The following is a 144,179-nucleotide window of genomic DNA, read 5'->3' on the forward strand; positions in this document are numbered from 1 at the left end:
GATTGTTGAGCAATTGGTTGAATGAAGATTAGCAGGGGAAACCGAAGTACTTTGTGAAAACCTGCCACAGCGCCACTTTGTCCACCACAAATCCCACTTGACCAGACCCGGGATAGAACCCGGACCGCCGCGATAGGAAGCCAGCGACTAACTGCTTGAGTTATGGCGCGGCCCTTGATGGGCATAAGGCCCAGTAATATGAGCCATTTTTCATACACGTATTATATATGGGGAAAGTGTGTGTTTGAAAAAATATATGTCCAAATTTGGACGGATTTACGTGTTTTTACCCGCCTCCCCCGGCCCCTCGAATATGAAAAAGCCGCTTTTTGAAGTGTCTACCTCTCTGTAACTGTGTATGCCTTATTTGAGCCTGAACTGTAGGATGGATTTTGTTTATATTAGGTATTTAAGGGTGTATACGTCACGGCTCTTTCCTCGATGAATGGAAACTTTATAACGTAAAAATAGAGGGCCCTTTTCTGAATATTCTCAGTAACCAAGAAATACTTGCAGCCGCGGGCCCCTCCCCAATTTTGGCATTTATATCGTCCTACCATAAATTGAAACCCACCGAAGTCAGGCAAATACGTGAATTAAAAGAAATAAAATGAATTACATATATTACGAATAAAGTTCGAAATGATGAAGAAGAAAAACTAGTTTGTCGGTGACGATAGCCGAGCGGTCTAAGGCATGTACCGTCTTCGCTCTGAAGCCGGGATCGTGGGTTCGGATCTGTTTCCTATGAGGTACGAACTGAATTCTTATATATTAATCTTATACACTGCCGATCACGGTAGCCGAGCGGTCTAAGGCATGTACTGTCTTCGCTCGCTCGGAAGCCCGGATCGTGGGTTCGAATCCCACACAAGACATGGATGATGGTGTGTGTGTGTGTGTGTGTGTGTGCGCGTGCGTGTGTTTATTTAGTGTTTTCCTGTGTTTAGGTAGAGGCCTTGCGACGAGCTGATCACCCGTCCAAGGAGTCCTACCGTCTGTAAAATGGTCATGAAACTGAGAAATCAGCCCAATGCTCCAAGTTGAGAGCAAGAGGAGAGAGAGAAAATCAAAGTTTCGGAAGTTATATGTTCTTGCTGAACGTCGGTTGACTTTCAGTGTTCCAGAAGATATAACTCTTCAGGACTACAGCTATGAGAAATTTAAATTCATTTATCTTTATTCTTTCTATGTATTTTCTCTGGAAGTTTTCTCTGTTTGTTGGTTTTACGAAGTGGGTTCTCCAGTTATTGAACTGCCTCGGAACGCCAAATTATTATACTTCCTCCTCTGCGCCGTCTTAATACTCGTTTGCCAGTTCCTTCCAGTTACGAAGAAAAAAGCACGTTAATAATAAAACGATACTCACGCGTTAGCATCAATGCGGTCTTCATTGCCGTCGCCATGTTGACGTAAAGTGTGTACTAGTGATTTTTGAGTGACACCTTTTGCTAACGTCTATTTATACACCAACCATTTATGAAAACTGAAGTAAGAAAGATCCGGTTACGGTGTTCAGAATAGCGGGGTATGTTCACATGAAGGACGCACAACTGTGTTTATCATGAGGTATCGCCTGTATATTTAGACCTGACTGTTATCAACAGAATGCGCAGTTGATCTGGTCAAGCACGTTAACTGAGATAAGGGTTGTAGTAGGTGCTCTTGGGCAAGGTAAGGTCTTAGATATAGTGCCCCACGCTCCCTCCCTCACTCAGTGCAACCACTGCCCGCTACTTATTGCCATGCTCCTCATTTCTCCTAATGCTCAACCAGAAGACAGGTCAAAGAACACAGCCTGTACACACTGATTTGCCTTGAAATGCCCCTTACAATAACTTGCGTTCTTATATACATTTTCAATTATGTATTATCTATTGAAGGGGAACAAGTAATATTTAATTATTGATACAATTCAAGGTTATAGAAGTTAATAAATAAAAATAAATTATTATTATTGTAATAATTTCAGACGTCTGAGTTCTGTATGATGTTCTCTCAGTTTGTATCGAAACCGCAGTTGTATGATGCTGTTGACCCTTCGAAGCCATAAGATCATTTATTTAGAAATTCAGTCCATACCTAACAGAAAACACACTGCAATCCCATTGCAGAAAACGATCGGTTAATTCTGTTTACGGAAATAATCGCCGTTTATTCTGAGAATCATTTCTTACCCCTATATACTATCTATGGGCAAAATATAAAGTTTTTTTAAATGTAAAAGCAGTTGGTACATGTAGTAACCATGCTTGAACTTCAAAATGCACATTGTAAATGATTCGCGTGCTGAAGTAATGTGTTACTTTGTGGATACTTACAGGTCTTCAGGGGGTTATTTTGCGAGTTCAACACCACATTCTCGGCCAGTAAGGCTCACGTAGGGAGCTACAGGTTATGCAGAAAAGTGCCGGAGCAGAAATGAAAGTAGTAACTTAACTAGAATATATACAGAAAACTTTAATTCAGAATTATTACAATATTAGAGAAGCATGTATTACCTTGCAATCATGCACAGACACAAAGAATTCAAGTATATTTATAAAACTACTTTCATGAAATAACTTACATTCCTAAGAAAAATATAATTATTTCAAAAGTTAGATAACGCCTACATAATTTTCAAACATACACTTCGCGCGTCGAAATCTTGCGAATGGTATTAATTGCGGTGGGTAGTACTACCTCCGCTGAAAACGTCGGAAAGAAACCAAATTTTATTTTCAATCTTCTTTGTTGTCATCCGAAGCTAATCGATTTATTCAAGTTTTTCTGTTAATTTCATATTCAAAAGTATACGAATTATAAGAAGTATAGAAACAAGAAATGTTATTTTCTAGAGCTGCCAATAGTGGATATTTTTGGAAGAGATATTATGTATAATTCAAACCGCTCAACTCAGTTATCATTAATTTGAATTCATAACAGTGCCCACTTCAATCTTCGGAAGCACAATGCTTAGGTAATTTGGTACACTTTCCAAGTTACACACATTACTGCCTGTAAAAATAGAACATTTCAAGGCACCTGTTAGACTTCCTTGTCACATTTCAAGTATTGTTGTAACATACATTATCATAAACATTCATTAAATTCTATTCTGGATTTGATTGGTGATATACAATGGAAGCAAATGCCTACATGAGCAGTCCATCATGGCTTGCGGAGTTAATATCTTTCAATAATTTTATCACTGATCATTTGGACGGAATTACAAATCAGACTTCAAGACAAGTTTAGGAACACATTAACTTTTATAACGGATTTCTTTAATCGCCTGTTTCGTGATCTCGGTTTCAGTTGTTTTTCCTGGAATCGGTCTATACTAGCCGAGGTAAATGTATAGCTGAAAGGTAAACCAATCCCTATAAGGCTGGGGCCACACGAGCGCACAAAATGCGTCCGTTGTAACGAACGTCATGACGTCCGTTGTAGAAATAAACAAGAGAGGCGAATGCTACGCTTTCTTCTGGCTCCACTGCAGACAAAAAACTACGCACCGCATTCTGCAACTGTCTGGTGTCCTCAGCAACGTCCGTCATAAAGTACGCTCGTTGCAACGGACGTACTTCCTGCGCTCGTGTGGCCCAAGCCTAAGAAGCCGTGAAGGCCTATAGGGTTGTAAGACATCGAGGCTCTCACATTTTCTAGACAATCAGCTCACAGATGGCGGTGAGGTTGTCAGCCTTACACGCCGGTCGCCTTTTGCCCCCCAGGAAGATTCTTGGTACTCATTTCTGTTAGAGGCTAGGTCGACCACAGGGTCATAGTGCGGTTGGAGGGGTTAGTTCAATTGATAAAAGTCATCTCATCGGGACTCGAACCCGCGACCTTCCGGCTTGTGGCATAGTGCCTCAACCAACTACGCTACTTAAATTTACACAGTCGCAACAGTTGAAAACTCTGTGATAGAATCGTAATATAGGCCATGGTTGATTATTCTGAAGTAAAAATTCGCAATTATTGTCTGTCTAAAACATCTTACAGGGTACATCTTAGCCTGATCAGACACCCTTACCGAAGAAACTTCCTGCCTCTTCAACGAGATCTCTGGTGTAGTGATTCCGGTATGAATTGTTTGTTGAAAATAATTTTATAATAATGACGCAATAATGCACGTCACCATCTGATGATGACGCAACTTCAGATACTTTCAATGCACAGTATATCCTTGCTTGCTTGATGCAGAATCCTGACAAAAAATGCCTTCAGAATTCATTACTGACTGTTCATTGCTTAATCTGATAAATATAGACGACGTGAAATCATTCCAGAATAAAGGTGGACATTTTTTTTGAGTACTCTTAATACCAAAGGATACCGTTTTGGGGGAAACTTCCACATGAGTCTGATTTTTGGCGAAGTTTCTCTAAGCGCGAGATTTCCTTTTAAGTGAAACGTTTCGAATATTCAATTTTCATTTAAAACCTAACACTAAGTTGGATTCAAAATTATATTTCAGGAGCAATAATAAGATTCTTTTCAAGTACAGTACTCACAATATTTTGATTTAAGTATTTCTTGGAGACATATAGAATATTGGTGGGAAAGCCGGAAGGAAGGACACAACTGGGAAGACCAAGTCATAGGTGGTTAACAATATTAAATTGGATTTTAGAGAGATAGGATGGGATGGTATGGATTGGATTCATCTGGCTCAGGATAGGGACCAGTGGAGGGCTCTTTTGAACACGGTAATAACACTTCAGGTTCCATAAAATGCTGGGAAATTCTTGAGTGGTTGCACAATTGGTGGCTTCTCAAGAAATACTCTGCACCATGAGTGAGTGAGTTGGAGACATATGGTCTTGTTTGAATTGAAGTCAACCGGAAGCTATCATTTTTTTAAAATCGCGTAACTTTGTGAGGTGAAGGAGGAGTATCATACCTCGCGTATGTGTTTTCGGACGAAACTGTTCTCCTATCACCAAAACCAATTTCAGAACTGGCTTGTTTTATCGATGTTCCCGGGTCAGATTGAACCGGTGATTGAGGCTGTTCGGAATAGAAGTTTGGGTTCGCCTGTCCTGTCACTTCGGGCGTATGGATGAGAGGATGAGGCGTGACTGTATCATACAAGACTTGTGTGGATCTGTAGTTGATATCCTGGATACTGGTGGTGCTTGTGTATGCAAGCGATGGCAAAGCACTTGCTAGATGATCACGTACTATCGCCGTCATCATCAGATACGTTCTGGGGATAAAAACTGTCACCAAGATGACTGTTGCTGTACCGATAAGTCCCCCTGTTATCGCCGCATCTTGCCAGTGTCTGGGTACAAACACGTAAGCAGCGATCCATCCAATAAACGTGATAAGACACAGAAATGAAGCTACAGTGAAGAAAATTCCTTCTTGATAGTTCCTTTTGGAGCGGGCAATGAAAGGGCTCGTGCACACTAAGAGAAGAAGGAGGAAAATGTCATAACTGAGGAGAAAAAGGAAAAGATGACCGTCATAAATGGAAGAACATTGGCGAGATCCAAGGAATGATGAATTTATAGCCCAGAACTGGACACTTAAAGCCAGTTGCACTCCAGCTATGAAAAAACAAAGAACTGTCTGTAAATATCCGTTGACGTGACTCATGAATCCGCCATCTTGATCACAAGATGCTAACATGAAACTCCGAGAAAGCATGATGGAAAACAGAAGAGCGTAGCTGACATTAGTACCAAATATGCGAGAACCACAGATGAGGCCTCTGTGATACGGATCATCAGAAACGAAACTGAAAGGGAGAATAGAAAAATAAGTGAAGTTAATGGCAATCAACAGCAGGAAAGAGAAACTAGGGTTACCCTCAAGCACATCACCTTTGCAGATACGAATCAGAATGAAGGCAGAAATGGCTAGAGAACAGGCGATACCAACTGTCGCGATAGAAGCGATTGCAGCGACCCAAGCGTCTCCTCTCCAAGTTATGGGCAGCGATAATATCGGCTCGTTTCTTGATGGGACAGTTTTCTCGTTATATTCGTCCTGTCTGATATATGGACAGGCGTTTTTGCAGGAAGACTTGTTATTCTCACTGATACAGTGTGTCTCTTTACCCTTTGCAAAATCCAAAAACAATGTCATGTTAATGTTATTTGATACCAACGTAAACAGAGCTGTATTGTTGTAAAATAACTGAAATGTACCGATTTTATCCAGTTCGTGTTTTGGGACAGTCTTAACACGTTGAACGACGTAATAACTTGAGTTATTGGACACTGTGGATACGAGGAGAGTTTCAGTATTGCTCTCAGGGAGTTTACTTGAGTCAGATACGGGCTGAGAAGAAAGTTCGTGAAATGGCGGCAGATTCTGACACAATCCTGTATCGTTATCCTTCAGCGATGGTTTGCAATATCGGGCCTGAGCACTTCTTATTGTGCGGGATATATTGAAGATGGGCGTAGCTACTTCCAGAAACAAAGGACTGCTTGTAATTCTCGAAGTTATATTGTAGTTGCTGTTGTTATGAGAAGCAGCAATTTTCTTCAGTGACGTCAGGATTTCCTCTGTATCCTTTACAGTGGAAGCTGGGGATGTTACTATTAAAGAATCGGCCGGAACGTTTCCTGTGAACAATAAAGATTTAGTTATTTTTAGCCTAGTTAGCTTATTTCATAACAAAGAGAGATTCAACGCATATCATGCTCCCATAATAGATTTCGAAAATTGTCAGAATTTTACAAAACTTGGTGTGCATATCATGATACTGAAGGCTACCCCAATCATATAGTTCTATTTCCCTATCATCAGCGAAGTCAGCTTGGCGTCCGTGTGAAAATCTGAGGTGGAAGCGACTCTACGATCACTTAATGTACAGTCTGTTACAATAATAATATTTGTTTCAAATAATGCAAATTTTGTTAGGTAACGATTTTGGAGAATATAGAACCTGGTCGTCACTCACCTTGTCTGTATGATGGTCAAGAATAGCTAGCATATGGAGACATGGTCAAGATTAAACCAAGATTATGATCTTCTGAGGATGTAACGCCGTGTAGCCTGGTAAATACTTGTCACAATTTCGTAGGAACTTTCAGTTCCAGCGCAGGCGTTTTCTGTCCTTTAGATGGAGGCATCAGATTCGCCCGAAACGTTATTTATCTACCCAGAATACTCTAATCTTATTTGTCACCGCCTTGATAACCTCTTATGGACTGAAGTAACTTTGTCTAGGGTTAACGGTTAGTCGCTGGCCTCCCACCGCGGCGGCCCGGATTCGAGCCGATGTCTGGTCATTTTGGATTTGTGGTGGACAGTGTGGTGCTGAGTCAAATTTTCTTCAAGTACTTCGGTTTCCCCTGCCAATTTTCATTCCACCAGTTGCTCCATAATCAAATTTACATCTGGGGCTGGTACAATAGGCCAATAGTGGCCGCAGTATCAAATGGACTCAGTCTCACCTCACTTTATCTAGTGTTCGTCTGTTGGCACGTGTGAACACAAAAGCAGGACATTTTCTTAGCAAGGCGACGATCTGACCAGACATTACCCAAAGAAGACCCTGTGACACAGAGTAAAGCTCGTCTTCCCTGCAACCTGCCAAATGCTGGGCCAGAGAGTGTTCAGGGTTATCCCACACCTGAGGTGGCAGTGTCAGATGAGTAATGAGCAATAGTGGAAGGAAGGCCGGCAGGGAAAAGCCGAAGAAACTTAGGGAAAACTCTGCTTCAGTGCCACTTCGTTCACCACTGATCTCATATAAATGCCCACCGGATTTGAATCCTAGTCTTTGTGATGAGAAGTCAGCCCCTATCGTCGGACCTGTAACATGGCTCCTACAGCAGAGAGTTAGTTAAACGACTAATCATATTATTGATGTGAGTTCAAATGTTGTCGGAAAAGTTGCAAAGCTCTGTCGGGCTATGAGAAAGATGAGGGAACTGCATAATGAGAATAGACTTACCGAGAAACGACAGTTCCTGAGGTATGTTCAGGGGCACGAGCACCCACTGCAGGGTAGAAGCCGTGTTGTCGTCACGAGCAACTTGTACAGTGCGCAGAATCTCATTCGTTGAGCCAAAAACTAGTGCGACGTTTCCTTTCTGCCGCGGCTCTGAAGCCTGAAACGCCGTCGCCCAGATCCTAAATAAAGGAAACTCAACATTACTACAAGATTCTGGATTTAATGAGAGAACGAATAAGGGTTTTCTTCGGTTTTCTCATTCCTTCCAGGCAATTGCCGGAATAGCATCTCATATTATTAGGCAACGACCGCTTCCCTCCACAATATCTAAGGGAGGGTAGGCCTATGAATTTGTCATGTAGTATAGCGTGGGCGAAGATGCGATCTCGAGGATAAAGAATATCGAAATTTGGAGTGGATTACACTGGCTCAGCATGAGTACAATATCACGTAGAGCAAACGAAACACAAATATTATTGTAAATCTTATTTTACAGTCGACGAGTGACGAGTATCTTGTAATGATAGTAACACCTTCAGTGTGATGAGTACCTGGTAATGACAGTAACAACACCTTCAGTCTGAAGAGTACCTGGTAATGATAATGACACCTTCAGTGTGATGAGTACCTGGTAATAATAGTAACACCTTCAGTGTGATGAGTACCTGGCAATGATAGTAACACCTTCAGTGTGACGAGTACCTGGTAATGACAGTAACAACACCTTCAGTGTGACGAGTACCTGGTAATGACAGTAACAACACCTTCAGTGTGACGAGTACCTGGTAATGACAGTAACAACACCTTCAGTGTGATGAGTACCTGGTAATGACAGTAACAACACCTTCAGTGTGACGAGTACCTGGTAATGACAGTAACAACACCTTCAGTGTGATGAGTACCTGGTAATGACAGTAACAACACCTTCAGTGTGACGAGTACCTGGTAATGACAGTAACAACACCTTCAGTGTGATGAGTACCTGGTAATGACAGTAACAACACCTTCAGTGTGACGAGTACCTGGTAATGACAGTAACAACACCTTCAGTGTGATGAGTACCTGGTAATGATAGTAACACCTTCAGTGTGATGAGTATCTGGTAATGATAGTAACAACACCTTCAGTGTGACGAGTACCTGGTAATGACAGTAACAACACCTTCAGTGTGATGAGTACCTGGTAATGATAGTAACACCTTCAGTGTGATGTGTATCTGGTAATGATAGTAACACCTTCAGTGTGACGAGTACCTGGTAATGACAGTAACAACACCTTCAGTGTGACGAGTACCTGGTAATGACAGTAACAACACCTTCAGTGAAATGCGTATACGTACGAGCTGTGTCTGTCAGCGAAAGATGCCTGGTGATGAACGCAGATGTCCTCTCTACTTGCCGCTTGTCCGAAAGTTGAAATATACTCAGTAGAAGGAGCCAGTGTGATGGCGACTTGGGACCAGTTGAGAGCCGACAATAGGGAGGCTGTGAGGGTAGAGACCACAGCAGGGTACTCGGAACTCGTCACGAATACAGGCAGGTGCGCAGTGGCCACCAATTCTTGCAAGTGCGTTGAAATACTTGGCGTTGTCACCACACCTGCACAAAAAAAAAAGAACTCCGTGGTTTTAGTCTGCAAGCGAACTATACCGACCGAGCGACCACCACTTGTCGGCGAAGTTAGTGCCAACTTTAGCGGATAGAGGGTGTCACGTTGTCAGAACAACGAATCCCCATTGCTATTAATTTCGGTTTTCTAACCCGGAGCCGCCATTTCCTTGAAACAGCTCCTCAATTATCCTCACGAGGCTGAGTGGACCCCGTTCCAGACCCACTATTTATCAGAAAATCTGGTAGCGCCGGGAATCGAACCCGGGACTTCTGGATCTATAGCCCAAAACTCTGAGCACTAGACCACAGAGGCGGTCCACCACACCTGTACGGTGGTATTCAGTAACACGAAATAAATATTTATTTGCGACTTTCAAAATACTATTACTACACATAACTACTCTCACTTAATTTAATCTAACCGTACGGACTGTGGGCTGGACGGCCGGAATGCGATTCCCGATAGGGGCAAGAGATTAATCTCTACAACACAGTATTCAGACCATCTCTGGGGTCCACCTAGCCTCCTATCAATGTGTACCGGGAGATCATCATCATCATCATCATCACTGGCACGACAGCGCTTTGTGAGCCCTGGCCTTCCTCAGGATTGCTCGCCACTCTTCTCCATTCGATGCTACATTCCTCCAGTTCTTAGCACCCAAAATTCTTATGTCCTGCCACACACATTCTTCCCATCGTAACCTTGGTCTTCCCACTCTGTACCGGGGGATCTTCCCCTGGGAATTAAGCGGCCAGGGCGTGGAGCTGACCATCTCCATCTGGTGTCGAGGTCAAGAAAGGTGGAGCTATATTTCCACATTCCCATATGTCTTAATGGCATGGTGTTTAACCAAGGACAACTGTACCGTTAGCTAGGTGTGTATATTTCAGTCTTAAATGGGGTAAGATAGAAAATGTCTGTCTGTGTAAACATCATGATATTAAAGCGCAGCCGAATTTTTTAAAAATGATGACGTAATGAGGTACATCACTCTTTGGTAATAACACACACTGAAAAAAGTTTTACGTACGAAATACTGTTATTTTTAAGAGCCGGGATAGCGCAGTCGGTATAGTGACTGACTAGGGGCTGGACCAGTGAGGTGTCGGAGTTCGAGTCCCGGTAGGGTCAAGAATTTTCACTTCTTGATCTCGTCCAGCCCGGCTCTGGGGTCCACCCAACTTCCTGTCCAATGAGTACTGGGGTCTCTTTCCCCAGAGGTAAAGCGGCCGGGGCGTGAACCTGACCACTCATCTCCAAATAATGCCGAGGTGAAGAAAATGTGGATCTATACATCCACTCTCCCATACGTCTTCATGGGGTAGTGCTTAATTAATTAAGCTCAGGGACAACTTTAATTTAATATCCCGGGTTCGATTCTGTGCTCGGAGGGTTGCTAACCTGATTGATGATTTTTGTGATTTCATCATCATTATTGGCGAAACAACCCCTTTTGTGCAGTATTCTTCATCTGAGGATTCTGCCAGGTTTGTACTATATAGACCATCCGGTTTCCTATTTTTCGCATTTCACAATAATAATTTTTTTACAGAACAAAGACGTCAGCCTTGCGTCAAACCCCTAGCTGGAGGACAGATGATATTGATTTGCTTCAGCGACAGCAGGTTGTCGTGTGTATACAACTTCAAAATAGGCCTCATATTGCCCAAACATTACCTGAGGTTCTCACGGCAGTTACTAGAGCATTATTCTTGTCTGGGATCTGACACCTTATACGTAATCTGGCACATGTACAACGACGTTTCGGAAGAAATTTCTACCTACATTTTCGAGGTAGAAGACTCTTCTACACTAGGCTAAACGGCGTCGCATCCCAGAAGACAATATTCCTAATTTATAACTTAATTTTTATTTGGTCTTCCGGGTTATGACACTGTGTAAGCTCGTAGCTGATTACTGACGTTTCGGAGGAACGTGTTGCTTTCTTTACATATACATTGAAGAAGGAGGCAGAACTTTTCTCCGAAAATTTAGTACCCTAACCACACTTCACGGTTTCATAATCCAGAAAATCACTACTTCATTCTTCATTCTTGTTGAAGCCTCAAACCTCGTCGTTCATTGCGTTGTTGCATAACCTACTCCTTGAAGTAGCGCTCTTACATGAATGAAGAATATACCTTGCATTAGTTGTAGGAATGGAGTCTCAGATGAGTCTACTGTACCAGTCCATGTGATAGGCGAGTATGGAACTTAGATGAAATGGCAGTCGGTAAGGAATACCTAAGTATCCTGCCGTAGAGACACTACGCTTTCTACAGCTCATATATGGATTACCCTAGTATTGAACCCGGGTTTCCTCCTGAGAATCCAGAGATTATATCACGCCCTTCTTGTGTATTTAAAGCTTACCTGAAGGATAAGTGCTGAGGCATACTGTTTCTTGCAATCCTGTTTTTAACGCTTTCTGGGCAGTCAGAGGTTCCGAGCAGGCGTCGTACAACAACAACCCTGAAACCAAGAAAAGAAATAGAAGTGCTTGTTAAGTTGGGGCACGCGGTAGCGTCGAGGGATTTTTTATTTGAACTAAATATTACAGCCGCATTACGGCCCTGGGGCAGACTCAACCCTAACTGAAATAAATACCAGGAATCTTCCTGGGGGTAAAGGAAGGTCGGCGCGCAAGACTAACAACCTCATTGCCATGTGTGAGCTTATTGTCTAGAAAATGTGGGAGCCTTGACGCGTCATAATCCTATGGGATTTCACGACCTGTTACAGGGATATTTTTACTTTTTTCTTATTAATTTATTTTCTCTACAATTGAAGCTTAAACTAATAATTAAAGTGAGCTGAATTTTGGCAGCAGTGTTTCTTCTGTACATTTGTGGGCTGTCCCCAGTAATTGGCGTTCTTGTCGTGGCGGAACAATTGTGTTTCTACCTGTTTGTTTAGTTTCTTATCTGGTTGTTTATAGCTTATTTAACGACGTCGCTAGTAGCTTCGAATTTTATGATGAATAATGTAATGGAAAGTATTCAGTCAGAAATCAGCTATAGGATAATTTGAGGTACTATTTCGGCATTGAAAATATAACCACGAAAAACCTTAGGATATCCAATCTCCGGACTAAACGAAGCTGAGGTAGCTATGTCAATAAAATGACTTCCTATCTGTTGGAGAACGGGGTTCGATTTCCTGCAGAGGCAGAAGTTTCAAGCCAGGATCTCTGACACTTCCAGCGTCCTAGCCGATGTTCGCTGGTGGTTAAGCGGCCTGAGCGTGAAGAGAAGCAGAGGCTCCCAGTATTTAGAGTCGCAGGCCTACTCCTTACTGATATGGCGCTTCGACACAGGTGGAGCTATAAAGTTCACATAGGCCTATAGGGGTGCCTGGGCCCGTCTGTATGTCCTTCCGTAAGGACTGACAAATCAAAGATACAATGCTGGATTCCTTTGAGAGCATAAGAAATAAGATAAAGTAAAAAAGTAAAGGTATCCCTGTAACAGGCTGTGAAGGCCATAGAGTTGTGAGATGCTGAGGTTCCCACATTTTCTAGACAATCGGCTCATAGATGGCGGCAAGGTTGTCAGCCTTACGCGCCGGCCGCCCTTTACCACCAAGAATATTCCTGGTACTCATTTCTGTTAGAGGCTGAGTCGATCCCAGGGACATATTGCGGCTGGAAGGATTAGGTCAATTGAAAAAATCCAATGAGCTCATCGGAAATTGAACCCGCGACCTTCCAGCTTGTAGCATAGTGCCTCAACCAACTACGCTACCTCGTTCTCCTAAGAAATAAGACGACGAATTAAATCTATTGTGGAGACCATGGACTAGAAGGAGAAAGAAGAATGAAGGAAGATGCATAAAAGGGAATTTTGAAACTGCGAACACGGACGGAAGGAGGCGCTTATGGGTGCATAGAAAAAGTGATTAGGGCTTTGTTACAAAATGAACCACTGTGATGGAATTATCGGCGAGTGGCGATGATGATAATGACAGACCACTTTTACATTCGCAGCACTTACCCAGTGTGACGCCTGGTATAAAATTTTGTCTGTTAAGTTCCTGGACAACCCATACAGCTGACAGCATCTGATGAATCCCTTCGGTAACCAGTGTAGAGCAATTGGCTCCCGTATACATGTCGAATATACCTGAAACATGGAGATACGTTAATTGAGACACGCTTGCATGAGGCTCACTTATACTCACTTGTATAACTACTGTCATTTGAACAAGATTTTTTCAATAGTGATATCATGACCGGTCACGGTAGCCCAGCGGTCTAAGGCATGTACTGTCTTCGATCGCTCGGAAGCCGGGATTGTGGGTTCGGATCTGTTTCCTGTGAGGTACGAACTGAATTCTTATATATTATTCTTATACACTGCCGGTCACGGTAGCCGAGCGGTCTAAGGCATGTACTGTCTTCGCTTCCCCGGAAGCCGTGATCGTGAGTTCGGATCCCACACAAGGCATGGATGTTTGGTGTGTGTATGCGTTTCAACTGTGCTTGTGATGTCCTGTGTTTAAGTAGAGGCTTTGCGACGACTGATCATCCATCTAAGGAGTCCTACCGTCTGTAAAAATGATTAATGAAACTGAGAAATCAGCCCTATGCTCTAAAGTGGGAACAAGAGGTACAAAAATGACATCATGCAGTACAGTAATTAGTGTAGGTGAATCTAAGACTTATTTTTTACTGAAATTTATAAGTAATATCATTTGGGTAAGTTCCAACAGGAAAAGTTACTCACCTATAATAGTGGCATCACCCGGTATAGTAATGGACGAACTCTTTGTTTCACACGGAACTTTATGAGCGCAGCAACTTCCCAAAATATTCCCCAAGCACAGGAGGGCCAAGAAAGCTGTGACAGACTCCATAACTTTTGTACTGAAATGTGAAATATTCGTTACATATAAATGTTGATAAGGGATTCTGTGATAATTTTACTTCTGTTAGAAATTGATTTGTTTATTACTTTTGTTGTTCTTGATATTTATCACATAAAATTAATGGACAAAATACAAAGATGAAAACGGTACCGAAATTAACATAACGTCAGCTTCGTTCACATCACTTGTGAAGTGATTCGGTCGTCAGAACCACGTTTCAGAACCATTAGGATTGATCTGATTTTATATCATTCGTCTTACTGGTAGGCATACTTACCTCGTGATATATAACCACACATAGAATGGACTCTTCATGTATTACCGCCACACCAAACTATTGCGCGCGATCGCCATATTGCAATTTTCCATAATCCTTAAAATATCATAATACGTGTCTACTAAAATATTTATCGCGATGTAAAACTTCATGATCCTACATGGCTGCGAAGCTGTTCTTATAATTCTGTACGGCCGCCATGTTGGTTTGTAGGTATAATATTGTAGCGTACTAATATTCGAAGGTTTTAAAAGGTCTATCTTCATATGAGTTTCATGAGAATCGCAGACAATTGCCTGTAATATTAATGAGCAATTAGATATTTTTTTAGGTTACGTAACTTTTGAATTAATATCTATCTTTAGTTCTCGGTAAGAAGGGCTTAAGTGAAATGTTGACAGTTATCTGTTTCTGGGGGTTTTATTTTCAGACCCAGTCAATATCCGGACTACATAGCGTCAAATGTTAGGTTAACTGACTAATAGTGAACTAGAAGGGATAAGGAAGGAAGCGGTCATAACCTAACCAGGCTAGTATCCCGACATTTTATTGGAGATATTGAGGAAATTCACTAAAGTCCTGTCAGGATAGTCGGCGGCCCGGACAAGATATGAACCCAACATGTGTCTATGGAGTTACATCTCGTATGATCTTACTACCGCAAATACAGTCCTTATGTAATGGAAGATACCTAGAGTTATGTAAAAAATAACCACATCCCAATAATGCGAGTACGAAATGTCTTGAGTCAAATTATGGCCTTCGTAAAGACTTCTTGCAGAACATCGTCGAAATGGCGTCGAGTGAGGTGGAAAGATGGTTATGTTGGTAAATTAAAATTTAGGAGGAATCACAACCTATTTACATATAATATCTTGGAATTCTGCTGGAGATACTGAGTAAAACGATCAAGAGCCTCAATCACAATGAATGAACCGATCAGAACTGAACAACAAGGCCGTCATAAAAAAATCAACGAAAATCACGGTTGCACAACATGTCTCCTCTGCGCAGGAACAAATTGTTCTGCTCTAATTATAGCCATAATCCAAGACACGGGGACCGAACAAGTTAGTATGGCAAAAATAAGATTTTTATTAGGAGAATATTCGGTTCGAATCTCTGTCGCATTACCAGATATTCTGACGGAGGATGCTCCTCCAGTCTCTCCTCAAAAGTGTCCCTTAGCCCCAATAGGGCGAAACTGTCCCCTTTCTATCTTCGTACCTATTTCTTTAAGTCGAAACATATATGTAATATATATTATCACTTTCTTGTTTATAGAATGATGAATATATACATGTTATTTATACGACATTTAGTCTTGAAACACAATTATTTACAAACTATTACTTAATAACCATTCATGATTGTCTTCCGGTCTTATTGTACTATACATTATCTTAGTAGTTGAAGCAACGCTGTTAAACGCGCTAAGAATCTATCACTAATCCTTTAAAGTACAGTGGTTTCTACACGTACCACCTGCTTCAACACACAACAACTCTTTGTTCTGCCCACAGAATGTATCGTTCTCACAGTAAACAGCAACTGTTTCCCTAAACAGCATTAACCGGTTGCTCTCTATAGCGGCGACATAAAATGTTTCCTTTGAGGTACGGACTGAATTCTTATATAAAATTTCTATGAATTTCAGGCTGCAGACTGTTAGCTGTAGACCTATATTGTATAACTATATGCTTGCAGTTCTATTAGGTTCGTGTTCTACTGGTAATATATATAACCTAGACATGACACTTACCTCTAAGCACGAAATATAGTTTGAGCTGTAAGCACATAAGAAATACACAGTTCGTTTTACCGGCAGTTGCAAATGTGGGCACGATATGAGCTGTTCAAGCCAGTGACTGTGAAGATACTGCGTAGCAAGCCACCCCGCCACCCTTTGCGGCACGTGGACACAGTCTACACCTGCCGACATATAGCGTGCGGGGTAAAAACTAGAGGTACAGTATTGTAAAAGTACAGCTACCCCTGTACTTAATTCTATAATTAAACACTGCGTCATAAAGACGTATAGGACGGTGGTAGTGTAGCTCCAACATTTTCAGTCTTGACCCTAGATGGAGGCAAGTGAACAGCTTCACGTCCCTGCCGTTTTACCCCCTTGGTTAGACCTTCCGATACCCATTGGTTAGGAAGCTGGTTTGTCTCAGTTACGGTCTTCATGTAGTGAAGAAAAGAAAAATGTATTAACCTGCAGGATTTCGAACTCCTGCCTTCCAACCCGTAGCCTAATTGCTGTGCCGATTGAGCTATCCCGGCTCTGTTAAGGTATTTTGCTTTATTATGTTATTTATTTAATTACACCTTCAATAGCACAGATTACATAAAACAGGTGACCAAATCAACTTAATATCCGAGCCCCCATATGACAGTTTTGAAGTTCAGCAAGGAAGCAAACAGAGGAAGATCAGACGGCGCAGGTGTTTAGGTCATGGTTTAGACGCGTTGCATATCTTTGTATGTAACCCATTTGTAAGAAACGGATTGATTGTTACACTGATAGATCAAAAGAGGCGCATGGGGTTCGCGAATCACAGGATGATCACGTCTGTTATATGGAGAGTGAATGGTGGGATGATTAACGAATAATGAATTGGAAAGGAGGAGGTCGTGATATAATTTTGGATGTTATTACTCGACATTTCGATGCAGGGGCTGAGGAAATTCACGAAAGTCATTAGGCTGTAGAGGCGGTGTCCTGGACGAGATTCGAGCTGGACATCTCCTGGGTAGAAAATCAGAAACGTTATCGCCTGAGCCAAGTTTCTTAACATGATATCCCGACACTTTCCTGTAGACACCGATAAAAGTCACGCATTTCCTCACTTAGGATAGCCGCTCTGCCGGTTCAGCACACGTACGAGTATATGCTTTCTTCACAAGAAGTGAGTATAGTAAATGCATAATAGTGCAGACTTTCTTGTCCGTCAGAAAGCACAACCTCCGAAAATACTGAACTGTTTTGTAATCAAATTGAATTCTACGGGCTCCTATCCAATAGAAAAAATATGTAAGTCGATTGGAGCATGAAGCTGAGGCTTAACATTGTTCATGGTTCACCACCATGTCGTCATCTCTATGGCTTCCTAGCTCGATGTCCAAGCATTGGATAGCTCTAACGTGTCCCCTGATAAAAGCTGTATTCGTAAGCTTTTAACCGAAGATGCCCAATACCATATCGAAAAAGCAAACATAAATTTCATTGTAGGACTGCAATAAATCATGACAATTTTCCTTTAATGTAAAATTGAACGCTCCTTGTGCTTCATTAAGTAAGCAAAATTGTGCCTTGGAAACTTAACTTGAGAGCAGAGGAATAGCTCCATTATTTCTTAATCTTGGGCACTACATGAAAGCTTCGTTTCATATTTATGCCCCTGCCGCTTTGACCCCTGTTTCCCATTGGATATGACGCTAGGTGGGCCAGAACCTAATTCAAGAAACCGAGTCATGACTGTGTAACCGTTACATCCAGTGTGAGGGAAACATCAGTACCTGATTCAAGGAGCCTAGTCACAATGTTATTTAATTTTTTTCACAGGCACAAATACATAATGCTATTTATTCGACTTTAAACTCATTAATGAACATTATTCACCTAGGTGTTTTCCTTCATCTGAGGACGGAAACAGATCCAGTTTCCGAAACGTCGTGTTTTTATTAGTTATCTTAAAAACCAGGACGATGGATAAAGTCCAAAAACCCAATATATCAGTGTGTTATACACCATCGTCAGAATCCTATAGTAACTACTACCCAGAGGTTTGTTGATGGACTAGTTATGTGCCAGCACCTGTATATTTCCCATGCCGTGCATGAAGGGTGAATACAGCCACAATCAATACGCCACGCTCCCTTGTGTTGCATGAGACTCCAGGGGCCCCAAGGGGGCGTCCATACCTCACAGCTACAGACAAGTGGGTGCCACGATACATATATCGTGACTTTCCTCAGTCTTTCCATGGAACTACCGGGATAGTACCTCAGATTGGGCCACGGTCGTTACTTTCCACATCCTTTCCAATTCGCCATTCACTAATCATACGAGTACTGTTTACCTCTGCATAATCATAGCGACTGAATAACAAAATTTTGCAGCCAACTAGCAGAAGTCATACAGACTCATGAGAATGAACATGTTCGCAGCATATGACAAGGAGAAGCCACACATAGAAAATATAAAAGGGTTAAATTTGGCAGCTCTCAAGCTTACGACCGTTCAAGTAACTAAGCTGCCGTTGTAGCATAAGATACGTAAGATAGGCACTATTAGCTATGTAAAGACTGGACTGAGATAGGACTTTTATACAGTGCAATAGGAAGAATTTTGACTGACATGATATATATGTGATACATACACTTGACAAAGGCCAAGCATATTCATAAGAGACAAACTCATCCTCTCGTCAGAGAGGACGTTACATAAGGAATATGGCAGCAAGGGTTCAGTGGCAAAAAATATCTCTGGTCGTGAATCTCAAGGGGCTTGTAGCCAAGTCAAACTGATTGACGGTAAATCGTAAACCGCCAGTCGTAAAGTAACTCTTACTCTGTATACATATATACTGTCACATAGTATGTGTGACTATAGACGGGGTATGCTTTGTTGAGTGGATTTATTGACCACTTATACACAATACTCGGAACTATACAAGTAATTACAACGCTATCGCTGTCCATGATATGTATGCAGTGTCCGTCTTTTAGTGCACTCAGTTTCACTTGTTATTTCACAACATGTTTCGGCACTATAGTGCCATCATCAGGTGCTCCATTTACGTTAATCTATTTCATTGCTTGTCATTATGTCATTGTAAAATTTAAAAAAGTTCGTCAATTATAATAAATATTTATATACTAAAAACTTGTTAAGATAATTTTTCTTATCTGTCCCAATTCTAACACCGCGCATAGTTCCACTACTATGGGAGTCGTTCCTCTTACGCTCTTGCTGATTTTCACACTTTACCAATCACTGTACGCTAAGTCTTCTCCAGCATGCACTGTGTTTACTAGTCGTTGCTTTTAAATCTCTCAACAATCGAGATACTTCAACTTCGGTGGTCACGCAGTTGCCAACTGATTTAACACTCCATAACTAAACTGTCAACTTAATTACAGTGCCATCTCTTCTCAGCCACTCTTGCAGAACTCAACTCTCATCTAATTGGGTCGTCCAAATTGTCTTCCTCATAAATCATTTTGCACGGACATAGTAGAAAGCACCGTTCCAACAGTAACTTTATTGTTGCGTGCGTATTTTTTGCCGTAGGAACCTGTCTGTTTGCTATCGTTACATGGTAACGGTGCTACACGCTGCAATATGCACAGAGGTTCCAAAAATATGAGGGCCTAAATATATATATATATATATATTATACAGGGATAGCTTTACTTTTACCTTACCTATATTATAGATACATTATGTCATATAAGCCATACCTTCGTCTTCAGGTTTCATTCGCTTAATACACCCCTTGAACATGTGTCATAGGGGGTGGGTTGGGGAGGGAGTATGCGTAACTTTCCCTGCGAACAGTGAAAACAGTTCCTGACAACCCTGTGGGGGAGAGAATCCAGCTGGTACCTCGCCCTCTCTCTGCGACCTGTATTCCGCGTGTTGTGGTAGGTGAATCACCAATCTGATCAGATGCAGCCCCGTGGTACCAGTGGGAAACTTCGCACGTGACTCAGCAAAGGTTTGAAAACGACGGAAATTTCACGTGACGAAAGGGTGTCCCGTATCGTGCTGCACGGCTGTGCTTTGCAAACAGAATTATTGTAGATTGATTGAAATGTAGTTATCACATTTTCATGTGAGCAATCACAAATATTCGCCAATCACAGTGGCCGGCCGGTCTAAGGCATGAAGGTCGTGGGGTCGAATCACGATGAGGTGGGTTTTTACAATTTACCTCATCCTTCCAGCCTCACTATGGCCCTCGGGTCGACTCAGCCTCTAACAGAAGTGAGTACCAAGAATCTTCCTGGGGGTTAAGGGCGGTCGGCGCGTAAGGATGACAACCTCACCGCCATCTGTGAGCCGATTGTCTAGAAAATGTGGGACCCTCAACATCTCACAACCCTATGGACCTCTGCGCCCTGTTTCATGGGTACCTTTACCTTACCCTACCATCTTTTCTAACAAGCAGTATTTAAGATGAGGCTCGGCTTATGTTCGAGCTAATAAAATCTTGTGAATATGCCTCCTACCACATAATTCATAAACTGTCATATCTTAAACACCCATCTTCTTCTTCTTCTGATCCTCCTTGTCCACATCTTATGTTATTAGCCTACTGTTTCGAGAATGTAAGTCACTCCGTCTTTCAGGCGGTCTACCAGGATTACAACTGCACGCAGGATTAGTGCCGCTCACACTTCTCACAACTCTCTCGAAAGCCCAAAGATCATATTATGCACAAAAATGCTGATCTCTCCTTTTGCTTTATATGAGAAACTCTCCTTGTTACGCCAAATATCGCCGCTAAGTGAGCAGCACTCCTTCTTGTCCGGGAGGTCCGAGGTTCAATTCTCGACTCAAACACCATCTATCATGAGTGAAGGTTACCGTGTGTTTCTTCAGCTCCTCCAGGCAAGTATGGAGACACGTTACGACACCCTCTCTCCACGCACCTTCTTACCATTCGACATTAGACAGCCTGAACTACTGACTCACTCACTCATGGAGCTGAGCCCTTCTTGAGAAGCTGCTAATTATGCAACTACTCAAGAATTTGCCAGCATTTTATGGAACCCGAAGGGTCATTACCTTGTTCACAAGAGCACTCCACTGGTCTCTATCCTGAGCCAGACTAATCCAGTCCATACTATCCCATCCTATGTCTCTGAACTCCATTTTAATATTGTCCACCCACCTACGTCTTCTTCTTCCCAGTGGTCTCCCTTCTGGCTTTCCAACCAATATCCTACAGGCATTCCTCCTCTCCCACATTCGTGCTACATTCCCTGCCCATCTCATCCTCCTTGACTTGACCATTCTAATTATGCTTGGAGAAGAGTACAAATTATGAAGCCCTGTGTATGTATGTTTGAAATTACTATTAGCTTATGAATATTGGTAATATGTTAAGAGGAGAGTCTACTACCTTTCTAATGAAGACGTAAAGTTCTGCGCAACAGGTCTCCAACAGCACACTGACTACGTTGAAGTGAGATTTTAAAATTACGATGCATAAAATTTGGATATCTGAAGACCAACAAAGTTACTGATTGACTAAAGGAAATTCTTAGCCCTTTGACCGAATCTCTGAAGCTGATGTCGTTTCACAGATGAGCGCGATTATTATTATTATTATTATTATTATTATTATTATTATTATTATTATTATTATAGCTCTATGACACTCTATTTTGGCTCTTGGCCATTTTCCAGTTTCTTGATCCTATACACAGACGGTAGAACTCCTTGGACGGGGGATCAGCCCGTCGCGAGGCCTCTACTTACACACAGAACAACACAGACACAGAATAAATGTATCAAACACAGACATACCTTTACTTTACTTTTTCTTTACCTTAGGTGAACATCGGTGGTTCGCAGAGATGGAGCGTGGGAGGAAGACTTACCAGTTTCGGAGCATAATAAGCAGCGTCCCCGGGGGCGCCATGAGCAGCATGTCCGTAATAAACGTAAAAGGGCTCCATTTGGTTGATTGGTTTATGAGATCTGAGATTCACACTACAGTGAATATGAATATTACTGGCTTGTACGACATGACGTCATGCAATCTGGTATATATTTAACGGCGTTTCGGATGAAATTATTGATTTAACCCTGTCTCTGCTGGAAGAACCCGAAAGGTTCTAATACAAAACTCCATTATTGGATTAGATTCTGAGCCAGTTCCAACCAATCCCTATCCTCGTATCGCCTTTAGATCCATTTCATTATTATCTTTCGAATGTTCCAAAATATTTCCAAGTGTTCGCTTTCCAAAAAGGGGGTTACATTGGGAAAATGCGTACAAGGAAAGAGGGAAACATTTTGGTATAACCAGCAAAAGGACGTGTATGCTTTGAATGCTATCCACGAAACTTCTCGTTTACGTGTGAAATTATTTTGTGATTTTATGCTGGGTCGCCGACCAGGAAATTTACAGGACTATAATCTAATGGTCTTTAAAGAGAAAACTGATACAAAGACGTATGTACTATAAATGTACTGCTAAATAGATCCAATTAAATTTAATCTCCAAATGACCAATTTTTCAATTATTTTATATCAGTTAACAATCTCTGTAAAAGAGGGTTTAATCTTAATAGTGCATCCTGTTATGTGTCATAAACAAGGTACATAAAATATATACAAAAGTGAGCAGACTACACAACAATATTCTGTATTTAAACTAAATTAAACACTATCATATCAACATTTCTTGATGATAAATATTTTTTTTATTGCTAGTGGGGCACTTCTAGCCTATTGTACCGACCCCAGATGATAGGTGAGGGTAATTGTGGAGCAATTGATGGAATGAAGATTGGCAGGCGAAACCGAAGTACTCGGAGAAAACCTGCCCCAGCGCCACTTTGTCCACCACAAATCCCACTTGACCAGACCCGGGATCGAACCCGGAAGCCAGCGACTAACCGCTTGAGCTGTGGCGCGGCCTATAGTGAATGTTAATAATAAAACAAATGTTGATACGATTGTGTCTACTTTGTTATAAATACAGAATATTGTTGAGTAGACTGCATACTTTTGTATACATTTTAAGAGGGTTTAAGTCCTCCGGTCTGACTCACAGGCTTGTCGTGACCGTTCCGCGGCGTTCTCGTTACAGAGTCACTGCTGTTCCTCTTGAGGGCTCTTGACCAGCAAGAATCATGTCCCGCCATCTCTTATCCCCTAAGCATAACTACGTGTAGGTTCTCATCAATAGAAATAGCACTGAAGCCATACGCTCTCTTATTACAGAAGTTCAAAGGTAAATTTCTCCATATAATAAATGAATTAAGCGCCATGGCATAAGAATGTATGGGGAATTGGAAAATTTTGCGTAATTCTTTTTTAACCTTGATCATTAGATGGAGGTGAGTGAAAGGCTTTACGCCCTGCGGAATGGGCAGGTCCCAGAGTCGGTCTGGATATTATGGAGAAGAAAATAATGGCTACTCCCTTCGCAAGTCAAATCCTAGTTTCTTCTCGTCTACTTCGTAGTTTAGTCGCTACGCTGGCTGTGCTATGCCGGCTAGCAGAAGGCAGGTGCTTCGTATGAAAACGGGGATGGAAGGAAGAATGAAGTCTTCTATGGAAGTGGCGCCGTGTAGATCTACTGTAAACCGACGTTTCAGAGGAACGTATCGCCTCCACCTCCAGGGTACTTCCTCCGAAACGTCGGTTTACACTAGATCTACACGGCTCCACATCCCAGAAGATGTCAGAAGATTCTTCATAGTCACCACCTTGAAAACCTCATATCTTACACGACATGGTAGGACTTTAATACTTACATCAAATAAATTAGTATTTATTCTTTAATTTGAAGTACATTCCTGCGTTTTGTACAAAAAACTGAAAAATATAATAAAATATTGTTAACTTATTACAGTCCTGCCACAAATATAGCAATATTTTACTGAATGGTAGTCACGTTACTGTAGAAACGGATGTAGACTGTAGGCTCCCCCGGCGAAGGTATAAGTAAATAAAAAAAACTCCGCGGCCTGTAGTCCGCAAGCGAACTACACCGAATGAGCGACCGCCGCTTGTCGGACAGAGGGTGTCGTGTGGGCAGAGCAACGGATCCCCACGACCGTTATTCTCGGTTTTCTAGACCGGAAATAATTACGTAACCTTACCTAACTTTGTTATTATAATTTTTTTTTAGTTGGAGGGATGGGGTGAGACTGAGGCTTTCTGATAATACAGCCTCAAATTGGCCTACTGTACTAACCCTGGATGGTGGATGAGCTTGGAACATTGGTGAAATTTTAATCTGAAGGGGAAAATTGAAATGCTAGGAGAGGAATCTGCTTCAGTGCTACTTTGTCCATCACAAATCCCACGCGGGCTACCCTGAGTTCGAACCCTGGACTAAGTAATGAGAAGTCCGCGCCATAGCTCAAGCGGTTAGTCGCTGGCTTCCCACCACGGAGGCCCAGGTTCGATCCCGGATCTAGTCAAGTGGGATTTTTGGCGGACAAAGTGGCGCTGGGGCAGGTTTTCTCCGAGTACTTCGGTTTCCCCTACCAATCTTCATTCCACCAATTGCTCCAGAATCACCCTCACATATCATCTGGGGCTGGTACAATAGGCCAGAAGTGGCCGCAGTACAAAGGACTTAATACCACCCCACTAGCAATAAAACAATAAAATAATGAGAAAACAATGTCTTGATGCCGGCATGACATTGCCACACTGTATAACGTATGCTTTAATGCAATTATGTGAATTCGAGAGTGACATTCAGTATCTGCGCGTAGCTTACGAATTTATCTCTTTACACAGTTTGTTATATTTGTAGCAGAACTGTCTACAGTTCATAATGAGAGACTAGTTAACGTTGGTTAGGTATCACTGCCTTATGAACCGGCGCCTTGATCACGGTCTCTGAATGCTGCAGTTGAAAATGTGGGCGAAGGATTCCGTGTAGTAAAGGGAACAGACGGCCGCGTTATTGTCATATGTCATCTCAGCCACTTTGAATTCTGGGTTGATGGACACCTGTCACAAGAACAATGACATTAGCTGTGTTTGTTAGATATGAGGCTACTTAACCCCTTGGCATACATTGACGGCTGTGAGACGTCAGCCTGTTCGAGTTGTTAGCGTATTTAACTGTTGTAAAACGCAAAAGAAAACTCCGTGGCCTGTAGTCCGCAAGCTAACCGACCAAGCTACCGCTGCTTGTGGCGAAGTTAGTGCCAAATTTAGCGGATAGAGGTTGTCACGTGGTCAGCGCAACGGATCTCCACGGCTGTTGATCTCGGTTTTCTAGACCGGGGCCGCTATTTCCTTGAAATAGCTCCTCAATTATCCTCATGAGTCTGAGTGAACCCCGTTCCAGACCCACTACTTCTCAGAAAATCTGGTAGCGTCGGGAATTCAGCCCGGCACTTCTGATTCTGTAGCGAGAAAATCTGAACACTAGACCACAGAGAAATAGAAATAACTTACTTACTGCAGAATAAATTCAGTAAACTCGTTTGTTATCTTCATGAATATGTTGAGGTACGAGAATTATTTTGCATTTGATGATATACTCGTACAAGGGCATAAAGCAGACCAAACGGTATGGAAGGAGATTAACGACATTGTATAAGCTGCTGAGGTGTTACATAGCGTCGAAACCGAACGGAAAAAAAACGCAAAAAGAAACAAGTTTTCTTTGTTGCTATCTTCTGACAAATAGCTCACCTTGAAGGTGTACATCCCTGGGTTCAGTTCTGAAATATCCACCCACTGACAATCAATATTGTGCCGATAGATGTCAGAACAGTTGACAGAGATGCCCTGATCACCAAAATTGGCGCAAGCATAAAATGGCTTTACTCCTGGCATACACTGGTTATCCTCTAAACAGAAAGATGCCTTGTGTCCTTCTGCAACTTTAACACCTTTTGAGTCCATTACATCGAACGTTGCAAACACTTCCATGCTGTGATAGTGCCTGGAAAAAGAACAAGGTCATTTAATTGATTGCTTGGTTCGTGCTGAACACAAGTCCCCAATCATTCTTGAGTGTGATCGGATCAGACAATACCTGTACTTAACATTTTCCATGTTACAAACATGATATCTCGTTTAGAAATACTGGGTTGTCTAATATGAATATATTTAATGTTTGCCAGTGTTAGTGATAAGAATATTTGTCACATTTTGCTGTTCAGCTAACTTGAAAGTTATTTGTTTCTATGTAATTATGTTACCATACAGATGCATTTGAAACTGAAAGTATATTTTTCGAAACAATTAATTTCTCAAATTGGAAGGAAATAGTTTAACACCCTCATATTATTCACTCATAAAATATTTTAACGAATACAGTGCATTAAGTAATTTACTAAGTTACAGAATACTTCTCGGAGTTACAATATTTTAAAACTTCGTCCATTGCCAGGTATTCTAAACAACACAACATTTTGGAAAACGGATGTCTTTTCCTTCTCAGGTGAAAATATAGGAGGCACCTAGTCTTTTGGGAAAGAACTGGACCCGACTTACAAAACAACTACTTTTTAAAACTCCAGTTTTTCAGCAGCTGACTCATATGTGGCATTGTTGGAACTCCCACAAGTGTTCCAGCATCCTACTCACATGTGGCGCTGGTGGAACTCCCACGAGTGTTCCAGCATCCTACTTACATGTGGCACTGATAGAACTCCCACGAGTGATCCGGCATCCTACTTACATTTGACACTGATAGAACTCCCACGAGTGATCCGGCATCCTACTTACATTTGACACTGATGGAACTCCCACGAGTGATCCGGCATCCTACTTACATTTGACACTGATAGAACTCCCACGAGTGATCCGGCATCCTACTTACATTTGACACTGATGGAACTCCCACGAGTGATCCGGCATCCTACTTACATTTGACACTGATAGAACTCCCACGAGTGATCCGGCATCCTACTTACATTTGACACTGATGGAACTCCCACGAGTGATCCGGCATCCTACTTACATTTGACACTGATAGAACTCCCACGAGTGATCCGGCATCCTACTTACATTTGACACTGATGGAACTCCCACGAGTGATCCGGCATCCTACTTACATTTGACACTGATAGAACTCCCACGAGTGATCCGGCATCCTACTTACATTTGACACTGATGGAACTCCCACGAGTGATCCGGCATCCTACTTACATTTGACACTGATAGAACTCCCACGAGTGATCCGGCATCCTACTTACATTTGACACTGATGGAACTCCCACGAGTGATCCGGCATCCTACTTACATTTGACACTGATAGAACTCCCACGAGTGATCCAGCATCGTACTCACAAGTGGCACTGATTGAACTCTCACAAGTGTTCAGCATCCTACTCACATGTGACACTGATTGAACTCCCACAATGTTCAGCATCCTACTCACATGTGGCACTGATTGAACTCCCACAAGTGTTCAGTATCCTACTCACATGTGGCACTGATGGAACTCCCACAAGTGTTCAACATCCTACTCACATGTGGCACTGATGGAACTCCCACAAGTTTTCCAGCCTCCTACTCACATGTGGCACTGATGGAACTCCCACAAAAATATTTCGGCATCCTACTCACATGTGGCACTGTTGGAACTCCCACAAGTGTTCCAGTATCCTACTCACATGTGGCACTAATGGAACTCCCACAAGTGTTCCAGCATCCTACTCACATGTGGCACTGATGGAACTCCCACAAGTGTTCCAGCATCCTACTCACATGTGGCACTGATGGAACTCCCACAAGTGTTCCGGTATCATGGGTCTGAAGTCGGAAGTTCCTGCGTTAAGGATGCGGGCTGTGAATCTGAGAAGTCGCCTCGTCTCCAAGTGCCAGTTCACAGAGTTGTCAGTCTGCAACTTGTAGGCCGCAGACGCAAGACAGTTCTCCTCCATGGCACACTGCAGGAAGTACAGCTGTCGGTCCTCTAAATGTGCCGTGCGCATTATTTCAAGATGGTCGATTACTAGATCCGCCATTACTGGAACATGTCAGTTTCATCTGTGCAAATTTGTAAATTTTCAAATTTGTAAAATGGAAGCATAAGGGGAATGTCGTATTCAACAGTTAGTACAGTCCGTCTCCGAGACTTCAAAATGGATCAGATTAGATGTGACTTACGGCAACCAAGAACAACATAGCACCGTGCTTTATTTACATAATAAACCGTTGGGATAACGCAGTCGGTATAACGACTGACTATGGACTGGACGGCCGAGGGATCGGTGTTCAAGTCCCGGTAAGGACAAGAATTTTCTTTTCTCCATGACGTTCAGACCGTCTCTGGGGCCCACCCAGCCTCCTATCCAATGGGTACCGGGGGCTCTTTGCCCAGAGGTAAAGCAACCGAGGCGTGTAGCTGGCCACTCACCTCCTCCTAATGCCGAGATAAAGAATACATGGATATATACATCCACTCCCCGTACGCCTTCATGACGTAGTGCTTAATTAATTAAGCACAGGGACAACTATTTGTTACTATACGCTATATTCTTCATCCCTGAAGATGGAAGCAGAATATTTCTCTGAAATCCCCACTAATATTTACCTGATGTGCAGACGACACCTGCTATATTTTCTCGTTTTCCTGGACAAGAGACCTGTCCCATCTGATCGTGGAGGCAGTGCGACAATGCAGATTCGTCACCATGACACTGTACACCGCTCAGCACCATGGAGGAGGCGTTACCGCCGAAGAAGTCGGTCTGAATAGCGTCGTTGGCATATCCCAGATCTAGCTGTCGGCAGACCACCATGGCCTCAAAGACACTCCAGCCGTCCCCACACACCAAGCCCCAGGCTGTAACACCAGAAACATGTTCGTTGCACTGTGTTGCCGATGTTTTCCGGGTACGTTATGCCTCCGTCTTCAGTAGAAGTTTAGTCAATGTTCATCTATAGACAGATTTTGGTTCAAAGGAACCCGTGAGAGAGGAGAATAAGGTAACGGGCCCCCGCAAAGCCAGGAGCTAAGAATGACTGTGCTGTCGAGGACCAGCAGCAGTGAACAGGGAAATATTATTAAACCATGAAGACCAGCTAACGTTACTCATCTCTACGCAGAAGATGGAGGCAGAATGTACCTCCGAGAAGTCAGCAGTAGTGACCATATATGGAGCAAAGACACGGCAAGAGCAGAACTGAGAGCAAGAATGAATTATCACGAGAGCCTGAAGCCAGTAGAAACAAGGCTGTCTTTTGAGTTAAAAAACACTTAAGAAAGGCTTTCCGGAAATTGAAAGTAACAGAAGCTAGTGTTAACATAAATTAGGAACTGCTTCCTTCCTATTCATACATGTCGTCGAATGATATGTCAGTGCTGACGATTAACGCCATCTCCCACACACAACACGCACAAATTGTAAGCTGTCTTCTTTTTGTAGTATATTACATTTCGCATGTCCACATTAAAATACTATCAATACTCACAGAAGAGACTAGAAAATAAGACTGATCGCTCGTCCGTGAACTCTTACATAACGTACGTTTATACAACGTGTTATCGCTTGAGAGATCGTTACTGTGGTAAAAAGTCGCGTAATTTTATATTTTTGACCGCATTGTTACATTATTATTTATATAAAAATAAATTTAAGGTTCTACTTTAAATTTGGCTCTCACCTCAGAATTCTGACGACGACCATATTGGTGTTATTAGTGATAGTAAACAGGAAAGTACAGAGACAGGAAGGCCTTTAGAACATGTTGTTCATTCAAAGTTTCGTGAAAAAAGCATTCATCGATTCACAGGTTTTTGAGCGGAGAAAGACAGGTGTGACGCTATAAGCGCTGTTAACCTTCCCATAAAGCAAGAAAGAATACAAATTTTGCTGTAAACTGACCCAGAAGAAAGATTTTGCAGGCCTCAGTTTAACTTTTGAAAGATTGTGGTATGTGCCCGATAATTTTGGATTTAAAATAAACTACATCGTGTATGCAGTGGAATATACATATTGACCCAAAAGCAGTAAAGAATCAGTACACTTGTCTTCTAATTATTATCTTATTTCATCGCAAATAACGCCTAAGGAAGACATAATTTCCCACCAGAGCGTGTAACTTTGATCCTACACGCTTTCTCGCTACAATTCAGCATATGTTCGGCGCCTGAAGATAAATTAACAAGAAGTAGACAGCTCACGTAAACAGATTATAGAGCCTTGAACATATTTTTACAAGACCTCTCTAAAATATCTCTTACATAATTTACAGCTTTAGCTGTGACAGGGTGATTACTAATCTCGCTTCAACAGCGGTCTCTTTTTTTAAACAAACACATTTCTTGACAGCCATCTCCGTAGTTTTATATACAGTGTGTTCCCTCTTTTATGGGATACAGAACTGGATTGGCATGACTCTAGAGACTATTATTACGTAGAGTTCCTTTAGTTAGAAGTCAATTTGGTTGTCTTTATAATTGCACTGTGATGTTCCAGTAACTGATCTCTCATCCGTTCAGTCGGTATTTGATGCTGTTGCCCTTATCATCACCAATATTGTATATGTGTATTCCCCAGTACGTTCCAATTATCATATGTAAAATTATCGGGCACCATTATATACGGGGCACGTGGTATTGTAGTTAATAGACGCACTATGCTGCAAGTCGGAAGGTCAAGGTTTCGATTCCCGATGAGATTCGTCCATGATATGTATGCAGTGTCCGTCTTTTAGTGCACCCAATTTCACTTGTTATTTCACAACATGTTTCGGCACTACAGTGCCATCATCAGGTGCTCCATTTACGTTAATCTATTTCATTGCTTGCCATTATGTCCTTGTAAAATTTAAAAAGTATTTAAAAATGTTCGTCAATTATAATAAATATTTATATACTAAAAACTTGTTAAGATTATTTAGCTTATCTGTCCCAATTCTAACACCGCGCATAGTTTCACCACTATGGGAGTCGTTCCTGTTACTCTCAGTGTATGTCGTGTCTCGTGTTGTGTGTTCCCTGTTTGGTTGCGGGTGTTGTAACAACAAGTTTTTAGTATATAAATATTTATTATAATTGACGAACATTTTTAAATACTTTTTAAATTTTACAATGACATAATGGCAAGCAATGAAATAGATTAACGTAAATGGAGCACCTGATGATGGCACTGTAGTGCCGAAACATGTTGTGAAATAACAAGTGAAATTGAGTGCACTAAAAGACGGACACTGCATACATATCATGGACGAAAATCAGTGCAACAGGACGCTAAAATACAACACAAGATGAGATTATTTGGTTTTTCGATTGATCTAATCCTTTCAGCCGCACTGTGGCCCTGGGATCGATTCAGCGTCTAACAGAAATGAGTACCAGGAGTCTTCCTGGAGGGTAAAGGGTTGTCGGGGCGTCAGATTGACAACTTTACCGTCATCTGTGAGCAGATTGTCTAGAAAATGTGGGAGCTTCGACGTCTCACAACCCTATGGACCTCCACCGCTTGTTACAAGGAAATCTTCACCTTTGTTTTACCATTATATGCAAAAGAGTTGCAGGTTTAATTGAACAGTACTGTGTATGTATAAGACTTGGACACAACGTCTTTGTATGATTGTAGTCCCGCTGAAGAAAGGAAATAATTTTGCTGACCTGAGTCTCCGAATTTGACTTCGACTCGTCCTTCTTCAGGTACTCTCCCTCCGGCCAGTCTGATTGACATGCTGTGTTCTGTAGCGTCCTGTTAAACAAAAATAAAACAAAACAAATTCAAAGAAAGAAGTTCTGGGGAGAACTATCTACTTTCATTACGTACTATTTCAAACGACACGGATGGCATAGAAAGGCCACATCTAAGAGTTCTTCTGTTATTTCACGAGTGTATTCGTTGCCGCGGGAGCGTGTATACATAACCATTGCCTAGCAGCAGGGTTAAAGGAGGACACACAGACGGCACGGTAATGTCATAAGCCTCATTTTTTTTTAAATAAGGAAAGTATGCTAAACGTTTCCGATGTCACGTTTTGATGTGTGCATCAATCTAAATCTAAAGGCAAAGCTCTCCTTGTTAATTAAGCACCGCTCTATGTAGGCTTATGAGGGGCGCGACACCACGAGCTTGAGAATTGGCCTCTGCTATGTGACGCCTCCAAACTCTCTTTTCGTTTCTCACTTTAAAAACTCGACAAATAATGGGCTTCAGTAATTAGCTCTATATCCCGGCCGCTTTACCACCATGAAAAGAGGCTGAGTGGGCCCCAGAACCGGTTCCCTTATGTAGGGAGTTTCGAATACCTCCACAGTAACCCCGTCGTAGGAGAAGGTGAAAAGGTAACCCAGTGCCTAGGGGTATAACTGGGCCACCCTGTTCCTGGGGGCTATACGTGTAAATACGGAGTCCCGGCTCTCCAGGTTGGGGACTCTCGAATCGGAGACAGTAAAATATGGCCGTGAGTCCCGCGGGACTCGGACCCGAGAATGACTGCTCTAGCAACAATTGTAAACGACAGACCCCTCCTCTCTTCAGAGAGGATGTTACGTATGTACTATGACAGCAATTGTTCAGTTGAAGAATTACTGGTCGTGAGTCTCAAGGGGTTGTCGCCAAGACGAACTCTTTGGCGGTAAATTTACAGGCGTAAAGTAACTGTGACGCTGACCAGAGCCAGTCTGGACGCTGTCCCTTCTGGAAATCGAAACTAAATACCCAGTACGTGTTTTAAAGTACTGATCACCACAGAGACTGCAGCTCACTCTGACGTTGCCTGTTGTGAACCTTTAAAATAAAATTTTACTCTTCGCGTGAAGGAATTCCAAACCTCGTCAAATTGCCTAGAATATTTTGATCATTAGTCCGATTGCTGTGGATAATGGGCCACTTCAATGTGATCATAACTGTGTGTGAGTTTTAGCACGAAGCAATTTATGTTTCTCTTGCTACAAACATATACATTGCGAATTATGTCATTAAGGTTAACCTTCAAGATGTTTATAATGTATTCACAGCAATGATGACTAATTGTGACGATCAGAGTGGCCGCGCGGTCTAAGGCATGAACCGTCTCCGCTCGCTCGAACACTTGGTTCGTAGGTTGGTTTCGCATTTGGGGCATGGATATCTGTGTGCCTTTATTCCGTGTTTATGTTGTCCTGTTGCGAAGGGCTGATCCCCCGTCTAAGTAGTCCTACTAACTGTGTAAAAGATCAGGAAACTGAAAAAGCGGCCAAGGTCCAAAAGAAGTCTGTAGAGCCGTCGATAGATGACTAATTGTCCACGTCAGCTGTAATTTGTATTTCGTGATGTCAGGTTGACACTTAAAGAGAAACTGGTAAAGAAGGAAGATAAAACGAACTACACAAAGAAAGCAAGAAAGAAGGAAAATAAGTACGGATTGAAGGAAGAAAGAGAAAGACAAACGAAAGAGAAGGAAGCATAATAGAAAGACAAACCAAAGAAAAGCGATTTCTGATATTTTTACTAGCACTTAGAACCAACTCTCAGTACCTTTATGTTACTAGTATCTCAGCCGGTCTAGAAAACCAAGATTAACGGCCGTGGGGATCCGTTGCGCTGACCACGCGACACCCTTTGTCCGCTAAAATTGGCACTAACTTCGCCGACAAGCGGCGATCGCTCAGTCGGTATAGTTCGCTTGCTGACTACAGACCACAGAGTTTGTTTTTTTTTTGTTTGATTGTCTTTTAAGTTCCAGTATCCTCTTCAGTTGTTTTTTTCGCGAACAATTTTAATTGCGTCTCTTGCTTAAAATACGAGATACGGTTGAACATTGAAACACATGTACAGATAAAAAAGTAAAGATATATAGATATACTTTAATTCTTATAAGAGGCTCTTTCTTCGGTGGCTTGGGCGTGGTAGTTGTTTCTTCAGTGGCTGTAATTTCTGGTGACAAGCAGACGACTCCTGCTGCTTCGCTGCTGGTACAGTCATTGGCGCCCCAGCCATCAAAACGACACGCCGTCAAGTTTTTCTCATCTCCTGTGCAATACAAGTTGTCCATCCAGAAGCGCCCTGCGTTAACAGAAGCATCATCACTGTTAAAACATTGATGTTGCTCAAACGGGTGATCAAGCTTCTGGAATGTATCCTAATTAGACTTTTCTTTTTACTGCCAGCCTCTAAAATTTAACGGTTTAAAGCCCAGTGGTTACTATATGTACCACCCGCTTTAACAAACTAAAACTCTGCATTCTGACCACAGAGTGTGTGTGTTCCGTATGGTTCTCACAATAAACAGCGACTCTTTCCCTAAACAGCATTAACCGGTTGGGCTCTGTAGCGGGGACGCATTGCGCTTCCTGTGAGGTACGGACTGAATTCGTCTATATAGACGAAATTTAGTCTAGTGGACTTTCCCGAGTGAAGGCGGGGTCGAATACCTCCACTGCAGCCCTGCGAGTCGTAGGAGGCGACGAAAAGGGAACCCATTGCCTGGGAGAATAACCGGGCCACCCTGTTCCTGGGGTGAGTTTCAAATCTGAGACAGTAAAATGTGGTCAGGAGTACCGCGGGACTCTGTCCTGAGAATGACTCTTCTGGCGAGGACCAGCAGCAATTGTAAACGACAGACCCGTCCTCTAGTTAGAGAGGATGTTACTTGATTATGCCGCAAATGTTCAGTTGGTCGTGAGTCTCAAGGGGCTTGTCTCCGAGACGAACTGATTATCGGTAAATCGGCAGTCGTAAAGTAACCCTGTCTCTATCTTAATCTAGTTTTAAATTCTGATTTCAATGCAATGACTTGAAATTTACTTCAGGAAAGGAACTTTCCCGTTTCCCGGCACCATTCACATATCTTTCCACTTCTGCTTGCAGCAATTCAAAATTACGAACATTTATACAGTGGTTCGATCTGACAGACGCTGGCATTTCTAAATATTTTTAAAGGTTGATTTGAAGCACCTTGGCACTCTACATTAATTTTGTTAACGTTTTAGATTTTGAAGCTTTGACAGCAAATAAATACACTGAAATCCTCTCTGACGATTAGCCGTGTAAAAGTTGAATTACTAACCAACGTTTCGGAGACTTACTCTGTCTCCATCGTCAGGACCATAATTACTGGTTGGTTATCATTCATTACGAAAATTTGTGTTTTGGAGGTCCTTATTTCAATTCCTGTTTCCCTTCAGTAAAATGATATATATTTGCCTACATCAAAACCTTACATACCCGTTCATAATTATCTTCTTACCCCTTCTTCTGTCATATGTAGTACGTCATTAAAATTACAATAAATAATGTCACAATACATAACTATATTTTATACATGGAAGAATGTGTGCAATGTATACACATCGAGCAGGTTAGCTCAAGGAGTTTTGACACTTACGTGATCGAGAGATACATGGACCAATGCACTGTCTTTTCTGAGTTTTACTTGGTTTTACTCAGTCGTTTATAACTATCTTTCTATGTTGCATACGTAACCTAAGAGTCATAAAATAGTCCGAACGATGGAGCAAATTACGTTTCTCCTCAATAACTTCAGAAAAATATCGGAATAATACAATAAAATAGGTCACGGTCTCTTCCTTCCGTGTTATTTCTAATTTGTTACGTACCGTCACTCAATAATCTAGCGCTGTATAGTTCGAGTTATTAATGTTGTTGATAAATAGGATGAGAACAAATAAAATAAAAACTATACAGGGTGAGGCAACTTACTTCTCGAGGGTCCGAACATGGAACTGTGGGTGACTCTGTACGGACGTTCATAGCCAAGATGGCGGCAGACTACCATGGCCTCGCGCATGTCCCATTCGTCGTCGCACACACTCCCCCACTTCCCCATGTGGTAGATCTCCACGTTTCCTGAAAGCAGACTCCAGATATTGGCTTCACTGATGCTGAAAATTATGTCGTATGCTTCGTTTTGGTTTCTTTGATGCACTGGATCTCAACAAGATCCATTAACAACCTTTGAAAAGTGTTTTGGGATATGAGCGTGTGGGTCATCTAAATTGATATTTGAGACACTTCCAGACATAACACGGAGAAAGTACCAGCAGAAATGAGAGAATAAGTTCTGGGAAGAATTAACTGCCAACTATCCTTTGATATCACACGTACTGCATAGAAAACAAAAAAATAAAGCACTGACACAGTACACACAGAAATCAAAGTGATCTCGTAAGCCTCCTAACAAAAATTGGGCGGGGGTGGGATACACAGGCATATGGACAGATATAGACGGATAGGAAGACAGTAAAGTGATTCTATAAGCCTTCTTTTATTAAAATAAGGAAAATAAACAAAAAAGTGGTACAGTACGTTTCTGTGCTTAATTAAACAACACGCCATGAAAAACATGGGGAAATGCAGTCTGTAGGTCCATACATTCTTAACCTCGACACCAGAAGGTGATCTGTAGTCAGCATTACTCGTACGTTCAGAGCCTTCCGGAGAAACATCCCCCCAGTGTCCATTGAATAGAAGGCTACTTTAGCCCCAATCAAAACTCAATTCCTCGATCGTCCATCCCGTAGCATAGACACTACTGAACTATGCCGGTTTCGAGAAAAGAATAAATACATCAGTGCAAATATTATGACATAAATTTTTGGAATAAAGTGACAAGGCCTTACCACTGAACTCCATCTACTGCCAAAAATGGTGGAGCTATACCTCCACTCCCCTACGTCTTCTTGGCGTAGTGCTTATTTAATTAAGCACAGGGAGAACATTAGAACTGCATAATGAGGAGCTTCATAACTCGCACTCTTGACCAAGTATAATTAGAATGATCAAGATGAGATGGGCATGGCATGTAGCATGAATGGGGGAAAAAGAGTAGTGCACTTAGGATGTTGGTGGAAAAGCCAGAAGGAAAGAGACCACTGGGAAGACAAGACGTAGGTGGGGAAAATAATAAGAATTGTGATTGGTCAAGAATTTGGAAATGTGTTACGGTGGCCTGTGCCTAGCAATTGAAGGTAGAAGTAAAGGTAAAGTTGTCCCTGTGCTTAATAGTTTAAACATTATACCATGAAGACATATTGGGGAATAGAGGTATAGCTCCACCATTCTTGATCTCGTCACTATATGCCCCTTTACCCCAGGAGAAATATCCTTCGATACCCATTGGATAGGAGGCTGGTTGGGCCCCAGAGCCGGTCTTAGTTTTATGGAGAAGAGAAAAATCTTGCCTCTGCCGGGAATCAAACCCCAGCCGTCGCTATACCTACTACTATCCCTGCTGTGCTCACTGGAGGTACTGAGGAAAAGGGTAAAAGTCCTGGTGATTCTCTCCGAATAGAATTTTGGACAGATACCGCTCGTGCGTTAGTAAGGGCAAGACTTGACCCAGTGAACTACAGACTTTGTCTCCAGAGGGAAGGAGGGTTACAGCATGTCAGACCACGTGCTCATCTTCAGGGAACAGATGTTCGAAGGCGAAGCTGGGGCACAAGAACTGCACGCATCGCTGCGTCACTGAACATGTAAATGCCAAGGACAATTCTAACACGGTTTGGTAGATATTTTGTGGGATGTGCTGTTGAGAATTCTGAAACATATCTTCGGAGAAAAGTAAGAAGTATATGTCTACATGTTGCACACACATATACATACATACACTGGGACTTCTGTATATTGTGGCACGCCGTAGCGTAGTTGGTTGAGGCACTATGCTACAAGCCGTGGTTTCGAATCCCGATAAGGTCATTGGATTTTTCAATTTACCTAATCCTTCCAGCCGCACTATAACCCTGGTGTAGACTCAGTCTCTAACAGAAATGAGTACAACGAATCTTCCTCGGGGTAGAGGGCGGCTGGTGCGTAAGGCTGAAAACCTTACCGTCATCTGTGAGCCGATTGTCTAGAAAATGTGGGCGCCTCGACGTCTCACAACCGTATGGGCCTCCACTGCCTCTTACAGGGATATAGCTTTACCTTGCCTTTACCCGCGACCGTACACAACACGTTTACATTTTTAGAGCATCGTGGTAACTTACGTACCGTATGCTTCAACATTAAGATGTTCCGTATTTTGCTCATTGTGTTCGTATGCTTCCCAGAATATGGACAAAGTTTAGCATTATGACACAGTGCAGTCTGGTAGGTGTTTACTCACGTTGTGGTTACTGTCTTCACGGTATGAGACAGACAGTAGGTTCACTACGACACAAGGATTTATGGTAGGTCTTTATCGACATTTCGGAAGAAACCGCAGCTTCCGTCTTCAGAGTAGAAGATGAAGACAACACATTCACTATAAGACTTTTATCTGTCAGATGATTACTTTTCATCCTGTGGCTTCTATCTTCAGGGTAGAAATGGGAGCAGTATATTTTCCGAAACATTGGTAACCACATACGAGACTATTACAAAGTTATGCAACCCAATTGAGAACAACTGCAACAAATCTTTCACTCACTCACTCACTAACTCACGGGGCTGAGCCTCTCTTGAGAAGCCGCCAACTGTGCAGCTACTCAAGAACTTCCAAGCATTTTATGGAATCCGAAGGTTTATTACCGTGTTCACTGGGTCCCGATCTTGAGCCGGATCAATCCAATCCATACCATCCCATCCTATCTCTCTAAGATCCATTTTAATGTTTTCCACCCACTACGCCTTGGTCTTCCCAGTGGCTCTTTCTTTCTGGCTTTCCCACCAAAATCCTATATGCATTTGAAATCGCTAGACTTGAAATTAGTGGGCAGTTCCTAGAATAGAGTTTAATTTCGCGCTAAGAGACTCTCATATACGACTTGAAGGACCCTGAGGCAATGCCCGGACAGTTAGACGAGTCAGACCACCCGCCACGCAGGTCATTCCCCCGCAATGTACAATTTGAGGACGGGTTCAGGCGTTTCTATATATACACTGCGTGGGCTGCAGTAACATTACATGCCGACATGCAGGTTGGAAAGTTGAAGGCCTCGTTCCCCATCGCAATCCACGTGTCTGTCCCTCTTAGGAAGGATTAGGAGCTATTTTCATAAAGCTTATTTACGGAGTGAAACATAGCAACATATATGAAGATAATGTCTGCCATTAATCTGGTATCAATGCCTACGCCGTTGAAAGTTACTGTCTTCTTTCATGTAACGCAGTGTAGTCCTGTAGAAGCTAACCGACGTTTCGGATGAAAATATTGTCTCCATATTCAGAGTCGAACATATGTAAAACAGGCAGCCCATTTCGAGTCAGCAGTGTTACCGCTTGAGCCATCGTGGTCCGTTGCTCTGCCATAACTAAAAAAGGCCACAGTGCGATTTTTCATAAGATTTTAATTTTCGTTTTCATAGCGTCCAGACCGGCACGGGGGACGCATAGAACCTCCTGTACAATTTTTACCGCGAGCTGTTTCAAGTGGGATAAAGCGGCAAGGGCGTGAAGCTGACCACTCACCTTCATCTGAAGCAGAAGTTAAGAATGGTGGAACTTTGCCACCAATTTCCAATATGTCTTCAGTGTGTAGTGCTTAAATAATTACGTAGAGTGGTTACTTTTATCGCCACGAAAAAACCGAATATCTCGTATCGAATTGTAAAGTTTATCATCCCTGTATCTCATTCATGAATTTATCACTTCCTGCTATAACCAGATTATCCGCTGTTTTCCTCAGTCCATGGTACATTATAATAAATACGACGTACAACGAAAAGCACCTGAAGATGGCACTTTTGCGCTGAAACATGTAGTGCAAGAGAGAAGAGTAAGGTGAATAAATGTATGCACTGTAAGACGGTTAGAATAAATCATGGACATAATAAATTACTCTTATACATATTCCTGTATGCTCCCAAAATACAAGTAATTATACACAACAATCCTTTCACTTCCGTTTCGTCGCTACACAAATTGAGCAAAGAGGTGAAGCTATTTCTGTAACGGGCCGTGGAGGCCCAAAGGATTGTGAGTCGTCGAGGCTCACACATTTTCTAGACAGTTGGTTCACAGATGGCTTTGAGGTGGTCATCCTTACCCGCCGGTCGCCCTTTACCCCCAGGAAGATTCCTGGTACTCATTTCTGTAAGAGGCTGAGTTGACCTCAAGGATATAGTGCGGCTGGAAGTATTAGGTAAACTGAAAAAGATCCAATGACCTCATCGGGAATCGAAACCTTGACATTCCGAGTTATAACATAGTGCCTCAAACAACTACACCTCGTGCCCCATACACAAATTGAGTAGTTGATGTAACGTCTTTATGTAGGCCTACAAGCAAATTACCAGTTGCCAACATCTTCACAGGCTCACCAAGACTCCGGTGAGAAGCTGCGGATTCTTCGTGTCTAGATCGCTGATCCAGACAGTAAATATGCACAGAGAAATGTTTTGCTAGCCTCTACATACGCCTGAGGACAAACTGTAAGCGTCATGAGCATTTCCGAGAACATCTTCAGGTTGTTTACTCTCCGACAGACGCCCAGCTCTCGGGAAACCTTCACAGAGAAGCCTGATGAATCGAAACGTTTATCGACTCTGAAGTAACTGTGTGCTCTTTCAATTGTTCTTAAGTCGATGACCGGGATTTGACGCCAAAGAGTCTAGTAAACGTTTACCGACGTTTCAGAGGCGTTCTACCTATATCTTCAGGGTCAAAAATAAATAAATTAAGCAAGTAGCCGTCATAAATATATCTCTCTTCTGGGATATGACGTCATGCAGTCCGCCAAAAGTCGGGCGACGTTTCGGAGGAGCATGAACACACGAGATCTGCTTGCTACCTGCTTCATGCTGGCTTCGTGATTGTCTTATTCGTCCACCCTGGATGTGGAGGCATGTTCGTCGGAAAATCTGGTACATATTTATCAAATTGTACGGCGTCACCGAACAACTGGGTTCAAGTGGTGATAATTTTGACTTATATTCCGAAAGCACCCGTTTCAATTCACGGGCTGGGACAGACACAATTCTGCTTGATTTTTATTTTTGTATTCCTCAGTATTTCCAGGTAATTGAAGACCTACTTGAATGTTAAAGTAGCGGCTCCGGTCTAGAAAACCGAAATTAACGGCTGTGGGGATTCGTTGCCCTGACCACGCGACACCCTCTAACCGCAAACGTTGGCACTAACTTCGCCGACAAGCGGCGATCGCTCGTTCGATATAGTTCGCTTGCGGACTAACACCACGGAGATTTTTCTTCATTATTTCCAGGAAAATGCCGGGGTAATACTGCGGCGTATAGACACGTTGCTAAGTGGTGGCTCTGTAAACAGCGACCCTTTCTGGGCAACGGTTCGCTAAACACGTTCCCATCGCTAAGCGGCAGATTCTTAATAATGCAACAGTTGGATTACAACAATGGAAACGAGGTGTTTCTATATGGGCCACGCCGAGATGTTGTAAGTAAAGGATAAGGTTAGACTCAGTTGAGTTCTGTGTGGGAGGCTGTGGAGAAAGGAACTGAGAGCGTGAATCTGAAATATCTACACTGTTAGAAGCCGTTGCCAGGAAACGGATGGTGAATACACAGCATGCTAGAAAAGGCTTAGCGGGTGTTGTGGTGATTTGTGGCCATTAGACGTGTTACTGTAATCGCTTGTAGTTCCCAGTCGTGTGTAAGTGGTCAATAAATCTATTTACCAGTCTTCATCTCGTCTATAGTATCACACACTACGTGACAATACTTTACAATAGGCCACTACCACTTCCTACCCAGTCTTTTTTTAATTTATTGCTTATCACAATATAAACATTCAGCGTCGTATAATTTGAATTAACGACAGCGTCGTTAAATAAAGGAGGATGAGATGGGCAGGGCACGAATGGGGGAGAAGAGGGATACATGTAGAATACTGGCGGGAAAGCCAGAAGGAAAGACACCACTGGGAAGACCAAGACAATATTAAATTAATATTAAAATTGATCTTAGATAGATAGGATGGGATTGGATTGATCTGGCTTAGGATAGGGACCAGTAGAGGGCTCTTTTGAACACGGTAAAGAATCTCCTGGTTCCATAAAATGCTGGGAAGTTCTTGAGTAGTTGCAGAATCGGTGGCTTCTCAAGAAGGGCTCACCTCCATGGGTGAGTAGGTCGTTAAGTAAACTAAAAGATAATCAAAAATACGTGGCGTCGCGTCCCAGAAGACAATAATCTTTACAGTAAATGCTGCAAGAGGGTCAAATCTTTCCTAAATTTCACCTGCTAAGTATCTGAAAAGACAGGAAAAGTCAAACGCGAAATATGCATTTCCTCTAAACGTAACCACTTCCGACAGGTTACACTCTGACACGATATTAGAAGGCTGTGGTTTTACTGTGATACGGTCAGTTGTGTTTAAAGCGCCTGCTTAGCTGGGCGTCAGTGGAGCTGGAGTGCGGGGTTCGAGTGGCGCCTACGCAAAACACGGAGCCTGGATGCGTCGTTTGGTACAGTGACTAGGCTACAGACTGGAAGACGGGAAGCCGTAGTTTGATTCCCTGCAGTAGGAAACGACAGTAATTCAAATCAGACCATGACAGTTTCCTGACACAGCCTTTCAAATTCATTATTTACTAATCATATATGGTATATAGTCTCAGGTACAGGCAACGTCGTTAAACAACCCATACAAATAAACCGATTGTCTCTAACTTTTAATATACCCTATCTCCACCATATTAATTAGAATGATAAAGTGTAGGAGGATAAGATTGACAGGGTATGTAGAACGCATGGAGGCGAAGAGGAATGTATATAGGAATTTGGTGGAAAAGTCAGAAGGAAAGAGACTACTAGCAAGACTTAGATATAGACGGGACGATAATATTAAAATGGATCTTAGGGAGATAGGTTGGGGTGATGAAGCGGCCTCCGTATTCTAGGGGTAACGTTCCCACTTCATGACTCAAGGTACGCGGGTTCAAACCCGGCGGAGGTCGTGGAATTTTTAAGGGAACAAGTCCTCCGGGAGGGACTTTAAGCCGTGTGTCCCGTGTTGTAGATTTACGGCACGTAAAAGATCCTCATGTCTCTAGGAGAAATCTGAGCAAAATTAGGCCAAAAAAAGTTTCCTGCCCAAGTAGTTTCCAATGCCTCCGATAGATGGGGAAGTTATCGGGTACCACTGCCAGTAGAGGGCGATACCTCGCTGGCAGAAAGGGGCGATAGCGGGCACCAGCATCGGTAGGGTATGGCGACAGTAGAAATTAAAGTGGGACGTACAATAGACTATTAGTCGCGGTGCATGGGGAAACCCACCCCCTCAATACTGAATGAACTGAATGGGTTGGGGTGATATGGACTGGGTCTCGTTCAAGGTGGGGACCGATTGTGTGCTCTTGTGAACACTATAATGAACATTTGGGTTCCATAAAACGTTGGGAAATTCTTGAGTAGCTGAGTAAATGGCGGCTTCTCAGCTCCATGGAGTTAGTTCAGTTAATCTACACCGTGCTATATGCCCCCTCACTCGTTCTGCGGTGCTATTTGGTTTGAACTAGATTATGTGAGTAATACAAGGCCATCTCTTCTTATAAGGCGTTCGAAATTACGAAGATAGAATGGAGAAAAGTACGTATAGGCCCAGATGGATTCGTGGTTCTCACAGCGTTGACTATGAAGATTTCTGCCTTCTGGAATTTAATGCCGTGTAGTTTGGTGAAAATCAACCGACGTTTCGGAGAAATTTATTTCCTCCATTTTAAGGGTTGCAGAACAAGACAAGAAGCATAGAGGAAGCCGAGTAACAAATTGGCAAAAAGCAGCTACATTCTGCCTGCTTCTTTGCTTAGTTTACTCTTCGATTGTAAAAGACTGTGCTATAGCTCAGACACTCAGTCGTCCCGCTTCCCACTGCGGCGGCCCGGGTTCGATCCCGGCCAGGTCGTGTGGGATTTGTGGTGGACAACATGGTACTTGGACAGGTTTTCCTCGCGTGCTTAGCATTTTGCCGCCAGATCATTTCATCGACTGCTCCTCATGCATCATCATCTAACATCCGGGGCTGGTAGAATAGGCCAGTAGTGGCCGACGTACCAAGTGGACCAGTCTCACCCCACCCAACCTCTACAGCGCTTTATTTGGCCCTGGCCACTTTGCTGTTTCTTAGTCCTATACACAGACGGTACGATTCCTTGGACGGGGGATCAGCCCGTCGCAAGGCCTCTATCTCTACACAGAATAACACAAACACAGAATAAATGCACACAGACATCCATGCCTCGAGTGGGATTCGAACCCACGATCCCAGCACTCGAGCGAGCGAAAATGGGGTTCATGCCTTAGACCGCGCGGCTACTTTGATCGGAGCAAAAAAAAAAATCGATCCTAAAGTTGGTGCCTACATGTTCTTCCGGGAAAGTCCTTTGATGTTCACCTGCATACATGGCTTTATGTATCAGAAAACATAACTCTTCTTGTACACTTCACTGGAGTTGAGCGTCTCATTTTGATCAATATGAACAGCCACTATGTCAACAAATGTGAAAATGGAATAGGCCTAATGAGGTAATCTCGCTGTGTCCACAGAAAGCCCCACATGCATCAGTCTATTTCGCTTACGAGTAATTCTCGAGAATACGCAAGCCGTATTGCTATTGAGTCCAGGAAATTGTGTTCAGGCGTTAAGATAGGAAACTGCAGAGCACTGGACGGGATTCAGGGTGGAACACCCAAATCGGGAAACTGGGAGCACTACACGTGATAATGACACCACCCATCAAGTGCCTTTGCTGGCTTCAGAGGATCACATGCAGTAAGAAGCACGAACACGAGTTGTGTGAGTCAGAATTGGTATATAATCAAAATCATGTTCATAACTGGAACTACAGAGCAAACTGATACAGCGCTAGTGCTATAGAATTGTATTCGGGAGATGCCTCGTTCGAATCTCAGTCGGGACCCAGTTTCTCTCGTGGTTCATTCAGTCCCTCCAGGCAAATGCCGGGATAATAACTCGATTAGACAACAGCCGTTTACTCCCTAATCCTTTAAAATTCATTATTATTCAATCATCCTGTCGTTCGAAGCAGTAGACTCAGAGTTAATGAGTGTCGTAAAATAAGCAACCTAAATATAAACCTTTTTGTGTCAGATATAATTTGGTGTTTCAGAAACTGAAAGCCAGATATTATTTTAACTTGCCTCCATGATGCGGAGTCCGTGGCAGTCGCTGTGATGATCAAGAGATTTCCTCTCTATTTACCCACGCCCTATTTCTTTAGTATCAGTTTTAATATTATCTTCCCGTAAGGTAAAGCTAAAGCTACTCTTGTAACAGGCCGTGAAGGCCCATAGATTTGTGAGACGTTGAGGGTCCCATATTATGTAGACAATCGGCTCACGGATGGTAGTAAGGTTGTCAGCCTTACCCGCCGGCCGCCATTTAGCCCCCAGGAAGATTCTTGGTACTCATTTCTGTTAGAGACTGAGTCAACTCCAGGGCCAAAGTGCGGAGGGAAGGATTAGGTCAATTAAAAAGAAATCCACTTCTTCGGGACTCGAACCCGCCACCTTCCGGCTTGTAGCATAGTGCCTCAACCAACTACGCTATCGCCCCCCCCCATTTTCTTCCCATGTATGCCTAAATTACCCCAAGTATTCTGTTCCCTTCTAGTATTCAGAACGAATTTTTCTTCTACGGATTTCTGAACTCCAACATCCATGCTATACATCAAGTCCATCTGAATGGAAATGTTTTAAACTTGATGTGACCAGTTTGAATCTCGGTCAGGTTACGAATTATTAAACTGGCCACAAATTGCACCCGCTCCGGTTCTTATTTACTTACAGTACTTGACTCCATTTCGTTCTATGATATATACCACTTTGAACTGAAATAACACCATTAAATCCTCTACGGATTAAATTGTGGGAAGAGAATTGTGGAGCATCCTGTCGGCACTATGGTTCGTTAGGTTATGACTAAGTCATTTTGATTTCAAGTCCGCTTGACCTGCGGTGCCATCAGAACTTCCATTTCGTCAACACTGTCTGAATTTATTGTTGCTAAATCGTTTGGCTTTTTTGTATAATAAAAGTAGAACAAGATAAAAAGCTACTTGTATGCATAAGCCCCGTGACCTGAAAATGTATAGGGTGAATAGAAGTAAAGCCCAGTTTATTCTTAGTCTCTACGCTAAATGGTCTATTCCACTTTTTGTAATCTTTCCTGAAAAAGAAATTTCGTTACCCGTTTCAAGGGCGGCTGAGTGCACAAGAATCTCTGAGAACATGGTGACGAAAGAAGGAAAATTTTACCCCACCCGGTAATCAAACCCAGTTGTTCAATCCATATTTAGTCAGTTTGCACACTTAGCTATCCAGGCCGTGTTCAGCTGAATGAATATTATTTTTTTTTTCACAGCTGCTGTAGACATGTATAAAAACATGAATAGTAATATGATATAATCAGGCAGAATCAGACTTTCTCCCGTAGTGTGGTCTTGTGAGCAATGTTCAAGTAGGCCAGTCGTTAACAGCTAAACATGGCACTTGTAAATACCTGACGAGTCATGACGATTTAGGTAAGTATTATGCCTTATGTGTAGGAAATAGCACTAATTCAAGAAACCGAGTCATGGCTGTATAAGCATTACATCCGGTGTGTAGGAAATGGCACTAATTCAAGAAACCGAGTCATGGCTGTATAAGCATTACATCCAGTCTGAAGGAAATGCCACTACCTAATTCAAGAAACCGAGTCATGGCTGTATAAGCATTACATCCAGTCTGAAGGAAATGTCACTACCTAATTCAAGAAATCGAGTCATGGCGGTATAACCATTACATCCAGTCTGAAGGAAATGCCACTACCTAATTCAAGAAACCGAGTCATGGCGGTATAACCATTACATCCGGTGTGGGGGAAATTCCACTGCCTGATTCAAGAAACCAGAGTCATGGCTGCATAATCATTACATCCGGTGTGGCGGAAATACCACTACATAATTCAAGAAAGGGCCGCGCCATAGCTCAAGCGGTTAGTCGCTGGCTTCCCACCGCGGCGGCCCGGGTTCGATCCCGGTTCTGATCAAGTGGAATATTATGGTGGACAAAGTGGCGCTGGGGCAGGTTTTCTCCGAGTACCTCGGTTTCACCTGCCAATCTTCATTCCACCAATTGCTCCACAGTCACCCTCACCTATCATCTGGGGCTAATACAATAGGCCAGAAGTGGCCGCAGTACAAGGGACTTAGTCCCACCCCACTAGCAATAAAGAGAAATTTCAAGAAACCTGAGTCATGGCTGTATAACCATTACATCCGGTGTGGGGGAAATGCCACTACCTAATTCAAGAAACCGAGTTACGGCTGTATAACCATTACTTTTTATGTGAAATAAACTCCAGTATCTGTTTTAAGGAAACGAGTCATATCTATTTAATCATTACATCTTCAATGTGAGGAAATGTCACTTCTTAACTCTAGGTCAAGTTATTAGTATTTTTTTTAATTCGCTTAGTGGGGGGTGGAGTCCAACTGGGTCCACTCAGCACAGCGGCCACTGATTGGCCTATTGTAGCCTGCCCTGGGTGATTATGATGATGGAGAATTTAGTGGAATGAAGATTGACAAGGGAAAACGAAGTACTCGGAGAAAAACCCATCCCAGAGCCACTTTCTCCACTACAAATCCAACTTAACCAGACCCGGGATCGAACCAGGGCCGCCGTAGTGGGAAGCCGGCGACTAACCGCTTGAGCTATGGCGCGGCCAAGTTATTAGTAAGTCACATCTGAAGTTAGGTCGCCAGTTGTTTGATGTAAATAACAGCTGATGTTTATTCGACTTAAAACACATTATCCAACCAATGAATACAATTACACAGTTGTTGCTCCAGAAATTTGAAGTGTGTGTTATGGCATGCACGCGTATTAAGAATTTGATGCCTCCGCTATTGTTAGGTTGGTATTTATGTTGATAAATATGGCGTCGGGGAGCGAATTACAAACGTGGGGATTAACAGCTTGTTACATTAAGACGCAATGTCCCACAGATGGTGCACTCTTTAGTGAAGTATAATGTGGGCTGGCTTCTATTAGCGTACCTTCATATTCTCCACGACCGTCTACTAGTCTGAGTATTCCTTCTTGCTTCTTCAGACGCCTCAAGTATTTCTTCACGAGGTGAGATTTCTTTTGTCGACTGTGTCTTGATATTGTGTGGTTTGGGTTTTGGTCTCTTGCGCAGTTCACACAAACAATAAAGATGAAGCATATGATTATCACCAAACGTAATCTTAGTTGAATGCATTCCATTTCGTTTGTCGACTAAAAATATCGTGTTTCAGTTAAGATGAGATTTTTAAAACTTTTGTCAAGTGAGTCATTTGAAGGTGTGTTAAGATCTGATTTACCTGAGATAATAGAGTCTTTTGTGGCAAATTAACGAACAATAAATACACATGTGTCGTTATTTTTTAAGATTATAAAGGAATATTTTGTATCTAAACTATATAAAATTATTTTTATACTTTTATAGTAATTATTTTTGCAATTTATATTAAATAATTATACAAAAATGAACTTGATCTAAAGATGTCCTCAAATCTACTAAATTATTTAAATTTAAATACCGTTATTAACACTTTATCTAATTCACTTGCAACTCAAACAGTCATCTGAGTAGTGAAGCGTTCTGTCTCTAATTTTGGGCGAAAGAGAAATAACTCGCTTTTTTTATTCTCGTCTTACACTGTCTCCACATACTTCCTATAACGTTACCTCACTTTCAAGTGTAAAGTCTCAGAATATGTTTTGTTCTAAGTCACATTTGAACTGCAGTGGTTTCAGTAACTTCAAACCCAGCGACCCCCCAAAAGATTATTGTCGTGGATGTAGTACACTTCAGCACTCAGACGATGGTATTCGAATGCATACCGAGTTAAAATATGTTCGATAATGAAATTTAATCTTGTGTAATGTTACAGCTTTCACTCGATGATCACATACAATTCTTCTGAGACATCGATTCTAGGTGTCACCAACTTTATTCTAACATCTGTCCATCCTAGTCACCACAAAGCTTACTGCTTGAGCTAAGAAGCAGCAACTGGTGATACAACCGGTTAATCTTGGTGAGATGGGTGTATAGAGATAGCCATGTGCTAGAGACCGGGGCAGGGGAGGGGGCTGGGGCCCAGTGAACTTGTGACATAACTCGTGCTGATGATGCAACCCATGTTGGTCAGGGTTGTCACTGAAACGTGAACATTTCGCAAAATTTCCCGTCCCAAGGGTCAGTTTCCAAAATCCAAGATGTTTTCTGAGCCGTAAGCCAAATGATCATGATTAAAATGGTCTGGACTAAGCGGAAATGTGTCTTATGCTAGATATACCACATATAACCAACTTAAAAGGAAAACCTGTTTTGTTTTTAAAAATTATCGAATACAAAATGTTTCAGTACGTTAGGATGAGTAGTTCTCGAGCAATAAGTAAAATAAAAACTATTGTGCGGGGGGGTTCAGGTGTCTGAAACCTCCCCAAAGAGGTCATCTGCTATCATAACAGATTTGTTCGAAATAGGAGCGAAGGTGTGGACATTTATGAAGAACAGACAAGCAGACACACATGAAGGATCTGAGGTCCTCACAGCGATGTTTATGGGTTTGCCATCTAGGATATAACCATCCTTTCGGGGGAACATATCGTCTCCATCTTCAGGGTCGAAGAATAAACCAAGCAAGAAATCAGCGTGAAAAACACACATTTCTTTGTGTGTAGACATGTAGGAATGGATAGATTTATTTGAACTTCAGGCTTCAGAAGGTTAATGTGGGGGGTAAAATGTTATGTTCCAGGAACCGACCATATTACACTAACAGACTGTGGAGTTGTGTAAATCCTGTTCTAGTCCATAAACCGGTTTACTCATTCGACCCTTCAGACATGACGTCTGAAGCATAATTCATGGAACCTGTAAATGCAGATTTGTCCACAAAAGAAAATGGTTTATTTGCCTTGCAACTTTGCATGACGTGGCTCACAGACACATCAGAATAATCGGATCTCGTGCGGCGTTGTACTTATGCGCCTGTATGTGTTCGAACTCATAACTCGGACAATAAAGACCGGCTGCGGGATGGACGACCGGGGTTATATTCTCGCCACGGGCGGAGCATTTTCTCTCCGTCTCCTTACGCAGCAATTCGACTCAAACGGTCACATTTTTTACTTATATTTGGAAGGAGCTCTGTTCGAACCTTAGCCTAGACACTGAGCTGTATTTCTTGGATTTTCTAAGTCACTTCAGGAAAATTCCGGGACAATGCCTTAAATTAGGCCACGGTCGTTTCCTTCGACATCTTTTCCAGTTCCTTTTTCACTGTCGTCCAAAATAATTATATTCTATGTGGTCTGATTTACTAACGACATTATCATAGCAACTGTAAATAAATAAATTTACCTAAATCCAACCTGGGGGCACGCGATATAGTAGTTGATTGAGGCACTACGCTACAAGCCGGAAGGTCGCGGAATCAAATCCCGATGAGGTGTTTTTATTTCAATTTACCTAATCCTCCAGCCGCACTATGCCCCTGGGGTCGACTCAACCTGTAACAGAAATGGGTGCCAGGAATATTCCTTAGGGTAAAGGGCGTCCGGCGCGTAAGGCTGACAACCTCACCGCCATTTGTGAGCCGATTGTATAGAAAATGTGGGAGCCTCTACATATCGCAACCCTATTGGCCTCCACGGACTGTTACAGGGATAACTTTACCTTTTCTGCTTTTTTACCCAAATGCAGCCTACGGCATCGCGCCCAGACTTGATCTGGGCCTAACCCTGTCGCTTATATCTCCATGGCTCTTTCCCACTCGGGTATCTGTCCAAATTGTTTTTGTTCTCATGTTTCTTTTTATGGCTGTAGGAGCGTTGCGATGGGTAGACCCGGCACCAAGAGATTATACCTTTTGTTGAATATGCATGGTGATTCTGAATTAGTGTCTGGGTTGTGGGATCTACTACGTAAGTGTATATAAATGGATAATATTAAAGTGGATTTTAAAGAAGCAGCATGTAGCGATATGGACTGGATTTATCCGGATGTAAAGACAGGCTTCTGTGAGCTCTGTAATGATAAACTTTCTGTGTCTATGAAAGGAAGAGATTCGCTGAGTGTGTTTAAGAGCTCTAATCCACTGAACTGGTTAATTTTGTGGCACGAAAGTCATATTTTGGATATCCTTGAACACCATTGAGACATAAATTGTTTAATAGGGAAAAATATGGATGAATAATCTACATAAGAAATGAAACTTCCCATCCTGGTGGACAGAAACATCTGATCTGATGACTTTACCAGTCAGTACGTGTGACAAAGAGAGAGATCGTGAAGGACGCAGTGAGTGACGCAAGGACTCACAGAATTGGACAGAGTAAAGTATTGTAGCGTGCAGTGCCGGTACTATAAGACGATCGAGAGGTAGGAGAATATACCAGAGCTGTTTCCAGGCAACGGCTAGGTAAACACTTTCCCGCAACAACGAAACGACGCGTAACAATAGAGTTACTGGCGCAAACGGGGTGTTTCTACGTGGTCAATGCCGAGGAGTTACCTTGAGGACAACTGGGGCGGCCGGTACAATTCTGTACGGGATTCCGTGAAGAGAGGGCTTGAGCGCGTGAAGCTGAAGAGTCTTCACTGTTAGAAGCCGTTGCCAGGAAACGGCTGGTGAAGACACTGCAGGCTAGAAAAAGCATAGCGTGTACTATGGTGATTAGTGGTGACGCTGTAATTGCTGGTAGTTCCAAGTCGTGTGTATAAGTACTTAATTAATCCATTCACCATTCACGATGTAGAAAGACAATCAGATCATAGTCTTCTGGGTTGTGACGCCGTGTAGTCTGGTATAAGTTCTTCTACTCCGAAGATGGAATTATCACGTTTCTTCGAAATGTCGGTAAACTTATTCCTGTTCCTTATTCTGCAAGTTCTGCATTTGTTTCTCGAACCGGAGGCCAGCTTTTCTGATTGGAATATTTCTCTGTTTTCTTCACATGAAACAGGCAAATGCTAGGTTAGCTAACCAGCATGAGTTCTAATGAAGCGGCGGTCGCTCGGTCTGTATAGTTCACTTGCGGACTACAGGGTGCGGAGTTTAGTTTTTACGTCAAATTATATAGGAAGTGAAGTATAATATGATTCTAAATTTTTGATTGTGTTCACGTTTATAGTGCACGGACACTCCGACAGTAATTTAGAATCACTCTGTATGTGCCATGATAGATGAGTGGACGTGTGTTACAGACTGTGCTTGCGTCATTCGGGACGGACATTAGAAGCACGTGTTCCATCTACATATTTTGACGTCTGTCTGCTGTTTTCGTAGGTCTTTCATGCAGTGTCGTAAATCGAGTGGGAAACAGCTAGGCAGCAGGATGATCGCAAGAGGCTAGGAATTTTTTCGAAGGTATACACACATCAGTGTTTTCCCTAAGGCAGCGTCTACACGAGCGTACAGAATGCGTCCGTTGTAACGAAAGTCGTAGCGTCCGTTGTAGAAATAAGCAAGAGAGGCGAATGCTACGCTTTCTTCTGGCTCCATGCAGACAAAAAACTACGCACCGCATTCTGCAACTGTGTGCTGTCCTCAGCAACGTCCTCAGCAAAGTACGTTCGTTACAACGGACGCATTTTGTACGCTCGTGTAGACGCTGACTTCATCGGCAAGCTTTATGCAAATATTGTTTATATGATAGTAGGCGTGATGTTTTTAAAATTATTTGCGTAACTTTTCTCTGAGCTTCAGCGTTTTGGAAAGTAAGTAAATTTTATCCTAATAGTTAAACACTCACAACAAATCTTTGAAATATTTACAATCAATAATACAAATAATACATCTGAAATAAATAGTGGAAGCATCGAAAGTGCAAGAAGAGTAACATGGTGGCCGAACGAACTTTTGGAGTGGAAAAGATGCCAGAGTGAATAGAAGAGAATAATTCTGACATTTAAGTCGTAATAGACTTTAGAAATATAGATGCATGTAAGTTGGTATAATTTGTGTAGGGTGTGAAATATAATAAACACGATACATTTATATTTAAATTTCGGTTTAATGGCAATAACTTATGAAGAAGTGAAGCAATTAATGTAAAAAATTGTATACATATAGACCAAGAACCTACTCACAAATTATGAATGAAACATTCTTTCCGAGGACCGACTAACTTAACAAGATATCGTGGCTTTCGCCAGGCACACCAAAGACATTCGGAGCCAGTTCCTCAGACTAGAACACGGTCGATTCTTTCGCATGTCAGCGGTCAGTATACTGACCAGCTACGGGCCGGACGACAGTGATTCGATTCCCGGGCGGGACAGAGATTTTCTCTTTACCACCGTGACGAGAGCACTCCTGGATACTTCTCGCTTGTCCAAGCAGCTCGGCTTACACTGAAATCCTGAAGATGGAGACATTTCCTCCGACATGTCGGTAAACTTGCATCAGAATACACGGTTTCACATCCCAGAAGATAGTACTTCTCTACAAAGACCAATTGGTTAATGCTATTCTTACGGCCGCACCATAGCTCAAGCGGTAGTCGCTGGCTTCCCACCGTGGCGGCCTTGGTTCGAGCCAGAGTCAGGTCATGTGGGATTTGTGGTGGACAAAGTGGCACCGGGGCAGGTTTTCTCCGAGTATCTCTGTTTCCCCTGCCAATCTTCATTCCACCAATTGCTCCACAGTCACCATCATCTATCATCTGTGGCTGGTACAATAGTTCAGTAGTGGCCGCAGTACCAAGTGGACTCAGTCTCACCCCACTGAGAATAATAATACTACTATTGTTATTATTATTCTCTATTAAGAATATTGGTGTATGGGCCCGTTGTATATCTTTCGTCCTTTCCAAGTGATATCTTCATTCTAATCCTCAGCATCGCCGGTCACGGTAGCAGAGCGGTCTAAGGCATGTACTGTCTTCGCTCGCTCGGAAGCCGGGACCGTGGGTTCGGATCTGTTTCCTGTGAGGTACGAACCGAATTCTTATATATTATTCTTATACACTGACGGTCACGGTAGCCGAGCGGTCTAAGGCATGTACTGTCTTCGCTCGCTTGGAAACCGGGATCGTGGGTTAAAATTCCACTCAGGGCATGAATGTTTAGTTTGTGTGTGTGCGTTTTTCTGTGTTTGTGTACAGGTAGAGGCCTTGCGACGAGCTGATCACCCGCCCAAGAAGTCCTACCGGATGTGTAAGATCTAGAAAAACCAAAGTGAACGGAGAAGTTCATGGAGGTAGGCCTAGGCCCACTGGGGCTGTAATGACAAGGAAAAAAAATCTTCAGCATCGGTTTATGGGACTGGGGTTTCCCACTTTCTCCCGAATTACTTTATTATGTAAATGGTCTCTTCGTAAGTGGAGTTTCCAGCCTTTACATAACATAAAGTTGTCCCTGTGCTTAATTAATTAAGCACCACGTCATAGAGAGCGAAGGTTTATAGCTCCACCATTCTTGACCACGACACTAAATGGAAATGAGTTGTCGGATTCACCATAGTCGCTTTATCCCAGAGGAAGGTGGCCGCGCCATAGCTCAAGCGGTTAGTCGCTGGCTTCCCACCACGGAGACCCAGGTTCGAACTCGGATCTGTTCAAGTCGGATTTGTAGTGGATAAAGTTGCGCTGGGGCAGGTTTTCTCCGAGTACTTCGGTTTCCCCTGCCAATCTTCATTCCACCAATTGCTCCAAAATGACCCTCACCTATCATCTGGGGCTGGTACAATAGGCCAGAAGTGGCCTCAGTACAAGGGACTTAGTCCCACCTCACTAGCAATAAAAAATATCCCAGAGGAAACAGTCCCATTGCTACTCACTGGATAAGAGACTTGGTGGTCCCCAGAGCCGGTCTGAATACCTCGGAGAAAAGAAAAACATCTCTCCTCTTCCCGGAATTGAATTCTGACCATCCAACTCGTAACCCTATACCGACTACGCTATCCTGGCTCTCGGAAGTTCATAAATAAGCAATACATAAATAAACAGACAAAATAATGTACAGTAACATAAAAAGGTAAAGCTCTCCCTGTAACAGGCCGTGGAGGCCCATAAGGCTGTGAGACGTCGAGGCTCCCACATTTTCTAGACAATCGGCTCACAGATGGCGGTGAGGCTGTCAGCCTTATGTACCAGCCGCCCTTTAACCTCCTACCCCCAGGAAGATACCTGATACTCATTTCTGTTCCCAAGCCCATAGTGCGGCTGGAAGGGCTAGATAAATTAAAAAAAAACTCACCTCCTCCAGACTCGAACCCGCGACCTTACGGCTTGTAGCATAGTGCCTCAACCAACTAAGCTACCGCATAGCCCCAAAGTAACATAAATACGTATGAAATAATAGCTCGTAGCTTCTACTTGATTAAACGACCTTGTCAGTAACTCAGACAGTACATAGATTCCAGTCTTTGCTATTTAAGAAAATATCACTGTGTATTACGAGGATTATGCGAACATACACGTATGAGCTTTAATACAGCCTGGGAACAGAACTCAGAATATTCTAAATTGAAATATATTCTAACCTCGGTGACTTAAGAATTTAAGTTTTAATTTAATTTGTGTACCGTATTGACACGGGCATACATGCAATATAGGCATTCTCCAGGATTAAATTTGTTTTAAACATCACTACGAAGTCGTGATTTCTGTTTTGAAATGCGGCAGCCTTCATTAAGTTTATTGACACTGCAATTCAGCAATGACGTCACTAACAGACATCTTATTGCTCAGTGGCGGACTGTAAAATAAGTGCGCGTGCTGGGGTTACGGGTTCAATTTCCGATCGATGCATGGGCGTTTTGTTACAACTGTGCATATTGGTTATATAGATGCAGTATGGACGCATCCGTTTTTTAAGTTCATTTTAAGATAATGTATGAGTCCAGTCCATACCTCACAGGAAACGCATTACGTCTTCGTTGCAAAGCCCAACCGGTTAATTCTGTTCCGGAAAACAGTCGCTGTTTATTATGAGAATCACACACATATACACTTTGTGGGCAGAATGCAGAGTTTAGTGTGTTAAAGTAGGTGGTACATATAGTAACCACTAGGCTTTAAATGGTAAATACAGCAGGAGCTAGTAATTTAGTATGTTGGATAATTAGTGAGTAATTTAATTACGTATTTACTGAAAAATTAAAGCACAATAGACCACTGAAGGTCGCAGTGCTAGGGCCAGTTTTATGGCTCACCCCCTCATACTCATACTGGAAAATTGCACAACAGGTCCAGGTATAAAAATACAAAGGTAACTGTGTTTCTGTGTTTAAGAGCTATGCCATGGAGACATGTGGGGGAGGAGGTATTGCGTCATGCTTCTTGATGGTGGTGAGCGGGCAGCTTCACACTCCTATCGCTTTATCCCCAGTGAAAGAGTTCCCCTTATCCTTTATATAATAAGAGTCTGGGTGGGCCCTAGAGTTGGTTTGGGAGACATCGAACCCGGATCACTCACTGTAGCCTAGTGACTATACTCAGTGAGCTATTCAGGCTATACTTCTTAAGATGTAAAATTAATATAATTATATAGCAAAAAACGGAATATGACGGATATTTTGTCACCTCAATTTTTCATACAACTGAAAATGTTTCTCTAATTAACATTCGAGATGTAACGCGTGTGTATCTATGGGTATGAGTTCCTTCAGAGCGGGACGTCGGCCCTGAATCTTTCTGTTGTTGGCACACCTTGAAACAGTTTTAATGTCAGGACAGAAGAAAAGAAAAAGGAGTTCTAAACTGCACAGATTAATCAAGTCAATCTCCTTCCAACTGCTAGAGGCGGTATGAGAGCATCTTCTGTTACCCGGGCTTATCTCAGTACAAAATTATTTGTGATATGAAACGGTATGTAGCACGTATGGGAAAAAGATTAATACCTATTGTGTTTTAGTGGGACAGCCAGAAAGGGAGAGAACACTAGGAAGACATAGACGTAGGTGTGAGAATAATATTAAAATGGGTATTTGAGGAATAGAATGGGGTCGGTATGGACAGGAATTGATTTGGTTCAGGAGACGGACCAGTAGAGGGATTCTGTGAACACGGCGATGAACCTTCAGGTTCCGTAGAATGTTGGGAATTCTTGAGTAGCTGAGCGACTGGCGGCTTCTCAATGAGGATTAAGCTCCGTGGATTTAGTTAGTTCGATGTCATAACGATAACTGTTATTCATCAATGCTTAAAAGTACGAATGATGATTTATGGTATCCCTGAAAAGCTGTTTTCGTACCCGTGGGATGGAGTAGCCTGGTCTAGCTCTAACGTTCTGGACTTTATTCAGGAGGTACTTGGTTCAAATCTCGACTCTGACACTAACTACTCAGTCTTGGGGATTTCGTAGTTTTCTTCGATGCTTCCAGGAAAATTTCGGGGTAGTTTTCTTTCAAGTTGGTTATTTAATGACTCTGTCAGTCCTGACCGCCTCTGTGGTCTAGTGGTCAGAGTTCCTGGCTACAGATCCAGAGGTCCGTGTTCGATTCCCGTCGCTACCAGATTTTCTGAGAAATAGTGGGTCTGGAACGGGGTCCACTCAGCCTCATGAGGATAATTGAGGAGCTATTTCAAGAAAATAGCTGCTCCGGTCTAGAAATCTGAAAAAGACGGCCGTGGGGATTCGTTTCGCTGATCACGCGACACCCTCTATCTGCTGAAGTTCACACTAACTTCGCCGACAAGCGGCGGTCGCTCGGGCGGTAGAGTTCGCATGCGGACTAAAGCCACGGAGTCAGTATTGAGACTACATCACGTCGAGGTCGGATAGTACATGGATGGGGCCACAATCGCTTCCTTCCAAATCTATCCAAATTCATAATTCATCAATCGTTCTACCATTCGACGTTCTTTGGTGTAGATGATAGCGTCATTAAACAAACCCACACACCGTTGGAGTATCAGAACCACAGTTTGAGTAACGCCATAATAGACAATATGCTCTCTACACCTACGCAACGGATACCACTACTGGCCCACACTCGGATGTGAAGCATTCTCATTGAAGTAATTAGAGGCCGCAGTGCGCGATATAATAACTAATGTTATAATAATGACGTTATACTCACGTCATAACTATTGATTGCTACCGAGGTCAAAACAGCTTATAGGAACAAGTATTGGGAGTTCGAATTCAAATAATATAGACTCCTTCTGATAGTTAATATTTATTTAGCTGCTTCAGAATTTCCGTGACTTTTATCAAAATCAAATGCGTTTTACCCTGCTCACAGAAGCCTATCATTGGGCCTTGTGTCCTCTAATTTCCATTTTAATAATATTCTTTCCCATACGCCTAGATCCCTAAAGTTCTAAGCTCTTAAACATGAGTACAAGAATCCCTATTCTCAAGGTTCATCTCTAGTGTGATTAAGTCCTTGCTTATTTATCGACGTAATTTCAGCTGTAGAGGTTATATAACTTCCTATTAAGTGGGTGTTCATCTCATGTGCTGAGTAGGTAAGGATTTGGAAGGAACTGGTCATTGTATTGGTCTGGAGAACAGAATAAAACCAACAAGCAGCTCAGTCAAGATACTCGGTAATCTGGTTGAGACCCGAGCTTGGTGTCTCTTAAATGAGAGTAGAAACGTTTCTGCTACACCAGTCTGTAGACTCTGGTTGGTTGCGGTGAGAATAACTGCATATATGAAGCAGAGCACTTATAGACTCACGCACTGCAGCGGATGTCGAACTAATGTGTACCTGAAGGCAGGGCGGGAGAACCGACGATGCAGAATTTCGAAAGAGAAGAAACCGAAAGTAACAGTGTACTATGTTATTTGTTGTGGGTTAAGTGTATTGTCCTGACATTTTCTTTAACCTAGAGGTTCTGAAGCGGGGGTTCATATATCCCAATGGGCACTGTGATGTCTCATGAGGGGCTATGTAGGATATATTTCGTACATTGTCAGATAAGTTGAAGGAGTCCAGATAGGTCTTCATATTGTCACGTATTAGGGGTAAGCGAGACTAAAAATTATGGGTTATAGATTTGACGATTGGATTTATTGGACGACTATATTGCAATTAAACTTGATTATAAGAGTTCACACATTTAATTCCTTCTTGATAACGAATCCCTCACTGTTCTCTGGATCTTTGACTGGCACCTAGTCTCTAGCCTTCTCTCTCTCTCTGTACGACTGGCTCATCCCTGCGAATCAATTACGTGTGCTTTCATGACCCGGTGCAGACCGCAAACAGATCACCATGTCGTACAGTTCCTCTGTTATTCTGCGTATCTGTTGCCATGGTAATTCGTTGCTGCGGGAACAATATTTATCTAGCCGTTATCTGGTAACAGATATCTCTGTTGTGCTTCTCTGACTGCGCACTTCCGGCTTTCAGGCGTCATGTCACATTGCTCCCTCCTTAAGGCAGTTCGTTCCGAATAGACTAACGGTGTATCACCGTCCCTTCTTTTGCGAAGGTTCTGCTCGTGACGTCTTTTTGTGGCTCCGTTTTTCCTGCGGTGACTACTCTCCAACCGCCACCATCGCTCCCTCCTTAAGTTCTCTCGTCCCGAGCGACTCCCTGATAAGGTTTAGGTCAATCCAGGTGCACAAATAAAAACTTTTTTCTGTCCTTTTTCGTTCCAACCGTGGGGGTGAAACTGTTCAGAGTAGCTGGTGCCGCCACATTCCCTGCTCCTAACCTTGTGGGGCCTCTTTTTCCGCTTCGGAAGGGGTCAACCCCTCCACAAAGTTCTATCCTTGGTCTTTCGCAGCACGGCAGTAGATCTGGCAATTCGCTTCGCGATCTCCAGTTATTTTTCAGTTTTCTTTTCTGTGCAGGAAATAAATAAAGTTCGTTTAAAAGGACAGAACACAGTTTTGAGGTAGAAATCAAGCTAATCGTCACACATATATATAAAATATTTGTTTCACATTTCCTGTTATTACAGTGTCAGCAATGATAACTACTCCAACCCGAAATAATTTCGAATTTATTTATAGCGGTTTGAAATCGCATCCCTCCTCCCTCTTACCGTGGGGAAAATATTGGAATATGTATGACAATTCTAACCTCTTGAAATTCTCAAACGGAAAGAAATTGATACAAAATTAAATTTAATTTGACTATGGGTACTGCATGTTATAAAAGTCATGTAATAACGAGAGAAACCCCATCAGCTGTCATAATCCGAACACTCTTGTAAATGTTAGGATGCCTGTTGCATTATTGCGGGTAAACGCAGGAGGCCTAGGTTGGTGTTGTAAAAGTAACCAGTGTTGGGAGCGTTGGAGTCTGCTAGTAATCTGCGTAAACAAGGGAACGATCTAGCCGGCTGTGCTAGGTATACATGTGTTCGGTGTTGTTCTCCCGCTCATAGAACCTGTGACTGGGAACTTCCGTTACGCATTTGGTATTGTGTTGTGACGTTTATTGAGGTACTTATAGCATTCGTGTGTAATACAGTGAATTCATTTTGAACATCGCTGATGTGTTACGACAATTCATGTTACAAAAATTGACGTTTCAGCTGAAGGTCTTGGTCGCCATCTTCCCCGCTCCACCACACCCCGACTGAAGTAAACATTTTGATGGGAAAGGGTCGATATCGGCCCGGGGAACGGGAAATCAGGCAAACTGGAACTCATGGAATTAGAGAATATTGTTGCAAACACTGTATATCTAAAAGCCAGAGAAGGTAAGCATAACGTTCTTTCAACTGGAAAGCTTTATAGGTCATGGTGTATATAGATTGTATTAAGTTTTATACGATTTAAATATACATCCCAGGCCGTATGTAGCAGGGATATGCTCGAATAATTATTATATTAATAAATATTTGGGATTTATGGACATAAATCGTAGCTGCGAATCCACACTTATGCTGTCATGTACTTGCAGCTTATATACACTCCAAGCCTGTGCCTGTCAAAAGATGTTTTAAGTTTGTAAAATACTATTTGTCTGAAAGGCAGGTTATAAAATGCATGGCACAAATAGGCTGGAAGAGTGTTTTACATCATAAACAATACATATCTGCCTGAAAACTGTATTAGATAAATTTTATTTAATCGTGTTTTGCTTAGCAGAAGTTAGCATCTTTTTTTAATTTAATCAGCAATATAGGTGAAGTTTGAGAGAGCCTAAAATAATTATTAAAGTAAACAGAATTTAATTTAATTTTGCTGGTGGACAAACGTGCAGATGAAACCAGGTTTTGATGTAGTCACATTGCTTACTGAAATTCCTGGTTGTACAAGTGAACTCAAAACATAATTTATTTTTTGTCGTATTACTCAAACATTTAAATACATTGGCAGGTTAGGATAGGTTACATTAATTGTATATAATTTTACTTTATCTTTATGTTGAGATCAGAAAATGTATATGAAACAAATTCTGCGACAAGTTTGTCAGTAGGTGGACATTGTATGGGTGATTACTGAGGAAAGCAAGACCACATGACCACATTTAAAACTGATTCATGAAAACATGTGTAATACCAAACAGAATGGTTTGTGAATAGAACTATTATGTTGCTATGCCAACAAGATTTTGTTAATGACAGAAGGGTATGGAAACAAAAGTAGGATAGTGTGCTGCATACGAAACAGCCATAATTTGTAATGGCTGATGTATTCACTAGTTGGTTTTTTCATATATATATATATATATATATATATATATATCTGTGTGTTAAGTCTAATTAGAATCTTAATCATGTTTTGTTATGCAGGCCATAGTGTTACAATATGGTAATGATGTTGACCTCATAGTCCTTCATTGTATGTGTCTGTGTCACAGAGCAGAGATAGCTCAATATAATGATAGGCCTTTGCCTGGATGACCAGGATTTGATACCTGGCTGGGGCAGGACTGTTGTCTTTTCTGGCACTTCTAGGCACAAGAAATTTATTTCTATGTTTATGAGAGCTTGATAGTTGCCCAAGTGCTGTTGTGAAGTTTCTAACATGTTCGTTTTGTGGTGGAAAGAGTTTGTTAGTCCTTTGCTCAACTCTGCCAAATTGGAGGACCATTCCTTGTTGGCTGTCCACATCTGCATATTCAACATTTGCAGCTTCTTGCAACATCTGAAGTTTGCCTCCTACATCCACAACCTAAGAATGTGCCATGCTGTGTTGATGATAAATCCATTCAATCAAAACACACATTTGTCATATTTATTTACGTGTTTCAAGGTCCTTGCTCTCAAGCCGTTATGTCATAGTTTTAGCACCAAATGAGGTCCCATTAGGGAGGTTTGAGGTTCCAGTCTTTGCCCAGACGTTGGCTGTCCTGACAAAGGATTTTCATGGTTTTCTTTGTCCTTTTAGGCAAATGCCAGAATATTACCACAGATATGACTATTACTGCTTACTCAATATTCACAAATTATTCTCTACAGATCAAGATTATGTAACCTGAGCTGCTGACAGCATCATTCAGTAAACCATATAACCATTATTTTAGCAATTTGATATTACGATTTTGAGTTTATGCAGTAACTATAAAATTATCTTCACTCATTTGCTCGAAATATGTGTTTGAAGAATTTTTGCTCAAAATAAATGTCAAGACATTATTACATGATATGGTGCTTTCACAATATTTGTAGTTGACATAATAATTATAGGATTAAGAATACTTTGTTCTGTATATATTTTTTTTTTTTTTACTTACTGTTTATTTACACATTAGGGGGCACACTAACCATTCAAGAACAGTATTTGAACCTTGGGCCATGTATTATAGTTTCCTGTTAGGATAAGTGAGGCAACTGCCTGGAAGCTGTTGGAAATGACCATTAATATCTGGAGATTCTGTATGAAGACTGTTGAAGAAGAAAGTTACAGACATGTTTCGGAGTCCTCACGTAACAGTTCTGTGGGAAATTGTGCTTAAGGTAGAACAGGACTGGTTAAGTGAGAGTACTTTGGCATAGAATGGTTGAGGGGCTATGCTACAAGCTGGAAGGTCGTGGGTTCAAGTCCCGATGAGGTCATTGGGTTTTTCAGTTGATCTAATCCTTCCAGCTGCACTATGGCCCTGGGGTTCACTCAGCCTCTTAACAGAAATGAGTACCAGGAATTAATTAAATAATTTTCCTGGGGAGTAAAGCGCGGCTGGCGCGTAAGGCTTACAACCTTACCGCCATCTTTGAGCTGATTGTCTAGATAATGTTGGACCCTCAATGTCTCAGAGCCCTATGGGCCTTCACTGCCTGGTACAGGGATAGCTTTACTTTTTTTTTTTTACTTTGTCATAGAATGACTCTTCAGTATATGATTTGAAGAATTCTGTCAAATCAGAAGACAGTGACCAGTATTACAAATTTAGAAAACTAGGCTATTGGTTATATAGAATCAGTAAGGTGTTATCATGCGAGACTGGAACTTCATGGCATTTGATTGTTTAGCAACCACTGACAAATGTGTCAGTTTGTGTTTTACTAGGTCATAGAGACTGGAGAAATATATATAAAATATTTTCTCTTTTCAATCTAATAAAAGCACTTTCTTTGAATTTGCTATGTGCGTTGCATAAGGATACAAAATTACATAGGAAAAGAAACAGATCGCACTGAATTTGGAGAAGGCATGAATCATCTGTATTACAATCTCTTCTTTAAAAATACAGAAATAGAATACACAGACCTGTAATTTTTCTTGTTTTTGTATGGGTTTCCACCTAGGAATAAGCCCATAGGTTGTGGGTGTCTGAGAGCAAAATGCCAAGGAGAAGTTTTTAAAGTTTGGGAGTAGTTGGTGCACACACTTAAGCTGAAATAGTTCCTTATTCATTGTTTATAACTACATGCCCCATGTTTCTACAGTAAACATTCATCATGAGATGGTACATACAACACAGTTGAAAATGTCTGTACCTTAAGTAGAAGTCTGTTAAAACAGAAAATAAAATAAAAATGTTAAGAGAATATAACATTTGATCAGATCAGACTTAATTTTTTAAGTTGAAAGTACTAGTCCTAATGCACACATTTCTTGTTATTTCTAAGTTATTAGATATTGTAATGTGCATTAGTGAGTCTAGGTGGCGTTTGGATTGGTGAATAGATTTATTAACACCTTATACAATCAACTCATTCTTAAAATATGGCGCTATCACTGATTTAAACAGTCGGTATAGCAACTGACTATGAACTGGACAAGAGAGAGGTCGGAGTCTGAGTTCTGGTAGGGTCAAGAAGTTTGTCTTCTTGACGTTTGGACAGAACCTTTTGTCTTCTCATCTGCTATCCAAGAACATAAAAGTTAGAATATACAAAACTATAATTTTGCCTGTGGTTCTGTATGGGTGTGGAGCTTTGTCTCTGATATTAAGGGAGGAACATAGACTGAAGGTGTTTGAGAACAGGGTGTTGAGGAGAATATTTGGACCGAAAAGGGATGAAGTGACAGGAGGTTGGTAAAAACTACATAATGAGGAGCTTCATAACTTGTACTCTTCTCCAAGTATAATTAGAATGATCAAGTCAAGGAGGATGGGTGGGCAGGGCATGTAACACGAATGGGGAAGAATAGAAATGCGTATAGGATATTGATGGGAAAGCCAGAAGGAAAGATATCACTGGGAAGACCAAGGTATAGGTGGGTGAACAATATTAAAATGGATCTTAGAGAGATAGGATGGGATGGTATGGATTGGATTGATCTGGCGCAGGATAGGGACCAGTGGAGGGCTCTTGCGAACACAGTAATGAACCTTTGGGTGCCATAAAATGCTAGGAAATTCTTGAGTGACGGCTTCTCAGGAAGGGCTCAGCTCCATAAGTAAGTAAGTTGTCCGGACTGGCTCTGGGCCAATCCAGCCTCACATCCAATGGGTACCAGGGGGATCTTTCCTTGGGGCGTGATGCTGACCACTCACCTCCAGCTAGTGCTGAGGTAAAGAAAATATGGGTATATACATCCATTTCCACATATGCCTTCATGGCATACTGCTTAATTAGTTAAGCATAGGGTCAACTTTAGAGAATTGTATTTTATAGCTTATACAGCACTACATATCTTAGCTTTATGTGCCAGGGAAGTGGATAAATTCACCCCCTGACTGGAGTTCCTAAAATTGTGTGATGCATTGAAATGAGAGGGTACTGTTTGTCATGTGGTTGTGTTTCTGCATGACCTGACTTCTAGATGAGAATCCTGTCATAAGAATGTAAACTGGGTTGTACTGTTGTAAGGATTGGTTCAGGTTACTAAATACATGTAGTTATTTGGTTTTAGTTTGGTTTAGTTAGTGAACTTTTATCATTGTTTTGTTGTGTACAGAAGCGTACACATCTGGAAATCTTTTCTAACAGATGTTGGATACTTCTGTTAATTATCTGTTAAGTCTAAAAGACTGAAAAAAACAACAACAGTAACAAAGAAAAATGATTTTTTAGGGGAAAAGGAAAGGGTGTAATAGACAGCAATACACTCATAATATTTCATCAGAATATTTGTGGAATTAGAAATAAAACAGATGAGATGATATTTTCTTTGCTTCCTAGGCTGCCTCAGGTATTGTGTATATCAGAACATCACCTTAAACAACTAGAACTAGAACAGATTAATCTTGAAGGTTATAAACTTGGTGCTGCATACTGCAGGAAATCTTTACTCAAGGGAGGGGTGTGTATTTTTGTACATAAAGACTACAATTACCTAACGTTGGATGTAAACAAACATTGTAATGAACAAGAGATTGATCTTACTAAATATTGTAAGGATAGAGATATTGAAATCTGTGCCATCATGAGTCATCTGAATGCAAGAAAAATATGCATAATTACTATATATAGATCACCATCAGGAAATTTTGATATTTTTATGAATAAATTAGATTTAATTCTTAATAAATTATTTAAGGTCACAGTGGATTTCGTTATCTGTGGCGACTTCAATATAAACTTCCTAGTTGATAGTGAGAGGAAAAGACAACTTGTAGCTCTCCTACAAACCTTCAATTTAACAAGTGTGGTAAAATTCCCTACTCGCGTGCAACGTGGATCAGTTACATCTATTGATAACTTCTTCATTGACATTACTAAGGCAGGTAATTATTCTGTTAAACCTATAATAAATGGATTATCTGACCATGATGCTCAGGTTGTAATATTTCATTCTTTTAATTTTAGACCATCTATTAAGAAAAGTATATTGACGAGGAAAATTACTGATCTTGCAATAAATGACTTTCTTCTGAAATTAAGCCATGAGACTTGGGACACTGTTTTTTCTACTGATAATGTTAATGATATGTTCAATTCATTTTTAGACACGTACTTGAAAATTTTTTATTCTAGCTTTCCTCTTAAGAGTGTTTGTGCTAATAATAAGAATAAAAAAAATTGGGTTACCCTAGGAATTACAACTTCCTGTAAACGGAAAAGAGAACTCTACATAGCATGTAGAGATGGTAATAATCCGGATCTTAAAAACTATTATAACAAATATTGTAAAATTTTATCAGCTGTTATTAAAGAATCAAAAAAGCTAAACTACGCTTATAAAATCAATAAATCCCTGAATAAGAATAAAACTATATGGGATATAATTAAACTTGAAACAAATAGAACTAGCAGTGCCGATAAGGCTATAACTTTAAATATTGATGGGATCTCAATCACCAACCAACATGTGATAGCCAATGAATTTAATAAATATTTTCTATCCATAGCTACAAATATTAATATTGATCATAATGACCCTAAATTTCAGAAATTAGATGACATTACTCCCTTGCATTATTTATTGCAGTCTTTTAAGACTCCCTTCCCAAACATTAACCTAAAGTTCTTATCCTCCAAAGACGTTGAAAAGGTAATAAAATCTCTTAAGACTAAAAATTCGTTTGGATACGATGAAATATCAACCAAATTATTAAAAATTAGTTCACCTTTTATTAGTTCGCCCCTAACCCATATTTGTAATAAATCGATATCTTTAGGAATCTTTCCGGATCGCTTGAAATATGCAGTTGTCAAGCCCCTTTTTAAGAAGGGAAATAAATCTACTATTTCCAACTACAGACCTATATCTATTTTAAGCTCATTTTCAAAAGTAATTGAAAAGGTCTTGTACGATCAACTTCTGAATCATCTTAAGAAATATAATATTTTAGCAGATGAACAATTTGGGTTTAGAGAGGATTCCTCAACCAATAAAGCCATTTACAAATTAATTAATGAATCCTTGCAAGCTTTAAATAGTAAACTTCCAATAGGTTGTATATTCTTTGACCTTGAGAAGGCATTTGATTGTTTGAATCATGATATTTTATTGTCTAAACTGCAATTCTATGGTATAAATGGTAAAGCTAAAAAATGGTTTGAATCATATCTTAACAATAGATATCAGAGAATTCAAGTTTGTGAAAAAGATTCTAATCAAACTACCCATTCTTCTTGGGGAAAAATAACTGATGGTGTTCCTCAAGGCTCGGTTTTAGGCCCGTTGCTGTTTCTCATTTATATCAACGATCTGCCCAAAATCGTAATTAACAATGCTATATCCATTTTGTTTGCCGACGATACAAGCGTATTAATTAAAGGTTCAAATTCAGAAAATCTCCATATTAATATGAATAATGTTTTTAATCATTTATATAAGTGGTTTAGGACAAATTTGCTTTCAATAAATATTAATAAAACTCATAGTATGCAGTTTAAAACCAAAAATAAACTCACAACCGACGTAGATATTGTTTGTAACAATCGTCCAGTAACCACTGTGTCAAATATAAAGTTTCTTGGTATAAACATAATGGATACACTCAACTGGAGTTCACATGTGGAATGTATAATCCCAAAACTTACCTCAGCATGTTATATGATGAGAAGTATTAAACCATACTTGCCTCTAAAAACTTTGAAAACAATTTACTACTCTTATTTTGGCTCTGTTATGAACTATGGTCTTTGCTTTTGGGGAGTCTCGCCTCATAGTATAAAAGTATTTAGAATGCAGAAGAAGATAATTAGAATTATGATCGGCTGTAATAGTAGAGTTTCATGTAGAGATCTCTTTCGGAAATTGGAAATTTTGCCTTTGGCTTCACAGTATATTTTTTCACTCATGCTCTTTGTGGTTAATAATAAAAGTCTCTTTATTCCAAATTCACTAAATCATAATATAAATACAAGACATATTACAAATTTCTATCAACCCATAGCAAATTTTACGGTATATCAAAAGGGAGTGTATTATATGGGCATAAAAATTTATAATAATCTTCCTTCTTATATAAAAGAAGAGTCACTCAACCCTAAGAAGTTCAAAATTTGTTTAAAGCGTTTTCTTTATCTTCATCATTTTTATTCTGTGGAAGAATATTTCCAATATAAGTCATTATAAGTTAATGATTATGCATTCACAAGAATCACCTGTTGATCATCCAGTCTTTTATTAGTATTATTCTAGTCATTATTCTATTATTCTAGTCTAGTCATTTAAACAATTTCTGTGATATGTTCAAACTGACATTGTTTAAATTTAAACTGCATGTTTTATTAAATTAACTTATATGACTGGAATCTACTTGATCCTACATGTTTTGTTTCAATTTTTGTATTTTATACTTTTTTATTTATGTACTTAGCTCTTGCTCTATTAATTTTAAGAATAATCACTGTATGGACATGTCCTATATCTCACTTGTATTGTGGATCCATGGAACGAAAAATAAATGAATGAATGAATGAATGAGTATCATTTTCCTTCATTTGCAAGTAGACTACTTATCATAAATTTATCTCTTCATGAGATTAAGTAAGATTAAAACTTGTTATCATAGCTGCCTTATCTTTTTAAAGCTGAATTCTTAGCCACTTTATTCATAGTCGTTGTTGGTATAATGGGTTACACTCTTGGCCTGTTCTGCTTTCAGAGATTAAGAATGTCCTTTCATCTTTTTGTACCTGGCATTTTCTGTCACCTTTTCAAATTTAAAATTTACTTTGCATTCAACAAATCCATAGTAGAAAAGCCTGTTGGATACAGAATGCCATACATCGTACAATAAATTTGGAATTAATTATCAATTCCTAGTCTTACTTTATAGATAAACAATGCAAAAACAGTGACATTAATGAACAACTTATAAATCAGTTTAATATTTACAATCCATACTTAAACTGTTCGTAGTATGTGTAAGCATTTGTAAAATGTCACCATACTCAGTATAACAGTGAGAATTCTAAATCTTACTTCTGGCATCTCAGTACATACTATCTTTTATGCTCTTTGTGATAAAAAACAGAAAGAAATTCATAGTAAATTCAGAGATTCATAGAATAAACACCAGACAGCAAAATAATCTCCATCAGCCTCTTGTAAATTTGAGTAAATACCAAAAGGGAGTTTACTGTTTAGGAACAAAGGTCTATAATAATCTACCACAATATATTAAGGATATATCAGGTGACACTAAGAGTTTTGAGGTACAATTAAAACAATTTTTATATTTACATTCTTTTTACTCATATTCTTTACAGGAATATTTTAGTTATAAATCTTTTTAAGATGTGAATAGTTGTCTTGCTTTACAATTTAGAAGAAGACAAGATTGTCAGTCTGTGTTCTGGTTTTTAGATGCTTATTTTAGATGCACACAATCTTTATATTACTGTATACTAGTCTTTATTTCAATTTATTATTTAATTAATGTATGTTATACAAAACTCATTAATGACATTGTGTTTTAACTATTGAATTTTTAATTAATAGATTTGTATAAAACTGTACAAATTGTATAAGGTTTGCCATTACTTTTACTACTAAAATTAACTTATTTATTATATTGTATATGTTTATCAGTATTTTATACAAATGTGTATGCTATTGGATGACAACTGTAATCCTTAGTTGTGACTGTAACTAGGACGATCTCCACAGCCGCATGAGAATGTACTCTCAACAGGATTTATGGGAGGTGAATAAATGAAATGAATGAAAATGACAGCTAAGAAATCTTCAGTAAACACGTAAAAATTAATTATAGACACAAAGGATTTACAAATGTATGAGTTCTTCAAGAATAATTATTATTTCGATACAGTTGAGAGTAGTTAAAGTTTTAGTGCCCTTAATTAGAACATTCCCAGTCAATTCCCAGTCACAGTTAGTAAATTTAAGTATAGAAACAGGAATGAAGTATTAACATTTAGCAACAGATCAGTTGTACAGCATTCGCTGTTACAACATATTTGTCATGTTCTGTAAGCAGGAGACAGCAACTCGTTGGTTACTGTTATAATAAACATACAAGCCTGCACCAGAAAACACTTTTTTAATGAATCTTTTCCACCGTAGCATACATTATCATCTGATCACATGAGGTCTGTGCAACCTCTGCAGTTTATGCAGCACTATTAAATAAGATTGAGCCAACAGAGTACAATAAGAATTGCTGGAAAGTGTCAGAATTTGTCTCACAATACTTAATTAGTTATGGAGCTGAGCCCTTATTGAGGAGAAGCCAAATCTGCAGCTACTAAAGAATTTCCCAGCATTTTATGGAAACCGAAGGTTCATTACCGTGTTCACAAGAGCCCTCCACTGGTCCCTATCCTGAGCCAGATCAATCCAATCCATCCTTTGTCTCACAGTAAATATTTTATAATCATTTTATTGTTCATAGCAGAAGCATGAAATTACAAAACTAAAAGTAGGCCTTCACAGTCTGTTACGGGGGCAGCTTTACCTTAAAAGTTTATAATAATCTCTGCATTTGAAATAATGTCATTAAACGTTATTTTCCATGTGCTTGGTGGCACTGCTGATGGCATGACTTTTCAAACCTGCTGCCAATATCCTGTCTACTGGTGCCATACTGTCAGGGGAGATTGTGTGGTCCCCTGGCCTCAGATGAGGCTATTGTACCAACCTCTGATGGTAGTTGAATATGAATCATTGGTGGAGGATACCTGAAGTTCTTGGTGAAATTCCTGCCCCAGTGTCACTTTATCCACCACAAATCCCAGTGGATAACCCTAGGATTTAACCCAGTCCAGTGTGATGAGAAACCCACAACTAAGCACTTGAGCTTTGCCACAGCCTTACCAGAGATTTGAAGTCCCTATTCCTGGATGATAAAGTATCAAAATCTCCCACTTCTTGTGCATGATTTGTTATGGTTTGTGAGATCAGAGGTTCTCATGACTATGAAGATTATTGTCAAAACAGACATCATGTCCCAGAAGATAGGAATCTTTTCTTTACCATTTCGTCTTAGTATGGGTAACAGGAATATGCATTTACAAACTTAATGCAACAAAATGTATGAGTTCTTTGTTTGTACAAGGTGGTTCAAATATGACTGGGACTGATTTTTTTTTAAAACCCATAATTTCCAAGCACTTACTTGCACATGTCAGTCTTCAACGTACTCCCCTCTGGAGTCAACATATTTTTCCAACCTTCTGGAAGCATTCTGATGCCCTGAAAAAAAGAGGCTTGTGGTTGGCGGCGTATCCACTCCCAAACAGTCTGGATGATGGCGGTGTTGTCCAAAAACCGCATGCCTTGCAAGTCTGATTTGAGCCTTCCGAACAGGTAGAAATCACTTGGGGCCAAATTGGGACTGTATGGCAGATGTGTCAGAAGATTCCATTTCAATTTCCAGAGGGTTTCCATTGTTGTTTTGGCCATATGGGGGCATTCATTTTCTTGAAGGAAGGCTCCCGCTTTCCACGTGTCTTCCGCTTGGATTGGATCTTTTCCTTCACGTCTGTTGCCAGGAGGTCTGAGTAATAAGCTGCATTGACTGTTCTGGCATCTGTCAGAAAGTCTACATGGATAATCCCCTGCCAGTCCCAGAAGAACGTTGTCATCACTTTTCCTGCCGAATGGCTCCTTCGCGCTCTCTTGGGTTTGGTAGAACTGGTATGCAGCCACTTGCATGATGACTGCTGGGACTCAGGAATGAAGTAGTGCACCCACGTTTCATCGGTGGTCACTATAGACTTCAAAAATGCATCACCATCGTCTTCAAACTGCTGTAGGAGACGACTGGCAGCTTGCATGCACACCATTTTGTTCACGTTCGTCAAAGTGCGTGCTGCCCACCATGCATTCACCTTGTGATAGTGCAGGTGGTATTTCACGATGTCTTCTACACTACCAACACTGATGGACAGCATTGCTCCAAGTTCCTTGATAGTGATGCGCCTATTATCATGAATAAGCGCGTCTGCACAATCAATGTTTGGCTCGGTAACGGATGTTTGCGGCCAACGATCATGAGGTTCATTCTCCATGTGCCCTCAACCCTCTCTGAAGCACTTACACCACCCAAACACACGGGTCCATGAGAGACACTCTTCCCCATACTGTTGTTGGAGTCTGTGGTGAATTTCAGTGGACGGGAAGTTTTCTCCAATGAGGAATTTGATCACAATGCGTTGTTCCATGCTCCGCGGTACCTTCTGTTCGCTCATCACTCTAGCAACTCCCAGACAGGACTGAACAGGTTCTAACCAGAACAGGAGGGAGGGTGGAGGTTGTGGCTTCACTCTTCTCAAGGTCGCACAGCTGTTGCGCAGTGTGGCTTGTTTACACACAAATCAATCTTGGTCATATTTGAACCACCTTGTACCGTGGTTCCTGATCACGAAAATAACAAGGTATTTGTTTTTGTTGTAGGTGGTGCAGATAGTAACAAAGGAAAAAGTAAAAAATGGAGGAAAATTTTACAGTTCCCTCACATATCACAGTGTATAGACTTGAAAAATAAAATAGGTGAGTTCAAATTTAAGTTATTGCCAAAAAAATATATTGCATGAATGTGATGGATCATACATACCTTGATTGAGTGAAAACTGCTGTACCCTCACGTGTGAGATGAAAAGTTTTCGCAGCCATGAAGATTTTGAATGTAGCATACTGGATTATCACATTGCATAGCCTTGTGGATAGTTTCTGATATTTAAAAGAATATATTGCCAACATCTTCATGATACAGCTGAAAACTGAAGCAGTAGAGTCTCTGTAACCGCTCATGAGACCCCAAGACACCCACAAGACAAAAGTCTAAATCTTTACATCTAAGAAAACCATGGATCTCATACAGTGTTAAACTATATCACTTCCCTTTGTTACCAGATGTAAAATATTCGTATGTTGTGGATCAGCAGCCAATTGGCCGGTTGCTGTTTCGACAGTTCTGCGAAGATGCAAAACCTGATTATCATCGTTACAACATCTTCCTTGATTCCATTGTGAGTTTTTGAATGCAAACTCAATTGTATTTAAATATAAAGATCAGATTATGAGTTTATGTGTTTCAAAATGTTATGGTTTACATTGTGTTTGCATCTGCTCCCATACTAAGGGAATATTCAACCAGATATTTGTTCTCAACACTGTTTGTTAAACAGTAATATTTATTATTCTTAGTGTGGTGAAACTGAGGTCACTTGGTACTGTGGCCGCTACTGGCCTATCGTACCAGCCCCAGATGATAGGTGAGGGTGATTGTGGAGCAATTCGTGGAATGAATATTGGCAGGTGAAACCAAAGTGCTCAGAGAAAACCTGCCCCAGTGCCACTTTGTCCACCACAAATCCCACATGACAAGACCTGGGCTCAATCCTGGGCTGCCACAGTGGGAAGTCAGTGACTAACTGCGTAAGCTATGGCACGACCTTATGTTAAACAGTATGGTGTAGTATCAGTGCTCTGATTTCATATTTTGGGGTATGTGGTTTGTATCTCCGTTCCTCAGGCTGTCTCCCATTATTTTATTTTTTAGTTTCTTCATGGAAAAACTGAGATAGGCCATGACAGACTCCTTCCAAATCTGTGTGTAGTTACAGGGCTGGATTTACCGTTGTGGGGGTTCAGGGCAATCAAAATGTGAAGGCCCCAATCAATAACAACAAATTTATGTTACAATAATTTGTTTTTATTTCTTATAATAGCTAAAAATACAAACACTTCTTGTGATTTTAGAGAGACAAATGTCTCAGTAAAATATGTATATTCTTTTTTGCTTTGTGAAGGCTCCACTGTGATTGCCTCAGTCACTCTCCCTTAAATTCATCTTGTGTATTTATTGTTAATGATCTTTGGTGTAAAGAGTGATGTTATGGTTGACTTTGATTGTATCTTATGTCTTATTAATTTATTGGTAATGATCCACAGGAGAGGTATGAGATCGAGTCAGACGAGAATCGTTTGGAGGTAGCTCAAAATATTTACCGTACATATTTGGATAGAGAGGTGAGTTGTTTACAAGGCTTTTTTCCTTTGTTGGTTTGTTGGGTAGAACAAATCTTCAACCAAGAACATATTCCATGAATTCTGATTCTCTGCAGTCCATTGTGTGGGAAATTTAATCATCTCTACTTTTGTCTCTGTGGTCATTGATTTTTGGATCTATTTTTTTTTTTTAATAAGGCCTTGGATCTGTAGTATTTTCTTCATTTTATATTAAATTAAGTTATATTGCATTGAAGGGGGCACGTGATAGCGTAGTTGGTTGAGGCACTGTGCTGCAAGCTGGAAGGTCATGGGTTTCATTCCCCAATGTCATTGGATTTTTCTCTTTACCCAATCCTTCCAGCCGCACTACAGTACTGGGGTTGACTCATCCTATAACAGAAATGAGTAGCAGGAATCTTCCTGGGGTTAAAGGCTAGCCAGTGCTTAAGGCTGACAACATCGCTTCCATCTGTGAGCCCGTTGTTTAGAAAATGTAGGAACCTGGACATTTCATAGCATTATTGGCCTCCTGGCCTGTTACAGGGATAGCTTTACCTTTACCTTGTTTATTGCATTTGTTTCTCGTTTTTCAAAATGGATGCATCAATCAGAAATCATTTGTGAAGTGAAAATTCCATAAACGACTGATTTACGTAAAATACCTAGAGATGTTAATACCTGATATAATACAGGATGGGGCGCAGAAACTTCCTTTTTTTTGAAGGCGAATAAAAGAAAAATTATTGCTGATAGACAAAATCTATGTTTAGCTAATGAAAGAGCATACTTTAAAGTTTTAAATCATGTAGTTTTAAACAAACTATCTTGAAGGTGGTGGACACCGTTCTCTATGCACTGATGCAACCTTTTTCTGAAGTTTCCCTCTGCATGTTCCAACATGTGCACCAGAATTTGGGCTACTTCCTGCCAAATAACATTCTTCAGCTGAAGCAGGTTTGTGGGGCAATGTTTAAAAACCTCTGCCTTGAGGTATCCCCATAAAAAAAATCCCAGGGCATTAGATCAGGTGAGTGCACTGCCCATGGGATGTCACCTCGAAGCGAGATGAGCCGTCCGGGGAACTTTGCCCTCAAAACTGTCGTCGATGCAGGGCTGTGTGGGCCTTGGCACCATCCTGTTGGAACCAGACATTTCCTAGATGCATTTCTTCAAGAGCTGGTTCGAAAAAGTTTTTAATCATGTCCACATACCGCTGTGAATTGACTAACTGCATGATCGTCTTCTTCAAAAAAATAAGAGCCAATAACTCCAACTTTCGACAGCGCACACCATATTGTCACCTTATCACTGTGAAGTGGCCTCCCACGGAGCTCTCTGGGATTGTTACCACTCCAATAGTGCATATTCTGCTTGTTGACATATCCGGATAGGTGAATGCATGCCGTTATTTGGTTCTGGAAATCACGTGGTGACAATTATTACACAATAACCATCTTATAGGGATGGAAATTAAGATGTTTGTGAAGAATTCGGCGCATTGAACGATTGGATATGTCTATGGTGACTGCATGTTTGCGAGCGGAGCATCTTGGAGATCTCAAAATCGACTGTCAAACTTCCTCCACATTTTCTGGCATTGAAACGGTCCATTGTTGTCCTGATGATTTTTTCACCACACTCCCGGTTGTCCTAAAGTTCTCTACCCACAAAACAATCAATTTCCGGTCGGGAACCGGACCTCTGGGCTTAATTCCGAAGTGAGTACAGAACGCACGCTGCACCGCCATATAGGAATTGTTGTTCGAAAAATAGGGTTCGACAGCAAACGCACGCTGCTCACTCGTCCACCTCATGTTTCCTACTGAGGGGTATTAGAAACTTCCGTGACTGCTGCGTTCGCCGAGCGTATCCCCACTTTTCTGCGACCTCCCCTCCCTTCACAATGCATCTTCACAAAAAGGAAGTTTCTGCGCCCCACCCTGTACTTATATAAATAGTAGTGAAGGAAGTGAAACATACACAGTAAAACATGTGTATTTGTTAATTTATTGTAATTGAGTCTAATGAACAGTAACAATGAAAAGAAATGTAGAATGGAAAGGAAAAAGAAGCAGAGAATGAAAGAAGAAAACTAGTTGTGCTGCTTGACACAAATTGACAGGTGGTGAGTCGTTTATTGGTACGAGTTTTGTTGCGATATTTGGCTTGGCATGTCTTCATTGTAGTCAGATTCTTTTTGTGCAGAATGAAAAAAGGGGTGTTAATATTTCAGATTTTCTATTGAGATATTTTAAAGCAAGAAGTTAGTGTATTTGTTATAGTGTGTCTAATAAATAAGAAATCACGCAGAACCTATGTGCTAGTTTATTTTGATTCCAGGCAAGCGAAGCAGTTGACATTTTAAATGCAGAGATAATTGAACATTGTAAAGAGAAACTTGCTACTGGCAATAAAGAACTGTTTCTTGAATGTATGGCAGCAGTGAAGACATTTCTAGCTGGAGAGCCATTTCACCTGTTTGAAAACTCCATGTATTTTCATCGATACCTGCAGTGGAAATGGCTTGAAAGGTAATTTGTTAGTTACTGTTTCTCTTCATACGAAGTTAACTAGTACAATAAAAATGGAACTTTCCCATTCCCATCCACTTCTCATTCACTGTTTCGTCTGTCACCAGTCCGCTTACTCATGCACTCTTCTCCTTAGTTCAATACATCTGTTACTTTCACCTCCCACAACCATTTATATAATTATAAACACGACTGAAGGAGCTGAACACAGTTTGTGACATTCCGGGCATAGCTAGGAAGCATTCCTGTTACACGTGAAAGTTGAGTTTTGATAAATGGAAAGCTAAGCCGTGTACAAGCAATAGAAATCTGCCCTTTAAGATGATTGACTTGCTTCAGTCTAGATGAAGTTATCTGTGTGCTTAAGCATAATGCCTTGAAGACATGGAAGAATGGAGGTGTAGCTGCACACAGTCTAAATTTGATATCGGATTGTGGCAAGGGATGATCTTCATACTTGGGTCACTCTGCCTCCAGGGGAAGTGCTTCCTGGTACCCATTTAACAGCCTGGGTCAGTCCCAGAACCCGTCTGACTGAGGTGATGAAGAGAGATATTTTGTTCCTGCTGGGAACTGAGCCTTGGTCATTCAGCTTCTTGCTACACAGGAGGCTGTGAAGAAAGGACTTGAGTGCATGAAGATGAAGAATCTCCACTGTTATAATCCATTGCTAGGGAACGGCCGGTAAAGACACAGCAGGCTTCAAAAGGCTTAGTGGGTGCTGTAGTGATTTGTAAATTGTGTAGATCAGTGATAACATTGTAAGTGCTTGTAGTTCTGAGTCATGTAAGTGATCAGTAAATCCATTCACCAAACCAAACCTCGTCTCTGGTCACACTCTGACATGTGACAGTATTGCAAGGGAGAATCTTGACACAGAGGAAAATATTTGAGATTGTAAAGATTGTGGCTACAGGATGCAGGGATTAAAGGAACTGCGAAATAATGGCACAATTTAAACAAGGTGTAGGATGGCCAGAGAAGGGCTGGAACAGGTCTTGAAGTTTGTAGATGGACAAGAACTTCTGGTCATTGCCTTCTTATTGCTGTATTTTGAAACACATTCAGTTGATACCATAACTTGTCACTGATTCTGGGTTGTGACTTTTGATTTAAGTTGGGTGTGAGATGAGAATCACAGGGTTTAACTTCTGAAGTCAGTGTCATGGTGACATACTTGCAAGCTTGTGAGTTATACTGTCAGTGACAGTCCAGGCATGTCATCACTGACTGCAAGTCCACAGAAAAATCGTCATTGCCTGGCCATCTCCTAGTGGGGAATCAAACTACCTGAAGCATTATATCTCCAAGGATCACAGTTTTCACTCCCATGGTTATTTCTTCTGATTTCATAGGAGCTATAAGGAATGTTTTGCGACTTTCAAACCTTAATGGCTTCCAAAGTTGCACTGTGTAGTACATCGCATGGCCGGGAAATGAGTGACATAGTCTACTGCACAACAGTTTAGACTATATGTAGTGCCTCCTGAAAATTTAGTAAAATTCACATCAATAATTTTGAAAATATATAATACCAAATATGCTGTGAAAATTGTCTGGCACAGGTCATTTAAATATCACTTCAGCATAAGATTAGCAGAGGGTTTAAATGCCGGCTTGATAGATTAAATGTATGCTCCAGAGAAGTAAGGGTAATTTATGTTCACTGTTGTAATATCTGGCTCCAAGAAAGATGACAATGGGTAATTATTTCCAGCTACATAGATATTTTAATTAGAAGATTAAAGCCATCTTTTATACTTAATGTGCTGTCATTAGTAATGTGATATGTCCTCATCCACTAATACTTCTTGCTGTTCTCTCAGCAGTCTCTTAAGAGACCAACAGCAACAGCATCGTATTTCAATTAACTAGACTGAATCCTCTACGTACAACAGTTAAATGAGGAACTTCCTTTCATTAAACATTCATATAAGATCTAAAAGTTTGTGACGATGGTACATTAGTACAAATATTATGTTTTTGCACATTGTCCATCGTCTTGTTTTTATCCAAAAACCGCCCTGTTTATTTTTCAAATTCTATCTCTGTCTCTCTCCAGCAATGACTTCAATCGAGATACTTCTCTGGTGCAAGGCCTCATATGTGTGGAGTTTTAATAATTCAATATTTTCTTAGCTCTCGCAGATGTTTTGTGCTGTGTTTGATTTATGTACCCCTTCTTGAAGCTGGCATAGGTGTCCGGAGATAGGGACTAGCTCTATCGATGGGCCCGACTGAGTAGGTTCCACCTGAAGGCAGAGACAGAATCCAGTCTCCGAAACATTGTGTTTTGAAAAATAAACAGGATGGTTTTTAGATAAAGACAGTATGATGGATAATGTCCAAAAAAATAATATTTGTACCAAAGATTCATATGTTTATATTTGGCTCTGTTCCTTAATTACTAAGTATTTGAGAACATGGCGCTGAGAAGAATATTTGGACCAGCGGAGGAATGAAATAAAAGGAGTTTATAGAAAACTGCATAATGAGGAGCTTCATAACTTGTACTATTAACCATATATAATTAGAATGATCCTGTCAAGGAGGCTGAGATGTACAGGGCATGTAGCACACATGGGGAGGAGGGGAATGCCAGAGGGATAGAGACCACTATAGGAAGACTGATATATAGATGGGGAGATAATATTAAAATTGGTCCTAGAGAAATAAGTTGGTATGGACTGGATTCACATGGATTCACTGGACCAGTTGAGGGCTGTTGTGGACATGGTCAGGTTCCATAAAATGTTGGAAAATTTTTGAATAGCTGAGTGACTGGCACTCTGCTCCGTTGAACAAGTTAAGTTAGTTCCATTCTTTAATTAAGTGTCACAGTAATTACCAGTGCTCCCAAGATTCTTTTTCTTTTATCTGGTGTCTAATCACTCCATTTGTAAACCATATGATCAGCAAGGCAGGGCTGACACCATTGCCATCCAGTGGACTTTGCCTTGACTGTGTTTAGGCTATAGCAAAAAGTACTTTCTCTTAGGATCCGGTTATCTATATCGAATCCTCATTATGGTATTCCTGGGTATAGCACTTGTAGTGAAGCAAGTTTTAAAAAAGTTCTGGGAACAGTGTTCCTACCAGTTTTTCACTACACGTTTTACTTAAAATTTCAGCCAGCCTTTCCTTGCGTTGTGTTTGTAACATAGAAACTTTTAAGTATATGCTTTTCTGCATTGTTATTGATGTTTCACTTTATTTCCAGCCAACCTGTTACATACAAGACTTTTCGAATGTATCGTGTGCTCGGTAAGGGAGGTTTTGGAGAGGTGTGTGCGTGCCAGGTTCGTGCCACAGGAAAAATGTATGCCTGCAAGAAACTGGAGAAGAAACGTATAAAGAAAAGGAAAGGCGAGGCAATGGTGCTTATTGAAAAACAAATACTTCAGAAAATCAATTCTAGATTTGTGGTGAGTGTTCCTCCTATTCAATCAGTTTTAACTTTGGGAGAAACAGAAACACATGTAGACTTCATTATAACCACAAACCAAGAGGCTGGTGTTGTGGTGATGCTCCAGACTTGTTTTGTCTTCTAGGATGTAATGTCGTGTAGTCCGTTGAAAGTCAACTGATGTTTCAGAGGAGGATGTCAAACCAATCTTCAGGGTCGAAGAATAAGCCAAGCAAGAAATCAGGAATAAAAACGGGTGGAAATGAGAGTGACATGTTCCTCTGAAACATCAGTTAACTTTCAATGGATGACAGAATCGTTTCCCAGAAGATAGAACTCTTCACTCCAGACTTCTCTTTAGGATATTTTTGGTTCATATCTTTGCCAGGATACCATGGATCCTGACTGAGTTTTTACATGGTTCTCCTCATTCCCTGTGGGCAAATGCTGGCATAGTACCTTGATTAGACCATTACCGGTACCTTCTAAATTCTTACCAATTTGTGATTTATAAGATATCATACCATTTAATACTGGAACCTCCAAAATAGTTCTACCTATGTTGTTCAGTCCATACCTGTAGAATGCATTGCCTGAGCCATGGAGCTGAGGTCAAGAAAGCGATCTATATCTTCACTACACCATACAGCTTCTTGGCATAGTGCTTAATTAGTTAAGCACAGGGACAACTTCACCTTGCTAGTGGAATATAGTGATGGCAAAATGTGCGGTCTTCCTTTCTGTTAAACGAACTAGGACTGTGACTGTTTTCATTATGTTACAGGTGAGCTTGGCATATGCATATGAAACAAAGGATGCACTGTGCCTTGTACTTACCATCATGAATGGAGGTGACCTCAAGTTTCACATCTATAACATGGGAGGGGAACCTGGATTTGATATTCACCGTTCTCGCTTCTACGCTGCTGAGGTTAGTACTGAAGTTGCAGTAATATCCTACATGGTGGATGCTATTGGCCCAGCTATAGACCAATCTAAAATATGAAACAACCACCATTTTCGCAAGTAGTCTGGGTGGAAAGAAATTGTGGCATTGATACTTCTTTAATCCTTCACCACACATTTTACTTCTAACCTCTCTCAACTACAGTTTAATTTGTACAAAAAATAAAGAAAAAGCAAATTGGACATAAAACTTCTGCCATCTGTTGTTCCAATTATATGAACCACTAGGAGATATGTCAGGGACCATGAAGAACAAAGACAACACCTGGTATATGATCATGATGTGATATACTTGTAAGTCGGCGGTGGATGTCATTCAACACTGCACCTGTACAGGAAAATTACAGCACTGAACGCCATCTGAGAGCAGATAAGAAACAGTTAATTTGAAAATTATATAACTAACCAGCAAAATATATGTTACAGAGGAATGAAAGTTAAGTAGGAGAGGGACCTAAGGCATGATTATGCTACACACGACTTTCTATCCCTGGTCATTAACAAGTCTTACCAGTGTGGCAGCCACACAAACTTCTGTGATGGGAACAGTACCAGCACATCTTAATGAAACTAATAAAGCCGTTGAGTAAGGACCTTCTTGAGAAACTATTAATTATTCATCTAGTTAAAAAAAGTGCCACTATTTTATGGAACCTGAACATTTATTACATTTCAAAAGAGCTTTCTACACTAGTCACTTTCCTGAACCAGATTAATCCAGCCCATATCCTGCTATGCGGTTTGTTTGGTATCCATACTGTCATCTATGTGTAGGTCTTCCAAGTGATTTCTTTCCTTCAGATTTAGCTGCTAAGCTTTGTGTGCATTTTCCACCATGTATTCTATGTGCTTTGTCCAACTCATCTTAATTTAAGGTCCCAAAATTGGTCTCATATCAGGAAGTTTTTGTCTGCTGTTAGCATTTGAATTCCATAGTTTAATTTTATATTTTGAAGTATCTTCTCCAAATCTGTCGATTTCCATTCTGTGAATGGAATGTTACAGGTATTAAAGTGTATATACCACTGTAGTTTACAAACAACATCAGAGTCAGATACATTTAGATCAGTAGTTCTTCCCTGCTGTGTAGTCTGGAATTCTCATTTCATTTTATGTCCCGATAGTGAACTAACCTGGAAATAAGATTGTGTTGGTTTTTCTTTATTGGCTGCAGGTGCTTTGTGGACTGGAGCACCTGCATGTACAAGGCATTGTGTATCGAGACTGCAAGCCAGAGAACATCCTTCTAGATGATCACGGCCACGTGCGAATCTCGGACTTAGGATTAGCAGTGGAGATCCCCGAGGGTGAAATGGTGCGAGGCAGGGTAGGAACAGTGGGCTACATGGGTGAGTTTTATCATATTTTCATTTTAATGTAGATTAGCATTAGGAGGTTCTGAATGAACAGAGTCCAGTTAGCAAGTTGTCTGTGTTTATCCCATGATCGCACGACACAGTATAACGGATTCGGTATGAATGTCATGCTGTCGGAAATCTCACCAACTCAGTATTCAGTAGCCCCCTGTTTTGTCAGCAGTACCAACATAGCTACTGGCTCTACGTAAACTTGTGGTAACAGCATTAGTTTAATTTATTGTATGTCCTAAAGGTTTTGTGTCATTATGAATCAAAAGTCATGCAGCATTTATTAATGTAATTTTAGCTCATTAAAGAAGGGTGGGTACCATATATACCAGCTGCATTAATGCTTTATATGTGTATTTTGCCACAAGCCTGGTTAGTATAGTCGGTGTAGCGACTGGCTACGGGCTGGACGACCGAGAGGTCAGAGTTTGAGTCCAGGTAGGGTCAAGAATTATCTCTTCTCCATGTGATTCAGACCGGCTCTGCAGTCCACCCAACCTCCTACCCAGTGGGTACTGGGGGCTCTTTCCCTGGGGGTAGAGTGGCCAGGGTTTGAAGCTGACCACTCACCTCCAACTAGAGCCGAGGTAAAAAAAAATGTGGATTTATATATCCACTCCCCCATGCATTCATGGCATAGTGTTTAATTAGTTAAGCACAGGGACAGCTTATACCTATATGTGTATTTTGCCATCAGATTATATGTATGTGTTTTGTATGATTCTCAGAATAAACAGTGATTATTTTCCTGTGCAGCATTAGCAGGTTGGTGTTTGTGTTGGAGACACATGTCTGCGAGGTAGGAACTGAATTCTTAAATGTTATATAGATGAACCAAATTTAAATTTGTCAGAGTTAAACCCTTCTGATGTTAAAGCTGCAAGCTTATTTTTCCAAATTATGCAGTTCAACATTAATTCAGGAAATCAAAATTGCACAGCACATGTCTCAAGTGACTGTTTTCAGGCTTCATAAGATTGAAAGGAGAATGGGAAATGACTTCATAAACCTTGCTATACACTGTGATATGTTATTAACTGATGAACTTATGCTGCGAAGTCTTTTCAAAAGATCGTCTATGTAAGCGTGAAAAAATTTATTTATTTTTTGTTTCAAATTGTGTCACCACTCACATCAGTCCTGATGATGGACGCAGAGAGAATCTTTGAAATATCATAAATTCATTCCTCATATCTATGGTCAATTGCCTTACAAGACTTCATTGCATTCAGTTGCTGTCAAGCCATCAAGTATTACCTGTCTATCTAATTGCCAAAGTTCATCCATCTGTCCCACCCTTTTCCCAAATAGTGCAACATAGAAAGAATTGGTAAAGACAAAATATATTCTTTTTGGAGAGAGAGTCCTGGGAATATCATTAATTTCATGGTAGTTGATGGGTTTCCTCCATAACAAAGGCATTGGGATCATACCAACATTGTGATTATGGTGAGACGCATTGACACTAGGTTATATAGATCCTGAAATTGCAATGCAGACTTTCATCTATGGCAACACTGTCGAATCATCTAGTGTGATCTGTAAAATTCACACCCAAACGTGTTTGGAACACATTTACATGCCGTGGTGATTATGTCACTGTAAGATATAAGCGTGTCGGCATTGAATGACCCTTACTCCATGTTTGTCTATGATCTGTTATGCATCTCCTTAATAAGTCTAGTCCTCCAGCAGTTCTGCATTTCGAACAAAGTTTTTATAGTAGTAGTGAACATTCCCAAAATTTAATGTGTTCTTAATTTCTTCAAGACTGCAGTTTTGATTAATTTTTCTCATCCCCAGATATCTGAGCTTTGCCAAATGTTTCGAAGGATATATTTTTTATATTGGTTTTCCCCTGCATTCTAGTGACAAGATTTGTGCATATGTTTACTGAATCAGCCTTTGGTTCTGCACTGCCCTACTTGTGGCTGTGAAGTACTATCTGTAACTTGTATTTTACAGCTCCAGAAGTGATAGACAATGAAAAGTATACATTCAGCCCTGACTGGTTCAGCTTTGGTTGTTTGATTTATGAGATGATAGAAGGTCAAGCACCTTTTCGCGCAAGAAAAGAGAAGGTAAGTTGTAGCTGTTGTATATGTTACATGTTCTCTTTAGATGTGCAGAGGGTAGTTACTCCTTCCCCAAAGTGTCTTGCCATGGAGGTACATTGGGACATGTGTGAGAGCTCTGAATGTTCTTGACATTAGTAAAGGCGAGTGGTCAACTTCATGCTCTAGTCACTTGATGCCCTGGGAAAGAGGCTTGGTGCTCACTGGATAGGAAGCAGAGCTGGTCTGGATGTAGTGGCAAAGAGAAAATTTTATACCCTCCACTGGAAAATTATTCTTTGCCATCCGGCCTGTACTCTATAGCTGTTTGATGTGTTCTGCAATTTATTACTTCTTCTCTTTGTTTGTTAAATACTATTATTTTTTTCCTCTTACTTGTTGTGCTGTGTATTATGTTTTAGCATTTGTTCTTTCATATATTATATTTTTTCTTATAAATTTGGTAAAGAGTTTCCATGTATGAAATGTATGAATTTACTTTCATGAATTTGTTACAAACTTAGTAATTCCCTAGAACATGATCTTAAACCCAGTAACCAAACATCTAGTATAAAATGCAATGCTTCAGCTTTTAGGCATTCTTCACCAAGTAAAAATTGAATGTCTTGTGGAAGTCATGTCTATCTTGTCTCCCTCTGTCTGCCTGTGACCTGTTGTCAGCACCTAAACCACTAGACAGATATGCCTGAAATTTGTTACTGGAGATGTTTACCAAAAGTTGTCACGTAGTTGAAGTTTTCAGCCATAAAAGTAAAGTAAAGCTATCCCTGTACCAGGCTGTGAAGGCTCATAGGGTTGTGAGACGTTGAGGGTCCCACACTATCTAGACAATCGGCTCAAAGATGCCAGTAAGGTTGTCAGCCTTATGTGCCGGCCGTGCTTTACTTCTGAGGAAAATTATTTAATTCCTGGTACTCATTTACCATAATGATCTGTAATAAAGCTCAGTTTCCATAAGGCCATAAATAGACATTTCAGCATATCCCATAAATTCTTTTGCAGATTCATTGAAATTTGGTATGGGAGACTTGCACTAATTTGCATTTTTTATTCCTGTTTCTAAGTAATTTCAAAGAATGTTATTGGTAAGTTTGTGTAATGCATTATAGAGTACATCCTATTCTTTCTCATTAATCTACTCTTAACTGTATATTTTATTTCCTGTTTTTTAAGGTGAAACGGGAAGAAGTCGATCGGCGGGTAAAGGATGATCAAGAGAAATATTCACATAAGTTCAGTGAAGAAGCCAAGCATCTGTGTCAGCAGGTAAGAGTATCATTTAGTTTAGCCAAACTATGAAATCTGATATCATTTGTACCAACTGAAGCCAATTCTGTGACAGTAGGAACCAAAGTTCCAGCCCCAAGCACAGAAAATTGCCATTGGACCTAGTCTTATTCAGTTAACATTCATTTTTACTTCTGTTCTAATATATTCCTATCATACCCTCTTCAGTCTTCCAGGTAGCCACTTTCTGAGAGGATTTCCCATCAGAATACTGCATGAAGTTTGTTTCCCGATTCATACTACATGCCCAGCCACTTAAATCACAAAAATTCTTGTTGTATACCCTAAGGGTGCTGAGAAAAGTGTATAAATGTTGTGAGATTTGAGATTTTCCTGCCAGTGCACCAGAATATTGCTGTCCTTCCAGTTGTGATATTGTGTGTTTTGGAGGATCTTTCTGCTTCTATCTTCAGAACAGTAGTAGCTGTATGTTCATCTGAATCATTAGTGCCTGTTTACCAAGCTACACAGCATCACCTCCCAAAAGACTGTAATCTTTATGTACATCTTAAAGTTTCTTATGTATGTTTTTATATCATTCTATTTATTCCATGAATGAATATTATCAACATAATTGGTCATAAGTGTGTAAATTTGTAATGTATTCAATTCAGTTAATATAGGTAATTTAAATAAAATTGTATTAATTCAAGTTTTATAGCAAGTTGTTTTTAAATTATGTTTATTAATTAAAATGTTATTAATTTTTTTACGTTGTATTATTATTTATGTTAATCGATTAATGTAAGTGATTTTGATTATGTGACTCATGTAATTTGGTATATGTATTTTGATGTATCTATTTTCAAAGGGACAATTTCCACATCCTAGGTTTGTTACCTGTATGGATATATGGAAAATAAAGGAAATGAAAGAATGAATGAATGTATTACTTTTTATATTATAATTTTATTGTTTTTTTTAGATGTTAACATTTGCAGACCAGTTCTAGGGCCTGTCCAGTGGGTACTGGGGCTCTTTCTCTGGAGGTGAACCAGCCAGGCAGAAGTTGACCATTCACCTCTGTCTGGTGCCTGGGCTAACAATGAGTGGAGCTGTACCTTTGCTTCCCCCTATGTTTTCGTGGTATGATGCACAGGAACAACTTTACTGTACCTTGCACGTTACATTGCCCAGTGCTTTATTGTACTAGATAATGTAACCTCCACTTCCATAGATTCAGGTATTCACCAACTACAGATTGACCTGCTCACCAGCTGCTGATACTTCTACCACAGCAGCTTTCAAGAGTATAACCCTGTGATTGGATCTGGAGTACTGGATCATTCTCAGCACTTGTTTCTCAAACACGCCCATCTGTGTTCCTTTGTATGGGCAAGAGATAGTTTCACATAATTGATATTGCATTTTCTAATTGACAGCTTTTAAAAAAGTCTCCAAAACAAAGGCTTGGATGTCACAGCAGCAGAATGGGGGCACGTGAAGTGAAACATCATGAATTCTTCAAGTGCCTGAACTGGAAAAGACTGGAAGCTGGAATCCAGGAACCCCCCTTTATTCCAGATGTAAGTACAAGCAAGTTCATGTTATATGTGAGCTTCATCCTGCTCTAAGGATTTAAAGAGCTGTGTAAAATCTGCAGCAATAGGTGTCTCATTGAACATGTCAGGTGGTATTGCGCTAGTGAAAACAGCTGTCACCACTTTGTATCAGTAGTAGTAACTAAGTAGTGGTATAAGCTTGGCAGGTAAACGGTAAAAAGGTAAAGCTATCCCTGTAACAGGCTGTGGAGACCCATAGGGTTGTAAGATGTTGAGGCTTCCACATTTTCTAGACAATCGGCTCAGATGGCTGTGAGGTTGTCACCCTTACGTGCTGGCTGCCTTTTACCCCCAAGAAGATTCCTGATACTCATTTCTGTTAGAGGCTGAGTCAGCCTCAGGGCCATAGTGCAGCTGGAAGGATGTCAATTGAAAATTCCAATGACCTCATAAGGAATTGAACCGATGACTTTCTGGCTTGTAGCACAGTGTCTCAGCCAACTATGCTACCAGATGCCTCCATGAATTTGCAGGAGTGAACAAAAAAATTCACCATTTCTGGCATACAATGATGTGTTGAGGAAGATACGCAGAGGCAGAAATTTAAGAGTGATGCCATTGGAAGTAGCTGGGTACACAGCAGTTGATTTATTTCTTGCATTCTTTTAGCATCATAACTGTGTATGCAATAAAGATGTCCTCTCTTGTGTTGGGAATGATGTTGGATCCATGGAGTTTCAGGTTTTATGGGCAGTTTGCCCCATTTATGGCAGCTGTATGTAGGGGGATGACCGTGCCACAAAAGACTTCTCCCATCATGTTTGGTGTTGGTTTACTATTTGCATTCTTCCCCTCTTGAAGCCTTCAGTAGAACAGAGAATTCCTGAAAATATTCATATAGTTATTTAATAATATGTAATATCTGAGGTTTCCCTTCATTGATGGTCAGTTTCAATTGTCCTGGTCAGTAATATTGGTGATAAATTTCCTTTATTTGAGGTTTTCTTCTGTCTAATGTTGAAGTCCACTGATCTCCAAAGAAATCTTGAATATGGGTTTCACTCCATAAAGATGTGTTTTTAATATTTCAATGGTGTGACCACAACAGCCTTTGCCACATGTTTAAGCATAATTCTTAGACACATTTTATTGTTTTAGAAAAAAAAACATTTATATAAATGTTTCAGCTAAAGGTATTTATATATCTATATACAATGCTTTGTGGATAGTTTACATGTGAGTGTTGATAGTGTGTCAGATATGTACTGAATTAAATTTTAGAAATTTGTTCTTTTGGGATGTCAGCATTTTGTCTGGGCACTTGCTGCCTGCTGCTGTGCATGGAGTCGCCTCTTAAATCTGTACTGTAGCTCTTGTGTTTGGCCGTTTTCGTAGACCATTAGCATATGCACTTGGAAGTCAGAATTGAAGCACAGAGAGACTGTATATGGGCAGTAAGCAACTGCCATGAGCTCGCTAAGTGATAAGCCATTTGTGAGTGACGAGTGAAAATATAACAGCAAGGATAATTGAAAACTACTGCAGGTGAGACACATTATTGCCAAGTATGAACCACTTTTTACCTGCCATGCGTGCCACCTGACAGTAACACACACTGAGTTAATGTATGAACACTAACTTTCACTGTGTTTCCTTGATTGCTGTGTATGTGATATGTAAGAATTGCTAACTGGATGCAGGTTTTGTTGGGTGTTGTGGTCTGGCTTGTGGTGTGCTAATGAGTAAGTTGTCCCCTTTCTGCAGCCACATGCCGTGTATGCAAAAGATGTGCTGGATATCGAACAGTTCTCGACTGTGAAGGGTGTTAACCTCGATGCCACGGACGATACCTTCTATAGCAAGTTTAACACGGGGTCTGTGTCCATCCCTTGGCAGCAAGAGGTACAGGCATGAATTTTAGTGCAATTAAATTTAGTTACAAAGTGTTGTTTCATGTTAATTTTATCTGTGCAGTATTTACATGTGATGTGCAGATACATTTATTTGTGCATTGTAGTGAAGAAGTTATATTTTGCTGTCTTCTGACTTAATGAGATTACAGGCAGTAACTGTGTGGGAAGATTGTAAGTTACAAATGCTTGAATAGAAATGTCCAGAAAAATATTTGGACCTTGTCATTTCACAACGAGGGATAATCACGATTTCATGGCTCACTTAGGAGGTTCAGATGGGCTGGATATGGGAGACAAATGTACGTAGAATTTTTGTGGAATCTCTTTTAAAGTAGTCAGTTTTTTGGTTAAGAAAGTGATATAAGTTATGACTTTTTGAGAGGAATGAAATTGAAACAGTATCATTTCCAGTGCTGCCCTTTGGTATTAACAGAATTTAAGCTTTGGGTTCTGTTGCTTGGTAGGTCTTAAGGAAGTAGCTCAGGATCATGTCCACTAGTGAGCTTTGTTATTTATCAGTGTTGAATAAATTTTTGTGCTTGCATTACAGATGATTGAGACAGAATGTTTTAAAGAACTTAATGTCTTTGGACCCAATAATACCCCAACGATAGACTTAATTGTTGATGCCATCCCGGAACCAGAGAAGAAAGGATGCTTTCCTTTTAGAAGAAAGGTACATAAATTCCTAAATTCCGTTTAAAGGCCATATTTGTGGCATTTTCTCTGTGCATCCTTGGTGCTATATACAGCATGGCCGTAAGTAATAGAACGTCAAAATGACCACCACCTACAATTAAACATTTTGAGACTTACATGAATGCATGATATCTGTGTTCTTAAATTAATTTTCTTCATACAGCACTTCCCTATCTTCAGTTTATCACTTTGAAATTTTATGCAGATTTTATCTATGCTGTGGTTTATAAATATTTAAAGTGTGCATGTGTGAATATGACATAAAATTTGATTCATTTTTTAAGTGTGCACCATGTTTTGACCCAGAAGAAGCAGAGCGCTCGCATGCGTCCAGTTCCAATTGCGGAGCAGTACTTGAAACAGGGTTTGACATATCGAGATGAGGCACAGACATGGTGACAGCCAGCAAACACCGTTTGTAGCGGTAGCAGTCGGAAGCTCCTGTCTGAGTGTGGGGCAGAGCATTTGGGCTCTGCCATGGGTAAGGTGGAGTCTGCAGAGGGTGGGAACAGAATAAGGACAGATTTCTCTGACTGTGACGGGAGACTGGTGCCTGCCTCATTAAGCAAAAGTGCAAAGGAGCAGGTTGCTTATTCACTTGATCCCACTTGCATGTCATCTGGAGATATCTCCCCTCACGCTGATAACAGTATTCCTATTGCAGTTGATATTAACAAGGCTTCACGTGTATCTCCCAAAAGTAAAGTGGTAACCACTTTGTCTGGTGTGTGCGCTGTGAATCTCAGTGCACCTAATGCTGAACACAAGGATGTGTTATGTGAGTCACCTAACTGTTGTGATGAAACACTTACTAGCAGTGGTGGGACTGAGGTTTGTGCATCTCTGACCACAGTTAGATGTCTCTCTCCTTCCAACAAGGGGAATTTACATGGGGCTACAGCCTCTCAGTGTACGGGCCCTAACAGTGCAACGTCAAGCATAGAGGACCCTGGAGGTGATGCAATGTCTGACTTGAAAATTCCTACTCTCAGTATATGTGTATCCTAGCAAAACACAATGTAGAGTACTAATTAAAACAGAGTATCAGATTTAAGTTGTTTAAATGTATTGATGATTAGCACAAATGATGTGTTTCTACCAGTTTAAAATAATTATTGTCAGGTTAGTCAACACTTGACTAGCAACTGGCATGTATGGGTTGAAATTTTATGTGCATGAGAGACTGTATGTCCATATTTTTTTTAAGAATCATGTCCTTTCTGCTAGAATTTGTTTGTGGGCCTGAACTAGCTGATGGTAGCTGAATTGGGAAGGTAGCTATGATTCATTTCCCAACAGTCATCATACTCCAAAATAAAAAGTTGAAGCAACATCATGGAGGAAGACATCAAGAACATAAACTGAGTGGACTGTACAGCTGTGGCATGTGAAGTGGGGAAAGTCAGTCATCTTAAAGCAACATGGAGGATGATTGGATACTGCTGAGAGTAGGTGCAATTAATTTCATGTCAGTGAGCCTACAAACACATGAACATTTCAGGATGAAACTAAACTTATAGATGTGCCAAAACAATTGTAAGGAGAGTCCATGACACTAACAGGCAAGTGCAATATTGCCACTATTTTATGGACTAAGTAGCTAGTGTGGGAGACAGACTCCTGATTCAGCTGAGGTCTCTAGGTTTTGCACCAGTTCAGAAAAGAATAGAAGTTAAATGAATATGTTGTTATTTCATTCATGTATATGTAACTAACTCTACGGATACTTCCTCATCTAGTCAAGGAATTCCTCACACTTAATGGAACTTGAAAGTTTTATTACCGTATTCAGGAGAGTGTGCCACCAGTCTCTATCCCGGCAAAACGAATTAAGTGCACACAGTCCCACCACCTCAACATTAACAGTTTGAAGATATTTCCACTATGTAGTTCCAGGACACACAGTGAAACAGAATTCATGACTCCTAAATTACTCCGCATACCTGATCAGTTTGAAGACTGGAGTGTAGATGAACATTCAAGGAACATTTATTTCTGTTTATGTTCACATAATGTCCTTGCTAGTAAAACATAATGTCACTTTTGTTGCATTGATTGGTTTTCTGTTAATGAATACATTATTCCCACCAATATTGTTATCAGTAGGAATTGGGATAGTGACTAGCTACAGGCTAGGCAACCAAGGGGTCAGAGCTTGAGTCCCGATAGGGTGAAGAATTTTCTCTACTCCACATCGTCCAGACTGATCCCTGGGGCCCACCCAACCTCCTCACCAATGGTTGCTGAGAGTTCTTTCCCCAGGTGTAAAGTGGCCGGGGCATGAAGCTGACCACTCACTTCCAACTAGTGCCAAGGTCAAGAAAACATGGATCTATACATCCACTCCCCCATACATCTTTTAAGAAGTAGTTAAGCACAGGGACAACTTTAGCTATTGTACTGTTATGACTATTAACTGCTGACTCAGACCCGTTCCCTTTTAAGAGTAATGGTCTACCATTTGCTCACTTGGAGTCCCATTTCCATTTCCTGTATCTGTACATTCCTACCCTTCCCCAACAGGCTATTTTTTTACCCTGAAGATGGTGGCAGTGGTTTCCTCAGAAATGCTGGTATCTTTTTTACCAGACTGTACCTGGTGTTGCATCTCAGATGATACCACTCAGGAATAATCTTTCTGTTCTGGGTGATGACATTGCTGTTGTGGACTGGTTTGCTGATGCTTTAACCTTTTGACGTGGTCATTTAAATTCCGCGGCCGCGGCTCCTGCGGTAATATATTCAGCCGGCCATTTAAATTTTGCTCGAAAATTATTTATTCATCATTGTTCTTAAATTCTATGAGATAGGAACATGAAACTTTCACTAAAATGATCTTAAAAGGTGGTTTTATAACCTTACCTTATAATATGAACCCCCTTTATATCTTCAATGGAAGCATGTTATTTAGTATTTGAGCAGAGAATGGTACGCCTTGAAGGATGAAACTTTCACTAAAATGATCTTAAAAGTTGGTTTTATAACCTTGCCTTATAATATGAGCACCCGGTATCTCGGCTATGTAAGCAGGTGACGCCTTGAAGCATTAGTCTAAACACAGAGCTGGCTCTCGAAACGACCACCAAGGTCAGTACGATAAAATGGCGTCAACTGGAGCGATAATGAGTACTTTTCCCTCCCCCACACACATCCGTATCGTCTCAGGGGGTGACCACAGTGTTCTGCCTTAAATTGTGGCGTATTTCTAAGAAATGGGTGCTATGTACTGTGCGAAAGCAATCGATTTTACGAGAATAACATTTTGGACAACCCTCTTCTAAGAATTCCAATGGAATGTGTTTGTGTGGCCAGCTCAGGGCAATATGATATTATATACAACAGCACACATCACCTCTCTGGTGTTTATTACTTCACAAGCAAAGCAAATACGCCATTGAGTGACGAAACCGCTACAAGAAGCAACACGAATTTGCTGCAAGACAGGCATATGTAACGATGACTTATCTCAGCTAAACTCGTTGGCTTAGTATACTCTGTTCTTGTGACAACAGGCCAGCGAAAAATCCAACAATCTACAGCAAAACCATCAATTATTATGGGCGTTATAACATAGGTGTGCAGCTGGACGAAACATACACGCCGAACCCCCCCCAGACGATTTAAATCCCTGACGAAACATACACGACGAACCACGGCAACGGGTTAAGTAACCTGGTTATCTTCATTCTAAGATGAGGTGACAGTAAGGGACCTTTTTCTGATATTTATATTTATTGGCAGTAAGGCAGGGGACACATGGTAGTGTAATTGGTTGGGGCACTATGTTACAAGCTAAAAGGTCGCGGTTTCAATTCATTATCTGATCATTGAATTTTTCAGTTGACATAATCCTTCCAGCCACACTATGGCTTTGGGGTCAATTCAGCCTCTAACAGAAACGAGTACCAGGAATCTTCCTGGGAGTAAAGGGCAGCCGTCACGTAAGGCTAACAACCTTACCGCCATCTGTGAGCTGATTGTCTAGAAAATGTGGGAGCTTTGACATCGCACAACCGTATGGGCCTCCACAGCCTGTTACCGGGATACTTTACTTTTTACCTTTTCCTGGCAGTAAGGCAGTGGGAAATTCTGAATTCTGATTTGGTAGATGTATGACCAGTAAGGAAGCTCTGCTTGCTGGTGTCTTGCTTGTCATATTGTTTGACCCTGGAGTACGTTCCTCTGTGAACTGCATGGCATTATATCCCTAGCAAATTGTGATGTTCATAGTTGCTGCTCTGAGGACCTCAGTCCAAAATAAAGAAGGAAATCACTACTTCGTCTGTTTTCAGGTTCATCTTTCCTCTGAAGGAAGATAGTGAGATGAATTAGGCAGTGTTGAAGGCCTTATCAGAACCATTTTATAGAGACATCACAGTGTCTGTAGTTTTCTCTGTTGCTCTCGGGGAAGCAGCCATAGTGTCATCATTGAAGAATGGAAATGAATTATCTGAAAATACCGGGTATCCAGATGAAAGGTATCCAAAATAACAAATTTATGTCTCGGAGAACTTATTGTCATAAACATATCCCGTTTATATCATCTTGAGTGTCTTTTTTTTTGTGTGTGTCTGGTTTACGCACATGCATCACCATATTTTTGCCACATGCTAGGAATCACCTGGACAGAGAGATGGCTGGGAGATGGATCAGCAGAGGTGGATCAGTCACTTGGCCTCCTAGGTCGCCAGATTTGACCACATTGGATTTTTGTGGGGTTATGTGAAGGACATTTTCTGCCAGGTTAAGATCAACGACCTTCATACTCTGAAAGCCCATATAAGGGACGCTGTGGCTACTGTAACACCAAACATGATTCAAGCAATGTGGAACGAGATCAAATATCATCTGGATATTTATTGTGTCACTAAGGGAGCCCACACTGAAATTTATTTAGAAAGTGATAGTTCCCATTTGTAATTGTGTAACCCATAATTTTATATAATAAATGCTTTCTGAGATATAACTATTTTATTTTGGATACCTTTCATCCAGATGCCCTGTATAACTTCTGTATAATTTATGTGCTTTTGAATGGTTTTATTCTTAAATGATTCAGTATTTGAATCTTAAGTGATTACACATTATATCTCAGGTAACATTATACACATGACGGGAATACATATTCTTTTCCTGTTTTATAACTTACAACATATTCTTATTTAATCATTGAAATGTAGAAATTATACAAATATTGCAGAGACCTCAGATGAATGGGTTGTTGTCTCAAAATGTGGCCTTCTGACATCAGTACAAGAGATAAAATGTCAGATGTACTGTGTGGTAGATGGTAATGAATAATATGATCGTGTTTTCATGGGTCTCATTATGCTAATGGTGGGCACCATTTGGACCATTTTGTATATAATTTTATTCGTCATGAATGTTGTGAAAATGGTCTGATATGAATACATTGTGTACTTCTCCCATTTCAGAATTGCTGTCGTGTGTATTTCTAGCGTATTCTGGTGCAGCTTTCTTGTATATATATATCACAGTCTTGTGGTTATGGGTGTTTGATTTTCTGTCTTTGGTGTTAAAACTTCTGGACAATCAAATTATCAGCTCCTTCATTCAGTAAATAAAGTAACGAACACTGGTATTAGAATCTGAAGGTTCAACACCACTTACACCAAAGCCCAGCATTTTACATGACCCTAATCGACCTCCTGTCTATTTCTGTCTCATCTAAATAACTCATTGTTAGCAGAACCTGCAGATTTGACACCACAAAATATTGGACCCACACTATTGGACATTATCTCCCAGGCCAGTTCCATTCATATGTACAACCCTCTTCCCTAAGATCCATCTTAATGTTATTCTTACATCTCCTTCACAGTCTTCCATGTGGTTGTTGTTCAGAAGGTTTCCCCACAACAATTCTGTGTCTATATCTTTGTTTAATTCTCTTACTGCCAAACCTAGTGCTACAAACTGTCAAAAGAATTACAACAGGCTGCTTCATGTAAATTTAATAACACAAGACAGACCCTTTATGCCAAGATATGCAAATGGTGTTTGCATAATTATTAGGCTGTGGGCTGGATGATTGAAGTTCAACTCCAAGCAGTGACCAGGATATTTCTCTATGCCACCACCATGTCTAGACTGACTCTGGGGCCCTCTCAGCCTCCAGTTGTATGTATGCTGGAGGTGCTCTCGGGGTGTAGAATGGTCAGTGCATGAAGCTGACCACAGATAGCTAGTCCTGATGTTAATGTATGGAGCTATACTTATATTCCCCAGTGTATCTTAATTGTGTGGTTTATTAAGCTCGGAATAACTGCCTTCAGTTAATACAGGGTTATTCATAAGTCCATGAAACATTCTGAAAATTTAAAATAAATAAACTACACAATGGATACCAAATTTTATTACGCTGAAATGGAGATAAACTTGCCAAGTTTTTTTTTTTTTACGTAGTTCACAGATGCTCAATATGTCCACCTTTAGCCTGATATGGCAGACTTCTGTGTGATTATCCATTTTGTCCCACACCCATGTCAGCATATCACAGTTGACCAGAGCCACAGGAGTGGTGATACAGTTGCGAAGATCCCTGAGATTAGCAGGCAATGGAGGCGCAAAGACAGTATCCTTCACAAACCCCCAGAAAATGAAAGTCACATGGGGTTAAATCTGGGGACTGGGGTGGCCACTGCATTAACATGTCATCTTGTCCTGGGCATCCTATCCACCTTTGTGGCGAAATTTTATTGAGATACCCTTGCATGTCTTTGTGGTAGTGAGCTGGACAGCCATCTTGTTGAAAGAGGTCATCATTACTGTCTTCATTCAACTGAATTTTTAAAATGTTTCACGGACTTATGAGTAACCCTGTAGTATTGGTAGATACCAAAAGTGGTTTTAGAAAGCCACTTAATTGACTGTGACTAAGGAGATGGAGGATTATGATCTGACTCTTGGCCAAGAATTGTATTAATTTGTTTTGTATATTCCAACAAGTGTCTCTTCTTGTTTTATGGACCCCTTCAAAGAAATAAATGTAGTGCAAACATGCTACGTAGGTTATACTCCTGTGGATTAAAACTGTATATACAAGAAGATGCAAATTGAAGGGATGTAAAGTGGGTTATGTAATCTTATGTAGGTAAAATAGTGTTACAAATATGTGTAACAGGCTGGATGATTGGTCACAAAATTTCCTAATTTTGGTTCCTTCCAATCGATATTGAAGCCAGTTGCTTGTTAATACACTTTGAGACACTGGTATACGTGTCCACCATTAGTTCTCCCATGTATATACAAATTCTGCATTAATTCTTGACTCTTGATTTCTATTTCTTTTTGTAAGCTTGTCATTCTTAGCTCCAGTTGTACAGTCACCCAGGTCCGTAACCCATTACCTTTAGTCACTTGCAGTTTAAAGTTTTTAAGCACAAATTATCAGGCAGACAAGCAAGACCAAGGAAACGCATTCTCCTCAAGCACAGATATTTTAATAAAATTAATTAATTGTTATAGTTTTTATTCAAATATTAAATTTGATGTGTTCCTATAGTTTTAATTTAGAGAAATATTTTAAATTGTAACAATTATTGATTTGTAAGAAATAATGCTATGTCTTTGGCCACATAAAGTATCTAGTTCTGACATTGTCTTCAGGTATTTGTATATGTAGTTTTATTGGAATGTAATTGGATTCAGTTGAGTACCTTTTAAGACTATTTGGAAGCCACTAACCCTTTCATGGACATGATGCAAATATTTTTTTCACTAAAAATACAAAGAATTGCCATTCTTCTATGTAATGTAGATCAAAATGCATAATACTGTCATCATCCTCAGTCTTTTGGTTACATTTTTTTTTCCACCATGTGCACTATATTTCTTGAAAGTAAAATGTATGAGCTTTATTTCCACATCAATATATATGTTATATTTTGTGTATTTTCAATGTTTCAGGGATTACAGTTATATGCAGTGTAATAATGTTTCTTGTTTTTCTACTACATTTTGAAGTATATCAAAGAAAAATTCCCCACTTTCATACTTATCTTTGTATTGGAGAGATTTGAGGTTCTCACAGAGGTGAATATGAACCGTACTGTCTTTCTGGGACGTGATACCATGTAGTCTGGTAGAGGATAACACCATTTTTGAGCAACCCACTGCTTCTGTCTGTCACATACCCTGACTGCATGGTGTTCCATCACAGAAGACAAATTTTCAGACGTAATTATTTCTTGTAATTGCTGCAAGAGCCAGGCCTTGCAGTAGTCCTTACCTTGAAAGGGTTAGCGAGGATATCAGCTGTTCAATAACTGAGGAAGGGGAAAGTGACACTATTAATAATTTTGTAGTATTTGCCTATGATTTTAGCAGCTGTTTGTTATTAATATATTTATTGTCTTGGTGTTTTCTGTGGAACTGACAGTGTAAATGCCAAAAATCTGTATGGCGTGTTGGTAATAGTGTATTCAAATAAGTCTGTTGAAAGTTGATTGATTGCTGATGGATTTATTTTCTTTGTATGTTTTGTTGTGTCACATGCAGTCATGAGGAATTTATTTTAAATGTAATGTGTTTGATTATGTTTTGTATCTTAATGTGATTTGTGACAAAATAGTGATAAAAACATGCAACAACAAAAATTATGTTTTCTTTTTGAAATTATACTGTGTAATTTTTTTTATTTTAAAGCAGATTAATGTCAGTACAAAAACATACATTGCTCAATAGCACCATATAAAACTTTGAACACTGCTGGCAGTCTTAAGTTGTATGGTTGTATTACAGTTATATTACAGTTTGTGTTTTGAAGTTTTGCTTCAGATAAACTTGCCAATGAGTATCGTTGTGAAACACTGTAATTCCCTTGCAATGTTTTTGATGTTCCATGCTTGATTTATCACATGTGATAATACTAGGGCAGGGTGCAAACAAGAATGGAGTATCGTATTTATTGATTGAAATGCAAATTGTTTCTTATTTTTAGATTGTACAAGAATGTTAAGTGTTATTAGGGATGGAATGATTTGAAATACTGAATTACTTGCTAAACCCTTTGAACAAGAAGTTGGATAGAGAAAGTGCATAAGTTGATGCAGAAGTACTGCTTCTACCTTATATTTAGGATATGTGGAACCTCAAGCTTGGCTGATACACTGACCATGTGGACTGAGGTTCTGTGTGGTTTCACTCAGTGCCCTTAGGCAGCTGCCGAGGTAAAAGTAAAAAAAGTAAAGGTATCCCTGTAACAGGCTGTGAGATGTTGAGGTTCCCACATTTTCTATACACTCATAGATGGCGGTAAGGTTGTCAGCCTTACGCGCCGGCCGCCCTTTACCTCCAAGAACTTTCTAAGAATATTCCTTGGTACTCATTTCTGTTAGAGGCTGAGTCGACCCCAGGGCCATAGTATGGCTGGAAGGATTAGGTAAATTGAAGAAATCCAATGACCTCATCAGAATTTGATCTTATGACCTTCTGGCTTGTAGCATAGTGCCTCAGCCAACTATGCTACCGCGTGATGCCAAGGTAGTATATCAGATTAGGTGACAACAGCTTTCTTCCATGTATTTTCCAATTCATTGTACATTTTTCTCACAACTCTGCAATGCTGTGTAATCAGAGTTCGTGATTGCATTGTTAAATAAGTCACAAGTAATTCTGTGAAGAAATTTTAATGCCAACATCTCTTCAGATACTTTAGGAATATATCCCATTGTAATAACCATTAATATTATTTAAGAGCATACATATTAAAGGGAATGTTGTTGTATGTTGACCGATAATTTTGCCCGTGGATGAAAATGAACCTGAAAATTATTCCAGGTGCAATTAATAACTATCAGTGAAATTCAGACCTTCTAACTCCCCAATTTTTCATTTGCCATTAGCTGATTCTTTCATCTGTATTTTCTGACTACATCAATGTGCACGGAAATAGTATAATTTCTTGCCATTTTACTTTTATATAATTGTGTTTTCATTCTTTTTAAGTTTTACCATCATTGCCACTACTATAGCTCAGTTGGTGTATTGATTAGGCTACTGGCTGAACAACAAAAATTCGGGTTTGATTCCTGGCAGGGATGAGAGATTTTTCTCTTCAGACTGTCCAGATCAGCTCTGGGATCCACCCAGCCTCATATCAACTGTACCTAGCTCATTCCCCAGGGATAAAGTGACCAAGGCATGAAGCTGACCACTCACTTTCATGTTAGTGCTAAAGTCTGAGGAAGACTGGAGTTACATCTCCCCTTCCCTGTATATTATACATGGTATGATGCTTAATTACTTATGCACAGGTCATACCTTTGCCTTTATCACCCATGTACGAATGGTGTAGTTTATAATGAGTGTTTTTCAAAGAGTTTATGTCAACACTTGTAAGGTTTACAACTCTGATAGCTCATTCAGTAAAGTGAAGGGCTGAACAAATGGCTATGAATTCCTGGCCAGGGTATTGCAAATATTTTATTTGCCAGTTTGTAATTTTATTGGGTGCTGTTAAATGCTAGAATGTAATGTTGCAGGTGTGATGTGAATTCTATAGTGATTTCAGTGTCTTGCCAACATTGCTTTTCTGAGTAGTGGATTGTACTTTGCTTTCATATATTGAGAGTTCTGATATATGATTTCAAACGTTTTATGCAAAAGAAAAGTATTCCATGTTTCAATTGTATGTCTGATGCGTTCTATGCCTGTTTCTTCTCCAAAAATTAATTGAAATTTGTGGCATAAGTAAGAGTTCTGGTACATATGTATCGTATTCAGTTCACAGTTTTAAGAATTAACGAAGGCTGCTGACTTTCATCCCATCCCTAATTACCATGTGCCATGTTTATAAATTACAAATTATGCACAGATACTTGTATGTGTAGCGCTGAATTCATCTCAGTTTAATTTTACATTACGAGATGAGTGCACACATTTTTATCGTGGTGCATTATGTAATTATAGCCATAAGTGGTTATGATGTATCATATCATGTTTTATCTTTGTTTATGCCTTGTTATATGCCATTTAAATGTTACTAATTATGTTAGTCATTTTGAATATGAATGTTGTATTATTTTTATCAACTATTACAGGCACCTGTTTATATAGAGAAGTGCTGTTAGTCGTTGCCTTGGATGAATTATTAGCTACCTACTTTTAGTATATGTGTATGAAACATGTAAATTCATTGCCAGTAGATTGAAAGTTCCCAAACTTTGTTATATGAACCTCTTGGAGTTGCACATGTTGTTCTGAAAGGTGTACTGCAAAATATGTGTAATGACAGATGTTTTAGAGTGGATATTGTTTGACCCTTTCCATACTGTGCATGAGATATCTCGCTTAAAAACATTTATCCCTGTGAGATTTTAGGTTCTCACACCAGTTTCAAGATGGTGGTTGTCTGAGATGTGATGATGTATAGTAAAGAAGTTATGTCATGATGTTCTGGAGGAACTTGCTGACCCTTCATCCCTGAGTGTGAAGGCAATGGCTTCTTCTGAAACATTCATACCTATGTACCCAACTACTTGGCATCAGATCCAAGAAGACCATATTGGTCCCTCCCTCCCCAAACAATAATTTAAAGACAAAGGAAGAAATCTCCTTTAAGGTAGATATATTAATTTATCCAATACTAAATCTGCAAAACCCAATGAAGAAAATTATAAAAATCGAAATTTAGAGCTAATTTATCAACATGATTGCATTATATAAAAGGGAACTTTAAAATAAACATTAAATAAATTGTATGGATTGAATTCATTTATTGAAAACTAAGCATATCAGTCAATACATTTCAAAATTAGGAGAATCATCAGATGGCTGAAAGTATAAAATGGTCTCTTAAGCTGCTATATTCTAAATTTAGCTGTTAGATGGAAATGTGAAGAAATTTTTTATATAATAATTGGTTATAATTGGTTTATTAATGATAGCTATCTTTGGTGATAAAGAATGGAAATTGACATTTTTCTCTGCTGGAGTAACAAATATGACATTATTGACGATACAGTTAATGTGATTGTGATAAATTTATGCTATTTAAAATCATTATTCAGATAATTCGTTTTTATGAAGTTTGTTTAGTATTAATTTTACTATTGTTTGTCTTTCAGCTTGTAGATATAATTCGGTTAATTTTTCAGATTTGCTGTGTATTTATACACACACATGTATATATGTTGTACCTTTGGTTTAATTCTTCTTTGGCAGAAACTTAGCAGATTTATTTTGATTCCTTTCAGAATTTGTTTGCTCTTTGATCAAATTAGTGAAGGAAACCTCTATGATTGCCTCTGAGCAGTTGCAAGCTAATTATTTGTGACTTCTCAACCACTTGAATTATATGTTGCTATAGTAGTGTAACTGGGGCTTGTTAGATTGGTGTAGTGACTAGGCTGAAGACTGACCAGCCAAGGGATCAGAGTTCAATTTTTGGCAGTGGCAAGAGATTTTTCTCTTCTCTGCAGTGTTAGGGCTGGTTCTGGGGCCCACTTAGCCCTCTATTCAAAGGATACAGAGGTAAAATGTGTGGGGTGTGAAGCTGATCATTCACCTCCATGAAGTGCCAAGCTAAAGAATGTTTGGAGCTATTCCTCCATTCTACCATATGCCATCTTGTCATGGTGCTTAATTAAGCACAGATCTTCACTTCCATCTTACAGAAATATTATTATTCTTCTTTACTGGCACAACAACCCTGCGTAGGTCTTGGCCTCCTCTCTGGCCCTCCAGTGGTGTCATTAGCCCCCTTCCCTGGAGGATCAGGGACTATACTTTGTCTGGCCCCTACCCTTTGAACCATGTGACATGGTTGGCTCTACCAGAAGCTGAAGCTCTTGCCAGCATGGCTCTCCAGGTCATTTGGGGCACGCTATCGTCTTCATGACAAGGAAATAGTCCTTAAGGAAGGCAGAAATATATTAAGAGAAGAAAGTTTCTTTTTTAAATAGGTGATTGTCAAAAGGGTTAAGGAAAATTGATAAGTATAAAATCATTCTGGTGATGTTGTTTTGTCTGTTCAAGACAGACTTGTTACCTTATTTTATAGTATGTTCCAGTTGCATAGCTAAGATTTGTAATTAACTAATTTGACTTCTGCCAGGAAGGACATTATTTCTGAAACACTCTAAAAGTTTGGTAAAATGGTGATGGGGTCAATACTTGGGTGGGTGAAAAGGATGGAAAGTTTAAAGGGAATTCTCAAAAAAATATTTGCAATACATTTTTCAGCAGATACAGGTTCACAATTTGAAATGTTTTGTAATGAACTGGTTTGTCACTAAAAGTTTGGGGGCCATTGCAATGAACGACACACACACACACACACACACACACACACACACATATATATATATATATATATATATATACACACACACAACATATGAAATATAATAATAATGGGACTGAACATAAGTTGATCCTATTAGTGTTTACATCTCAAAGGCTAAAAGAGATTTACTGAGGTTATCGTATTCATCGTATAGGACTACTGTTGCTGACAATACTCTGTGTAATGTAATACTCGGCCTGTAACCAACTGTCAGTGTGAATGGGCTAGAAGCAACCATGGGACAGCATTCAGTAGGAAAACTTGTATTCTGTATCGTTGCTACGGGTAAAAGATTTCACGATCTCTATTTGACAGTTGACTGAGTGTATGTGTTGTACATCCTTTAGAAATATTTGGAAATAAATGTATTGATTTGTTAATTTCATTACATCGTTCATTCTAAGACTCTTTCACTGAAGTAGACTTAATATTCTTCCTTATTTCAAGTATTGAAATTGGTCTAAACATTTTGGTGTGTAATTGGTGACTAGAAGCTAACTGTACTCTGGGATGTGATACCGTGTAATCTGGTAGGTCATTACCATTATTCTGCACAAGCCTTTTGCCTCAACCATCAGGTTGCAGTATAAGCCAAAGTATGTGAAAGAATTTTATGAATATAGACAGAATGAGAATGGTCTTGGGGCCCTGTATAACCCAACAGGAATCAGGCCTTTAAGATTAATACTAGATATACCCATCTTACCATACACCATTCCAGCAGATCTTAAAGGTTATTAATTAAATATGATTTTATTTTATTTATTTATTCATATATTTCATTTTATTTTGTTTGTTCATTTATATGACTCGGTGAATGGGTGAACTTGTCACAGCATCTTGTACAGTTATTGCATTACTTTGGCCATACACCTCTGTTTTTATTGGTTTTTACATTCTGTTACTTCAGCTGAATAAAAAGTGTGAAGTTGTCCGTATCCTGACTGCTTGCCTCAAGGTGGTGAGACCAAACGGTAAATCTGGCCATGTATCTATAGTTTGTATTGTGTAGATGGCAATTTAATCTCCACAATGGAGAACATATACCAGAGTACAACTCAGCAAATGTCATTGCTGAGTTGTACTCTGGTATATGTTCTCCATTGTTATTTGCTTTGCGTGTATCTCCTTAAGGAGCCCTTGTAATAGTGCCATCAAGCGGTGCCACCATCCACATTTCATGCTAATTCTTTCCAACGTACATAAACGGTTTATATATTATCACATATTAGCGGTTTGCATGTCTTATAAGACGGGTTTTGTATTTGATGATCAAATTCATTGAACATTTATACAACTTGTTACAACATTTCACAAATCACTGTCTTCGACTGGACACTCTTGATTTCCTCTGTACTTTGCTAATTAGCTGTATCTCTTGATAACTGTAAATAGATCAGACTTGAGTTCATCCCCAGGGTTATTTTATTGATAGCGTAAGTGTTGGTTAATATAATGTGGTGAGGTTATAACACTGCTGCCAACTTCTTCATGTGAATTTCTTACACACCTACATCTGTCAGTTTTTTGCAGTATTTTGTGCACATGTGTAAATATACCATGTTAGCCCAAATATAAGGTGCATTTTTTTTTCAAATACTGCTTCTTAGAAGAGACATGTCACCATATTTCAGGTGATTAAGAGTAAATATGAAGAAGATGATCATGAGGAGTTCTAACTGCTAATTCTAATGATATTTTTAGAAGGTTTTAAATTTAAAATTTATTATTTCTTAATAGAATAGATTTTTTCTCTTTTTGTTTATGACCCCCAGAACTGAACGAAATACTCAATCTTATAAAGGAAAAAAAGCCCATTTCTCTGGTTTTCTTATTAGAAAAATAGGGAGTTGCCTTATATTTGAGCTTATACAATAAAACACAACGCTAAATGAGGCATAATGTTTTGTAAATGTTTTACACTGAACGGGTTTGTTTTCGCCTTGATCTAATTTATTGATGTGAAACAATGAAATACATTCCATTAGGTATTAGACAACACATGAGATGTACAAGTAGTATAAGTGTTCTGTCTGCTGCTCCTCATATCTGTGGAATCTGAGGTCTTCATAGCAGTGAAAATTTAAGATTGTGGTCTGCTAAGGTATGACATCATATATTGTCATTACTCACACTTAGAGGAACCTTCTGCCTCCATAATAACATAGCATTCATATTGAATGCTGATGATGGAGACATCAGATTGCTTTGAAAGACTGGTAACCAACTAGATTACACAGATTCATGACTGAGAAGACCGCATTATAAATTTCCCTTATCTCACTTACTTCCCACCATTTTCTATAACAATTTTTGTGTGCTTTGGAACTGCTGTTCACATATGAAAACTATTTAAGGTTTATTAGAATATATGTCACCCTATAAGATCCAATTTATTTGAAATTTAATGCCTTCTACTCCTGTGCCAACATTTAAGATGCACTCAACCAACTCCTGTTTTGTGCATCAGAACTTACTGTTCTGGTGTGATGTCCTGCTGCCCCTGTGTTTTTCTGCGAAGGACTAACTCATCTATTGTGATGGATGTTAGCCATTTTCAACCAGTTTTGGTGTTGAAAGGTTTGAAAATTATCAATTTATGTGAATGTAAGCACACAGACAGGTACAGTTTGAATACTAAATTTGATGTTCTCAGTCTGACATGGGATTTTAATATTATTTCTTATTTAATGTGAGATCGAGGCCAACAGAGGACCTGATGGAGTTAAGAATCCTTAATAAGTTATCCTGATATAGTTCAGCCTATGCTAAGTTTTGTAGTCACACCATAAGCAAGGTAATATGCATAATTAGTACATTTAAAGGCTAAACTGCTGAATTCATGTTGAAGTTGACCAAGATGCTTGTAATTACTGGTTCTTAAGTTTTAGTGATGTATGTAAGTGATATGGACATTTTCGAAACTCTTAATACCTGTCAGTTGCACATCTTTCATGTCATGCTTGGCTTTCTATGGAAAATATTTTACCTTCAGTTGTATTAAAGGAATTACTATTTTGTTGAAGTGTTTGGTAAAAATTTATATGCAATTATTTATTATAAAGACATTGTATTTGTAAATTATTGTGTGCATATGTATGTTTGTGATATGAAAATCTAGTATGATAATTAAAGGAAATTGATGTAGCATACATAATTTTCTAGATAAAGATCACTTCAAGAACGGATTTTAAGCCATGAATCTAGGTTCTTATAAATGATCAGAAGGACAAATGACTTTACCCAAATCTACATATATATTTGGTGAATAGAAGCATAAACCGCTTTACTGTACGTAGGATTTGAAGTTCTCACAGTGGTGGATATGAAGATTTCTTCTGGGATATAACGCCATGCAGTCTGTTGAAAGCCAACCAACATTTTGGAGGACTGTCGCCTCCACGATACCACCGTGAAAGCATGTGGCAAGCAGGTGCCTCCTGCTTTCACAGTGGTATCATGGAGCTGACATGTTCCTTCAAAACATTGGTTGACTTTCAACAGACTTCACAGTGTTATATCCCAGAAGAAAGTATGCGTCACTTTGCCGTGTTTTTCATGTGCTCCTTAATGATGTGGTACTTAAACATGGGCAGCATTTTTGCAGTTTATTTGACGTATATGTTATTCAAAGTTTATAAGATTGATGGAGGGCACACATTAGTGTAGTTGGTTGAGGCACTATGCTACAAGCTGGAAGATTGCGGGATCGAATCCTAATGAGGTGGATTTTTTCAACTGACCTAATCCTTCCAGCCACACTATGGCCCTGGGGTCGACTCAGCCTCGAACAGAAATGAGTACCAGGAATCTTCCTGGGGGTATAGGGTGGTCGGTGGGTAAGGCTGATGACCTCACTGCCATCTGTGAGCCGAGTGTCTAGAGAAAATGTGGGAGCCTTAACATCTCACAACCCTATGGGCCTCCATGGCCTGTTATAGGGATAACTTTACTTATAAGATTGATGGTATTCACAGTGGTGTAGACTTTTATTGTGGTCTTCTGGGTTATAACACCAGTGTTTCAGAGGAACTTGCTGCTTCCATCTCCATCTTCTTGACTATGTCCACTCCTCCACTCAAATTCTGAGGCCCACGCATCCTTCAGCCCAGTGTACATCCACAGTTCATTCTCTGGCCTAAAGCTGTAAGAGGATGCATCTGGCAACTCATTTCCATCCAGTCCTGAGATGAGAATATGTGGTGCTTTCACTCCACACCCACAGTACTCCTCACCATGGAACTTCAGCACATTTTACCATGTAAGCATGTTCTAATTTTGTTTTGGCTGATGGAAAGTGTATGAAGTAAACCTAAAATTAAATTTATTTCTACTTGTATCATTTATTACCATAGCAATAGAAACATATTTGCATTGAAATAAGGATATTGATAGAGTTACAGATAATTTATATCTTTTAATCATTGATGGGAAAATAGATTCAGAATGGTCAAAATCTGTCTCTGACTAAAAGTGTAACCTATTTCATCTTATGGCAGTGTGAGGACTTTCCCACTTAGTAATGCTATGACTATTGATAGAACTATTTTTGTGCTTCATTTCTTCCTTCCTAGTTATATTAGCTAACAAAAGGTTTTCTTTTTTAAAATATGGAGTACAGGAAAATATTGCATAAATATTTTGTAGTTCTATTTTGTGCGTCTGTACCTAATATTTCGACAATTCCTCATTGCTACAACTGTTGATAATAACACCATATTAATATTGAACATTACTGCATAATGAGGTTTGGAAGTGATGGTTAATACTGTCACAGCAATATTTTCTTGGACATTCTCCATTTTATGGATAAACATATGTACAGCATTTTGCAGACTGGTCTGTTCCTTATCTTGCAGGTTAAAGTACTCTGTATGGTGCCCTGTTACATAAAGCTGGTCCTTATCACTAGGCAGTGAATTAGATTGTGAGGTACATGAAAACGCGAACAGAATTAGCAGAAACTTAATGAACATATAAAGATTCACAAAGTCGAATTGCATGAAGTGAAAGAAATTGTGTATAATTATTTGTGATTTGTTTTACCACACTATCAGTTCCTAGACTGTATACCATCAAATTATAAGGTGACTGGTGACCTGGAAAACATGTCAAAGGAAGTGATCATCACCTAACTGAAGTGTAAAAGGTAAAGTTGTCCCTGTTCTTAACTAAGTGAGAACTACGCCATGCAGGGTCATGGAGGAGTGGATGTATAGATCAACATTTTCTTGACCTCAGCACTAGTGGAGGGAGTGGTCTGTTTCACTTCTCGGCTGCTTTACCCCCGGGGAAAGAGCTCCAGGTACCCATTGGATAGGAGGCTGGGTGGGCCCCAGAGCTGGTCTGGATGTCCTGGAGAAAATTCTTGAACCTACCAGGACTCAAATTCCATCCCTTCAGTTATCCAGTCCATAGCCAGTTGATATATCGACTGTGCAATTCTTGCTCTGTCTAATTGAAATGTACCACCAAATTTGCCTGGAGGGACTGAAGAAAACAAGTGAGTGTAGCTGTGTCCTGGCCAGAATTTGAACTGAGCATCTCTTAAATATAAGCCAAGAGTGTCACCACTACACTGATCTGCTTGGTCATAAATGACACTAGTTATCAAGAACCACTTGTTTAGACACTAGGTAAAGTAACCAGGAGCTTATGCCACGAGAGAATTGCATCAGTGATCAGCATACATTGTAAGACAAGTCTGAGGGTTTGCGTTGAAGTGCTATTAAACTGACATATTTTGAACCTTTGAGTTTCATTTATATTTATTAAAAAAAAAACAGATTTTGTAAACCAGCTACTTCCATAATCAGGTAAAAGTATGAGACCTATTCTGTAGTCCGTTGGATCCATCTAATCTCTCTCCCTGCTCCAAGATCTAGTGGACCCAACAGAGTAGGTTTGATACTTGATGGTCGTACCCATAACCACCTTCTGAAATGGTTTGTTTCTTTGACCAAGACTGTGATAGTGGAAAATATCCAGTATTTTTTGTCAGTTCAGTTGTAAGTTTTATTTTGATTTTGTATCCCACAGAACATTACTGCATTGCTTTCACACATAACTTTATTTTGATGTTGTATTATTAATGGTTTGTCAGTTTGGAACATATATTTCCTTTGATATGTTTCACAGAGAGTGAGACAGTGTGGGTTACATATACATTTTGGTGAACTGTACTTCCACATCATGACAGATCATGAACCTTTACGATGAAATTACTCACATTGAATAATCCCTTATCTCTGTGTTAGACTTACCATTTACCACCTACACATGTACAACCTATTCCAATTAACATTTTGCAATAGTATCTCATTTCTTTTACTATACAGAGATCCATCAAGTTTCTGTATAATTTATTAAATTAATTGTAACTTCAGTTTCTTTTGCAAGCCACAATTGATAATGAATGTTCTAGAACATATATTATTATTGTCACTTCAGATTTAAAGAATAAATTAGAGAAGATCTGAAAAGAAAATTTCACAAACTTTTGCCCAGTGATAGATTAGTTTGTGGTTCTGCACAGCAACATAACAGCTGGGACCTTGTGGACACTGTGTAGCAGTTCACCAAACAAACACGGCATGATGATTTATTTCTGAAACTCCACTTCTTCAATTTTCCACTGCGTAATGAAAAAATCTTGCCAGAGTTCATCTGGTCTAGCATGTTCACTACTGAACTGAGGAAATGAATAACAGAATGGAAAATAGAGGAGTAGTAGTAGTAGTAGTAGTAGTAGTAGTAGTAGGGTTATTTGCTGTTTGAGATTAAATACCCTTTCCATAATCCATAATACCAAATCACTTATATTCAGAGATGAGATTTAATGCCTAGTGTTATGGAGTAGTTTTATCTAAAGATACCCTGTTGATTTATCTGAAGATGGAAACAGTTCAGTTTCAGACACATTCTTATCCTTATTTAGACAAAGAATGATGTCGCAAATACCCCTATGACATTTCAACATAGGGAGGAAGAGAGTTCCTGATTTGGATACATTGATGTACCACATGCAGTAACTTGGGTACATTGATGTGCCATTTACAGTAATTTGTGTACATTGTTGTGCCATGTACAGTAATTTTGGTATGTTGATGTACCATGTGCAGTAATATGGATACATTGGTGTGCCATTTTCAGTAATTTGGGTACATTGGTGTGCCACATGCAGTAATTTGGGTGCATTGGTGTGCCATGTGCAGTAATTTTGGCACATCGATGTGCCATGTGCAGTAACTTTGGTACACTGGTGTGTCATGTGCAGTAATTTGGGTACATTTATGTGCCATATGCAGTGATTTATATACACTAATGTGCCATGTGCAGTGATTTAGGTGCATTTATGTGCCATAAACTTGATGTTTCAGATTTAGAAGAATCTTCCTCACGTTTATAGAATTCATTATAAGAAAACGTTTTGAGATCAAATTTCTTTGAGCATGTCGTGCATATGTGTTTGAGTGTGCATGTACTCGTATGTGAGGCGTGATGACTGGAACGTTTGCACAAGTACAAAGCAGATGCTTATATATTCTGATGAACAGAGTGAATAATACCTCCAACAAAAGTGTACTGACCTTATGTGATGTAGATAGTACATATGTGTGTGTGAATGTGTAAATGGTACTGTGTACATTTTCAAAAAAGCGAACCTAGATGTGCTTCATGTTTGTGATGTAATTTCATAGATTTTAATTGATGTATTGTGTACCTATACAAATTAATTGAATAAATATTGAAATTGCCATGTCTTTATCAAAACTGTAATGCAGTTTGAGTAAGTGAACGTCATGGATTTGGATGCTGCATGAGGATTTTTCCAAAGGTGACAGATACATGTAGAAAGTTTGGTTTCACACTTAGACGTAAACTGCTGAAGACTGTTTTTACTGAATGAGCTAGAGTAGGCTCTTCAGGAGAGAACGATTTTTAAAAACTTTTTTATTTGTTATTATTAATATGTAGTATATTCATTTCTTTACTTCAATTCTGCTGGGGGCATGTAGTAGCGTAGTTGGTTGAGGAACTGTACAACAAGCTGAAGGCTGCGTGTTTGATCCCCGATGAGGTCATGGGATTTTTCAGTTGACCTAATCCTTCCAGCTGCACTGTGGCCCTGGGGTTGACTCAGCTTATGACAGAAATGAGTAACAGGAATCTTCCTAGAGGTAAAGGCAGCCAGCATGTAAAGCTGCCAATCTCACTGCCATCTGTGAACCGACTGCCTAGAAAATGTGGGAACCTCAACGTCTCACAACCCCATAGGCTTCCATGGTCTGTTACAGGGATAGCTCTACCTTTTCACTTCAATTCTGATCTTTCGAAAAACTTGGTGGGTGGAGGAAAATTCCTGGCTTTCCTTCTCATCCCTGTGACCATGGAATTTCTTATTCTGTTTTCTTAAACCAGGAAATATTTTAATTCTGAATACCAAAAGTCATATCCCCCCTCCCTTCATAAAAGGGCTTATGTTATATCTTTTGAAGCGAGTCATCCAGGAACTACTGTTTACTGATCAGCCTTGCATTTTACAAACTCTTTTCAACTTCAGTTTTGTTGCATATATTCATTGTCTGTGCCATCCCCTCTCCATGTCTGAGTACCGTAGTTTTCCACTGGTTGAACTAATATTTTGTATAACTTCAACATTATTGAACTAACACTGGAGAGGTCCTTTCTTTAGAAGCTGAGCTTGTCAAATTCTCAGAATTTTGTGGAAGTACTGTGGTCCCTTCAAATTTTGAAAGGGACTGGTAAACTGTTTTACTTAAAGTGTAAATCTTAACCTTTTATTTTTGAAATCTTGTTGCCATCTGGACTTATTGCATTTTCTGAAATTTTATAAGAGCATTAAATTCAAGATAACATTAAGAGAAAAATAATGTATGCTTTTCTGGCTCTTTTATCTATTTGGCCTTATCTTCAGCAGATTCTCATGCAGTCACCCCCTCCTGTCAATTTAAACTCATCAGCATTAAAGCCCACGGAATTCCAGAATTGTACAGTTTACTGTGAATTTTGAAAATCAGAATTCCATGTCCCTTTTCTCAAGCCTCTGCTCCTAACAATTCTAACGTCTTCACTTCAGTGCTCTTATCACAAGGGCACGAGAGTAAAGCCTGAGACAAAAAAGTGATACTTATTCTGCCCCCAAAGTAACGCCCCTCGCTCCTCCCATGACTTCCCCTTTTCAATTTCTATTCTCGTATTCCGATTTACATCTTTCTCTTCAGGTTTTAAAGAGTTAAATCGTTAATTTCGTCCGGGAGTAGGCAGTTTATTAACGAAATGATGTATTTGTGTGGATACGTGGTCGGTAGAGTTATATAAATCAAATATCAAATATAATAAAATTATCAGAAAGTGCTACGTTATACAGCAATATAAAAAAAGGTAAAAATTGTCCCTGTGCATAACTAATTAAGCACTACGCCATGAAGACGTATGGAGGAGTGGATGTATAGAGCCAAGTTTTCTTGACCTCAGCATTAGCTGGAGGTGAGTGGTTAGCTTCACGCCCCAGTCGCTTTGCCTCCGGGGAAAGAGCCCCGGGTACCAATTGGATAGGACGCCTGGTGGGCCCCAGAGCCGGTCTGAACTGGTCTTGACCCAACTGGGACTCGAACTCCGACCCCTCTGTCGTACAGCTCGTAGCCAATTGTTATACCGACTGCGCTATAGGGGTACGCGGTAGCATAGTTGGTTGAAGCACTATGCTACAAACCGGAAGGCCGCGGGATCGATTCTCGATGAAGTCATTGGACTTTTCAATCGACCTAATTCTTCCAGCCGCATTATGGCCCTGGCGTCGACTAGGTCTCGAGCAGAAATGAGTACCAGGAATCTTTTGGGGGTTAAAGGGCGACCGGCGTGTAAGGCTGACAAACTCACCTCCATCTGTGCGCCGATTGTCTAGAAAATGTGGGAACCTCGACATCTCACAAACCTATGCGCCTCCACAGCCATGTACTTGGGCTTATTATATTTTACTCCGTTTGCTAAGAAATGGTTTCCGCCAAAACCCGGTTATAGCGGACCGCTTTCCGATATATATAGGTATATATGTTATGCACCACGCGCTGGAAAGGTTACGGTACGAGTGACCAGCGGCTAACAGAGTCGGGTGTGGTCCCGTGTTCTGGTCCAAGGCGTGGCAACCGGAGAGCCCCCCAAGGTCGCCGTAACAACCTTGAGAGGCTGTGTACGTGCAGTTGCCGACCTTGCCGCCGGTCGCAAGGAATTACAGGGACTTTCGTTTCGAATTGTTACTAGGATGATCCGATCGGTGTATTGATTAATGGATAACTTAACGGTGGTTATCATGACATGTATGGGTTGTAAGCAGTAACATACAGTAAAAACCTCTCGAATGGAACTAAACTCGCACGTGGTAAATGTGTTTTCACGAGCGACCAAACGATGGCACAACTACAGGCATACCTCTGTTCCAGATACCGCAATAATGCGAGTCACACGATTTTTTATTTTGTTTCCCAGTGCTTATAAAATTTATGTTTGCACTCTACTGTAGTCTTATTATGTGTGCAATAGTATTATGTCTAAAAACCAATGTACATACCTTAATTAAAAACTACTTTATCGCTAAGAAATGCTAACCATCTTCTGAGCTTTCAGGGAGACGTAATCTTTTTGTTGATGGAGGGTCTTGCTTCGATGTTAATAGTTGCTGACTCATCAAGGTGGTGGTTGCTGAAGGTTGGGGTGGCTATGCCAGTTTCTTAAAATAAGACAACAATGAAGTTTTTCGAATCGACTGACTCTACCTTTCACGAAATAGTCCTCTGTAGCATGCGATGCTGTTTGGTAGAATTTTACCAACAATAGAACTTTTTTCAAAATTGGTGTCAGTCCCCTCAAATCCTGCCGATGCTTTATCAACCAAGTTTATGTAATATTCAAAATCCTTTGTAGTCATTTCAGCAATGTTCACAACATCTTCACCAGGATTTGATTCCATATCAACAAACCACTTTCTTTGCTTCTCCATAAGAAGTATTATCTTGAGACTGGAGCAATTCAGTCATAACTTCAGGCCCCACTTCTACTTCTAGTTCTCTTGCTGTTGACACCACATCTGCAGTTACTTTCTCCACTGAAGCCTTGACCCCTCAAAGTCATCCATGAGGGTTTGGAATCAGCTTCTTACAGACTCCTGTTAATGTTGATATTTTGACTTCCTCCCATGAATAACGAATGTTCTCAATGGCATCTTACTTACTTATGGAGCTGAGCCCTTCTTAAAGAGCCGCCAATTCTGCAGGTACTCAAGAATTTCCCAGCTTGTAATGGAACCCGAAGGTTCATTCCGTGTTCATAAGAGCCCTCCACTGGTCCATATCCTGAGCCAGATCAAACCAATCAATACCATCCCATCCTATGTCTCTAAGATCCATTTTATTATTGTCCACCCACCTACGCCTTGGTCATCCTAGTTGTCTCTTTCCTTCTGTCTTTCCCACCAATATCCTATTCGCATTCATATTTTCCCCCGTTCGTGCTACATTTCCTACTCATCTCATCCTCCTTGACTTGATCTTTCTAATTATACTTGGAGAAGAGTACAAGTTATGAACCTCCTCATTATGCAGTTTTCTCCAACGTCCTGTCACTTCATCTCTCTTCGGTCCAAATATTCTCCTCAACACCCTGTTCTTAATGGCATCTAGAATGGCGAAAACTTTCCGGAAGTTTTTCAGTTTAGTTTTCCTAGATCCATCAGAGGACTCACTGTCTGTGTCAGCTATAGCCTTGCGAAACGTATTTGTTAAATAATAAGACTCGGAAGTCGAAATTACTCCCTGATCCATGGGCTGCAGAATGGATGTTATGTTGGCAGATATGAAAACAACATTAATCTGGTTGTATATCTCCATTAGAGCTCTAGGGTGACAAGGTGCAATGTCAATGAGCAGTAATATTTTGATATAATGAAAAGTTTTGAAATATTGCGAAAGTTACCAAAATGTGACATAGAGTAACGAAGTTAGGACATGCTGTTGGGAAAATGGCACCGTTTGATTTGCTAGCGTAGAGTTGCCACAAACCTAAAATTTTTGTAAAAAACGCAATAAAACGAGGTATGCCTGTACTGCACGTGGCGTGCGCAAGATGCTACGACGCGGTTCATGAAGACCTTCGCATTTGTAGCTTACTCCACTTACAGCCCGGTGACAACCAATCACGGCTACATTAGAGCTTATACTCAGGGGACATGCAGGTACAGGTAACATGTGAAGTACTGACAAGATTTTCATGGCTTCCTTCATGTTCTGCCAAAAAACAAAAAACAACAACATATTAGTAACTTCTTACCCCATGCTTTATAAGTCATCATCACATCTCTTTGAAAGTAATTTTTGGGATTTTCACTTAGTACCTCCGTAGAAGTGCATGAATAGCATCTTGCAACAGGTCAGGACTGACAGCAGAATATCAGGGCATGTTTTGAATTGTATTTGCATGAACCGTTTTAATGTAAAGGAGAGGGAGGAAGAAAGGGGGAAAAATAAGAGGGACTGGAAAATAATGGGGGACAAGGGAACGAAGAAGGTTTATTTAATCAACGAAAAACTTGCATTGAATTTTCAGCGGATATTACACCCACAGAATTGTAGCTTAAGGTGAAATAAACATAAAACGTTTTATAATTTCACTAGTACAAACAAAATGCGAACGTATAATTTCATGTTTTGACATTCTGAGAATTTACTTTAATAATATTGAGAACAGGGTGTTGAGAATATTTGGACCGAAGAGAGATGAAGTGACAGGAGGTTGGAGAAAACTTCATAACTTGTACGCTTCTCCAAGTATAATTAGAATGATCAAGTCAAGGAGGATGAGGTGGGCAGGGCATGTAGCACGAATGGGGGATAAGACGAATGCATATAGGATATTGGTGGGCAAGCCAGAAGGAAAGAGAACACTAGGAAGACCAAGACGTAGGTGGGTGGACAATTATTAAATTGATCTTAGACAGATAGGATGGGATAATATAGATTGGATTGATCTGGCTCAGGATATAGAGCAGTGGATGGCTCTTGTGAAAGCGGTAATGAACCTTCGGGTTTCATAGAATGCTGGGAAGATCTTGAATTGCTGCAGGTTTGGCAGCTTCTCAAGAAGGGTTCAGCTCCATGAGTGAATAATTCAAATGGAACCGCTATGTACACCTACTGACTCTTGGCCACGTTTCCTTTGCAACGTAAGTAATAAAATTACATGGATGTAAAGGTTCAGGGATACCTTGAGCATGTATGACGTCACATGTCTATTATGCTGATTTCCTCACTCTTGTAGGCAGACATCTGTTTAGGAATGGTAATTACACCTAATAAACTTTCTCTGGACGAGTGAAGGTATTACTCGTCCGACTAACGAATCCATGTGACGGCTCCACGAATCTCTGATTTGTTGACACGTGACGTGATCAGAACGTACATATAGCTCACAAGAGATCAAGTACCGAGAGGTGCAGATATTAACAGCCTCAAGATAAAGCGCACTCATACTTAGACGGGATATATAAATATATTCGTTGCTGAGGAGAATATTTGGATCTGAGGGAGATGAAGTAACAGAAATTAATAAAATTACTTGATACGCTTTTTTTTTATAATTTGTGCTCTTCGCCTAATATTACTAGAACTATGATATGAGGGAGGAAGAAATGTTTCGGCCATGTAGCACGCATGGAAGAGAAGTGTATTTAGAGAAGACAGGCACAGATAGTGAAGTTGTGGCACTGCAGTGAGCCTACGGGTACTAAATACGGTGAACATCTTGACTAGATGAAGATACTCCTGGCTTCTCGATTAGGACTTTGCTGTATGGACTTGGTTAGTTTGTTACTATAACTTATGTTACTGTTTGTATCTCATGTAATGATATTTGAGCGTGTTGTGTGAAAGGGTTACTTGGCTTAAGAAATCTAAATAACATTCTGAGTTCCTCTTACGTTGAAGAGAATTCCTATTAGGAACGCCATAGGCACACACACATATGCGTGCATATATTACCATATCGTCTATAGAGACAATCCACCGCTTTATAAAACTCGTTTTTCGGGGGCAAAGCGGCTGAAGCGTGAGCCTGACCTCTTATCTCCATCTAGTGTCGAGAACTAGAATGAGCGAAGCTTTAACTCTGAGCCCTCTCTCTCTCTCTCTCTCTCTCTCTATATATATATATATATATATATATATATATATATCGTATGATATTCACAAACAGAACACCAAAGTTTCGGAGGGCTATATTACCTCCATCTTCAGGGTTTAAGTCAATTCAGTCCTGAAAATGGAGGAAATATATTCTGGCCTGACAGCCTTTAAGGGATATCTCCCTTAACACTAATTTAATTAGGTCTAAAATTCATTATGTAATTGCGAAAATGAGCATGGAGACAGAGGGACTTACATATCTACCCTGAAGATGAAGGCAACAGGTTCTTCCGAAACGTTGCTACATAGCCACCAATATGTCAGGTCTCTTCAAGTGTATTAATTCGATGTAGTCCTTCTTTAAGTCCGGTTTTACCCCACCAAACCGAGGAGGTTAGTGCTAATGCTTTACACATACTCGTATATCCTGACTAGTGTATTTGGTATTTTTTGCATGGTCACTCCCGTTTTCCCTTTAAAAAACTGACCGATTAATAAGTTCGGCCTCTTACTCTCCAAGGGTGTAAACATTCCCAGAGTCCGAGGGTGTCCTGGAACAAAGTACTGAGAAGTACATATGGAATTGCTCAAGGTATTAAGATTATGGTCTTGTGGGTTGCAAGGCCGTGACATTCGGTAGACATCAACATGCGTTTCGGAGGAACCTGCAGCCTCCATCTTCACTGTAGAAGATCGAGTAAGTTGGCTTCTATAAAAAGCTGGTACCTATCTGCTGGTCTACATAACCTCAATCGCACAGACATTATCTTTCCTCATTAGTTAATTTTATTCACTTCTTAGAAATAAGACAAAAACTCCTTCATTATCTGCCTCTGTCCTTTCCTTGCGAACTAAAACATCTCCATGACCTGCTTGAACCAACCTGATTATTATAATCATGTTTGGTTACAGTGATATGTTGAGGTTTGCGTAGGCAGTTCTAATTAGCCCAAGGGTGGGGACTACCTCCACTCACTCAAATGTTCCGCTGTTTTTCCTTGCCACTGTATTAATTTAAGAGTCCACTTAACTTCGAATAAAGAAGGATATAGGAGGAACCAGCTTTGAACTAGTTCGGAATTCTATTGGGGGGGTGTGAATAAAACTGTTAAAGAGCCTACTCAATTATATAAATTTCAGTTTTCGAAAAGGTTTCCTACCAAAATTCTGTATTTTTTCCTTGTGTCCCCCTTCCTAGATTCTCCCCCATTCTATCGCAACCTCCATATAGTGTTCACTGTTGCTAGAAGACCTGTCTGGCGGCACTCGTTATGCGATGCCTCAGCTTCTTCAGGTTTTTTAATCATAAACACGCAATATCCCAATTTCTCTAATATTAAAATAATTCTGTAGCCCACCCCAATTCTACCGTGGATACTGGGGACTGTTTTCTCGGGGTGAAGCGACTGAAACTGACTACTTACTCCTATCTAGTGCCGATATCAACAAGGTGGAGCTGTAACTCCACTTCCCATACGTCTTCATGGCGTGGTTCTTAGCTAATTAAGCACATGGATAAATTCACCATTTTCTCCCAAGTAAGGTATCTCCTACCCGCTGGAATTTTTCATTAAATAAAACAAAGATCCAAGAAAGAAGGAAATTACCGAAAAATAAAAAGTTATCCTTAATTGTGACTTCGTTAATGTTTCACCATAGAAAGAGACACACAATTCTAGGGCAACGCACATAAATATAAATATTCTCAAACGGTTTAAACGCAAGTTTGTGAGAACATTTCCTGATTGCTGCCCCCCCCCCCNCCCCCCAACGGAGTAAGGTGTCCGAGAAATATCCGAGACTGCTCTTGAACATTCTCTTTACAAAGGATGTGTAAATTATACTTAACATTTTTGCTGGTGATCCTAACCTAACGCTATATTAATTAGTGGTTTATTTAAGGATGATTAAAAATAATTAATTGGAAAGAACGTGGAGAGAAGTGGTCGTGAAATAATTTGAGGTGCTATTTTGGCATTTGAGACCGCCTCTATGATCTAGTGGTCAGATTTCCTGGCTATCGATGCAAAGGTACGGGTTCGATTCCCGGCGCTACCAGATTTTCTGAGAAGTAATGGGTCTGGAACAGTGTCCACCCAGCCTCATGAGGATAACTGAGGAGCTATTTGAAGGAAATAGCTGCTCCGTTCTAGAAGACCGAGATTAGCGGCCGTGGGGATCCGTTGCGCTGACCACTTGACACCCTCTATCCGCTAAAGTTGGCACTAATTTCGACGACAAGCGGCGGTCGCTCGGTCGGTATAGTTCCCTTGCAGACTAAAGCCACGGAGTTTGTTATTTTGGCATTTTTCTGGGGAACAGAAAAAAACACGAAAAACTTGAGCCAGGAAAGCCGATATCCGTACCGAGATCCGAAGCAGGAGTTCTTCCCACACAGTGACCGAATTTTAAATGCGGAAAAAAATATTCGTGGCTGGGAGGTGTCCGATGTGGTTAGGATTTCGGCAGACAAGGCGATTGAAATTACTCCTGTAAGGTCAGTTCCTTTACAGAAAACAGCTTAATAATCAGCAGTCACGCTAAGAGCGTATCAATTAACTATAAAAAAGAGCATGATATGAGGCTCGTTCACCTTGTGTATGAGACTTACCAGGCCGTTAGTCACAAACAATCAGGGGAGGAAATAAGAAACATGTCAGCTCGTATTATAATGGAAATGATGCAGAGCTCGGAATTCGTTATCGCAGCGGGCTTTGCCTGACTTCTTAATAGTTGCGAAACCTGTCACGAAATTCCCTGGGTATGCAGAATCATAAGACTGACACTGGAGCCCACCCAGCCTCCTGTTCAATGTGTACTGGGGGCTATTTCCGCGGCGGTAACGTGGCAGAGGCGTGGAGCTAACAACTCACCTTTACCTGTTATGAGAGTTCATATTTTTACTGGATTGTGACGCAGTGCAGTTTGGTAGATAAGTGCCAGCTTTTCAGAGAAACTTGCCGCCCCGATCTTCTACACTGAAAAAAAGGATGCAGCAGGTTCCTTTGAAACTTTTGTTAATGTTTACCGAATTTCATGACCTTGCAACCCACAAGAGCATAATCTTAACATTTAGTTCCATATTGTCACGTGTGTATGGCTTCGTGACTAATAATAACGGGTTTTGGATTGGATGATTGGATTGACACCTACTTTTATAGTCACTCGTAATCACAAGCAGTTACAATATCATGCAGTCAATCTTCAGCCGAACCCTTTCTTCCTTGACTGCCGAGGACTCGCCCCATTCCCGTTTTCGTTCTACGACTGACTTCTGATTTCCGACTGGACTACTTATATAGTTTCGAGGCAGATCCATAGAAAACATCCGTTGCCCAGCGATGGATATATGCGAACCACATGTATAAACACATCTTCCTTAATTGTTGTATTTACAGCGGGTTGCATAGAAACGGAAGTTATCCGAGTATTGACTGCGTGTTCGTTTTCGCGGGAATGTGTTTACCTAGTCGTTGCCCAGCAACAGGTCTACATGTCACAATATGTATTTCTCAATACTTTGATCCAGAACAGTTTCATACTCTGCTTACACTGAAACACTAAGTTTCACAACCTTAGAAAATAAAAGTTCTAATTACAATTGCTTAAATTTTAATTGGAAGGGGGGGAGGGGTTCTAGAAGGAAACGGGAGTGACTATCCAAAAAAGAAATAATTTCCGAGTCAGGATATACGGTAATATGTTTTATATCCAAATGAGATGTTTTCCAAATGTGTAAAGCATTGTCACGAATCTCTTCTGTGTTGTGGGGTAAAACCGGACATGAAAAAGGACCATATAAAATTAATTCGCTTGAAAGTGTCAGGCGTCTACAGTACAACTGCCTTGAAAGGACAACACAGTTTCAGTAGGAGGGGCCTTGAATTCCTGGAAGGAACTGTGTGTGTGTGTGTGTGTGTGTGTGGTAGCAGAAATAATTCCAAAGTTTGATGATATCTTAAGGTGATTTAGTAAGTAATGATGTATTGTTCTGTAGTCTAATTATTGACAACAGATCTAGATAATACAAAGGTAATAGATATAATTTTCTTTTGTAAGTTAATAGCCCACCATATTCAAGATTTTCCGCTCGGAATATGAATGAACTGAGGAGACCAAATGGAAGAGAGGCGAGCCTCATTTTGGATCTAAGAGAGACAAGATTGCAGACACTGATTTCTTGTATTTAACGTTGCTGTCAGTAGATGATGCTGAACGGAGACGTATGATCAGATTATAGTGAATAATGAATTCGGAAATATGTGGAAGGTAGCGGCCATGGTACAATTTAAGGCATTATCTTGACATTTGCATGGATGAACTGAGGAAAACCATAAAAATAGCTCACAATCTATGGCCCTGAAAAGGGCTAGTTCGGGCGGGTTTGCTCTTGGCCTCACACCTCTTCCTATCTACTCTGTATTTTTCTCCGTTTATTTTTTTTAATTGTATTTTAAGGACTGCATCCTGTTGCATATATACGATGAACATATATAATTTTTACCGTCAACGCAACAATATTTTATTATTTAGTTATTTGCCTATATAGCATACACTACTTGTTTCCATCTCAAATAGGTCTTCTTCAGGTGCTGCAAGTTACTCACATATTATTTTCGAACTGCAACGTTAACATTCCAATTTTTCTAAATGGTTCGTACAAGTTAGTTTCTATTCAATTCAAAACTTAAGAAAACAGGGTTCTCCGCACCAGTGGCAAGGCATATATCTCTTTGCGAAGTCCATAAGGTTTCAAAACTACGGCATGCGTGTGATCATATAGAGTAAGTACATATTACAAGTCGTGCAGAGCCGTGGAAATGCAAACTGTTCACAACGCAGGACACGGCGACACCTGTCAGAAAATATAAGAGGTGTAAACTCGACGGCAGTCACTCCTAAGGCAGTACACGCGACTAAGCTGCGGTTAAGTAAAGCAAATTTGTCTCTGTGCTGAATTAATTAAGACCTATGGCATGAAGACATATGGGGGAGTGGAGCTACAGCCCCAACATTCCTGACCTCGACACTAGATGTAGATGAACCCTCAGCTTCACGACCCAGCTACTTTACCCCCAGGTACCCATTGCATACGAGGCTGGGTGGACCCCAGAGTTGGTCTGGACGCTGTGGAGAAGATAGAAGTCTCTTGCTTCTGCCGGGATTCGAACCCGTACCCAGTCGCTATATCGACTGAGTTATCACAGCATAAGCTGGACTCTTAAGATGTTTCTTAATTACAGTCTAAATATTGAAAACTACGTGTTTCGTATATGCAGGACACTGTAAGGAAATGTGTAACGCGCATTTCTCAAGGGTCAGGGCAACTGGTTATGCAGAGGTCCGTTCTTTCGTCAGAGAGGACACTCTAAGGAGGACAATGATAGTAATGTATGAACTTGGGACTTAAAATATGGTCATGGGTCCAAAGAATAGACCCAAAATCATGACAGACCGACTGATTATGTGTAAGTTGTAAAGTGACTTGAACTTTGCGCGTTTACATTTCTACCCCGAAGACGGATGCAAAATATTTCTGCGAAACGTTTGTAAATATTACGTCATATCCGGAAGACAATAATCTCCGTACTCACCGCTGTGCGGATTTATGATCTCACGTTTAAATGTCTGCTGGGATAGTGGGGGATCTAGCATTTTGTGTTTGAGGATATATATCATATGTACACGCCTTTTCTTCTGCAAATCCGCGCTGTTACCGCAGTATTTTAGTTGGCACCTGCAGAACTCAGGGCCATGTGTGAAAGGAGATAGCCCTAACACTGTCGCGTGTTGGACTCTTAGAACCTTGAGTACTGTACCGCGTACTGCACTGGATATCAGCTTACAGTATGAAGAAAGCAGTCTTCTGGGATTTGGCACCGTGTATATGTGGTGTTAACCGACGTTTCGGAGGAACGTATCGCCTCCATCTTCAGGGTAGAAGAAAAAATATAAGAAATCTGCAAGCGAAGAGAACGTGAGAACCGGTAAAAGCAGACCACATATACACGGTGCAAAATCCCAGAAGACTGCTTTAGTCTCCGCCGTGAAAGCCTCAAATCTTACACAGTTTACAGTATCTTCATATTGGAGAAATACTTCTACTGAAGATATAAACATTATGTTCCTCCGAAACGTTAGTATATACCAGGCATGTCCAACTTCAAACAGGGTATGATCAACTTTTTATTGTCAAAACTGCCAGTGATCTACCACCCCCTCCTATCGTCGTACCTCGCTTTAAGCAAAAATATTGGTAAAAATAACACCACACATGATGTTTGTTGTAAAAGCAACATACACGTACATTGGAAGTACAGACTTACCTTTTTCGTTAAGAACAGAAAAATAGGAATTACTAATACGTATTTTCCCTTCAAAATCGGAATATATTCATATTATATTACAAGTGAATTTACATGCTTTTCACGCATGATTTTCTTATAGGCCTACGAGATCGACCAAAATTCGTCCCGCGATCGACGCGTTGGACATGCCTGGTATACGAGTACACCTACCAGACTAAGCAGTGTCACAACCCATAAGATCACAATATGATGTCTCATGTATGACTAAAGTAACTCTCTGGTTGCAGAACACGAAATTTCAACACCGCTAATACCAAAGCCAGCCACTTGACACGATTCTAAGCCAGTTCAATCCATCTTCCATCCTCACAGCCTATTTCCTAAGATCCATCTTACTAATTACTATCCCGTTCGCCGAACTACAGCGGAAATTTGCCTATAAGTTTATTTTTAATTTATATCAAATGTATCTTTGAAATCTCCCAACCAATGAAGTAATGCAGTTTTCCACAGGAAGTTAAAAAGCCTACTTAAGGCGATCTTCATAATTATCGTTTAAAATAGTTCATGAAATGCAGCCCAACAGAATACTTATACTTGTAGTTTCTCTAGTCCGGCCCAAAAGTTTGTTCATCCCTGGTTCACATGCTGACAGCGTCGTAAAGTAAAAGCAACAAGAACACGAACAAAAAAAAAGGGGGGAAAAAAGACAGACTATTGTCTAGTCGTAGTGGTACTAAGTCCATATCAGTTTTCCAGACACGCAGTTCTCGTTACCTCTGTTATATATGCATTACATCAAATTGTTTGCTTTGAACTTGAAAGGCGTAATACATCCACGGTGCGCACACCGCCATGTTCCTTTGGCAGAGAAACGCAACAGTCTGTCTGCTCGAAGAGAATGCAAGCTCTCTAGAGCCATACTATGTACTGCTCTACCAAGTTTGTTTAATTATACATTCGATCATTTCGTGGCCATGTCAAAATAAAGAATATATTGTTACGTGTTAGAATGACTCTCGAAGGAGTTTTGAAATGGATATTGTATTTATTGATCCCTTTAACCCACAACTCTCAATTACACTTAATTACAGAGACATCACTGATATCCACATTTTACAAATCACTGTTACATCAGTGTTCTCAGTCTTTACTAGACGCTTCATGGTAACTGTTTCTAACAGTTACTATTCCTCTTCCTCCGGGCCCAAGACATTTCTAAACGGCGGCTACTTTCCAACCGAACTCTTGTCTTCACAGATCCCCGTACAGAACTGACTTTGTCAAGTCAAAGTCACATTGCGACTGACGGTCAGTCAGTAAGCTCATGACCAGATATTCTTTACTGTTTGACACTTACGGTCTTGTTTCTGTGGGCCGCCCTCTCTGACGAGAGGACGGGTCTGTCCTTTGTATATGCTGCTGGTCCTTGCCAGCGCAGTCTTTCTTGGGTCCGAGTTCCTGGACTGGCGACCATATTTTACTGTCTCATATTTGAGACTTCCCTTTTCGTCGCCTGCTACGACTCGTAGGGTCACGGTGGAAGTATTCGACCCCAGCTCCACACGGGGAAACTGATTTGGTCGCTCCAGTTGCTTTTCTTATAACCACTTTACACGAACCGAGTAGAAAACACAGTTTCCAATAGTTCCTCTATCATTGCATGCGTATTCATTGCCGCGGGAATGTGTTTACATAGCTGTTGCCTAGAAACGTCTGTGGTATATTTGCTTATCTCGCGGTCTTTGCATAGTAACGGCTCTACACGCTACAGTATTTATTATTGTTATTATTATTATTATTGTGACGTGCTATCTTACGGCCATCGCTGTGCAGTCACGTGCTATCTTGCGGCCATCGCTGTGCAACGGCCACAATAGGAAGTTAACAGCCTACAATGAGTCTCCACGGTTACGACGAATACACGGAGAGTTCCCACAGCGACAACGCAATGACAGTGGGCCGTTGCCTGGGCCAAACAAACGCGTTTCCTAGGAGATGAAAGGTAACGAATTGTTCGAAGCGTTGCATGACAACAGAAGGTTCATTGCATAGCAACCGCCGACGCTATAAAAGCCCAGCTTCGAAACCGACAAGAAGATGATTGCCCATGTGGAGGCGGTCAAATACCTCCACCGTGACCCTGCGAGTCGTAAGAGGCGACGAAAGGGGAAGTCTCAAATCTTAGACAGTAAAATATGATCTCGAGTCCCAAGGGACTCACACCCGAGGAAGACTACACTGGCAAGGGCCAGCAGCATATACAAAAGGCAGACCCGTCCTCTCGTCAGAGAGGGCGCCTCACAAAAACAAGACCGTAAGTGCCAAACACTAATAAATATCTGGTCATGAGCCCCAGATGGAGCTCGACACGAAGACTTACTGACTGACCGTCAGTCGCAATGTGACTTGGACTTGGACTTGGACAAGAAGATGTCCTGTCGCGCGACAGTGGCACGACACATGAGAGACATCTTCAGGCAGAACACGACCCGCCGTGCGAATGTGGCACGAAAAATACAAACCGATTGGAAGGTGACCCGTCGCGCAGCAGTGGAACGACAAAGGGAAGATGCCTTCAAGAAAGAAACTACTCAGGGAAATTTCCGATCCCGGAGAAAAGAATTGACCGTCGCCAGTTGCATACATCGTCTCGGCAAGAAACCTTATGATGGGTCTCAACCATTGCAGGGTGACCGTAGCAGCAAAAAGAAACCAGCAGTGGGAACTGTCATGCCACGGTCTCGTACCGGTAAATGGCGGGAAGACCAGGAGAAACGGCGACGTCAGCAAGTGCAGGCCACACTTCAAGTGCTGTTACGTCGACATAAAGAACTTCTCAGGGAAAACATGACCAAGGATTGGACAATGTGGAGGGGTCGACCCCCTCCAAAACGGAAGAAAGGAAACGGCTAATATGGGAGGAACCGGTAACATAGAAGCACCGGCCTCCCCCGCAAGGATCAATGGAGAATGAAAGTGATGAGTGAATGTGATATAACGGATCAAACCCCTCTGGGTCCTTCTAGTACGGCCACTGGCTCAATCCTCACTACTGAATACAGTTCGCTGCTCCTTATTTAGCCTCGGCACGGGCAACACAGAAAACAGTTATGTGATAGGTACCGCTGTTGCCTGACGCCGTATTTACAGGTGTTGCTGGGCGACGCTGTCGAGAGTTGTTTACTACTGTGTAGTAACCGCGGCATCGCTTGCTACGTCACTGTTGTGGGAAGCGCTGCAACGTCACCGCGGGGGACGGCGGAGTGTTGACTGGCCTGTTACCGTAGCAGCGACAGCGTTCGATGTTATTACGTTGGGCAACGGCCCACTGTTATTGCTTAGTCGCTGTGGGAACTCTCCGTGTACTCGTCGTAACCGTGGAGACTCATTGTAGGCTGTTAACTTCCTATTGTGGCCGTTGCGCAGCGATGGCCATAAGATAGCACGTTACATTATTATTATTAACCATTAGGAGTAACGTTTATAACGTCCATATTTCCTGTTGCTGGCTTTTAGAAATTCACCATAAATCTTTGAAGGAACATAAGAGATTTTAGTTCCCTTTCCGTATTCCCGGTATTAAGCTTTTAGGGTGGTTAGTTGTTTATATAAATTCAGTTCTTATGTGATTACACTGTGTGGGCAGCGCTGCCGACGTTTCGGAGGGTTCATGCTGCCTCAGTCTTGAGGATCACACTGTGACCTGTGGATGGTTTTCTGCGTGCATATACAGGGTTGTCTAGGGAAAATTCTCTGGGTGAGAGTGGGGTTTGTTGGCCCATGTGGCCCAATATTTTGCCGACAATTAGTCAGTGCCCTTCTGTTTACCTCGCTCCAGCTGCGCACGAAATCTATAATAAACTGAGAACGTTTCTTAGTAATTCTTCTAACTTTTATCTTCTGTTTTGTATAGGTTAATCCGTGTTTATCGTACTTTGCTACCTTCAAGATTATAATGAAGTTACGGGTTTGTTAAAACACTAGAACTTCCTTGAGTCCTGCGCATTAGAACGTGTTATACACATGTACGACTACTTTATCTTACACGCGTTTATTGTTTTCCTGTGTGTTCCTCTGTAATCGACTTCAGTATCTGTGGAGTTAGAACGTTAAAAATTTATTGCCACAATATTTTTTTTTCACTAGCTCTACAGCCCGCTTGGGCCCTGGTCTCTCATTTTCAGTTTCATGATAATTTTACAGACCGTAGGGCTCCTTGGTCGAGTGATCAGTTTGTCGCAAGGTCTCTGCTTAAACACAGGACAACACAAACCCAGAATAAACACATACACATACCAAACATCCATGCTTCAAGTGGGATTGGAACCCACGATCCCAGCGTCCGAGCGAGCGAATGCAATACATGCCTTAGACCGCTCGACTACCGTGACCGGCACTCTTATAATAATAATAATAATAATAATAATAATAATAATAATTCTTTGTATTCATGCTGACTTTAATTGACCATTGGCTACCTAGCTCAGCACGTAAATAAATAATGAATTGAATTCAATTATTCCTTAAAGTATTTTTACGTGAAGTTCTTTGAAACATAGTGACAAATATGTAAATAAAATTCCTACCTTTAAAGGAAAACATGTCTTGTTTTCCTTCATGGAGCTGTCTCACGTTCAATCCAGTTTAATTAAGCAAAGACATAAAAAGAACTGCTTTCACTTTCGGAATCCGAAGGATTTGTTAGCAGCATTGCGAAAAGAGACTCGCTAGACTGAAGTATCACAATGGTGAACGTTTGGTAAAGGATCTATCAGACTACACGGCGTCATGTCTCGAATACAATACTGTCCACACTTCGACTCCATTAGAAAGACCAGTCTGTTTAGAGAAACAAACGCTGTTTATTGTGAGAACCGTAAGGAACACACAAATAATTAATGATTCAGTCCGTACCTCACAGGAAACACATTACGTCTCCACTACAAAGCTCAACCGATTGCTTCTATTTAGGGAAACAGTCGGTGCTTATTGTGAGAACCATACGGAACACACAAATAATTAATGATTCAGTCCGTCCTCACAGGAAACACATTACGTCTCCACTACAGAGTCCAACCAGTTAATGCTGTTTAGGGAAACAAACGCTGTTTACTGTGAGACCACGAATACGCTGTGTGAGTAGAATTCAGAGTTTTAGTATGTTACAAGTCGGTGATTGACCCGTACATGTAGCGGACAATGTGCTTTAGAAGGTTAATATGGCGTGTATCTGTACCAAGGAACTCCCTAAATTCAAGGCTTAAACCTCCCAAATGCCCGACAAACTGTGGCAGGTGATAAATGAGTTTGGAACAGCGAAAGGGTGATGATGTTTTTTTTTTTTTATTGCTTCGAACTGAATGTAATGTCTGGATTTTAGTCGACTGATAAAGAGTAGCGTCGACATTTGCCTGAGCAAATTGCGAAGTCATCGAAGACAATAGACCGTGTTGAGTGGGGTACTTTGTCACCACGGCATGGCGCGTCCTTGGTTTATGAATGAAGAAGACGGCCTCCACATATCCAGAGCAGATGTGGACGTGCGCAGACGGCAGCGGCTGGTCTTCCAGTTTGGGGGTTGCATGTGCTTCGAACTGTTACTCATCCTTAAAGACCATCAACGTATGAAATTTTACACAAGGCCTCGAAGCCGGATGAATATTATTATTATTTTTATTACTCATGTTCCTCCCAGCAATCTTAGGGACTTCTCATTGTTTGGTGTTTGTCTCTCTAATAAACACTGTCCTTCTGCTCGGTGCACCTGTGCTGCCAACTCGGTGGGTAATGATCTCGACATATTTGCAATCGAAACAGTTTCTGACAATCACATTGAACCTAAAATTGTTAATACTCTTTGTTAATACTCTTAATGTTACGCGTGTGTATGTACGTATTTTGGTCTTAGTCTATTTTTCTCTCCTGTTAACGCTAATTTTAATTTTTCTTGGAATTATTATTAATTTATTTCAATTATATAGACTGTCATGTTTTGTATTTTGTTTAAGTATTTCTGTGTATTTCTATGTACTCGTGCTAACCTTGTAATTGACCACTGTGCACGCAAATAAACATGAATTTAATTGAATTATTATTATTATTCAACTTCGTGAGTCCGAAGCCCGTTTTATTCAAGTTAGACATTGACTTTCTGTCTCATTCTGGGTCTAGCCGCTTCCCTTTTCCATCTGGGTATATGTAACAATGCCTTTGTCTGATAATCTTCATTCCCTTATCGATCAAGTTGATCTTTAAATTTTTGTTTCCATAATCTCATGAGGAGTTTCATAACCTGTACTCTTCGCCAAGTACTCGTATAATTAGAATGATCAAGTTAAGGAGGATGACATGGGCAGGGCATGTAGTACGAATGGGGGAGAAGATGAATGCATATAGGATATTGGTGGGAAAGCCAGAAGGAAAGAGACCACTAGGATGACCAAGGTGTAGGTGGGTGGACAATAATAAAACGGATCTTAGAGAGATAGGATGGGATGGTATGGACTGGATTGATGTGCTTCAGGATAGGGACCAGTAGAGGGCTCTTGTGAATACGGTAATGAACCTTCGGGTTTCATCAAATGCTGGGAAGTTCTTGAGTAGCTGCACAACTGGTAGCTCCTCAAGAACGGCTCAGTTCCATGAAGTTAGTTTATAATCTCAAGAGTGTCGGTATAACGATGGGATACGAGTTGGACGACCGAGGTTCGATTCCCGGTAGGGGCAAAGGTCTTCTCTCCTATCGACTGGATACTGGCGGATCTTACCCCAGGAGTAAAGCGGCCGAGACGTGAAGTCCACCACTCACCTTCGTCCATTGCCGGGGTCAAGAATTTTGGAACTCTATTTCAACTCTCGCAAACGTCTTCATGTCTTGATGCTTAATTAATTAAGCACAGAGCCTTTACCTATTTACCCTCAAGCCGGAGACAGTGGGTTCCTCCGAAACAGTGACCAGACAATTCGACGTCACATGGCAGAAGACAGTGACTCTCTTCTTGCGCAGTTATATACTCGTAGAAATAGGGCGTCCATATCTGTTAGGATCGGGTGCAATTGTCTTCCGCGCGTCCTTTGCTCCCAAGTCCAGTAGAAGGGTGAACTCTACAACAATCCTAACCGGCTGTTACATTTTCATCCGTGACCTGTCATTCACTGCCTCATGGCAGGCCTTGTCTGTAATTTCCCCGCGTCGCGACATGTTTCGCTGCGTAATGTTTCATAGAAACGTTTCGATGATCGGAACTCTGGGGGGAACGGTTAAGGGTAGCGGGAAAACAAAGCTATAAAGTTATGCGATAGAAACAGACGCGGCCATGTTGTGTAAATTAGATTCTATTGTTGTTTCACTGATATTACCAGCACTTCTGCTGGCTCTATTTATGTCGAATGCTATTTTGTAAGCCGAACAATTGTAAATAGCAGTTTCCCATTTCGGTTATCAGGAAAGGAAACGAAAGATTAAATAAGGAAAGAAAGAAAAGGAATGAGGAAGAATTACAAATATAAAGAGATAAAGAAGGAATGAATGAATGAAAGAAAGAAAGAAGTGTACAGAAAGGTGAGCAGAAGATAAATAAAGGGAGAAAATAAAATAAATAAATGAGAAATATAAGAAGGGAGAAGGAAAGGAATAATAAAATACGTAGATTGAAGGAGAAAATGGAGGAAACACAAATAACCAGAAAGAGAGGAAGAGAAAAGGAAAGAAACATATATGAAGCTGGAGAAAAACGAGAAAATTTTCGACTATCCGGGGAAGTAAATTTGGGGTCACGTTACAGGTTCTCTGTCCACATCTTGACGAACAGAACGCCCGAAACCTTTTAACCGCATTCCTCTTCGTGTGAATGAAAATGTATGAGGCCTTCAACCACAGAAATGACTTAAAATTTGATTTAAAATGCAAAGAAATGTCTTCGTGTTTAATTAAGCACCACGCCATGGAGACGTGGAGAAGTGGAGGTATGACTCTACATATTCTTAACCCTGGCACTACATCGAGGTGAGTTGTCAGCTTCACGTCTCAGCTGCTTTAACTCCAGGGAATAAATCTAAACATTTTTTGGACAAGAGGCTGGGTTAGTTCGGTAGCCGGGGTGAACTCTGAGAAGAGAGAGATGTCTAGCCTGGGAATCGAACCCCGTTTTCTCTGCTATAGGCCTTAGCCCTTTGCTATACCTACTGTTTTCTCATAATTATTTTTATATTTTTATTATAATATCAATTTATGTGTATCATCACGTTTTAGTGAATATAGACGGGGTTTGAATCGATAAGTGGATTTACTGGACTTTTAAGACTGGTAAATACAAGTAACAGCAACAGTATCGCTAATCTAACCACTTAACAAATCACTACTGCAAACAATAGGTCTTCTCAGACTCTCATAGTCTTCACTAGTTGTAGCTTGGTAGCGGCTCCCAACAATATCTTCTGCTTACGTAGTTACCGTCTCTCTATCATATCACAACTGGCCCTCATCTGTCGACCGTCAACTGACTGGTCTTCAATCGGTCCGTTAAATTGCTGCTGGCCCTCGCCAACATGGCCATTCTTCGCTTCAGGTCTCGTCAAGATCTGTCAACAAGTTCTTTATCTCCTAGACATGTTAATCAGCGTTAAAGTTATGTCACGATTGACGGTCAGTCGGCCAGTCTGTCTTGGTATGAAGCCCCATCTTGGGACCAAGACTAGATGTTTGTTACCGTCAGACACTTGTAGGTTTGTTGATGTGGGGGCGCACTCTCTGACTAGAGGACGGGTCTGTCGTTTACAATTGCTGCTAGCCATCGCCAGCGCATTCATTATTCGGTCAGAGTCCCGCGGGATTCATGATCGTATTCTGCTGTTTCAGATTCGAGACTCCCCCAACATGGAGGGACAGGCTCCCGTTTTTATATACCTCCAATCAGAGTCAGAGTCATAGAGTTACTTCACGACTGGCGATTTACCGCCGAGCCCCTTGAGGCCCAGGACCAGAGATTTTTTCCAACTGATCTCTTGCGGTAATAGTCCTTACGTAACATCCTCCCTGACGAGAGGATGGGTTTGTCTCTTACGAATATACTTGGCCTTTCGTCAAGTGTACGTATCGTATATATAACATGTTATTGAAAATTATTTAGTCCTTTGTGAATCCAAGCTCTGCAAAGCAGATCGTGCCTATCTTACTTATATCACACTACATCGGCAGCCTAGTCACTTGAAAGGACGTAAACTTGACCGCCACCAAGTTTAAACCTCTTACATTTTCCAGTCTCTCACAGTCAGGGTCAGAGTTACTTTGCGCCAAGCTCCTTCAGGATCATGACCAGAGATATTTTCCGTTGTCCTCATTATATAGCCTCGGGTCGGACCTCACAGAAACACCGCCTCCAACAGTTTGTCTATTGTTGCATATTTTTCTTTGGCTAGCAATGACTTATTTGTTTGATGACAGTAGTGTGTTCACCGTGCTATTGCTTAGCAAAGGGTGGCGTCTCTTGTTAACTATTCTGCCATGTCACAGTACGATAATTAGTGCGTTAGAATCTTTGGCGGTCACAGGAAGATATTTTTGCGGTCCACTTGGGTGCCGCGTCTCCCACTTTTGGAAATTATTTGTAAAGTACCTACTTGGGGAAATGTCGTGTCAATTGTAACCTGCATGGTAGAGCACTGGTTTCGAGCCACGCACCTCGAGAACATAAGCTGTACTCACTCCCCGGAAAGGACATACCGCTCTCTGCTTCCACAGGTGTCAGTGCATACTTGGCTATCCTTGTATCCTTCCACGAATCGATTGTCTCGAGTTCTTTGAATCGAATCGGAAGATTTATGAGAGAAACAGGTTCGTCTAAAAATACTCTTACATAGAAACAAGTTTAAGTAGGATGGAGTTCATTTCATGAAAAGCAGTAGCACTATTCCAGGCTAGGCTTTGCCGTTTTATAAGGAATGCCAGTCATGCGGAGTGGTCAGTGACATTTCCCAAGCGTGCACCGCTGCAAAGTTGAACCAAAAACTCTACTAGAATCTTCACCTAAAAATGAAAATGAAATACAATACTCGTGAGATATTTAGACTCCTTAAAAACGTGGGAAAATATTGAACTAATTCAGTAATTAATTAATTGAATGAATCCACTAATTGGCTGACTAATTGATAGTTTTATCTATGTCGCTCTGCTAAGTTAATCTTAAGGTGTAAAACCGCTAATATGAAAGTCCGCCAGTGGACATAATTCCGAGTCAGCTCTATCCACCTATTTTTCAATAAACAATTTCCATATCTCATAGACATTCGAAAAGGTTTGTGAACCAAAATTATGGATTAATTTCTTGCCTTCCCACGATGACTTCTTACACTTTAGGTGACAATATTGTGACATGTATACCCATTTCCAAGTAACAGCTGTGTAAACAAGAGCTCTGTGGACACTGTTGTTTCCCGGCAACGAGAGAACACACAATAATGGAAGAGGTGTTTTCTGCGACTTCCGTGCCTGGGCTATAAAACGAGGATTAGGTTCAGGAGAGTTGCAGTTGAAGGAAGTGAAAAGCTGGTAGTTGAAGCCTGGGACCGTTTTAGAACCCAGAGGAAGATAAATGTTCATCATTGGAAACCGCCACCAAGCAACGGCTAGTGAAGACTTTCTGTGTGTTGTAGTATGGAGTGTGTAGCTGAGTGTGACCGTCCTAATTATTTGTAGTTACAAGTGCAAGTGTCGAATGAATCCGACTACAAATCCAAACACGGTCTATGGTCACACTTTACTTCTATCAGTCGCAGAACTTCTTGTTGAACCTATGGTTTCTCTTACCACAAAGATAGTTTCATATATTTCGTCTATTGTAAGAACGGCGGTGCGTCATTATCAGTTAGTGACGTAGAGTGTTATGTCATCATTAGAAAGTTATTAGGTTCTATTTTCAACATACTTCCAGTATTTACACGCCGGTGGGAAATTCAAACATATTTACATAGGGTTCTCCTTACATAAGGCAAACATGGTGAAGCTCTCGCTGTAACAGGCTGTGGAGGCCCATAGATTTGTGAGACGTCGAGACTCCCATATTTTCTAGACAATCGGTTAACAATCGGTTAACAATTGGTTAACAGATGGTGAGGTTGTCAGCCTTAAGAGCTGGCCGCCCTTTATCCCTCAGGAAGATTCCTGGTACTCATTTCTGTTAGAGGCTGAGTCGAACCCAGGGCCATAGTGCGGCTGGAAGGATTAGGTCAATTGTAAAATTCAATGACATTATGGGGAATCGAACCCGCGACCTTCCGGCTTGTAGCATAGTGCCTTGATCAACCACGTTACCGTGTCCCCCCTTTACATAAGGTTGCTTACAGTAAGTATAACACTCCAGTTCGTATGGATCCTATGTCCTTTATTTCATCCGCATGTTACAGTTTCTGATGAAAGCCTGTCGCCTATACACACTCGTTATTATAAGAATATAAATAATTCATTTGCCATAAAAAAGACAAGTCTCAGTTATTGGTCCGTTATTCATGTATATTTTATACCTGTGTGATTAACGCACAATTAGGATGACAGACATGTTTATCTAACAGTTGGGCGGGGTCAAAAGATTTGCAGCCAAAATTAACAGACTTACATTCTTGTATATATATATATATAACAAAGGACTGACTTTTAATGTCGAAATATAGGGCAGCCCAGAATATATATAGCGTCGTTAAATATCGAACACTATTTAATAATAATTTTACAATTCGAGTTTTTACTCCGAATGCATAAATAGATAATCTTAACAGCGTTAACCTTCTCTTTATTGCTATATACAGAGTGTTCCAGGACTCCTTTCTGAACTACGGAGTTCTGCGAAGTAGAAGTAGTGCTTTGCAGTTTCGAATCCTGGCTAATATGCAGTCTGTTATCCGACACGTTTTACTCAGCCTCTCTAGACAAATTCGTACATCTTAAAATCAGGCTAAAATCATTTCCTCAGACGTCCATAGAATTTCGTTGAGTCACATTCGCTTTTCGCTACATAAAACCAACAGTTGATAAAGTGTCATCTCTTGCACTTACACCTATTTATTTTGTAGTTTATTTACTTACTCAGACTATGTAGCGTCTAAGTATAGGATAACACGAGGTAGGGTCAGTAAACAAGTCACAAACGGAAGTAAAACAGCCATAATGGACGTAATAGGTTTTCTATTTATATCACTAGGTGGCAGCACAGTCCAGCTTCATGACAGTCTAGGTAGTGGACGCGCATGCGCATGTTCAGGGGCTGGTTTCAGTATTCAAAATGGCGAATATTCCTGAGGAGTTCACTAAGGAAAAACTACGTCCTGTTGTGTGGCTTTTTTTTTGTGGGCAATGACATTCGATGCAAAGGATTTTCGTAAAGAAATATTTGCTGTTTATTGTGGGAAGTGTTTGTCACTTGAAGCTGTTCACAATTTATTGGCAAACGTTTCGCTCATGAAGAAGTAGAAACGGAGTTGCGGAAGTGGCTGAGACAAGAGCCAAAGACTTCTGTGCTATGGGTTTCGACGCACTGGTAAAGCGATAGGACAATTGTGTCAATGTTGGTGGAGGATACCTGTATGTCGAGAAATAAATGTTTTTTTTTTCCCCAGGTTCGGATATCATACGTTTTATGTTTTATATCTATTTGCTACCTATTTGCTTACTCTCCCTCATATTAAATAATGAATTTGAAAGGATGTGGAAAGAAACGGCTATGTTCTAATCTAAGACACTATCCTAGTATTTGCCAGGAGGAATACCATGGAAACTTTAGGATAGCCGGTGTCCTGACCGAGATTCGAATCGGACACCTTTCGATACACAAGTTAGTTGGTTGGTTTTATAAGGCACAGTCTCATATGTTTTTGGTTTATGTGGTTCTGTATGAGTGTGAAACTTGGTCTCTGACATTAAGGGAGGAACACTGACTGAGGGTGTTTGAGAACAGGGTGTTGAGGAGAATATTCGGACCGGAGAGGGATGAAGTAACAGGAGGTTGGAGAAAACTATGGGATATATATAAGATATTGGTGGACAAGCCAGAAGGAAAAAGACCACTGGGAAGACCAAGGAGTAGGTGGATGCACAATATCAAAATGATTCTAAGAGAGATTGGATGGGGTGGTATAGGTTGGATTGATCTGGCTCAGGATAAGGACCAGTGGAGGGCTCTTGTGAACACGGAAATGAACTTTCGGGTTCCATAAAATGCTGGGAAATTCTTGAGTAGCTTCAAAATTGGAGGTTCCTCAAGAAGGGCTCAACTCCATTAGTACGTAAGCAAGTATGTTTAGTTTAATAGAAGCTCCGTTTTATGAGTTTCATTTTATAATGTTCCGTTTTATAGAGGTTCTGTTACATCCTTCTTTGGGTGTGTAGACCAGTTCGTTTAAAGCTTCCCACAACACTGTCTGGAGTTGTAATTGGTTAGGACTGCTCCAGCTTCATGCGTGACAGAGCCACCTTGCTGTTCGCCTAATCTTGTCAGTCTCTCTAGTTATCCGTCTGCCAGACTACACCCAGATCAAATAGCAACAAATGCTATACCGGGTGATCAACGAACGCTAACGTTTATTATATACGAACTACTTCATTTATAGATCACTCAAAATAAGACGGAGACCAAACAAAGGATGCATATTCAGCTCAGAAGGGCGGGGGGCTAGAAAATAAATATATGTTGTACAGGGTAATTCATATGTCTCCCCGAAAACCCCGACAATAATTTAGAATCACAGTATACCTATACTCTTATCCATATACACGTCTTTGGTGTGCAGAGTGATTCTAAATTATTGTCGGGGTTTCCGGAGGGACTTATTAATTATAATTAATAATTATCGTGTATTTTTTGAAGCCTTATGTTCAGTTTACTGAAATTGAGGAGGAATGTACTCTCTCCACCTCCAGGCTTGAAGAGAAATCCCAGGAGGTAAGCACTCATTCGCTCACTCATAGTACTGAGCCCTTCTTGAGAAGCTGACAACTGTGCAGCTACTCAAGCATTTCCAAGCATTTTAAGTAACCTGAAAGTTCATTACCGTGTTCACAAGAACCCTCCACTGGTTTCTATCCTGAGCCAGATCAATCCAATCCGTACCAACCCATCCTGTCTATCTAAGATCCATTTTAATACTGTCCACCCACCTATGTCTTGGTGTACCTTCCTTAGTCTAAAGTGATCGTAGAAAATATTCTTTGGCATGCAGATCTCCTTTTATGATATTAGGAGGCTCATTCCAGTGCTCACAAAACCCCTCGTAGGACACTATTCTGAGCCCTTTGAATATAACCTACATACCGTGATATAGCGAAACACAGCTAGATCGTGACCGTTGCAGTCATTTTATCGCAGAATTCTTAGCCTACGCATAATTCATAGTCTCCCCCCTCCAATCTAGTAGACAGCTATGGATAGGTTTATTGGGAGGGGGCACAGTCCGTACCTCACGGTCCGGTCTAGGTCACGGATAACATCTCTCCCACCTCCCAGCCACGGAAGCAAGGATCACTCCAATTACTGAAAGATCAAAGTTAAAAAAACGGCCAGAGTCTTGTATCAGAGAGAATGGGTATATAAGCGTGTGAGATTGAGGGTCTGCTCACAGTTGCTCCTAGCTTTTGCTGTGGATTAGCTACCGGCCAGCGCAACAACAATACCCGCAACAATGAAGTGTCTGGTGAGTTGATTCTGTTGGGCAAGCGCGAGATGGCGTTAGTGGGAACTGCAAAGCATGTCTTTGTCTCGCGTCTTCCTATCCGTGTTTTTGCTGTCTCAGTACACGGCGAGTCTAAGAAACAAAGTAAATGTGGCCTTAATTACATATCCCTTCAACGTGTAGGTTACATTTTAGAAGAAAGTTACGAAATTTACAAGATAATATAGGCACTGTTTTTTGCTTAAAAATTTAATATACAGGAAAGAATGGGAAATAATCTCCCTGTACGTTCCAAGATGGAGCATAGACATATAAATGAATAAGTAACTAACTCCGTAACCTGTAGTCCGCAAGCGAACTATATCGCCTGAGCGACCGCTGCTTGTTAGCGAAGTTGGTGCCACCTTTAGCGGATAGAGGGTGTCACATGGTCAGCGCAACGGTTCCCCAAGTCCATTAATCTCGGTTTTCTAGACCGGAGCCGCTATTTCCTTGAAATAGCTCCTCAATTATCCTCACGAGGCTGAGTGGACCCCGTTCCAGACCCACTACTTCTCAGAAAATCTTGTAGCGCCGGGAATCGAACCCGGGACCTCTGGACCTGTAGCCAGGAACTCTAATCACTAGACCATAGGGGGGTCAGATGATTAAATATTGAATATTTTATTAGCTCCCTTACAATTTACATTTCGGTTTATCGAAATTTGACTCTCTGGCCCTACAATCTAGCAGTCCACTAAAATTTACAGTCTCTGCAGTATAAAACTCATCTATGCGTCTCCAATCTTATTCTTTGCTGCATATGGGACAAATCCCCTGGTCACTGTTCCACCTAAACCTCTTCAGTCTCCAAGCCCCTTTTCACCACCATGTGAAGTCTCTCCTGGCTTCAACAATATGAAAGCATACGTACATTTACACTTCTTATCTCTTTTCATGAAAAATTATATTCGAAGCATCCTAGTTGTTACGTTTTTCGAACTATTAGAAAAATATAATTATCATCATTTAGTCAAAGAGGATGAGATTGGCAAGGCATGTAACACGAATTGAGAGAGGAGGAATGCATATAGGATATTAGTGGGAAAGCCGGAAGAAAGGAGACCACTAGGAAGACCAAGACGTCTGTGGGTGGACAATATTAAAATGGATCTTAAAGAGATAGGATGGGATGGTATGGCTCAGGATGGGGACCACTGGAGGGCTCTCGTAGAAACGGCAATGAAATTTCGGGTTCTATAAAATGATGGGAAGTTTTTGAGTATCTGCAGAATTGGCGGCATCTCAAGAAGGGCTCAGCTCCATGAGTGAATGAGTGAATTTATTCTTTCGATAGTTAAACGATACGTTATTTGTCAGAATTATAATTTTGGGTTTTGGGAGACTGTTAGCTTGTATAATTTTTACACTGACAATTTGGTACGCTCCAAACGATAACACCACTAAAGGAAATGCTATTTAGAAGTAATTTATGGCATGACATGTGCCACTTTTCCGTTCAGATTTATTATCCAGAGAGTTACTGACCTTCAGTATGATTCATATCTCCTCTATACACATAACTACCTTAATAGCGAACAAAACCACGCCCAAGCCCGCCGTGTTGCATCTGCTTCCGTTATCCATTGCTATCCCTATAGCTTATGGACGATTCAACATGCGGTGACCAAGACTGACTAACAGTAATTAAGAAAATAATAGTTATTACGTAATTTTACGTGTATTAGTTAAATTTATTCAACAGGTTTACGGTGATTTATATGCCACTGTTTCGCAGTATTTCAACCCATTGTTGGATTTAACTGTTGTAACGAAAATTGGCACTTAATATATATTAAAATATTGTTCTAAAAATTGAAGCACATTTAAAAGATATTCTCCTCGAAAATATTGCAAATTGATCTGAATAATGTTCGAAAAGAGTATACAGTTAAAATCTGATTAGATAGAATTTTTCAACATACGCTTGATACTCGTACGTATATTTTATTTTATATCTTTGTTTTTTTTTTTCTTTTGGCGCAACAGCCCCAATTTGGACTTTGGCCTACCTACAAGAAACTCTCCGTTTCACTTCGGTTTACTAGGTCTTAGACATTCGGTAGGACTCCTTGGGAGGTTGATAAGCTCGTCGCAAGGTCTCTACCTGTACACAAACACAGAAAATAACACACAAATGCTAAACATCCATGTCCTGAGTGGGATTCGAACCCACGATACCGGCTTCCGAGAGAGCGATGACAGTGCATGCCTTAGACCGCTCGGCTACCGTGATCTTTGGATCACTTTTTCAGTTTTGTCTAGTAGCTCTTTCATAAATGTCACACGAGGTTTTAGTAATTGTTTAGCTTCTTGAACTCCTCATAAAATTATTCACAGATGGCACTCATATTTAATTTCACAGTCTACTGAGATAAAGAATTTGAAGTTGTCCATGTGTTTAACTAATTAAGCACTAGGCCATGAAGGCGTATGGGGGAGTGGATATATAGATACAAGTTTTACTAACATGTGTACTAGTTCGAGGTGAGTGGTCAGATTCACGCTTCGGCCGCTTTACATCCGGGGAAAGGGCTTCAGGTACCCAATGGATAGGAGGCTGGGTGGTCCCCAGAGCCGGTCTGGATGACTTGAAGAAGAGAAAATTCTTGTTCATACCGGAATTCGAACTCAGACCTCTCGGCCGTCCAGCCGGGAGCCAGTCGCTATACCGACTGCACTATCTCCACCAAGTCTAGTGAGATACCTGCAAGAAACTCCTTTAGATCTGAAGGAAAATGGCGATAAAAATGTGTTTTGTTGAAATAAGGTGACAGAATACTCTAAAGTAATTTTTAACTTTTACAAAACTGAAAATATACAAAGTTTTGCAGTTTTTTGTAGTTCTCACAGCGACGGTTATAAAGAGTTCCGTCTTCTGGGATGTGCGCTACAGGACGTTATGTTCGAGAAGGTAGAGCTTTTCTTCTTCAGTCTGAGGCTTGCGTGTAACTACAATATCAACAGAGTCAGCAGCCATGACATTTGTTAGTCTCCTTAAATCTGATTTTGTATACATATAGTTGGTTATCACTGGCATAGACAAGAGAAAAAACAGAATTGTTTTTTCTTATAGCTGTATTTACTTCGGTAAATACAGCTTCGTCTTTGAGGGTCACTAAATAATATCAGAAGCATATCGCAGGATAAAAACAGTTAGGTGCGATTTAAGTTTTCAGACAATAATGATCCTGGTTATGGTATTATGGATTGGCACCGTGTAATGTGATGGGTGGTTACCATTGTTTCTGAGAAATATTCTGCCTTCATGTTCCTCCGAAACGTCTGGTAACAAGCCAACAGGCTGCACAGTGTCACAGTCCACGATAAACAGTTGTGGCGTGCTGAGTCTGCAGATGTTGACATGTGAATACAGCTAGAAGTGTCTGTACAGGTAATCATCTCTTGTGTGATGGCTCTGGCCACCGCGAAGCCTGGCATAGTGGGTTCCTTGCCCTACGCAGCAGTTGCCCCTGTGGGCATCGCCACTTCCGTATCCAGCCAGTACCACGCTCAAGACACGCTGGGACAGTACAGCTACGGATATGCAGGCGGCCCCAGCGCCAAGACCGAGACTCGAACTGCTGACGGCATCACCCGCGGAGGCTACTCCTACATCGACGGCCACGGACTCGTCCAGAGCGCCAGCTACGTCTCTGACCCCGTCAACGGTTTCCGAGTTGCGGCCACTAACCTCCCTGTCGGTCCCTCTGTTCCCGCTGCACCCATAGCTCCTATTGTTGCTGCCGCCCCCGCCGTATTGGCCGCCCCAGCCCCCATCGCACTCCCAGCAGTAGCCGCTGGAGCTCCCCTCGAGACTCCCGAAGTTATCGCAGCTAAGGCCGCCCACTTCGCTGCTCACGCCCAGGCTAAGGCTCTTCTGGGTCGCAAGAGGCGCAGCCTTCAACCCGTTGCCGCACCTATTGCATCATACGCCGCTGCTCCCTTCGCAGCAGCCCCCGCAGCTTTTACAACCTACGCAGCCGCCCCAGCTCCCGTTGCAGCTTTTGCCGCCCCCGCACCTATCCCCGTCGCTAAGACCTTCAGCTACTCCACCGTCTCTGCCCACGCTGACCCTGTCGTCGTCGCCGCCCCCGCTCCCGCTATCAGTGTAGCTCGTGCCGCCCCCGTCGCCTTCGCCGCCCCTGCACCCGTTGCAGTCGCCGCCCCTGCTCCCGTCGCAGTTGTTGAGCCAGTCAAGAGCTTCGGATATTCCACCGTCTCTGCCCATGCTGACCCCGTTCTCGTCGCCGCCCCCGCTCCAGCTGTCAGTATAGCTCGTGCCGCCCCCGTCGCACTCGCCGCCCCTGCACCAGCTGTGGTTGCCGCCCCTGCACCCGCTGTACTTGCCGCCCCCGCACCAGCTTTTGCTGTGGCCCGCGCCGCCCCCATTCTCTCCGGCTCCAGCCAGTACCAAGCCCAAGACACCCTAGGACAGTACAGCTATGGATACGCCGACAGCAACTCCCAGAAGCAGGAAGCCCGCGCCGCTGATGGTACTACCCGTGGAGCTTATTCCTATGTGGACGGACACGGCCTCGTCCAGAGCGTCAAGTATCATGCCGATGCCCTCGGTTTCCGAGTTGCGGCCACCAACCTCCCCGTGGGCCCCGCCTAAACTACCGTCCCATACCCTGGCTAGACCACTGTACACGTACCTGCATGATTGGTCCACATTGAAGATTAAGCATTTCTCAAGCAGAAGGCAGGTCTGGTGCAACTACCGCCCCAGCCCTCCACAAGGACGCCCCTCTCCTTGTGCAGTGCCGGGCGTAACACTAAGAGGTGTCTCAGGTTACAGGCAGGCTACAAGAGCCAGTCCATGGATTGGAGCCAAAGTCCCAAGTGTTAAAATTTCAGTGTGAACCGGACTGAAGGAGACGATCACAACAAACCCTCCCCCGCACCGCGCCCTCTGGAGCCCTCGCTGGAGTCCAGAGGTCATCAAGCTAGCGAGTACTGTGTTTCTGAGGTCACCAGCTGGGTAGGAGATGCTACCAGAGCTGTGATCACCACCTCCTCTTCCTAAGATCTGTTTACTGTTCTCTCAAACTGCCAGGGCCCCTCTATCGCGTCTTCTCTTCAGCTCCTTTACATATTTTCGGGATCCCAAATGTGAAAATCATAGTCATTTATTATCCACTCAGAAATCAAGCCTCTTACTTCAACTCTTCGTGTTTGAATGTGTATATAATATTATATTACTATGTATTCTTATTTTGCAGCATTATGTAATACAAAGAAACAAAAAAATAAAACAAAAAAAAGAATACCGAATATACATGCAATAAAATTGTTGTGCTACAAAAACAGAAAAAACTGTATTACTTATTTTGTTTTTATAATTGCTGTTAATAGTCTTAAGCTTGTTTTCATCCCATCTTTGAATCAAGAGAAAAACATGAAGAACGCAAGACTGAGAAGTTATTTTTATCGCTTGTGCAGCAGGTTTTAACTCTGAAACTCCTCAACAGATGTCACTGATATATAGTATGGAAAATCCACGCCAAACATTCTCAATCAATCAATGAAAGTCAGAAATC

The 144,179-nt window shown here is 40.7% G+C and overlaps 5 protein-coding genes across 9 annotated transcripts in view; 2 read left to right on the forward strand and 3 right to left on the reverse strand.

Annotated features, from left to right (window-relative positions):
- Positions 1-1,480, reverse strand: part of LOC111873797 — a 7,214-nt gene extending 5,734 nt beyond the window's left edge. The window contains exon 1 of the mRNA XM_023868773.2: positions 1,370-1,480. Within this exon, the coding sequence (XP_023724541.1) occupies positions 1,370-1,406 (37 nt within the window). The 5' untranslated portion in view covers positions 1,407-1,480. The remainder of the gene's footprint in view (positions 1-1,369) is intronic.
- A 3,248-nt stretch (positions 1,481-4,728) lies between these two features.
- LOC111873836 (protein bride of sevenless) lies at positions 4,729-16,515 on the reverse strand. Of its 2 annotated transcripts, XM_033755223.1 has the most exons (8): positions 16,423-16,515; positions 14,242-14,381; positions 14,062-14,064; positions 13,510-13,638; positions 11,891-11,989; positions 9,243-9,501; positions 7,904-8,082; positions 4,729-6,566 (listed from the first exon to the last, which is right to left on the reverse strand). In XM_033755223.1, the coding sequence occupies exons 2-8, from the start codon at positions 14,369-14,371 to the stop codon at positions 4,846-4,848; spliced, it is 2,520 nt and encodes an 839-aa protein (XP_033611114.1). In that variant the 5' UTR covers positions 14,372-14,381; positions 16,423-16,515; the 3' UTR covers positions 4,729-4,845. The 2 variants fall into 2 exon arrangements, with proteins under 2 accessions (XP_033611114.1, XP_023724611.1); XM_023868843.2 differs by lacking the exon at positions 14,062-14,064.
- Positions 16,516-24,958: 8,443 nt separating this feature from the next.
- Positions 24,959-49,268, reverse strand: LOC111873813 (lysyl oxidase homolog 2). The gene is made up of 8 exons (XM_023868798.2): positions 48,262-49,268; positions 36,003-36,149; positions 34,147-34,346; positions 31,967-32,054; positions 28,925-29,176; positions 28,096-28,357; positions 26,071-26,323; positions 24,959-25,377 (listed from the first exon to the last, which is right to left on the reverse strand). Exons 1-8 carry the CDS (start codon positions 48,470-48,472, stop codon positions 25,255-25,257), a joined length of 1,536 nt encoding a protein of 511 aa, XP_023724566.1. The 5' UTR covers positions 48,473-49,268; the 3' UTR covers positions 24,959-25,254.
- LOC111873812 (G protein-coupled receptor kinase 2) lies at positions 48,284-90,545 on the forward strand. 3 transcript variants are annotated; one of them, XM_023868797.2, is made up of 16 exons: positions 51,651-51,681; positions 60,387-60,611; positions 60,704-60,871; positions 72,822-72,917; positions 73,281-73,396; positions 74,322-74,399; positions 76,722-76,912; positions 80,133-80,337; positions 81,103-81,249; positions 82,459-82,633; positions 84,617-84,732; positions 85,900-85,992; positions 87,396-87,539; positions 89,280-89,417; positions 89,979-90,104; positions 90,434-90,545. In XM_023868797.2, exons 3-16 carry the CDS (start codon positions 60,820-60,822, stop codon positions 90,524-90,526), a joined length of 1,770 nt encoding a protein of 589 aa, XP_023724565.1. In that variant the 5' UTR covers positions 51,651-51,681; positions 60,387-60,611; positions 60,704-60,819; the 3' UTR covers positions 90,527-90,545. The 3 variants fall into 3 exon arrangements, with proteins under 3 accessions (XP_023724564.1, XP_023724565.1, XP_023724563.1); XM_023868796.2 differs by lacking the exons at positions 51,651-51,681; positions 60,387-60,611 and adding an exon at positions 48,284-48,340 and having other exon boundaries at positions 90,412-90,533; XM_023868795.2 differs by lacking the exons at positions 51,651-51,681; positions 60,387-60,611 and adding an exon at positions 52,470-52,629 and having other exon boundaries at positions 90,412-90,533.
- Positions 90,546-107,197: 16,652 nt separating this feature from the next.
- LOC111873801 (resuscitation-promoting factor RpfA) lies at positions 107,198-143,888 on the forward strand. Of its 2 annotated transcripts, none has more exons than XM_033755220.1 (2): positions 107,198-108,585; positions 142,031-143,888. In XM_033755220.1, the coding sequence occupies exon 2, from the start codon at positions 142,049-142,051 to the stop codon at positions 143,252-143,254; it is 1,206 nt and encodes a 401-aa protein (XP_033611111.1). In that variant the 5' UTR covers positions 107,198-108,585; positions 142,031-142,048; the 3' UTR covers positions 143,255-143,888. The 2 variants fall into 2 exon arrangements, with proteins under 2 accessions (XP_033611111.1, XP_023724547.1); XM_023868779.2 differs by lacking the exon at positions 107,198-108,585 and adding an exon at positions 138,577-138,618.
- The last annotated feature ends 291 nt before the right edge of the window (positions 143,889-144,179 follow it).

This window comes from Cryptotermes secundus, unplaced genomic scaffold (genome assembly GCF_002891405.2).
Source record: "Cryptotermes secundus unplaced genomic scaffold, Csec_1.0 scaffold215, whole genome shotgun sequence".
NCBI lineage: Eukaryota > Metazoa > Arthropoda > Insecta > Blattodea > Kalotermitidae > Cryptotermes > Cryptotermes secundus.

What these genes read in the sequence shown, in the direction of transcription:
- LOC111873836 (XM_033755223.1), bottom strand. Translation starts at nt 14,371, where the DNA reads ATGGAGTCTGTCACAGCTTTCTTGGCCCTCCTGTGCTTGGGGAATATT. An exon ending in CCTCAGCACTTATCCTTCAG is followed by an intron (nt 9,502 to 11,890) that starts GTAAGCTTTAAA and finishes TTTTTTGTGCAG; the next exon opens with GTGTGGTGACAACGCCAAGT. An exon ending in TCAGGAACTGTCGTTTCTCG is followed by an intron (nt 6,567 to 7,903) that starts GTAAGTCTATTC and finishes TATTGTTCACAG; the next exon opens with GAAACGTTCCGGCCGATTCT.
- LOC111873812 (XM_023868796.2), top strand. Translation starts at nt 60,820, where the DNA reads ATGGAATTAGAGAATATTGTTGCAAACACTGTATATCTAAAAGCCAGA. An exon ending in AAATCAATTCTAGATTTGTG is followed by an intron (nt 80,338 to 81,102) that starts GTGAGTGTTCCT and finishes ATTATGTTACAG; the next exon opens with GTGAGCTTGGCATATGCATA. An exon ending in AACCCCCCTTTATTCCAGAT is followed by an intron (nt 87,540 to 89,279) that starts GTAAGTACAAGC and finishes CCCTTTCTGCAG; the next exon opens with CCACATGCCGTGTATGCAAA.
- LOC111873813 (XM_023868798.2), bottom strand. Translation starts at nt 48,472, where the DNA reads ATGGAATGCATTCAACTAAGATTACGTTTGGTGATAATCATATGCTTC. An exon ending in CGGTCGTGGAGAATATGAAG is followed by an intron (nt 36,150 to 48,261) that starts GTACGCTAATAG and finishes GTCTGCTTTCAG; the next exon opens with GAAACGTGGAGATCTACCAC. An exon ending in AGCCTCTTATAAGAATTAAA is followed by an intron (nt 32,055 to 34,146) that starts GTATATCTATAT and finishes TTTGTTTAACAG; the next exon opens with GACGCTACAGAACACAGCAT.